This window comes from Pholis gunnellus, assembly GCF_910591455.1.
Source record: "Pholis gunnellus genome assembly, chromosome: 6".
Classification (NCBI taxonomy): Eukaryota; Metazoa; Chordata; class Actinopteri; order Perciformes; family Pholidae; genus Pholis; species Pholis gunnellus.
Genome location: NC_136532.1, coordinates 9,941,198 through 10,071,334, shown reverse-complemented (window position 1 = coordinate 10,071,334; position 130,137 = coordinate 9,941,198). Strand labels below are relative to the sequence as shown.

General features: G+C 40.9%; 2 protein-coding genes across 2 annotated transcripts; one reads left to right on the top strand and one right to left on the bottom strand.

Annotated features, from left to right (window-relative positions):
- Positions 1–35,761: 35,761 nt before the first annotated feature.
- Positions 35,762–111,172, bottom strand: ntrk2a (neurotrophic tyrosine kinase, receptor, type 2a; the record flags this gene model as incomplete). Its single annotated transcript, XM_079160930.1, has 19 exons — positions 35,762–35,947; positions 38,396–38,554; positions 45,974–46,064; positions 46,604–46,759; positions 47,003–47,175; positions 51,797–51,927; positions 58,212–58,400; positions 92,354–92,453; positions 92,711–92,748; positions 94,182–94,208; positions 95,095–95,322; positions 95,493–95,564; positions 95,797–95,929; positions 96,765–96,898; positions 103,981–104,129; positions 105,225–105,293; positions 105,781–105,852; positions 107,357–107,431; positions 110,919–111,172. 19 exons carry the CDS (start codon positions 111,170–111,172, stop codon positions 35,762–35,764), a joined length of 2,436 nt encoding a protein of 811 aa, XP_079017056.1.
- Positions 111,173–118,625: 7,453 nt separating this feature from the next.
- LOC306696956 (solute carrier family 28 member 3-like) lies at positions 118,626–129,648 on the top strand (the record flags this gene model as incomplete). The annotated part of the gene is made up of 18 exons (XM_079160685.1): positions 118,626–118,661; positions 119,039–119,110; positions 119,642–119,727; positions 119,880–119,971; positions 121,282–121,471; positions 121,776–121,920; positions 122,063–122,176; positions 122,635–122,712; positions 123,107–123,187; positions 123,441–123,521; positions 123,641–123,766; positions 125,179–125,306; positions 126,555–126,723; positions 126,838–127,035; positions 127,469–127,550; positions 127,973–128,071; positions 129,169–129,283; positions 129,515–129,648. The coding sequence occupies 18 exons, from the start codon at positions 118,626–118,628 to the stop codon at positions 129,630–129,632; spliced, it is 2,010 nt and encodes a 669-aa protein (XP_079016811.1). The 3' UTR covers positions 129,633–129,648.
- Positions 129,649–130,137: the final 489 nt, after the last annotated feature.

Below are 130,137 nucleotides of genomic sequence, written 5' to 3'. Positions count from 1 at the left end.
AAACATGAGCTATGAAAATGAGGATTTACAAATACGTTTAGTTTAGGTGTACAGGGATTATGGTTAGATACAGTATTAAGTATTGTGATTGCTGAAGTATTACATTTGTTGTTTTTAAGATATATATGTTTAAGGGGATTAGTGTTGTAGTTTTACAAATCAGGGACTTTGTAACTCACGTGCCCATGTGTACATTTCAGGCACTGTTGGTCTCTGTAATTGGTCGTCCTGTCTATACTGAAAAGATTCCTTCCTAAAGCCCAAAATCCACTGTCTTCATTCTAGGCAAAAAATAATCTCAAAGTTCAACCAAAGGTAATGTGATGCTTCAGTTAGACGATCGAGTTGCTATCACTCCACCACAGCTCAGCAAGGAATTAATGTGTCTGGAAATAAAGGAGAAATTTGATACAAAAATGCTAGGAAGATATTCAAGGAATATATATACAAGTATAGATCTATTTATGTACTGCAAGAGGAATAATTCCCCCTTTTAGTCTCCGCAGATATAGATATAGATATAGATATTTATCTATCGATCTGTTCTCTGCAGAGACAGAAGGGGAAATGATTCCTCATTATGTAGATGGTAATTCTGCGGGAAATATAGTGATAATGTTTTTGTTTCCAGGCACATGCAGCAGTTAAATCTATAAAGAAGAGGCTTCACAAATCTGATGATGTAATGGTTTGTCCTCAATCAACCTTTTGGTGCGCAGCAGCTCTCAGTTCAGTGTTGAGGGCTATAGAAAATGATTTTATTTATTCACAGAAGCTACCAGGAGTGGTAAAACTGTCTTCATGTAGATTATTTAAAAACTATGACATGAACCTGACAATTAACCTCTGAAATACGTAACATCACCGGTAGTTGTCTACAAAGCTTCTGTCTGGGTTTGGTTTGAGTTGATTTATTTCTGGGCTAATAGAGCATAAGTAGACACTCAATCACTGCATGTCACTGGCACAGTTGTATAAGCATTTGTTTAGCAATGTACCTCCGCTGCTTAAGTGCCCCCGAGTAACCTAATCTTTTGCTTCTGAGGAAATGAACAAGGAGAGAAGAAAGTAACAAAAAGCCAGCAAAAGCACATGTCTTCAAAAGAAGTATTCTATGATGCTGAATAGATATAAATGGACAGAAGGATGCAGAGGAGGTGGAAAGTAAAACATGGCAGAGAGAGAGATTGTGAGAGAGGGAATGAAAGCAGAGAGGAAGACGAGAGGAATTTGGAGAGGTGGACGAGAATGTTAATCTGAGGAAGGCAGCAGGGAGAGAAAAGCTCTTTTCCTCTCTAAGCCCCACGCCCTCACTTCCTGTCCCTGCTGTCAATCAGAGCAGCTGAAGTGCATCAGACAAAAGATCCCCCCCCACCCACCCATATCCTCCAACCACCACCACAAACAGCAGCACCAACCAACCAATTAACTACTCTGGTCAGAGGACCGAAAGAGAGAGAGAGAGTGTGTGTGTGTGTGTGTGTGTGTGTGTGTGTGTGTGTGTGTTGCAGGGTGGAGCATTCTCATGTTCATCAGAGACCCACATTTAGAAATCTCTCTCTGTCTCTCTCCCTCTGTCTGCATTCACGCAGGCACCATGCCCAGCCTCCATCCTCACACTGACGAGCTCATTTCTGTAGTCTAAGTGTGGCTCCGTGGGCCCCTAATAGCGTAGCCAATTAGTGCCAGTGTCCGACTTGGCTGCTTCTCCAACTCACTGGTGGTCCCACTGAGGGACAGAATGGCTCCAATGAAAAGGTACAAGTCCACAAAGAACGGCCTGACAAAGACGTGTGTGTATAGGCTGCATGTCACAGCAGCACACAAGACTGGAAATACTCTCTGTGTGTGTGTGTGTGTGTGTGTGTGTGTGTGTGTGTGTGCGTGTGTGTGTGTGGGATCTCATTGTAATTCAGCATCAGAAGTCGTCACTAAAGAGTTAAACATTATAAGCTGTTACACATTACGAAAAGAGAAGTGCTTTTGAAGATGGTTGAATGGATAAAAATGGTGCCAATAACACGAAATTCAAAACCACAGTGTTCAGGCTAGTGGTAGTTCGTCCTGCTTGGCCCTTTATTCCTCATGTTATTGCTTGCCCGTACTCACCCTGTACCTCCAGGACCATCCTCTCCGGTTCCCCAGTCTGCCTCGCTCACACTCCGCCGCCCTGCCTGCCCTGCCTCGCTCGGCTCAGTCATCCACCGTCGCCCTCTCACCCTCGGTCTCCGCTGTTCCATCTCAACCTCTTGCCATCCTCATCAACCATTATCCCTGAAATAAACCTTTAACTTATTTTACTCCCCATGTCTGTGTCTGCGCGTGGCTCCAGAGCTACAGACTGCCAAAACAAATTTCAACAAAGAGGCTGTTTCAGAGTTCGAGCTCCTCACCCCAAATACACAATCCTATTTACTTTTAAATCTATATTGGGGAATTGCAAACAGAGTTGTGTTGCTGGAACTAAGGTACTGGCACCGCTGACTAATGCACAATATATTGGAGCCAGACCATGGAGTGCTTTAAAAGTAATATGTAAAAGCTGAAAATCAATTCTAAAAGCAAATGGAAACCAATGTGAAGAAGCTTCTCTATCTTGTTCTCAATATGACTCTATAGACATGAAAGAGGGCTCTTCAAAAATATAATACTGTACTTCCATAAAGCTGGGGCGCTCGCAAAACACTATGAACTGTATATAAGTGAACGTAATCTCCAAGATGTCACCCATTGGTTTGTGGACTGCTGTTTTGAAGCCACGAGTTCAGCATTTTGTCCGTTGCCGTCTTGGTTTTTTACAACCAAATGCTGAACAATACTTTTTTTAAGCAACCAAAATGTTACAGTTACCGTATATTTCATGAACTGAAAACACTGAAATGATTTAAGAAAAAAACACAGACGACTCCCAGACCGTACAAAGGCGTGGTAGCGACCTGTCACTCACAAGGTCGCCCGGTCATATCCTGCTTTATCGTCTATTTTACTCTATTTGGGATCCTAATTTACTAAATGAGCATCATGCTGTATTGAAGAAGACTGGCGATTGAGACCGGTGTGTCTTAGATAGCATCTCTCACTAGGTGGAGACGCTACTAATTGTTCCCTTGTAAAGCTGCAATTCAGTTTTTTGTAAACAGCCTTCGAACACAACAGAACAAACATGGTGGATTTGGTTCACGTGTGTGTGTGTGTGTGTGTGTGTGTGTGTGTGTGTGTGTGTGTGTGTGTGTGTGTGTGTGTGTGTGTGTGTGGTAATGTATGTGTGGAAGACAGTAATCACGGCTGGTGATAAACCGACAGAAGACAGCTTGACATAGATGGCAGACGCAAACACATGCGTTAAAATCAAATGCCCTGCAAACATTATCACAGACATTCACATGGACCCACTTTTTCATCTTTTGCATATGAATAGCCCCAGATAGTAGATACGCACACTCACACACACTCACACACACTCACACACTCACACAGACATAATTGGTTACGTAGGGAGCAGAGCCAACTTGCACCTCTCGTTGCCGTGGTAACCAGAGAGACTGATTTTTCTAGAAGCACTTACTCACATCCCGTCTGTTATTCACTTTGTTTGTTCATTCATTCCTCCTTTTAGCCTTTCTTTATGCAACTATCTCTCTCTCCCTCTCGCTCTCTCTCTCCCTCTCCCTCTCCCTCTCTCTCTCCCTCTCCCTCTCCCTCTCTCTCTCCCTCTCCCTCTCTCTCTCCCTCTCCCTCTCCCTCTCCCTCTCCCTCTCCCTCTCTCTCTCTCTCTCTCTCTCACCCTCTCTCTCACCCTCTCTCTCTAGGTGCTTTTCAACCCATTTCCATTCCCACCTCTGTTCCAATAAGATGCCCTCTTAGCATGCATATGCAAATGAGGCAGACTTGAAACCAATTAAAGCGGATTGAATAACGAACAGCATTGTGTGCTCAGATGTAGTGGCTCAGACCCACTGACACAACATCTGAGCAGTTACAAAGTCTGTATGATATCAATTCAAAGAGCTCCTGCCTATTTTATCGGCACAATGGAGACTGATTTGATCATTTCATCTGTACACTTTTTTAACTTACAACCCCCAATGCAGCATGGCTTTATTGCGCATCCCCTTCCACCTCTGTTTCTATCTCATCCTTTGCCTCTTTTCCTCCACTTCCCCCCTCAGCGACCCCACAGCTCTCTCCAGGGTGTATCAGGTTATCATTGGCCAGCAAAAGCAGGAAACAGGAAGTATCGCTCTATAGACAAAACTCTGGAGATACAATAATAACACACACACACAGAGAGAGAGAGAGAGAGAGAGAGAGAGAGAGAGAGACTTCTACATCAAATCAGCCTGCTGTTTTGTAGCATGAGTGTCTTTTTGCAAAAAGGGAAAAGTATGTCAAAGCTCCAGAGCAGCACATCAATTATGGACAGATTCAGAAGAACACAGGTGGGAAGAAAGACAAAACAAAGTATTCTGTACAGCATGGAAATATATATAAAATAATCCAGTGTCATTCAGGATAGGCTTGCTTTCAATAAATTAGACAGCAGGTGTCGAGAGGAACATAGTTCTCATTATTTACTGTTATGTTTACCAGTGGAGTGTCTCATCCACGGTGTTGATTGGCCCACTGCTACACAAATGTAGTCTTCTCATGTCAACACATGGAGGAATTTAGGGAAGACTTAACTCAGAACTTTTATTTAACATGAAAGTTTTTACTCGAACATCAAACAGGGGACCTGCATCTTACTTACACACAAGGCAAAGTTTGCAGAGAGGAATCTTGGTGTAAAGTTGGCAGGGAATACGAACAATCAAATTGAGATTCAGACATTTGGATAGGAGAAAGAAAAAGATGCTGAGAATGTGAGAAGAAAAGAAGGGACAGCTCTACTACTTGTGTCAGCTTTCTGACAAAGAGAGATGGAGATGGTGAAAGAAAAGACGAAGAGACAGCAAACTCTGATAGTCCTGAGTCAGCGTCCAGTCAGACCCCAGACCATGGCGGCAAGGGGTCGTCGATGGACGGACGCCAGCAAGGTCAACAGCTATAACCTTCATGTTAACACGAGGATTTACTATAAACACACTAAACACACCGTGCACATGTATGCATAACACACACAGACACACTGAACGCAAAGCATAAAGCACGGTAAGTTCATGCGACGCCGGGGTAGAGACAGCAAAGGTACACATAACACTAATGAACGTGGTGGAACAGAGAGTGGCTGGTGATGATGGATCCAGAGAGAGACAGGCACAGACAGACCGGCACACACATTGTCTCAGGAGTGTAATTAATATGTAAGTTAAAGTACGTCTGCTATAGATATGAGTGCAGCGATCTCTCTGCGTCCTGCTCTCTGGGCCCACATATTCTTTTTTGTTCACGACATTGGTCCCGAAAGCTTAATGCAACTAAAGAACCTTCACCAATTTGACAACACATATGGAGCATCACAAAATGTACTGTTGATGTAGAAAACACAACCAAATACATAAACAGGCTGCATGTTCAGACCAAATATGAAGAACACAAGCAAATACAAAATGCTTCAAGTTGCACAGAACAAAACATAATTACAAAAAAACTAAAAAAAAGCCACTGAAAACAGATGTTGCCCCTGTTGAGGCTCATGGAGTTACTTTCTCCATTTACAATCACTCCATGACTTAAATGAATTAGGCTGTTTTTCTGTAAATCCTGTAGAAAAGCGCATTGAAGCAACTGTGCGCTAATGAAGGTGGGGTTGTTAACCAGACTTTCTCTTGTGAAACTGAAAAACATGGGTTGAAAACACTCCAGATAAACCATAAATCTGATATTTGTGTCTCTTGTCAAAGTAAGTTTTCTAGCGCAGCGTCTCATTCGCCTTATTGGGGTGTACTAAGCAGTAGCAGGCTCAATATTGCTGCCTGAGACCGGAAGGCAGTAAACACCCGCTGGCATGGCAATTGCTGAGAACTGTGGGTGTATAGTGGGTGTCTTCGTCCCCAAAGGGCCAAAAGGTACATTCCACACTCAAAAGCAAACTACAACTGGCAATACAAGGGTGAGATTAGCACCGTATCTGAAGTGTTTTCTACTCCTTTTTCGGTTGTGCCAGAGAAAAGACTTTAACGTTGAAGACTAACTGATTTGGCAAATGTACGTCTGGTTAACTGGCCCACCTGCGTTAAAAAAACACAGCCACTTCCTTGAGATTTGTTTTTGTTTGCCTACATTTACTGACTGTAAATTTAGTCTACAGCAGATATCTGCAATACTATCTGATTAATCTATTCAGGACGTTAAATCTGAAATAAACAAAATCCATTTGCTCATTTCACAACCACTGACAGTTTAGTCAACGTCAGTAAAAGTCTGTATTTCTTATGTTGTCTCTCTTTGTGGCACGTTTTGTATGCCTCATATGTTTGATTGGTGAAGATGTTTTCTTCATTTGCTGGTGTTTCGTCTATTTGCATGTGTTTCCTTAAAAACTGTTGCAGTGCGACGTGCTTTCAGGGCAACCGACCTTTACTCTTTGCATGCATCTAAACCGTTAATGTAAAAGTGCAAACAGTATAAATTATTCAAAGACACATTTTACAACATCCTTTATCTGTACGTGCATATGTTTGTGTCTTCCTTTTTAATTGACAGGGGTAATTGTCAAAGGAGAGAATGATGATGGAGGAATCTTAAGCAGACGATCACTCAGCAGCAACAAGGAGGGAATTTAGGTGTGTGACAGGAGACAGGTTGTTTAAGACCTGAGCACCCCTGACCTGACCGATCAATCAAAAACAACTTTTCTAAGTATAAACACGAACATATTTTAGATTTAACATGACTGAAGATATCAGGTGGTGAATTTCCTCCAGTGTTTTTTCTTAATAATGGGGATAGATGACATCATTTCTGCTAATGATCTGTCGTCTCCCCTTAGCTGTCAATCAAAACTGTCTGTAATCCACCAAAGTCTTAAATATGTGACCTCCTCAGCGACCCCAGTGCTTGACTGAGTGACTGTCAAGGTAATAGGTAGCTTCCAATCCCATCAGAGAGAAAAAGCAGTTGTGTGACCCTCCTCCAAGATTTAGGAGGTAATTTAAGGATTGGGGCAGGCAGCCAGTACTCGACTGCTGCAATTGACAGGAGAGTTGTTATCGATGCAGAAGGCAGAGATGGGATGAGGGGTGAATTCCTGACTGAAAGAGCTTCAAAGCACTTTGGTATGTTAAGAGCAAAGACCCACAGGAGGCACAATACATCAGAGTGTGTACAATACAACAAGCTCCACTGAACATGTGATACGATACCTCACAATAACACAAGCAGAGCCTGGTCATAGTTCATCCACAAGCCAGAGCTCTTGATTCTTAAAACATTGCTGGATTTATTGTTCATTTTTCAAATGAGGAATGGCGCACATACAAAATTCACCGATGATCCTTTGTTGATTTTAAAGGAGTATAATGCTTATTTGCTTTCTTTCCGAGAGTGGGAAAAGAAGATCTAAATCTCTGCAAAGTTATGTGTAGAGCTGGGGCCAGGAGGGGATTAGCTTAGCTTAGCATAAAGACTGAAAACGTAGGGAGACGGTTAGCCTGGTTATTTTCAAAGTTTGAAATACAAAAGTACTGTAAAGAGGACAAGTTGTGGTTTTGTGGGAAGTTACCTATTTCTTGGAAAACGACAGTTGACTTGGAGTGGGCAGCCAACACTATAGGCTGAGACAGCTCTGCTGGGCAGACTTAGCTTAGCTTAGCATGTCTTTGCTTACAAGGCACCAGAACCGGCACCTGAAACCGAACTCGGACCTGAGCCTGCCTGCACCTGCCAGCAAGCCTTTACATACTTTAAATAAATCACTGAGCTGATCCTGTCTACCCACTTCATCTGCATCTAGATTTTTATCTCTGCTCCCTGTATTCACTGCGTCGTGACAATCTTCCTAACAAGTACTTATAATTCACAAATTAATTAATTAATAGGGCCACTTTGGGGCACAAGTTAATCCCAACACTGACATGACATGGCAATACAGATACAATACGGATACGATAAAGATGCTAAAACACCGTAGAGCTAATAGGGAACTTCAGATGGGTGATAATTCTCTACGAGCGACACTTTACATAGTCTTTTTCATGGAGGTATTGATTAGTGCAGCTTTAAAGTGAAGTGGCTGCAGCGTAGATCTCACTTGTAAATGACAAATATTCTCCATCGCTACAATGTAGAAGCCAAGCAATAAAACCAAATAACACAATCAGTGACTGTAAAATTAAAACATTTAATTGCACACAATAGATTCATTTTACTTGCTTGGACAGATCATTGTTTTGTAAGTAGGTCACGTTTCTCTTTCCACGCAGACAGGTTGAATTGAGACAATCTCACTTTAGAGGCTGAGATATGTACGGAGAGGTAAAAGGTTTAAAGATGTATGAATCACCAGAAATGAGTTGGTCATGTGACGCAGCATGCAATGTGTTTGTTTACCCCTTTTGCACCTGTAGCTCAGTCATTCTAATTACATCCACCGAGGGCACTCTTTTTCTCCGTCTCTAGAAACGAGAGTTAAGGGTTTAATTAGTCCTCTATGACCCTCATCAGAGCCAGTCTACCTCAATAACACTCGCCTCAATCAAAAGAAAACAATAAGCTCATGCAGGTGCACAGAAATGCAAATGGATGGGCACTTCCAAGGGGCCGTATGCACACACACAAACGCACCCACGCACACACACATACACACACTCTTATACTCACTGGGGGCAGAGGTCCCCTTAGTCAATTAAGCTGTCTAACCCTCTAAGAAAGAGTGTTATTGATTGATTATCACTATAGGTTTAATAATTTAGCTGTTTTAATAGCAGCGATATGGAAGCAGGGGGGAAGATGAAGAGTCAGGGACAGGGGTGGAGCCAGAGGAAGAGGAGGAGGAAGAGGAGATAGGGGACAAATGGAGAAGACGTGATGGAAAAAGGAAAGGAAGAAAAACAGGAGAGCCGTTAAATGATGGCAGGGGGGGGGGCTAAAGATGAGCTGAATGTAATGAGCCTGTGGACACTGAAATAAATCCCAGACTGAGAGCTCTGATGGAGAAAATGAAAGAGAAATTCACATCTTTCCTTCAGCGTCTTTTGTTGGTGTTCCCTTGTGCAAGTAACTTTTCCTTTTTTTATTGCTGCTGCCACGTAGCGTATGAACGTATGTATGTGTCCCCCATTTCCTCCATCCTAAACACCCTGAAATGTCTCTAAGGCAGACATCTCTTCTTCTGTGCATTACCCTGGTAACGTAAACACCTGTTACTGCTACTGTGCAAATGCTACATATCAATTATGTGGTCTACGCATTTTTGTCACGATTCTTCACCAACTCATGAGTTCGACTGTGTGAGAAGAATTGTGTGAATTGTGGAAATAGTAAGACACTAAGTCAGCGACCCTTACGCCTGCACTTTCCATACCCTTACGCCTGCACTTTAAATCTGTGGCATTTGGTCCGGTGTGTTTCTCCTTGTTAAAAATGCATGAAAAGACTGTGGAGGAGAAACTCTTCAGCCTGAGAAGCACCGCTTGTGTGAAAAATTCATGAAAAAAGGGGTTTTATCCCCCACTTGTTTTGTGGAGGTGGAGAAGAGGAGAAGAGGAGAATGCTGTCTGATCTCGTCAACTGGTGCATCCTTGACCCTGTGACAATAACATGTTGGCCTCTAAGTGCACACACACACACACACACACACACACACACACACACACACACACACAGACCTTGTAAGAACTATTGTTCTGTCTCTAGGCTATCGACTCCTCAGGTGCTTATCCTCAAAACCAAAAAGAGAAAGCCATAAGACACTTATAGGATACATTTGCTTTATTATAACGTGGGCCTTATTTTTACAGTAATAGTTTTGGTCATGATAACATTGTATTCAGCACATTGCTGGACAGCATCACTAAAGAGTTCAAGAGTTAGCATGCAGTTAACCTGCCTTTTCCAAATCATTTCGGAAGAGAAATTGAGTCAAATAGGGAGACAGGTTATTCCCGACCATCAGCAGATGACAAGGCGATCTCCACCAACGTGATCTCACAGAAATATGTGAAATGACACCGACCTCTCAACAGAGGTCTTACGTGACGGAATCTATTGTTCCAATTGGAGGACTTGTTTTGCCAATCTCAACTTTTAAACCTGCAATTTCTGTTTTCATATGAGGAACTTGTTCGTTGCTTGTTTACTCTCTTTTAATCCTATTTTTGGTCTAAACTCTTGAGAGAGCCGGTAGCTGCTAAACGCTCCCAATGTTCACCTAGTCTCTAACTGTGTCTGCCTGCTGTTTGGTGTTGAGCAGGTAGTGTACAGTGTGTGGTGTTTTTTGTTGTTTTTAAGGATTGTTCAGTATTCATACAGGGGCTAATGTCCCCTGTCACTGAGTGCTGTTTTAAAGTCTTGGTGGTTTAGCCACGGAGCTGTGAGCCAAATCAACAAACTGTCCCACTGAGGCTGCCGAGGTTCAAACCCCAAACACACTAGCGCTGTGCTCCGCTCTCCTCCCCTGACCACAACTCCCAGCTGCCCCAACACCACTCACACTTAAATAACATGCATCCATAAGTCATATAATTCATGAACCAGGTAACGGTTTGGCCCTTAACACTCACCACACTCCCACAAACAGGCACACACCGGCACATCCCTCCTCCCGGGGCAGTACAGGAGAGTCACTGGTGTGATTGCATTATTGATTGGCCTGGATATGTTTTTTTTTTTTCCCCCTTCCTTCTTAAAAGCATTTAGCAATCTGGCAATTAGTTAGAGCTTAATGTAGGATGTCAAAACAGCGCTATTGATCCAGCGCGGCAAGGAGGAAAGATTGATCAGTCAACTCATTACGTTGCTGGCGCTGCCTCGTCATAAACACTCCAGATGAGACTCCATCAAAAGCCCATCCCTCATTCAATGGCTCTCCTCTGTTGCTTGCTCCGCCGTTCTCCCTCTGCATCAGGCTCCCCGGTGTTTTCTCTTGTTGGCTCCTGATGCTTGATTGCTCTGTCTGCACCTGGTTTCAATTCAGTGTGATTTTTTTGTTTTGCTTATTATTGCTCTCTTGCTATTTGTCATTTAGTCCATTGATTTTTCCCCCCTCTTTTTTATTCTTTGTTGCTCCCTCCTTTTTTTTGTATTTATTGTAACCTATTATCAAACAATCTTTTTTCCCCAGTATTTCAGATTCAATCTCTCTTCACATTGTGTTTCTTTCTCTTTTTTCCTTCAGACATCTCAACAGGAAAATGCAAGCAGTTATCATTCAAATCGCAGAACGGGCAAATTAGGCTGATTTAGTTCGGTTTGTGTCACTTACATCAATTTATTAGTCAATCATATAAAAATCAGCCAGTTGCAGACACACTTGATTACATTTGCAGAAACGTGTTGCTCAGCAGTCATTTTAGAGTGTCGTGTTGTTCAGTGGACAGACGCTAAGCTCATTAAAGGTGGCACAAGCGGCAAAATAATGAGGGCTGGCATTTATCAAGCACCTCACTCTTTGAATTTTGATTAAAGTTGTTTTTTTTCACATCAGTGCAATCGAATATTCAGCAGATCACTGCGGAACAGATGGCTTAGATTTTAAGGTTTAAACAAGAAGATCAGAAAACAGATGACACTTCCCCAACAAAGGTATGCAGTGACAAATGAGCCTAAATGAGTTGTGTTAGTTGACTGGGCTTGATGTGATTGTTACTTTGTTGTGCACATGACATTAAAGGAGTCAGCTTAACATTTTGGGAAATATGCTCATGTCTGTTTGCACCTCTGACCACACCGGGCATCACTGATTGGTGCACTGTGATAAAGAAAACGTTGTGTCTGGTTCATAATTAATATGGTAACTCACACTTTTAAGCCAACATGGATGAAATAAATACAGACATTTTTACAACAAGTGAGCAAACTCCATGTAATAATAAAGCTCATGTGACTGAAAAGTCACTCATAATAAATGAAACTTCACAGTCTGTCCCTCCCCTCCAGCCACATTCCCTTTTTCTCTGGCCCCTTCGTTGACATTTTCCATCCATCCCCTCAGCTGCCCTCAGACCCCATCGCCCGTCTGCCCCACCCACGCACCTGTTCACACTTTCCTCATCAGTCCTGCAGCCATCGGCCTCTTTCAATCATTCCCTGCCAGTTTGTCAAAGTTTCCCGGATTCGACCGTTGCCTGCCTCATGATTCGTGCGTCCTGCATTTCCTGAATCGTGACGTGAGGTGAGATTTGTCAAATGTTGTGACCTATACATTGTCAGGAAGGGGCTCCAACATGAACCTCCCACTAAAATCCTCCTTAACACTGTCTTTTGCTGTCTTTATGCTAAGCTAAGCTAAATGCCTCCTGGCTTCAGCTCTGAACTCCGAACGCTAACACATGAGATTTTGACCTGTAGCTCCGCTTGCCATCCATGAGATATCATGACATGAGTGTTGTTTTTTGTCTCAGCTCTCTGTCTACCATGTGTGTGTGATTGTTGTTGCCCTGAGGAAAAAAACAAACCTGAAGTGAGAAGAATCAGTGCATCATCAGTTGGGGTTGTGTAATATAATAGCCGTGGCTGATAGACTTTGAGATTCACCTCATTTTCCATTTGTCTGCGGTCTGTTCAGTCCTTTATCTATTCTGCATCTCGGCATGTTTTTAGTGTTTGACTGTTTAACTTGATAACAGCTTTCGAATGGGATGTCATTTCGAGGGAAAAACCGCAGGAGCATTAAAGATGGCACTGAAGATGTTTTTTTAGATCAAGTCCAGACATCAGTTCTTACCAAAATCCTCGCTATCTCCCTCTGTTTGTCTTTCTCCTTTCATCTCTTTCTCTGCTGGTTTTTCTCCCACTCTGTCTCCTCTTCCTCCCTTTCTTTCCTCGTCTGCTCCAGCCGACACCATCTCCTCCTCTCCCCCCGTCTCCCCCGTCCCCCCCCCCCGTCTCCCCCTGTGCCACAACAAGTGTCTTATATTTCCAATGATGATTTAGCTCGTAAATCTTGATAAAGCCACTGGCTGTTCCGTTTTGTTGGAACAGGAAACTCTTGCAGGAGCAAGAGGAGACAGAGGATGAGGAATGGCCCTCGTTCATGAGGTTGTCCTGTTTTTCTGTGTTTTCCATTTTCATGGTGTCCTCTGGGAGAGAGCATGCTTGTGTGTTGAATTCACTGGAGGGTTCTGCAGAGGTGTGGTTCCTAATCATATCCACCCTAATATTTGTGTCTGTATCCAATCCATCTGTTTTTGTTTTAAGTGATCAATTACTTCTAATCGTTTTCCAGCCACCTCATGCGTTTGCCGGTAATAATTAAACAATCCAACAGGAAACCTGTGAAGAGGAACATTTCTCTCTGTTATGGCCCCGGGAGACTGGCAGGGGAACAGAAATCAAACCTGTCTCCTTGAAATTATATTCACATTACTTTTGTTTAGCAGGAAATGTTGTTTCTGCCACGATTATGTTCAGTTGCAAGAAGTTCTTTTCCAAGTAAAGGAAACTATATGTGTTTGTACTCAGAGATGGGCAGTATTTCTATTACTTGTAATTGAAATACGTATTTCAATTACTTTTGAGTATTTTGTAATTTGTATTTGATAGGGCCGATTAAAAATCTAACGTAATTTGTAACAAAATACTTTAGAGTGGAGTAATTTTGTATTTAAAATACTCAAAATACTTTCTCCACGAAACAAAAAACAGTTCACGAGTTCAGTCTTCAGATCTTCAAGTTCAACGGATTGTCTGTCAAGTTAAATATTGTATCTGAGTGTGACAGATGTCAACTAGCTTGATGTATAACTTATGTCTGGGTCTGGCTACATAGCCTATTGTATATACATGGTGATGGTTATAATATCAAGCTAGCGATCGATGCTAACATGCGAGCGATCGATGCTAATATGCTAATGACGCTAGCATGCTGTCTAGGCTAGTGCATAGCCAGTGTTTAGCAAGTTAACTTATCAGTCGAGTAGCTAGCTATTTAAGCAAAGCAACTTCACGTGGAGAATCTCCAGAAACTGAGCAGAGTGGATCTGCTTCTGTGTTGAAGGCATAATGATATGAAATGTTCTTATTGTAGAACATATGATGTGTCTACTGAACTAATCTACATCAAATTATTTTTATTAAACATGTTTCTTTTTGTTAACTTGTTTAGAACTTTTCTTCTTTTAGTATACAAGTGTTCATGACAATAAAATCTTAAACTGCCTTTAAATATTAGTCTTGGCCAATGTAAACATTAAGAATAAGCTTAAATAAATATGTTATATATTTGTAAACACACACTGCTATATATTTGTAAACACTGCTATATATTCGTAAACACATTTAGTGAAGCTTAAACCATATGCTATGTGCAGTAATCATAATATGTCTCTAAGTGTAAAGTCACAGAGTGAGGCAGTGTATTCCACCTGCGCAGGGCCCCCTCATTATCTAATACAAAACAGGAACCAGGTACTCCCCGGTCTTGCCACTGCCTGGTACAAAATAACAGTTTCGACTAAGAAGTAGTTAAGCGACCTTGGCTTTAGAATGAACTCTCAAACACACACACACACACACACACACTGATCTGACTCATCGCTGGAGCGGCTGGCTATCCGTGTGCCGGTGGGGACGGACATCCTGTGCACCAATGAGGCCCTCAGAAAGTTTAAACCAAGAGCCGCCTCCACCAATAGTCAACCAATCACAAAATGCCCTTAAGAACATATAAATCATTGTGACTCCCCCTTGGGGAGCGCCTTTTTCTTTGCTGTCACAGATAGTTTTGATGAGGTCCGAGCTCGTATTGATCTGCTGCGTCAGAATACTCCTGTTATGAATAAACACTTTGTTCGATTTTAAGTATTTTGAGTTCAGTCTTGTCTGTGTCCTCTTTCATTAACACCAACTAAAGTCCAAAGAACCTGAAATGTAGAGATGAGTATAGTGTCAGTAAGCCGTTGTAATGAAACATGTTGGTTAGATGTCTTTAGGAGAAGATATATCAACCAACATACTGTTGTCTGAGGTGCAGGGGAATGTGTCACAGACTTTCAGATGTGAAATAACTAAATAACATTACAATGAATGAGAGAGCTTTAGGGCTCGCTTAGTGTTTGGAGCTAAGTTGTATTTCCTAAACGTGCAAAAGGACTAAATATCTGTTTTAAGTTATCAATTTTGTATCAGAAGGCACATTTGTGAGGCTTATAAGGACTTCAGTGTGAAATGTTTGCCTAAAGCAGAACAGCTGGAGGTCAGAGTGGGTGACATCAGCTGCTCCGCTATCGCCCCCTTCTGGCTTGGGCCCCGTTCCTCGTACGTGGTTCAACTAAGTCAATCAAATGTCCTATCATCCAGCTTAAATTAACCCGATGATTGATGTCAGGCTATCTCGCGTCCTCAAAGGCTGATCCGCGCTCAAACAATCTCGTTAATTCGAACCAGAAACCATGATTTTCTAACAGTACAACGGCCAATAAACTCAAAGAAAGAGCCTCTTTTTCGTCCGCTGATGAGCAGGAGATGATCATGAACGCATATGAGGGAGTTAAATGCGTAAGTGTTGGGAAAATGTATAGGTTAATTTTAAGTGCCTCATCACCCCAATCAATCAGATGATATTTCTTTAAATGTGCCTGCTGGCAGTAGGCTTAATGGAATGCATCATCCAATGAGATCTTATAGTGAAAATTATTATCTCAACTCTTTCAGAATAAGTAGATAAAAACAAGCCCAAAGAGTATCTAACTGATACGAATTAATAGATACTTATGAGGATATATGTACTGTATGCGCTTATGTATCATGTACTATATATATGTGTATATACATGTATGTGTAGTTTACCATATACAACTAGGAGTTTGAATATGCGTGTGCGAATCTGTGTATGGGCGTATCAGTATATGTATTATTCATAATCAGTAATTCAATCAATTGAAGCAGTGAAAATAAATTGTGTGTGATTCTCTCTATTCTTATCATGAGTCCACCTTAATCATGTTCTACAATAATGATATGCTATGGTGTACTAATAATACTGTCATATAATTATGAGTGCTTTCAACCATCATGTAGTTGCAACCCAGCTATCAAGAGGACATGGGAGCGAGTAAAAACTAAGCACTAAAACATTATTCAGAATGGTGAGTCAATATGAAGGCAAATCACTGTCAATATCCGAGACAGAGATCCATGCGCGAGCGAAAATCAAACAGCCGCGCTGTTACTTTGACGAGCGCTTTTATATCACTCAGCGAGCAAAAGTCGCTCGCGAAGTTTAAACCTGCTCGCTCGTGAGTCTTTTTCCTGCTCGCTCGCGAGTAGTTTTTCTTTTTGACAGTAAGTGCGCGGACCCAGTCTCCCTTGTATCTCTACATATAATTGGTTACAAACCTCGTCTTTGGATAAACTGGATATCACTCTGACTTTTCAGATTTTCAGATTGCACTACAGGTCAGGGGCAAATAATGTACATTTTACTGCACGGGTACTTTTACTTTCTGCACATAAAGTACATTTTGCTGATAATAACATACTTGACTAAGGTTTTGATTGCAGGTATTTTACTCGTAGTGGATTATTGTTTCATCAGTATGTTATTAGTACGTTTACTGCAGTGAGGATCTGAATACTTTTTCATCCACTAATTACTTGTCAGTGATTTAAGTTGGGCAAACAGTTAATATACAAATAGTGGTCCCTAATCTCGGCTCCAGATCCTTGAGCGGGTCCAAATTGTTGCTCATATTATATCTCTTAACTTCTGTAAACATAACAGTATGATTAAATATGATCATCATGTTTTAATCAATTAAGATCAAAAAGTGTCACAAGAGGTTTGACTATCAAACACACATTGTCTGTAATAGAATGATGGAGTGAATTTAAACCAATCTGAGCAACTTGACTTTAACACATTTTGTATTATTGTATTTAATAACGCGATTAAATTGAATTGAAAACCACCTCTATCAGACCTAGCATCTGCGTCAGAGTGATATCCGGTTTATCCAAAGACGAGGATTTTAACCAATTATATGTAGAGATACAAGTGAGACTGGGTCCGCCCACTTACTGTCAAAAAGAAAAACTACTCACGAGCGAGCAAGAAAAAGACTCGCGAGCAAGCAGATTAAAGTTTCGCGAGCGAACAGGTTTAAACTTCGCGAGCGACTTTCACTCGCACGAGAGTGAATTTTGCTCGCGGAGTGATATAAAAGTGCTCGTCAAAGTAAAATACGCTCGCGGCTGTTTGATTTTCGCGCGCGCATGGATCTCATTTGCGCTCTCGGATTTTGACAGTGATTTGCCTTCATATGCGGCGTGTGGTGTTAAATGTATGGCTTGAGAAGGTCTTGTAAATAAATGATTCCGTGTCGGCAGAATCGATAGCGCTCGTACAGGAAGTCATCATGCCATACCAGACAGTGATGCCTGTGGTGAGGGTGCTCTCTACCAGTCCTCTGTAGGCCTGGGTGAGAGGGCGACGGCTCAGACCAGCTTTCCTGAGCAGCCTGATGAAATAAAGCCTTTTCTGGGCTTTCTTTACTGTGGCTGTGGTGTTAGGAGTCCAGCTCAGGTCCGAAGTAACCTGCATTCACAAGAATCTGTAGCCGTCGGTCCTCTCCACCTCGGTCCCCTTGATGATAAGAGGCTGTAGAGGGGGAGGATTCTTCCTGAAGTCTATTATTATTTCTTTGGTTTTGTCTGTGTTGAGGATGAGGTTGTTCTCTTCTCCGTAGACAAGAATGTTATTTACCAGGGTCCTGCACCCTGACTCGTCCCCTCTGTATATATGTGGCCTAATTAAAAGGATGAGACCAAACACTCAGATACATTTAGATTTTATGTGGGTCTGTCGTGTAGACAAGTTAACAAATTGAGTTCGAGGCGTTTACTTAGATTCAAGCAATAGTTTTATTTATCACAGAGATATTAGCCGAGCAGTTAAACGTGCACGGTCCTAACAGTTCCTCTCCGAGTGAGAGCAACGTGAAAAGGCGCTTGGACACGGCAGCGCGGTAAGTTTTGTAGGTTCTCCTTAGAGGAGCCATTGGTCAAAGTCAAGTTGCAGGCGGGATCGATTTTAGCAGAGCGACGGCCTGGTTGGAGCACTGAGCATATCCGCTCACACTGGCTCTCGTCCGGGATCCTCCTTCGATGCGTCTTCAGTGTGTGTGTATGTTGTGAAAGCCTAGCCTAACAGGCTCCAAAGTGTGACGTCTACGTTTTGCTATCTCAAGCTGTGGTACGTACTGTTCTCAGCTGGCAGTTTACTCCAAGATTTGATATCAGTGTATAGTTGCCCAAGCCTGTCCTTCAGAGTTACAGTTTTCTCATTCCTTTGTACAGGCGAGTGCTAGAGCGCCCCGCCTGGAGTTTTAAACCCTTCATAACCTGTAACTCGCAACTCCGCTAATTAGCACATAACGCTCTGATTAAGTGTATTTACATAACAGGTCTTTTATTTCCCCCCGACTGCACTCACAGAGTACAGCGTTAATTAGTCAGATTTTAAGGCACTTTACAATTTACAGCAAACCTAAACCATTGCTTTTTACTGAATTTAAGGTTACGATATACATATAGCTACATATAAAACACAACAGTAGTGGCTTCCTCCTGCCAAACAGAAACAAAGAACCTCGGCATCTGGGCCATGCTGTTCAACTCTCCAAGATATGCAGATAACATTCATTTACACAGGAACACAATTTATCACTCCCTCATCAGCAATCGACCTGTGCGCTCTGATCCACACCCATGGAACTGACGGCAGCTTCCGTCTCCCCTCTAAACGAGGCAGATGTACACAACTCAACACCAGATGCGTACAACTTAACACCAGTTAACAACAAACAGTTAACCCCAATTTCAAGGTGATTCTGCATTTATTCGTAACTTACGCTGACCCGTAGTTCAGGTATTTCTAATCAGCTCAGTCCTCAGCAGCCTTTGATTCCCGCTCTTTATTTACACATGTCGCGTGAACTCAGTCCTCTCGCGTAGCTCACGCTTCACGGTTCTTAAAGTGACAGTACAAAAACCTTCCTACCCCCACTTCGCCTGGCTACATATATATATATATATATATATATATATATATATATATATATATATTTGTGAGCTGTGGCCAGGTTTTAACACGTCAAGCACTTCTACATATCACAATTAGAAGAGCAATATACACTCTAAAAAGCACAACACAGCAAATGTGTAAACCATTCGCCGTCAAGTCAAGGCTCGCTCCGCCGTCAACTGCCGACAGGCTCCGCCCCACCCCATCTCGCTCAGCCCCACCCTGCCCCGCTCCGCCGTCAAGTGCAGACAGGCTCGACGGGCTCCGCTCCGCCGTCTAGTCCGACAGGCATGCCGACAAGCTCCGCCGAGCCACAAGCTCCGCCTGGCACACAAGCTCCACTGAACCGACAGGCCTCTGCCAATGCCAACAAACTCCGCCGAATCCGACAAACTCCGCCGATGCCGACAGGCTCCTCCGATGCCGACAGGCTCCGCCAATGCCGACAAGCTCCACCGAGCCGACAGTCTCAGGAGACTGTCGGATCGGCGGTGCTGCTCCGCCGAGGCTAACGCTCGGCAGAACCTGTCGGATCAGCAGAGCCGCTCGTCGGACGCTCGGGGGTACTGTCGGATCGGCGGTGCCGCTCCGCCGAGCCTGATGCTCGGCGGAACCTGTCGGATTGGTGGAGCTGCTCCGCCGAGCAGGCTCGGCGGAGCCATGAAGGCAAAGCTCCCGGCGTCAAGGCTCAAGCGGCCGCCGTCTAGGCTCAAGGCTTCGCCGTCTACACTCAGGCTCCAGCGTCAAGGCACAAGGCTTCGCAGTCAAGGCTCAAGGCTCTGCTCTGCCGTCTGTTCAAGGTAGGGCCATCCAATCAATTTCAGCAAACTTCCCAGTATGATTTAATGCAAACAAATTAAGGTATCAAACACGCATTACTACCTTGCAGTTAAATATTTAACATTATTCCAACACGAGAAAAAGCAGTAAATAACATCTTATTTTTGTCACCCTCACAGGCAATTCAATATATATATATATATATATAATAATAATAATAATAATAATAATAATAATAATAATAATAATAATGACGACTATAATACATTTAATTTCACTATATTTTTTAAATAAAGATGTCTACATTTCCCTTTCTCTCCTGTAAGCTAAGCTCTTTTTTATTCTACTAAGTTAATAATCAATGTGAACAATTTGATATTCAAGGAGGGATTTGGTAATCCTAAAATCAGTCTGGTGGCATCAAACATCCAGAGCCAAATAACAAAAAGTGGTAGCAGTCAAAGTCTATTCTGAATCCAAAGTTACAGGTCAGATATGCTACTGGTTTACACGACAGGAGTTTGGTGCAAGTATCTTACCACAGCATCCTACATCAGACCCACGGGAAGCTTGAAGTGAGCTCTGAGGCAGACTGGCACAAAGACTTCCTGCCCCCAGGTAGCACTGAAAACTGGCCGACCATCTTTACACTCAGCTGACGGCAGCCTGCGGCTTGCCCCACCCAGCGAAGTAAGCCACACAGTGACCTATCATTGGCAGGACTCAAGAGCGCGACTGAGTCTTCCCCCCAGTTCAAACACTCACCGTCAGCATTGGCTCCGAGAAGCCAGCTACTACCTGGGGGCAGTTCTGAAAATATGCTGCAGCCTACCTCAGAGCTATCCAGCTGTCCTCTGTGGAGTTGTTTTTTTTCCATACTATACAACATTTCTACAACTGTGTGATTATAAATACCGTGGCTCATTGGGTAGAGGGGGTCGTCCGGTAACCGCGAGGGCGGCGGTTTCATCCTTGGCTGCTACATGTCCTGTGCCGAAGTATACCTGAGCAAGACACTAAACCCAGCCCACTGCTCTCAATATGCTAGGGATTGGTTAAATGCAGAGCTTGAACTTCATATGTATATAATGACGACTATAATACATTTAATTTCACTATATTTTTTAAATAAAGATGTCTACATTTCCCTTTCTCTCCTGTAAGCTAAGCTCTTTTTTATTCTACTAAGTTAATAATCAATGTGAACAATTTGATATTCAAGGAGGGATTTGGTAATCCTAAAATCAGTCTGGTGGCATCAAACATCCTGAGCCAAATAACAAAAAGTGGTAGCAGTCAAAGTCTATTCTGAATCCAAAGTTACAGGTCAGATATGCTACTGGTTTACACGACAGGAGTTTGGTGCAAGTATCTTACCACAGCATCCTACATCAGACCCACGGGAAGCTTGAAGTGAGCTCTGAGGCAGACTGGCACAAAGACTTCCTGCCCCCAGGTAGCACTGAAAACTGGCCGACCATCTTTACACTCAGCTGACGGCAGCCTGCGGCTTGCCCCACCCAGCGAAGTAAGCCACACAGTGACCTATCATTGGCAGGACTCAAGAGCGCGACTGAGTCTTCCCCCCAGTTCAAACACTCACCGTCAGCATTGGCTCCGAGAAGCCAGCTACTACCTGAGGGCAGTTCTGAAAATATGCTGCAGCCTACCTCAGAGCTATCCAGCTGTCCTCTATGGAGTTGTTTTTTTTCCATACTATACAACATTTCTACAACTGTGTGATTATAAATACCGTGGCTCATTGGGTAGAGGGGGTCGTCCGGTAACGGCGAGGGCGGCGGTTTCATCCTTGGCTGCTACATGTCCTGTGCCGAAGTATACCTGAGCAAGACACTAAACCCAGCCCACTGCTCCCAATATGCTAGGGATTGGTTAAATGCAGAGCTTGAACTTCATATGTATATAATGACGACTATAATACATTTAATTTCACTATATTTTTTAAATAAAGATGTCTACATTTCCCTTTCTCTCCTGTAAGCTAAGCTCTTTTTTATTCTACTAAGTTAATAATCAATGTGAACAATTTGATATTCAAGGAGGGATTTGGTAATCCTAAAATCAGTCTGGTGGCACCAAACATCCTGAGCCAAATAACAAAAAGTGGTAGCACTCAAAGTCTATTCTGAATCCAAAGTTACAGGTCAGATATGCTACTGGTTTACACGACAGGAGTTTGGTGCAAGTATCTTACCACAGCATCCTACATCAGACCCACGGGAAGCTTGAAGTGAGCTCTGAGGCAGACTGGCACAAAGACTTCCTGCCCCCAGGTAGCACTGAAAACTGGCCGACCATCTTTACACTCTGCTGACGGCAGCCTGCGGCTTGCCCCACCCAGCGAAGTAAGCCACACAGTGACCTATCATTGGCAGGACTCAAGAGCGCGACTGAGTCTTCCCCCCAGTTCAAACACTCACCGTCAGCATTGGCTCCGAGAAGCCAGCTACTACCTGAGGGCAGTTCTGAAAATATGCTGCAGCCTACCTCAGAGCTATCCAGCTGTCCTCTATGGAGTTGTTTTTTTTCCATACTATACAACATTTCTACAACTGTGTGATTATAAATACCGTGGCTCATTGGGTAGAGGGGGTCGTCCGGTAACGGCGAGGGCGGCGGTTTCATCCTTGGCTGCTACATGTCCTGTGCCGAAGTATACCTGAGCAAGACACTAAACCCAGCCCACTGCTCCCAATATGCTAGGGATTGGTTAAATGCAGAGCTTGAACTTCATATGTATATAATGACGACTATAATACATTTAATTTCACTATATTTTTTAAATAAAGATGTCTACATTTCCCTTTCTCTCCTGTAAGCTAAGCTCTTTTTTATTCTACTAAGTTAATAATCAATGTGAACAATTTGATATTCAAGGAGGGATTTGGTAATCCTAAAATCAGTCTGGTGGCACCAAACATCCTGAGCCAAATAACAAAAAGTGGTAGCACTCAAAGTCTATTCTGAATCCAAAGTTACAGGTCAGATATGCTACTGGTTTACACGACAGGAGTTTGGTGCAAGTATCTTACCACAGCATCCTACATCAGACCCACGGGAAGCTTGAAGTGAGCTCTGAGGCAGACTGGCACAAAGACTTCCTGCCCCCAGGTAGCACTGAAAACTGGCCGACCATCTTTACACTCTGCTGACGGCAGCCTGCGGCTTGCCCCACCCAGCGAAGTAAGCCACACAGTGACCTATCATTGGCAGGACTCAAGAGCGCGACTGAGTCTTCCCCCCAGTTCAAACACTCACCGTCAGCATTGGCTCCGAGAAGCCAGCTACTACCTGGGGGCAGTTCTGAAAATATGCTGCGGCCTACCTCAGAGCCTCAGAGCTGTCCGGCTGTCCTCTGTAAAGTTTTGGAAGATACTGAGTTTAATTTGCATATTAACCTGGCTTCATACATAAGATGACACGTCAACATTCTAATTTATTCGAGTCAGAGAACAGTGCGTGTTCCATCCAGCATTCTATTCTATTCTCAAGGGCAGATAATGTCTTCTTTTATGAATTCACTATTTGCTTGTCCAGCGTTCACTATGTTTTCCATGGCACAGTTTTCACAAAACTCCACACATTATGACCCGTTAGCAGTAATGAAATAACACTGTATATTACAAATAAAATGTGTCTATTGCTTTGCAGAGTCACAAGTCAGAACAAAAGTTTAAGCTGTTGCAAGTAACTCAACAAATTCTCCTTTTAACATTGTTAAGCTGTCTATGTTTGCAAATTCATATTCAAATGCTAATATATTGCATCCCGTGTACTTGATGGTAACTATAGCAACATCCAATCTCACCTGCTCCTGAGTTTGGGAATTAGTCAGTTGATGGATTTAAGACCTTAAAACTGTTTTGAACTGAAGTATTTGGTGGTTAATAGTTATTAAGACAAATAATAATAATAAGTCTTTCTATTACCCAATTTACATTTTACTACTATGACTTTTTTTGACATAATATAGGCCTACTATGACTTTATTCAATATGCTATACTGTGACTTATTTATTACTTTATTCGACATGCTAAAGCTAAACTATGACTTTTTTAGCTTGTGAAGTAATTCATATTTTTCTAGCTACAACGTTAGCGAGCAAGCAAGCTAAGGTTAGCCAGCTAGCTGCAATTTAGCTATGCTGCATGGATTTGGCAAAAACGTTTTGGACATACTTTATATGACTTTTTTCAATATACAATACTTAAACTTTTTAGACATACTGTAATATGACTTTTCTTTGACTTGGTCCATATTATTTTGCGACAAAGGATGCTCTGCTTAATATTTAAAATGTAAAAGGTATTGTGGACTCTCATCTTAGTATAAATATTCATTTTTAATTGAAAGCTTCCTAAAATTCCTCTTTTTGGGGTCCCAGTAAAGGAGGACGATGCTGTAGGATCTCTGAAGTACTTAAACTGCAGGCTTGCTATCTTAGTGAGTGTGCAGTATGAGAACAACGGAACTGTGACATCAGTGGCGGCTGGTGGAAAATCCCAGTATGGTTTAATGCAAACAAATTAAGGTATCAAACACGCATTACTACTTTGCAGTTTAATATTTAACATTTATTCCAACACGAAAAAAAGCAGTAAATAACATCTTATTTTTGTCACCCTCACAGGCAATTCAATATATATATATTAATATAAAATGCATATATAGATATAAGCTATGATGAGTTTTCACTGTTAATTTACCATCTCAATTAAATATTGATGCCTCCATGACCAAGTTAAGCAGATGAGACTGAGGACAACTATGTAGAAGAAAAGATGTTCACTTTGCCTAATATGTAGCTTGACAGAGTTCTCATGTGTGCCCTGGTGTTCTCATGTTTCCTTACCTCCTCATCCCTCACTCCCAAACCTGTTTTTTTCATGTTTCCTTACTTCCTCATCCCGCACTCCCGTAACTGTCCGTGCTGGATCTGTTCCCGTTGTTTTAAGTTATTAGCATGACTGCATCCAGCTAGCCAAACCTGTCTGGTACAGCTAGTAGAGAAGCTTCATGTACTGCTTCCTTTTCCCGCTAGTCTGCTGTCTGATTGTGAGGTCAGGCTTATCTGGGGTCAGCTCTTTGGCCTGTAGTTTCTCCTAAAACTTCTCCTCTCAAACGGGTCTTGGGGGAGTAGCGCTCGCGCTCGCCTGTGGAGACTTCTCCTGACGAGAACGCGCAGCTTGGGGCCAAATCATTTTGGCCCCACTCTGAATCTATTTGAGGACGCTGATTGGGTAAATTGTATGTCACTCATTTCTATCTTTAATCAGCAATTGGCTAAACTGCTTCATAGACCCGCCTCGGTGGGGCCAGCCCCACTAGCTGCGCGTTTTGAGCCGTGCACACAAGCGGAGATGATGAGCAGACAGGCTGCATACAAAATCCCCTTCAAAATAAAAACACAGGATTTTCTTTTCTTCTTTTTTTTTGGGGCTCAAGGTGGGGTCAGGCCCCATGGCCCCCTATTGACCAGCCGCCACTGGAACCAATGTTCACAGGGTAGGCATTGCACGTAGAAATGTGTTCTCAATTATATGTTATCTATTTGTATTGTCATATGCAGGCTTTATAGAGTTAATTCAGATACTGTGTGATGGACAAAGAGAACAGCCAATAAGAGGTGCTGAAGGTGACGTGTCAATAAAGTTTTACTTTGAAAAAAGAGTTCCACTGAACAGAAGTGATGCCCCACGTTGTTTTATTCCTCCGTAATTACATTCGGGTTAGCACTGGGTATACACGCCAGCATCGCTGTACAATCTACATCTGCTAACAGGTTATGGGCCCAGAGTTATCCAGAGCTACCCAGGGTCACCCAGAGAAAATTATCCAGCGAAGTACCACCGAGATAAAAGTCGCAACGTACCGCGTGTCTAGTGAGAGTTCGCATACTATGCTAGCACCATGAGTAGGCGAAATTATGAACTGTGGGAGACGAAATTTTTGGGCCATCTTCGGTTGCAAGGGCTAAAGGATACTATTTTAAATGAGCCCACCGAGGATGAAGAACCGGCAGCCTACGAGACGAAAAATGCCAAAGCATACGCAGAGCTAATCCAGTTTCTGGATGATAAAAGTTTGTCGCTAGTAATGAGAGAAGCGGCAGACGATGGGCGGAAAGTACTGACGATTCTGAGAGACTATTATGCTGGCAAAGGGAAGCCACACGTAATTAGTGTGTATACAGAACTGACTTTGCTTCAAAAGTCGAGCAGTGAGAGTGTGACGGAGTATGTTATACGCGCAGAGACCGCCATCACAGCATTGAGAAACGCAGGTGAGACATTGAGTGACGGGCTGTTAGTAGCAATGATTTTGAAGGGACTGCCAGAATCATTTAAGAAGAGGGAGATTGGGAGCTTGTATGTCATATGTGATGAATATTTTCTTGTTGATACAACGCCAAAGTTTATGGGCTGTTAAGTCCCATTAATACAAATATATATATACATAATCAATCAAGTTGTTGTCTTGTAATAGCTTTGCTTAGTTACACTGACATTCCGTGACTGTTCTTCCTTTTTGTGCGGTTCACCAGAGCTTTGTGTACATTATAGCCCAAACCTGAATGCTCTGCTATACCAAATTGTGAGAAAACAGAAAATCCAGAAAAAAGTATTTCCTATATTTTAAATACAAAATACATGTATTTTGTTACATTTTCTGGCACCAGTATTTTGTATTTTGTATTTTGTTGTAATACATTTATTTGGGGGTATTTTGTATTTTGTATCAAAATACATTTTGATGTATTTTTGCCCATCTCTGTTTGTACTGCAACCAAGTCAAAGGGAGGTGATTGAGGTTCTGCATGTGGTTAGATTCAGGCAACAAATAGGAAAGATTTGGGGTTTGATTTCATGTTAATAATGTAAACATGTCCTTTTCAGTATTCAGTAGAAGGTTTCAGTAGAATGATTCTCCTCTTAGATTAGAAGAGTTGAACTAGAAAATCGTAAGACGCACACCGTACCCAGTTCGATACACACAGGAAACACAAGATATTGTTGTTTAACTGACACGACTGATCGTTATTGAGGGTCTAAAGACAGAGGATGTGGTTTACTGTACAGGTTGTAAAACCACTTGAGGCGTATTTGTGATATTGGGCTATAAATGTACTCGACTTGAGTCAGTTTGCTGGCTACATCTTTGTTTCACATATCAATTTTGAGGATTGTTACAGTCTCCTCCATCTCATGTTTTCTTCTGTGAAAATATTAAATTCCTCCAGTGCAGTTGAAGCTTGAGTGGATGTTTGAAAACCATGCTTCACGTATGTCATAATTTATTTATAAATCTGTTTGAATTGCACTTTGTTGTATTTTTGTCTTCATCGATACACCAACTTTTCCACCTCAGCCAAGCGGGAAAATATTTGTTTGCAATATTTTGGCTTTTTTTTCTTTTCTTCAAATTTCCAGAGAGAGTAAATGCCTCAACATATAAAAAACATTTTGCTCATGCTTCAGTGTCTATGAGTGTATATTGTCGTGAAAACACACAAAATACGCTCTCGGTAGGGGGGTACAACAGCAGGGGGTGGGGGGGGTGGCGGGTGAAATACGCTTCTTCTGAACACAGTCAGGATATTTTCAGCTGAATACAGTTAAAACTAAATTATATTCAAAAACACATTCATTATGCTTTATATTGCTATTCGCAGCAGGGAACACCCATAAATCACTCGCATACAAACAGACAATGGTAGAGAAACGCATATAGACACTCTTCCCTGTGGTGTCCATGATGTCATCACGCAGGTGCAGCAGCGAGGGATTAACCACTATAATGACTGCCTGTCATTCCCTTAGATATCTCTAATTGGTCCCCGTCATTAAGAGGCAGCTCCGCTGAACCATTGTTCTGTTGTGTGTTTCCTCTCTCAGCCTATATTTCTGTAATAATGACACATTCCCCCCCGAGCTACAGTTGCTCTTGCCTGCTGCGTTTTAGATCTTCTGGGATGAGACTACATCTAATAGTATGGTATTAAGGCACAGGCAGAATTACTAAAGCTTTGATGTACAGCACGCTTAATGGAGACACTAAGCCCTGGCTTGGCGGCCATTATTTCCTCGGCCGGAAAAGGTTGAAATGTGCTGAGACTTTGTTTTTGTGGGGTATCAGTCACTCAGGTCAGGTGTAATATCACCCGCTTGGATGTTTCACTTCCCTTTTAAGAGGCTTTGTCAGGCTTTGAACTCCATCTTCAATGTTTGTCAGGTACAATTTTCAAGTAGTGGAAGCTTTTCTGCTGTTGAAATACAAAGTCCATTGAAACAACACTCACATTTCTGTGAAAAAGCTTTCCCCCCACTATTAAGATCATGAAAGGGTGTGTTTTCTCCTCATCATTTAGTGTCTGTCGTGGACAAATACCTTGGCTGTCATCCGTCGCATTTTGCTGAAACTCATTGCTGTTTATTAATGCACATATTGACTTGAAAGAGCACCACAACATTTAGTTGAGCTTTGTTTTCTTTGCTTGCTGCAGTCAATCCTAATTCCCATTGTTTGTGGTCGACGTAATGCTGACTATTGGCCTGCGCAGCGTCAGCTTCCCTCCCGACTACTCATACATGTCTCTGCACCAGCTGTCAAGGCTCATTTTTGTGAAAATAAAACATTAAAAAAAATAGTGCATTCTTTTGAATTTGCATCAGCAGCAACGAAAAACACTGGTGAATTACCTGGACAGATAACATGGACGGCATCTTAGCATTAGACATTTGACATCAGGGGAAACTTTGTCCATCAACTCTGGCTGCGTTTAAGCTCCAAGCATCCCCTCCTCCCACCTCCCTGTCATGACCTTGTTGACGAGAATGACAATGTTGACTTTGATGCAGCTCAGCTGCGCATTGTGATTGTGTTTATTCTGTCTATGCTGTTTATGTTCCATTTAGATATCAGTGTTTATTCTTTGTTAACCTGCTGTAGGCATGCCTGACCATCCTGAAGGTGGGCTCCCTGTCAGTGAAGCACTTTGCAAAGTCTCTCTTTGTGTTCCCGATGATGAGGCTTCGGAGGAACTTGCTCTCAATTAGTTTGGGTTGTCAAAAACACTTATAATTTATGTGTTGGTATTGTGCAGCCGTTTGACACTTTAATGATTAAGTGCTTCACAATATAATTTTACTTGACTATCAAACAGATGCAATTAAGAAATGGCGGTGAGTCAATGGGGGGGGGGGGGCAATATTGTTTTTTTTTTTTGTGTGTTTATCACCAGAGTAGAACAGAGACGGAGGCGGATGGTATGTTTTAAATGATATGCATTGTACATTGATGTTGATGACTTGTAGTCCCCCCCCCATTGACTCACCGCCATTTCTTAATTGCATCTGTTTGGAAGTCAAGTAAAATGAGTTTAATATGCAACTTACATGTTTTTGCATATTTATAGATGAAGAATTGTAGTAAGATAAGATAAAATAAGATAATCCTTTATTAGTCCCTCAGCGGGGGAATTTAAAAGTAGTAGGAAGAAATACATTTTCCTCTTTAACTTTATAACTTAAGTTTTTTGTGAAAACAGACACAAACGTCTATTCCAACAGAACATTGTTATACTCCCGAAAAAGATGCGGGGCTCAAGCCGTATACACAAACCTCAGCCTTTACAAGCTGCTAAAAAGCTAATTATTATAATACCTACACAAAGCCAATCAATTTCACCAAATTCAAATACCTAAAGGAAATCACTTCTATACTCTTGTGGAGTCCCTTTGTCTCGCCTACTGTATCTTCAAGAAGAACCCGTTTAGACTTATTGAGGTTAAGCATGAATTAATTGAGATCAAGGCTTTAGTAATACTGTCTTCAGGCAGAACGCAGGGGAGGTGTTGTGACAAAGATGTTTAGCTGGATTTAAAACTCAGGACATTATGGTTACATGTTGTATAATTTCTGCAACTGAACCACATGTCTTCTTCTGAGTTTGTCTTTCCAAGATATACAGTACAGTGGATCGGCCTCTCTCATCCTTACTACTTGGTGTGTGTGTGTTGATTAAAAGTGTTATTTATGAGGTTGAAGTGCTGAGTGCAGGGATTCTCCACTGTACACCAAGGAGAGCACTACTACCACTTGCTTACCACTCATGCACAGACATACACACACATACAGTATGCTGAGTCTAGGTACTTTCCCTTCCTCCTCATCCACCCACGGAAACACACACACACACACACACACACACACATCACACTCCAATACCGAGGTGAATTTTGTGCCGCCTTGTGCATTTCTCATTTCCTTTCCAATGATGTTTTTATTAAAAGATAAATAGCAGACAGAACTCTGTGTAGAAAGAACATATTAATTCAGAAGTTGCTTAATTGCATCAGGGATTTAGACGCACTCTCCTGTCCAATTTGCTTGTACAATTTCCTGCAAAGGTCCCCAGCCTGCTCCTAATCTTCAAGCCAAGCAAGTTTCTTTTTTCTTAAAAGACACAGGATTTATGTTGGGATTAATATGGGATTCATAGAATGGGAGAGATTTGGCATCACTCAAACACTCCCGCTCTATCACTGAATTCAATTTAGTATATTTTCTGTTTCTCTCACACCGCCCTGAGCATGCCGGAGTACTTCCTCTGTTTCTTACAAAGCCCCTCGCTTTATTTTCCCTTTGCCTCCGTTCTTGCTGGGTGTGTGTGTCTCTCTCTCCCTCTCTCTCCCACTCTAACACAAACACACACACACACACACACACACACACACACACACACACATACTTAACTTTTCAGTATATTCACTTGCGGAAGCTTCGATGTGACATAACACTTTTTATTAATGACATTGTATCACGACAGACTGGTCCACGTTCGGGGAGAAATCATCATCGTCATCATCATTACCATCATGACTCACGGTGATAATTTCCACCACGCACAACTGTATGACTGTACAAGTTCCCTCTGGTGTGTGATTCTGTGTGTGTGTGTGTGTGTGTTCCCCACAGAGCACAAATGAGTGGCGTCAGAAATTTCACTTTACCGAACAACAGCCAGCTTGCAAAGACAGACATTAGCTGCATCAGACCAGCTGTAAATTACCTTGTGTGCTCTGCAGTACAGATGTTTCTTTCACTTTGAGGAGCATTTTTAGACATAGAAATAACATTTGAACATCTCTTTCATACGGAAACATTACAGTGTGTTGTCCTCTGACCTATTATAAGCCTCTTACAGTCCTAACATCCACCAAAATAATCCTTTCCTTTTTCTCCTACCACGGTGGCAGCTGCGAAACCCTCTAAACACAGAGACAAATAGCACAGAACCAAAAATACTGAAAAACAGAGATACTGCATAATAGCAAATCACAGTTTCATTTTTCTTTTTTTTTTGCAGCAGTTAAGCAGTTTTTGTGGTATTACATTCTTCAGGGCGAAGGGGCTCCAGAAGCATCCGAGCACAAGGGTAATCTTAAAGATGACCTTTATGATATTTCAGCTCTATTAGCTCAGACTGTGATGTGTGAGGGAGAGAGAGGGGGGGGGGGGGGGGGATTAAATGCGATATGGATCATAACACACTCAAAATTGGGATGTGTATCTGCATGAGGAATATGCTCGCTGAGTCACATGGTTAAGCCCAAATTCAGCCCGATATTTCTGTTATATTTCTGAGGCGATAGGTGAAAGAACGTAACCATTAATATTGCTGAAATACTCCTGTGAAACCCAAGTGAGCTGTGTGGAGAAGAAGGCAGATTTTTAAGTCATAAATAAAGCAATTGAGTGATTCCATGAATCTTAGCTGCCATAATACCAACCTATAGACGACTGAGTCATTTATCATGAATTGGTGAACAGCGACAACAAATCAATTCCTGATTCCTCAGTTGAATCTCTTTGCATTTGAACTAGGATTTGGCTGGAGTCGGGACCCGGCCTACGGATCCCTCCTGACTCACTCTGGCATCAATCAGTCTTCTCCACACACACACACACAAACACACATATACACACACACACACATACACACACACACACCACTGGTAGAATGAGCATTCGCAATCTGCATCCCCGGGGGCTGCTGCATGTCATTTCGTGTATTTGTGAGTTCCCACGCATGCTACGCAATTTCTCTGCCCTCATTTCTAAGACAAAAGAAGAAAACAGTACAATCTAGATACTGACACAGTCTCGGACACAGCAGTTAGCAACGCTTATTTCTTTCAGCAGCTTATTCACATTTTTGTACATGTATTTTTGTTCATTCCTCTCGCTGTTATTTTGTTGTACAAAAAAAAAAAGAAAGAAAAAGTAGCACTTCTAGAGACCAAAGTTTAAGACTATCACGTACAGTATAGGCAGCATAGAAGAGGAACGTTGGTTGAGAAGTCTATTTTACAGTAGGCCACTTGAAGTAGAGCGAGAAAGAGAGAAGTCTGTGATTGTCAGTGCCTCCATTCATACAGCAGTTGTTGTTGTTCCTCCTTTTTTTCTCTTTTCCTTTTCTCTGTTAAACCAATATCTTTTGATCTGAGGCATCGATGCAAAGACAGCCCGTCTTCAGCCGCGGTTTTAAAGTTTCTCAGAACGCTCCTGCGTTGTGCCGACAAGTCTTCATCAAAACAAACATCCCTCTCACAGCGTCTTCCTACAGGCCAACTGTCAAAAACAACCCCGCCGTCCAACTAGACACAGTTCATTTTTAGAAAAAAGAAAAAAAAGAAACACAGCGGGTACGCAGGCTACACACACGGTGCAGCCAGCTGAGACGTTGCATCGACGAACTCCACTCTTTTGACGTCGGAGGCGTTCGTATGCACTGCGTTTGTTTCTCACATAGGCCCTCGCGCACCCTGCCCTCTGTTATTGCACAGAGTTATTGTGCGGCAAGTCTCTTGACTGTTGGGTACTCGACTCTACAGCAGGGATGGATTCTGAGGACCTTGATAGCTTGCCTTGGCAACACGGCAGCCTTTAACCACCCCGCACTCGTGCTGTGACAGGTGACAATAATTTTTGCAATGTGTCAAGCTAAATCTACAAACGTGGCAACTGGTGAGACATCCACCCCTGTTGTAGAGTTCGCTGTTCATGAGGACGGGCTGCTGTTAGGAGGGAGCCCGACATAAAAATACATATACACTCATCTTATTATCTTACACATTAGCTAAAACATAATCAGTTCAACCAGTGGTCAATTTCAGTTTGTTGCAAAAGGCAAAATTAGATATAGAAAGAAATGTACAAAATTGTCCTTCATTTATAAATAATACTATAAATCAGTCAAATCAACATTTTCAAGTTCACAAACATCAATACCATCAAGTGCTGCTGTTAATAAACAAATAAGACTTATAATTCCAGATTGATGTTTTTACAGCTAGTTCAAATGGCTGTGTCGTGAAACCGCAGTGATTGTGACTTTTCAGTGTCTGCAAAGAGTAAAATAGGTCCCAGTAAAATGCAAAAACAAAATGTGTTTCCATGCACGTGAGCGGTTGTATATACAGAGTGTCTGTGAGCGTTCCGACCACATACTGTATGTGAGCTGTACTGTAAGTGAGTGAAGTGGTTCTCAATAATGGGGATGTGTGGTGCATTATTGAGCTCGTTTGTGGATTGCCAGTAAGATGTGTGTGTGTGTGTGTGTGTGAAGTGTGTTTGCGTGTGTGTGTGTGTGTGTGTGTGGTTGAGGCCAGCCGTAGGAATGTGATGGGAGCATGAGGTTGAAGTTGTGGCTTTACAGAACATCTGCGAACATCCAATGATGGATGTTAGCATTCACTTTCCTCCCTGAGGACATTCACACCTCCTCTCCCCCGCTCGTCCTCCCTTCTCACTCTTCCATCTCCTCTTCCTCCATCTTTCTCCACATGACCTGTTCCTACCTTCCCACCATCTTCTCCTTTATACCCCATTGCTTCCTTTCTGAAGTCTCTCCCTTCCTCTCCATTTTGTCCCCCAATATGCATTATTACCTCTCCTGTTATTTCTCCTCTCCACTGCTCCTCATTCCAGCCCCCCCCCCCCTCTCTCTCTCTCTGTTTTCTTCTCCTTCACCTCTCCTCTCCATCCTTCCTTCTCAGCCATAAAACAATAAGTCTTGAATGTCTGTGAGGAGACTGTGCTAATGGGGCCCATTAGGCTGTAATGAAATATACATTACACCATTACACTGGACGGGGCCTGGCTAAAGCACTGCACCGCTCAAATAATAAAACATGCACAATTCAATTTCCTTCTCGTCCCGTTTTGAGTGTCTTTCACTGTGTGTCTGTGTGTGTGTGTGTGTGTGTGTGTGTGTGTGTGGAGATGCAGGGATGACAGGATAAGGTATACAGTGTGTGTGTGTGTGTATGTTCCCATGTGCATCCCCTCTAGCACAGATGTGGTTTTCAAGGATGTCTGAGTGCTGAGAGCCTTGATGATTTAATATGGGTTGACCAAATGAACCACACCTTTAACAGCGCCGTCACCCACACATCTGACCGTGATCTGACCACTCAAAACCCAGCATCCCTTAGCAACTTTTACAACCCCCCCCCCCACCCCAACCCCCAACAACCACGACCTCCCGATTATCGGACAGCTGCGGACAAATTAATCAATTGACCTCCGACATGAGCGCTTGACATCACAAGTGAAGCATCTGTCACTTCAGGGGAGAAAAGAAAAGTAGTCATTATGTTACCCTGTGCTGTATGACAGTGCAGTCCAGGCCTGAGCAAAGTAAATATGTAACAGAACACAGTATGCAGATATGAGTGCATATATCCTTATTATCATGTATATCAGACTGTTGCATGAGGAGATGTTATAGGTCAGTGCCAGATAGATTTGTTTCTACATTTCTAGTATTCACAATTACAGTATAGTAGAATACCTCAGCTTTTTTTCACCAGCAGTTCAGTTCAGCTTCAGTAGGCACTGGATTGTTAGTGATTGAGTGTTTCAGTGAAATTGGCCAACCAGAAATCCTCCTTTATTATCTCACCTCCTGATTTGATCTGACAGGCAGAAAACCAGATTGTGTTTACTTCTCCTGGTCATTCTTCCTGTTACAGTCAGTCTGCTGTATGTTTACAGTGTGTAAATCATCAATTGTGTAGTCATTTCCTCTGGCAATGTTGGATGAATGCTGACGTAATAATGTACAGTTCTGAGGGACGGACAGACAGACAAAGGGGAAACCACAGTGTCCTTATGGCTCGACAAAGCACAGAGCAATTTCCTCTGAAATGTCTCACCGTCGCACAGTCTCATATTTACACGCAAAAGGATTGAAGCTTCCGGGAATCCTCCCAACGTTGCTCCTCTTTGAAATTTCCGGATTCTCAAACGAGTCCTGTTGTCTGACAGGCAGCGAGGGATGAGTCACTAAATTTAAAGTCCTATTAATCAGGTTTTCATCAATTTAGCCCCGGTCATTAAAGCATTTCAAAAGAAGCCTTTTTCTTCCCCCATCCAAAGGTAAATTACTCTTAGTAAATGTCTCTCCGGGAAGGAAGGAGGGAAAGAGTGGAGATGCACAAAGGAGAGGAAATTGGCGGGGAGGAAAGACACGGTTGGGGACGACTTGAGGATTTTTTTTGATTGCCTTCAAAAGTTTGATAATAGCTCACATCCCGTACAGCTATACCTATACACTTGCAAGCGCGTCACACACTTCATTTCATCCACAGGTGTCACTGCGTCCACCCTAGTGCACACACACACACACACACACACACACACTCACACACTCACCCACACATGCAACCTCAAATGCACAGACACAGTAAGATACAGTAATCATCCCCACCCAGACACACACACACACACACACACACACACACACCCAAACATCCTCTATCGTCCGCCTGTGTTCAGCCCAGTATATCCAGGTATACAGGTGAGGCTTTGGCCAGATTGAGGAGCAGACTGTGGATTTCTTTGATGTTGAGTCTCATGTGCGGCTCTCTCTGCCAGCAGCCCAGCATCAGGTCATACACTTCTTTAAGACAGGTCCTGGGGCGCTGCAGTACCCTGCCCTGGGTTATACACTCTATTACCTACAGAGGAAGAAAGAAAGATGACATCCAGCTTAATGATAGCGATAGTCTTCTGTTACAAAGCAAACAAAAAACAGGAACATTCCTCAACACTTCAAGCTGAAAGTCGCACATTTCTGCACGTTTAAGATGATGGAGCGTCTGCTCGGTGAGGAAGTTTCACCTCACCGCGGTGGCATACGGGGGAAATGTCACTGGGAATAAATGATTTACTGGAATGATGAAGTTGGACGACACTGGGGCAGTCAACCAGACAAATCATATCCTTCAATGAGAGGAAATGTAGTGTTTTAACACACTCAAAGACGTATATTACTTTAAACACAACAGACTTTAGCTCTAAATCGACTTTAGGATGAGGATGTGTGGATCAAGGACATTTTTCAAGGACAAATGAGTTTCAACATTTTGAAACTCCAACTACTATATACAGAAGGGAGCTCTCTGGTACAAAGAGTGTGTATCATTCTCTGGGGGCGCTTTGTAAAATATCTATATTGTACTATAATTAAGCTTTGAATAATTTCCTCATCCATTAAATACCCCCTGCTTTGAGTGTGGAATTAATACCATTAACTGGTTTCTATTTAGCTCCAAAAGCCAGTTGTGTCTTCCAAATTGCAATATATATTCATAAAAAAATGTAATACCGGAAGATTAACAATGAAGATCTCTAAATTATTAAGCATACTGTTTGAAATCATCATTTTGCTAATTAAGCAGCTACTTACTCCTCCTCATTCTGTGATTGTTATCAGTTTGTTAGAGTAGATGAGTAATGAATATCTCTTTTTGGAACAAAACTCCAGTATCCTGCGTAAAAGATATCTGAGCACCAGATTTGGGTCAGGAGGTGAGTGAACTGTGAATCAAGGAAGACTTAATAGATTTATTTTGGACGTAACCTGAGTGAATCAGGATAAAACAAGGGACTGCTGCCATGGTTAGAAAGCTGTAACCAGAGTTGAGGACGTCATAGGGTTGAGGTGAAGGTGAAGGGTTGGAGGGCTCTGGTACAGCTTTGTTTTCGGGAAACCGGGTCAAGACCCAGAGTGTGGTGAAGGGAAAATGTGTGAGAGTTCAGAAGACAATTGTTGCTTATTTATTTATTTGTTTTAATATTACTTTTTTTTGCTGATGCAGAATGTTGGGGCGTTTAGTCAATCAACAGAAAATAAGTTTAAATCCTTTAAAATGTTTACTTTTTTCCACCTTTTTATAGTTTTAAAATGGTGAAAATCATCTTATCCCCCACTGGCTGAAAGTATCATAGTAATGTTCAGTATATCAGCTTGTTCCAGCTCTTCAGTGAGGCTATATGATGTTTACATCCAGTTAAATCTTCCATTTTTCAGGAATCTATGTATTTTTATGGCTGCAACACTATATTGTAGATATATTGTGCATAATTCATATCCCCCCCCAGGGTTCAGCCTGACGCAACTCTGTATTTTGGATGTGGATGTTGGATGTTTTGCTTCATAGCATGAGTCTGTTCGACTAATCCACAAGCAGGCCGCTGCTTGTTAAAGGGTTTAAATGGCAATCCCGATGAACCTCATTTAACAAGTAAATATGCTAAACATCCACTGGTCCCAGTTTCTCAAATGTGATGTTTAGCAGCTCTTCTCTTTGTATCGCTGTAAATTGAATATCTTTGGTTTGGGTCTGTTTGTTGGATAAAACAAACCATTTGGAGACGTCATCTTTATATATTTAATCAAGAAGATCATCATCAGACTAATCGATAACAAAAGTAATGGTTGGTTGCAGCCATAGTGTTGAATATTTTGAAGAAATCCTAATTGTGTCACTGTATGCTGAATGTCAAGTCAATTTTATTTCTAAAGTCTGGGCAGATGCAAACATTCTTTTGTAAAAAATACTTATGGAACAGGGTTTGAATCCAAAAGAACAGGACTTTTTGTCTCATCAGTGTCCCCAGACCACACAATTCAATGTAATCAGTGACAAAAAAGGGACATTTTGAGAGCCCTTGATGATTTCCACTCAAACTGCCTGACAACAGCAGCTTCCCTTCAGCCACACTGAATCGTGAGCCGAGCAAAACCAGCAAAAACCCAGAGAAAAGCTTTTAGTTCAGTAGCTTGCTCCAAGCTCCTCAGCTCTGTGTCGTACGATACCTCACAAGACCGAATGTAACAATAATTAGCTTTAGCTTCGTATAATGAGATGATTCAGGCCAAATGATTCTCACGATGTGTGCCGATGAGAAGCTCACTCATAAAAACTGATCAGATATTTAGTCTCGTTTTTAACTGGGCTGCTTTCTCAGATCTCGGGGCTGCAACATCTTGTTTGCCATCACTTATTAAGATGAAGGTAAACCTCCTGGTAACATTTACATTATGTTACCTGTTCTTCTTTTTGTTCAGTTCACACATACAACCATTGTGACGGATAAGTGACCGTGACTTCATGCCGTACCTCATTATTGGAGAGCTGGTACCAAGGCTGTTTCCCATAGGTGAAGATCTCCCAGAGAACAACTCCTAGACTCCAAACATCACTCTCTGTGGTGAACTTTCTGTACATGATGCTTTCAGGGGGCATCCAGCGGATTGGCAGCATGGTGTGACCTCCGACCTTTGAACACAAACACACACACACACACACACACACACACACACACACACACACACACACACACACACACACACACACACACACACACACACACACACACACACACACAGAAAGAGAGAGAGAATAAAGTCAGTATAGTATAGAGTGAGCGTAAGAAAGATTTAGGAAATTTGTAATAGTGTCCTCCCATTCTCTACATCCAGTTCCCTTCTACTCTTTTCTATTCTGCAACATCATGCATTTTGAATGCATGGTCACGCAGCTTTTCACACTTCTCTCAAGGGTCACACAAGGACTTTAAATACATTTTAAAGTAGCGCTGCAAACATTTCACTCCTCAAAACTGCTGCCCGAGGCATTTGAACGAGTGAGCTAAGTTTGATGGTATGGCACTGCAGACTGCACCATCTCCGTGACTGCGGCACACCTCGCTCCTGATCAGTGTATCCTTTGGTTTAACTGAAGGGTACACTGGTGAGTAAGCATTGCTTTATGTTCCCTCAGACAAAGAATTTATACGTATACACCTTCAAGCTCACAAATAACGCAATGATTAATTGGCCGACGAAAATGAATTATACAGTGATCAACCACCAACTGATCAAAAAAGTAACATTTCTGGATTAACAGTCAAATGTATGATAGGAAAGATGTGAGCCTATTTGTGTGAGTCAGCAGAACGTTAGCAGTCAAACATCAGAGTGAGTTCCAGCGATTGTCATAAAGCACAAATCAACAGTTAATCTCACACAGGAAGTCATGGGCACTCTGAGAGACATTTGGTCATTTCATTAAACTCTAATCTGAACTGAGCCTTAGGAGCCTGTTTAATTGTTGTTTTTAATTTTCATAAATATGACAGTTAATTTCAGCTGAGACCAGCTTAATCGACTGGGTTGAGGTTGGGGCCTGAAAACTGTTAGATATGCATGTTAGATATACGCCAGTGCTTGAACTCCTAACCTGCTCAAAGAGAAAGTGATTTAAACTCAACCCTGTGGACTGACTCCATATATTGAGCCTCCCCTCACTTCTCCTCCGAACATGAATCTACCGACCCATCTGCACTCCATTGCTCCGCACAGATAGCACAATCCATTTTCTGAGGGTTATGCCTGTTATTAATGGCTTGGTACCCACACTTGGCGTGTTTCTTTGTTAGTCAGAGGGTTATTTAATGGGGTAATAAAATGTGCACAGTCACATAGATAGCCATCAGGTTCACTGGGAAACATATATGCACTCCTTCGCTCTTCATCACCAGGTCCTCGTTTTTTTTCTTGTAATGCCGCGTCTTGCTGCTGGTTTGTCTGGATCTTATTTGCATTTCTCTCTCTGTCTCTGTCAAAGTCCACGGTGCTTTATCCTCAGGCCGTTATGAAGTAGAGTAAGCAGTCGAGTAGAAGGGCTATGGTGTAAGAATCATTATCCAGAATGCAATAAAAAAAAGACATAAATGGTTTACACATTATACATACACTACAACACATGCTATTTATACCACAACATGCAGATTTTTGTCAATCTTTGGATATCCTCAATCAGAATAACAATGCTACGCTCTCACAGCCCAGTTGCCAGGAACATTTTTTTGGCATTCTTCGTTTCTGTAAACCATGGATGCACTGCGCAAGTGACGCAGTGCATCAAGCGACGCGTGGAAAAAATGACAAAGTATATCAAGAAACCGTTATTGAGAGTTATGTGGTATGATTGGTTGTTTCTAGATGGTAACCTTCAATTTGCAAAACTCTCGAGAGGTTAGGCATGGACTTTGAATGGTTACGGTTGGGATCATTAGCTTCGACCAACCTGATTTAATAAATCACTTGGTAGTTATAGTTAAGATCTTCAGAAGGACTGAACACACCAACTTAGTGATGGTTTTGCCAATAAATAAACGTGTGTCAGAGACAGACATTGTTTATTCTATTTCATTCTATTCTACATTCTGACATTATGTATTCACTCATGTGTCTGAACCTTCTCACATACATTTGTCTTTTTGTTTAATTCATCATGGCTGATCATTTCCCCTGAAGGTCTGAAATATTAATATTGGGCTCTTGAACCGCAGGGCTGCATTTCTCTTATGTTCATCTGACTGAGTGTGTATGAGGGAGAGAAGGGCAGCCTTTTCAAAAAGCTCTAACGAAGCTGGATTGAAAGAGAAAACAGAGGAAAGAAAACAAATGAAGGAGCAGGAAGGCACAGCCTCAGAGTTAAATCTTCTTGTCATTGCCATCAAATATAAAGAAAAGGAGCTGTGGACCGAACACTTTCAGAGATGTTCACTGAAGTATAGACAGTGCATCTCACTCTGTCATCAACTCTTTCTGTTTCCTCTTTGCTGTCAGTAGCTTCGTCGTCAGTCTTTGTCTCCTTTGCTGTTGCCCTCTCTCTCTCTCTCTCTCTCTCCCCCTCAATGTCTCTCCCTCGTTCTCACCTTCCCTCACCGTTTCTAAGCCCGCCTGTCTGTCTCTCTCCCTCTCTGTCTTATAAATATGCATCATTTCAGCTATAGACCACGGCCGCTGAGTGTTCCAGGAAAGCCTCAAAAAAGGAGGATAAATAAAGCAGAGGAGGGCCGTGGGCTCTCTGTACTGACCTCCTGGAGGCTGTGGTATCCCTGGCAACTGGACCGTTTAAAAAAGAAAGCATTATGGGATGTGGTGTAGGAGGGGCTTATGTGACTAACCCCGCCCACTCTTTGTTACTCAGGAACCCTATACCTTAATTGCCCTCTGTGTTGCTATGGAAGCAAAAAGTATTTCCAAGAATGCTGGTGTGTGTGTGTGTGTGTGTGTGTGTGTGTGTGTGTGTGTGTGTGTGTGTATGTGGGTGTGTGTGTGTGTGTGTGTGTTGGGTTTATTTTTTCCCCTGGAGAAAAGCGTTTACTCTCCTGGCCTGGCCCAGAAACTGTGAAATGACATATAGGTATATTAATGTTATTGAGTCTCGTGACACTACTCATTCACGAGCCCATTTCTCCAGACCATAATTCCTGCTTTGCTAAAGAAAACAAAAGCCCAAACAGAGGATCAAATGTCCGAGGCTACCTATCTGTCTGTCTGTCTGTCTGTCTGTCTGTCTATAAAGGTTTATAGGGCTTGGTTTGATGTGGATACTGATGAGGACTGTTTTTTATGAATCGGATAATTTAAAAGCAGAACTGGAACATGAGCTTTGAATCGGACAACGATCAAGCTACCATCGAAGTAACTGTCTCAAGACGGATGATGGAACCTCATATTGTTAGTGACACTACTTCGACTATCATGTTATAAACGAGCAAGTAGTTTTCCTCGTTCATATTTCCAACTTTAAAAGCTTAAGATTTAGTTTGTTTGCTTGTTTTTCTGTCCACTTTTATGCAGATTTACAATCCATATGAAATGGTGGGTTTAGGTTTGCCTTAATGTGATTTTGACACAGTATCATCCTATTTTCCACATGCACACTCACTCCTACACAAGATAACCGCTTCACTATGGCCCCTCCAGGTGCCCCATTAGGATGCTGTTTGTCTGTGTTGGTCGTGTCTCAGAGATGGGGTTTTAAGAAAGAAAAAAAAACACACAAGCCAAATTACTCTGCAGAGATTGTTTAGCTCGGCTTTGTTGCCAGTGTTTTCCTCCAGTTTGTGTCAGCAAAATCCCTCCCCAACTACAAATCCACCCTCAACCACACGCACGCACACACACGCACTGAGAGAAGGCTGCAAGGAGAGACTCAAGGTTTGAATCGAGGCATTCTGTCTGTCTTCTGAAGCGCCTGTCAGGTTCATTGTGTAACAAGGGATTCAATGACGTCACCACAGCCTCTACAGTTCAATGCCTCTGCTTCTATTTCCCTACACAGAGACACACGCACACACACATAACAGGGGTCCAATTCCTCTATGACTCATCTTTGCTCCTCTCTGACGCAAGAGCATGACTGGGTCTCTACACTACCCACCACACACACACACACACACACACACACACACACCTCTGTCTCTCCTGGATGCTGAAACAAGACTGGATCCATGTATTTTACCTCCCACCATGCTCTGCCTCTCTTCTTCTCTGCTGTTTTCTTCCTGTCTATCTACATTTCTGTCCTTCTTTGACATTTCTTGCCGATTCTCTGTCTCTGATATGCCGCTCTGTGGCTGTTCAAAGCTGCAGTATTGTGTTGTTGTCTTCTACTGTATGCAGGCTGCCTTGCCTGCAGACCCCTCCTCTGCCACCTCAGCATGTGTATGTTGCTTTATAGCTCTATTACTGCCTTTTCTCCTTTTGTGTATTTATTTCTGTCTTGTGTTCTCCCTCCCTGGCCTCCCACCCTTTCTCTCTCTCTTTTCCAGTTCTTTCTCTCCTTTCATCTCGTTGCCACCCTCCCTCCTGCCTCCGTCTCCCACACTTCCATCTGCCCCCACCCCACCCCCATTTTTCTCTCGTACTGCCTCAGCATACTAAACAGAAGTTCTCTGATTACTTTTCTTCCTGAGAAACGTTGGATACAACTCCGAGGCTCTCCGCCTTAGCCCGTTGCCATGACTACAGCCTCGGCGCTTAGCTTTATTGAGGAGTGAAAGGAGGGGGGGGGGGGGGGGGGGGGTCTTCTCATAGGAATAGCACTAAAGTGGAGAGACCATTATCTTTTTTTTACATCTTTAATTTGATGCCAAATGGACTAGTTATTTAAAATTGAATCTCCACAGTGTTAAAGAAAAGACCAAAGAAATGTCAAGGTTCCAAGTGCTTGGAATACAGACTGACTGTGGCCATGTGGATCTTGTATTTCTGACCTTTTCAACATTGTGGCTTCGGTCGTGAAAGACTTTGTATTTGTTGGGGCACTAAGTGAAACATGATTAGCAAATTGGAATATATAAATGTATTCTAGACTAAACTTCTTTACCTAACAGACTAAAAATGATTTATTTCAGTATTTCTACTACGCTGAGCATTTTTTCCAGACTGTTATAGTGCATTTTACACTTTTCCGGGGCCGGATCACGGGGCAGCAGGCTTACCTGCAGGCACCCTGATCACATACCCGAAGCACCTCAGCTGGTCCCTTTCCATGGGAAGGAGCAGTGTCTCTACGCCGAGCTCCCTACGGATGACTGAGCTCCTCACTCATTCTCTATGGCTGAGCCCAGCCACCCTACGAAGGAAGCTCATTTTGGCCGCTTGTATCTGCAATCTCATTCTTTTGGTCACTACCCCAAAGCTCATGACCAAAGGTGAGGGTCTGTAAATAGATTAACTGGTAAAGCAAGAATTTTGCCTTCCGGCTCAGCTCCATCTTCACCACAATGGTCCGGTAGGATGACTGCATCAGTGCTGACGCCGCACCAAACTGCCTCTCCATTTCCTGCTTGCTTTTATCCTCACTCATGAACAAGACCTCGAGATGCTTGAACCCCTTCACTTGGAGTTGTGACTCACTCCCAACCAGGAGGGCGCAGTGAGTCCACCGTTTTCTGGCAGAGAACAATGGCCCCACACAAACAGATGGTACTGACTCTCATCCCGACTTCTTCTGCCGATGGAAGGAGCATGGCTCACAATGCGCACTGACCTCAATGCCAATTCCCTGCGATTGGTGTGCCCACAGAAAAGCGGCTCCATGGTGATTTTTCAGGCTGTGACACCATGTGTCAAGACCCAGCCACCAGTTGCTTGCCGGCAAGCTCCCCTCCCAGGTCTGGCCCCAGCAGGGGGCTCCGGTTTACCTTTTCCAGGCGAGGTTCTACAACTCTTATATAGGGTCAGTGAATCACTTTTGGTCTAGCCCCTTCCCTGGGACCACTTTGCCTCGGGAGACCCTACCAGGAGCTATTGCCCTGGACAACACAGCTCCCAGGGTTACTGGAGAAAACAAACCCCTCACCCACCCTAAGGTGGTGATTCACTGGATAGAGTTCTACATAGAAAATAAAATGCTGCGATCAATGCCATTACTGAATTACACATCCATCAAATGGCCTACAGATCATTGTTATTTTACAGAATTTCATTGTTAAGTTTATGATCTTTCTCTGTTTTTCCTCCTTCTCAGAGTTTTCTGTCATTGTCACAGTCAGTTTGTCACAGTGGACGGGAAAGGGCAGGAAAAATGGACAGTCACTACCAATCCATCTGTACAATTTATTCGATTTTGGCCTTTTGGAAAGGTGACAGATTGCTGTACGGTGAAGGGGAAAAAAACCCACACACCTCTCAGCTGTCTCTCACACCCCTGAGTTATCTTGACACTCATAGTGGAGCTACTGAATGTACCTGCAACACGCACACAAAATCATGCTCATTCACAAAATGTGCAATGAAATTGTTTTAACTGCGGCTGCATATCCTATCCCTTTGCTTGTTGCAGAGCAGCCCTATCTACACCGATTGGTCTGCAGGTCAGTGTTACATCCCACTGACCTGCACTTCCTGCAGTGTGAAAGGATCTGTATAGAGGTTCGGCTCTGCATTATATATACAGATTACATCAGTAAAATATTGTAAGAAAACACACTCTTATAACGCTGTGGTTTGGCAACCAGACTATGTGCAGTTTCCGTGTTTGTTTCATTGTATAAGTACGACATTATGTACAGTAGAGTTAGAGGTGCTTATTTTACTGTCACAAACTAAGCTTTTCAAAAGCAAATCCGCAGATTATTTTTTTGTCTTGTCTCCAGGTTAATCTTTAATATTTCATTGATAAGGTCCACAGTAAAGATATTAGGATACACAAGTATGGCAGTGAAAATATTACCCATCCTTGTGTTTTTTTTTTTTTCTTTTTACCATTTATTAAAAATGTGTGGTAAAAATATGATTGAAGGCATTTAAATAACATGAATACAATTGCTTATATGTAATATTTTAACCATTAAAACCATTAAATTACCTTGTTATTGATTGGCTAATCAAAAAGGATCACATATGACAAATATGTGGCAGATTCTTTTTCATTGTGATAAATAGTTTTCATGAGAGGAGTGTATTCAAATATATTGGTGCTTGCAATGCAGCTGTTGGCTCTGCCGGTCTCTGGAGGACAGCAGCTACATAAAATGAACACCTGCTTAATAAAAGAATAGAGAATAAATTACATTGTAAAACAAATTTACAACAAATGGTGTATATCAGCCCTCAGTGGCAGAAAATGCTGCAGTATTCATCCAAACAAACTGCCCTTATTTTACACAAAGACCTAACAAAACATGCAACTTAACCTCCCTCCCCTTATATTTAATTACACACGGCATCACAGTGAGCTACATGTTAAGTTTAATATCACTGCTCTGCAAGCTTCTCAATGTAACTCCACCAGAGTCCATCAGTCATGCCCATGCAGGGGAGGAGCAGAGAAGGGACCCATGCAGCAGGAAAGAGTGAGGCTAAAAGGCCGTAAAAAGATATCGACACATACACCTACCCTGTAGTAGTCAGTGCTGTAGACATCTCTGGACATGCCAAAGTCTCCAATCTTTACCAGCAGGTTCTCGCCCACCAGGCAGTTCCTGTTGGACAACACACAAACCAAAACAACACACTTAGTACAGAATAATAACAGCAAGATGTTGAGATTAATGTGGATGTTTTGCATAGCTTGAGTTACAGGATGTTGACTCTCTACCATATATATGTTTAAACCCGACAAACGTTCAGAAATCAGAATTGATTTTTATCGTTATTTATTTTTGAATAGTAATCATTGGTTGGTTCAAATACTTTTTGTTACGGTGTCGTTTCACCACACGAGAATCATTCAATCATTTACTCAGTCAACCAGCTTCATAAATGATGTCCAAATGACTAAATATGTCAAGTGTAGTTTAACCATAAACATGAATCTAAAAGGACAACCAAAGGAGACATGTTTAATTAACCGGTATTTCTATTTCATTAAGTTGGCAATTTGTTGAAAAAAGTGGATTATCAGTGTTAGCCCTAAAGAAGGGTCTGAATACATGTCCCTATATAATGGATGTTGAGTGTTCATTGAGGCCATTCAAATAAGCAGTGAGAAGCAACTGAAGTAAATGAGTAGGTGACTAACCTAGTGGCCAGGTCGCGATGCACAAAGTGCTGTGAGGCCAGGTAGACCATGCCAGACGCTATCTGCTGGGCGATGTGCAGCATCTGAGACTGGGTCAGCTCCACAGGTCTGGTGGTCTGGCCCTCTGACATCAGAACTGCATCCGGACCATGAGCCCTGTGAGGAAACAGATGGAAAGTTGTCACGTGAGCCGAGTTATTGTAGGCCGGAGTCACATCAGCCTTGTATTTAACCATGTAAAATACTGCATAACTCCTAAAGTCTGAGACGGACCCTTTCAAAATAGCGAGGAAACTTCTATTGTACAATATGCTTTGTCTATTGATCCCTCTGTTGTCATGATGACATTTCAGAAAAAATCTTGGTGACATTTTGATGTAATGAAGAAAAGAGCCGTGCCTGAGGAACTTGTTGAGGTCTCCATGTTTCATGTACTCAAACACCATGATGAGAGGGTCGCTCTCCACGCAGACCCCATAGAATGTGACAATGTGTTCATGTTGAAGGTTGGTCAGCAGCTCAGCCTCACGGTGGAAATCCTTCCTGGCATTTTCACTGGCCTCTTTAAGTGTCTGCACACACAGAGAAGTGACATTTTAACACACTGACAAATGAAAAAGTCACACATTATGTCACGTACACTATTGCCAATTAGTCATCTGCCCAGTCTGCTCCAATTTTTTGGCCGATGTCCACTAGAAAAGAAAAGTGAATGTCTTGCCTTGTAAAAGTGAGTTGCAGCAACTCGGCACACAGAGTGTAAAATTCATGACACAGAGTAAGGACTGATGACAATGGCAGAGCTGGAACACATTCTATATTAATGTAAGCCATTACAATGTACAACACTGTTTACATTTATTACATTCCCTTTGAAACTAATCCCTTCTCTCTCCCGTGAATCAGGAAATCTGTCGGGGAGGTTCTCTAATGCAATCATCTGTGTAAGAAACATAAAAGCTTGCGTGAAAGAGAGAGAGAGAGAGAGAGAGAGAGAGAGAGAGAAAATGAAAGTGATACGGGGTCTGTATGCATTTCACATCAAAAGAAGAAAAATATAGAAAACTTCTCTTGTCCTACATGAATAATTGATTGTCTTCCTACAGTATATGACATGGATATATGTTCGCTTTCCACCTTAGGTGTGTGTGCGTGTGTGTGTGTGTGTGTGTGTGTGTGTTTGTATTTCTGTGTACTAACATCACAGATAGAAGCTCCTATTACAAATATAGGTTTAAAGGACAAGGAAAAGTCACTAAGAAATCTCAAGGAGACGGAAATGAGCCGCGACCTTTCAGCTGAAACGCTGAGATACCGGAAAATGAGACAAACTGTAACTCCACCCACCTATACATTCAACCAATCGTGTATCGTGATCAAACAAAGGCTTGGTCATGTACATTACAGGCTGTAATGTGATACTACATGATGATGGTGGATTAGTACAGTATGGATACTTTATGAAAGCCTACACTCCAATCTCAGTTTGAAATGTGATGTTGAACGCGTATAGGACAATTGGGTTGGCTTTTCTATAAAATCCTGTCTTAGTTAGACCTTTCAGTTTCGGTTTATGTGATTAAATCTGTTTTTGGGGTTTTCAAAAAGTAAGAGAACCCCGCTGGTTACAAAGAGATGATACCACTTTCATAAAGAGTTTAGAAATTCTAATTGATTGCTTTATTTATGGTTAATAAATCCTTTTTCTGAGGCAGTATAAGTCAGTTAAAAGTCATTAAATAGCATATTTGATCAGTATTCATGACTGTTTGTAACAATGCAGTTATACATTTTTGTTATACATTAATAGACACATAAATATGTTTCTAACTCCCTAAGAAGCCAGCAAATGTAGTTATATGTATAACTAAGAACACAGACCAATGCCCAGATGATAAGAGGTCAAATGATCAATTGCTGGCGTCTTCTTGATAAATAAGGAAGCTAAAAAGGACAAAGCAGGAGGAAAAACACCAACCACAATCTAGCAACCTTTGTTCTTATTAAGGAATGATTTAATAACTGTTAATCAAGCTATTTACAACTTTTAAACCTTTACAAAGAGTGACCTATTAGCAGGGGCACTAAAATGATATGGGTCAAGCGTGACAACGTTTTAATATCCACATTTGACCGATGGATGGTCTACAGAAATATTGAGCAAATCATTTTTAACGTTGAATTCAGAGACTTTCCTGTGAGCCAGAAACATCTAGCTACAGTATGAACTATCACGCTCTGTCAAGTCTCTGAACTCAATGCTGAGTTAATTCCCAGGCTAGAAGCCATAATATTGCACTGTTAGTCATCCAGTCTGCGCACATTCAGGTCCCTGGACAAATAAGAAGCAATCAACAACCTCTCGCCCAGGAATGTAGTGACTCACATTTACATGTGCGAAGGCAACATTACAGAGAGTGCTAGGTGCTCATGATTGATGACATGCAGGAGTGTAAGCGTGCATAGGCGCATACATATTTCTATGTGTATCTGCATGTGTTAAAGGCTGCCTGTGGTCGATGGGCCCTCAGTATATGATATACAGTAACAGTGAAACTCGCTTCTGTGATATGGCTGACTGGCTGATTGATAGCCGACTCTTAAACCAGAACCATTAAGGTCTATTAGCGAGTGTAGGTTATTTTGATGTTGTGTACATGTTTCTCTAATGTAGCATGCATGACAGAGTGCAAGACAAGTACAGTATGTGCAGGAGGAAGGTACATGTGAGAGGAGCTGAACATGCTCTCTTTATGCTGAAAGGTGGAGAAATGATGAGTAATGATGACTGAATGCACTGACAAATCTTGGAGCTGCTTTATGTACATTAAGGATATGTAAATCCATTGAAATGTTAGAATTTCAAGTGAAATTCCAGAAAGTTGGCAAAAGAAGAAACAAATCAGTGTGTTGAAAACTTTCATAATCCAAAGTGCCAGTAAGATGTGTTATATTCAGTGTCCTATGCTAACTGTACTAATGGTAATATGGCATTTATATTACTTTAAAAGACTGGGAGCATTTCGATTGCCTCTCAACGGCTCTCAACATGGTGACGACTACGCTGTTTGCAGCTAACAGTGCTATCTTTGCACACTATGGCAAACGTGCTGAGAGATCTAACAGTGATTACCGCAGGGTGGTTGCTACGCTTACGTTACTGCGCTGTAGGTTGGGAAGGAGTCATCAAAACCGCCGTATGAGAGCAGTGAAGAGCGGCAGCCGTGAGCTAACCAGTGAGACACGCTCACATGCACTAAAAACACCTGCGGCCAGCTCGGCTTTGTCAACGAAGCAACGAGAAGCTCGTAACACAACACACACAGAGGGAGAGCGACTTCATTCTCTGCTCAGACAGACATTACTCCACTATATCTTGATATAGCAAATCTTTTTAATGCTATAGTAATGCTCTGAATCCCATATATAGCATCTTAAATTCATTTGTGTTCTCTGTTTACATTTCTATAACAAAGGCCATTAAAGAAGATGTTGCTCCAAAAATCAATAGGTCTGCCCACCCAAATAAAAAAAATAATATGTACTCAAACATTTAGTTTTAGTTATCCAGGTTTTAAGCAATCTGCCTCTGAGATATCTGCTTTTTTTGTTTTGTTTGTGGTGCTCCCAGCATTTATAAAAGACCTCACTTTGAACAGCTGAATTACTGTACATTCTACCAACGAAATGCCCCCTTTTAGCTTGTTTTGTAATTTGGATGAACCACCCTTTTAAGCAAGAAAAGAAGTCAATGACAATGCCATCATTTAATCAAAAAATGTGTTTCCACCAGCTTTCATCGCGTCTCCTCTTTGTTGATGCAGCAACAAGGAGGACGAGGAAAAGACAACTGGAGAGAGTGAGTCACGAGGACGAGAAGAGCAGGAAGAGTGTGCTGTAAGCAGGTGGTACATTAGCTAATTGGAAAATAAATCCAATGAATTGGTAGAGTTAAATCAATGAAGTTACTCTAATGACTAAATGATTCATATACATGCAACCACACCTATGGCACTTTATTTTCAGTGTAAGTTGACTGCATGATTATATAATGTTTACAGATTTGACATGCTGTACAGCAACACACAGCATCTTGTTCTGTGGGATTTTCAGGTGCATATTTTACAGAGAGCTCAGACTGAGCTGAAGCTAAGCTGGCAGCAAACATCAGCGGGCCAGCAAGCGGTTTAGAGAAAAAGAAGGTGGAGGATTTGAGGAGAGGAAAGGAGTAAGAAGAACGGCTGCAGAGGAGAAAGGAAAAGTACTGCAGGTGTGAGTTAGAGGTGAGGCATGGAAGACAGAGGAAGTGGGGACAGAAAGAGAGGGGGGGGGGGGGGGGGGGGGGTCTCTCACAGGTCATGTATTGTTAATGAGAAGATCTCCACCAATAAGATCGGGTTTCACCGCAGACCAGGAGAGAAAGCATCCTTGATGGGGAGATGCATGAACGGAAAGATGTGATGGGAGGATGCTCCCTGGTAAACCATTCAATTTGACCCCGGAAGTCAGCGGTTTGAGTGTAATTCCACCTTTCGCTTAAAAGAGAAACTCTTTAAGGACGACCTTCTACCAGGAGATGAGGAGATGGTAAACATGGAGTCGTCTAACGTATCCATTTCAGAAACACAAGATTATCTGATGCAAACTGTAAATATATATTAAAAGAAAATGTAAATCCAATGTATTGTCCCACATGTACACAGCAAAGCCCACGGTGATATTCAGCCTCGGCAGCTAGTAGAGAAGCCAATAACTTCAGCTAAAAGATCAACATTGTTATTTTGGTGCCACCAATCATTCTGTAGGGTCAGGGTTCTTCAAAGTATCTCATTTTGAAACTCGACCCGGCATCACCTTCTTTGTCATGCAGACTGGATGGTGCTTCATTTCTTTTGGCGGAGACAGTCTGTCCTTCCATGTCCAAGTTTGTGTTTTGTTTACAGTGATTGAGTGGTTCTTCACTTGCACTAATAATCTCACATTTTAATAAGGACCATTGAAATAGACCATGAAAACAAATTCTGGAGGTCTGCGACTGACTTTACTCTAGGAAACATAGAATATATTCATGCAATTCTAGAAAAGGAACTATAACACTTTAACAGTAGGAACATACACCATTGTTTTCTCTACTTTTGAACTGTTTCTTGCAGAAAAGAAAGTGAAAATAAGACCAGCAGGCCCTCAAATTACCTTGACAGCCACCAGTATCTTCTCCTGGTCAGGTGAAAGGTTGTAACACTCGGCCAGGAAGACTTTTCCGAAGGCTCCCTCTCCCAGCTCTCTCTTCAGCACGATGTTGTGTCTCTTAATATGCTGGACGACTGGAAGAAGAGGAAAGACGGAGAGTAAGAAAATAATTCCCTTTAAAAGGTGGCCATCTTGGTTTAGAAACATTATGTACGGTAGTTCACATGAGGTCACAAAAAGGGGACGCCTGACATATAAATGTCAATTATTGAATTTAGTTTTTTATTTCATGTCTATCTGTGTGATTTTAGCACAGCAAAACAACATTTGTCAAAGTGTAAGAATATAAAAGGAAATACATATCATGATTTATCTTCTAATGCTGCAAGGTGAGCTTCCATGTGATTGCTTTTATACATGTTTTGAAATGTTTCTCTATTGTTGTCATACACTAATTTGATCAAATTTCTACTACAATGTAGATCTTAAAAACGTGTGTCTCTCTGTTTCATGTCGGGTCGACAAACCTGCTCTCTGTTGCTAAGTAACTCCCGACTACACGCCAGCTGATTTCTTTGAAAATGTTGCATCTTACCATGCCGATGATACATTCGCTAAGCCCCGTCTTTTTGACTGCAGGCCACATGTGCAGTTGTCTGCATGCAAGGAAACACATATTATCCGATAACACATGCACTTGGGTACTTCTTGAACACACACACACACACACAGAGACACACACACAGAGGACACCAAGAGCTGAGATTTATCTGTGATGTGATTAAGAGGTGCATTTGAAGAAAAGCTGTCCACTCAGAATATCACATTAAAGCCCAGCTAGACTCCCAGAAGCTGCATCGATCTACACTGTGAGCTACCGAGGTCCACCCTAACCCAATATGAGAGAGAGAGAGAGAGAGAGAGAGAGAGTGGAGAGAGGAGAGAGGAGAGAGCAGAGAGGAGAGAGAGAGAGAGAGAGAGAGAGAGAGAGAGAGAGAGAGAGAGAGAGAGAGAGAGAGAGAGAGGGAGAGAGAGAGAGAGAGAGAGAGAGAGAGAGAGAGAGGGAGGGAGGGGGAGAGAGAGGGAGAGAGAGAGGGAGAGAGAGAGAGAGAGAGAGAGAGAGAGAGAGAGAGAGAGAGAGAGAGAGAGAGAGAGAGAGGGAGGGAGGGGGGGAAATATCTCCATCAGATATTCAAAAGCATCGAAGATTGTGATGGAGGGGAACACACACCATCCAATACGTGTGTGTGTGTGTGTGTGTGTGTGTGTGTGTGTGTGTAGGCTTTGCACAGTAAACACGTCTCCTACAAATAATGCCAACTTACTACTAATTTGTTTTGCCAAATGCATTTTGGGAACATTTTGAACATCTTTTCAAATGTAGCAAATGTATATATATATATTTATAAATGTGTATATATATATATATATATATATATATATATATATATATGTATATATATATATATATATATATAAATGTATATAGTAATAAATATATATGTTATTGCAAAATTGAATTTGATAATTATGTACAGTAATTATTCCATTACTATTTGAAGCAACGATTATTGTATTCATATATTTACACGTGTAACATTGGAGTTGCTATTTCATGCCCCATTCGCCTACTAAAGTCATTTCGGTTCCTCCCTGCCGTTTTGCGTATTGCGGGGGTCAGGTGTGAGTGTAACAGTCTCAGTGCCACGGAAAGTCTGCTGTAAATGACAAGTGAGCCCGAAGTTGGGATACACAGTTTTGCCGTATTGTTGTTTAAAGAAGATTATCTGAAGATTAGCATGTTTATCCCTCGGCAGTGAGTGGTTCAAATCAGACACAGAGGTGCATGCTAGATCTGGTTAAACGCTCAAATGCTCGCGGTTGATTCTGCAGGTGACTGAGGAAGTTGTACCTTCAGTGAGGTGTGTGAGGCCTTTCTGCTGTTTGTCACAATAATCCTCGATGTGACTGCAAAGCCTCATTCAGCTCAAAGTGTTTGAAAACTTAGAGGAGCGCATGTGTGACGGTCAGACTGACTGGACTTTTTCATGAACGAGCAGAGAAGTTGAACCTGGACCAGATTTTTGGAGGACTAATGCGCGTGCATTACACGGTGTGTGAAAATGTGTGGCTCAATTGGTTCTCTGTGTTTGTGGCTGCAGCTGCTGTGGAGTTTTTTTTTGAATTGCTGATGCATCTCTGGTGCTGTTTTATTCTGCTGTTGATTCTATGAGAAGTGTCATGTTATTTCATGTATGTGCCGTGATGCCTGTTACACCCGCCGCGGTGTCCATAGATCTTTTTTATTAATTGTTGGTCAGATTTGTTTGATTGTCTACATTTGGCCTCTTTTCCAGTTAATTCTAGTAATGTTACACTGAGGAAGGCTTGTTGGGTCAATGATCATCAGTTGTGTGCACAAGCTGCAAAGTGCCGTCTTTAGAATAGGAATATTTATCGCTGGTTTGGTATGACACACACTTTATTTTGGTTGTGACTCGTTAATATAAGAGCTGTTTTTAAATATCCCAAAAATCCCATTTTGACTGACCTACGTTTTACTTTCATCTAAGAACATTGTTACACAAGTACTTTTACTTGTTCATGAGTAAAATGTCTTTAAAGTAACCTTGAGCTACAGCAGATGTAAGGAAAACACATGAAGTCACTGAACAATTTGAAGATATGTGCAAACTATATAGGCTAAACATAATGGCTAAAGGTAAGTAAAGTTATCACTGTGGCTATGAGTCAGTGTTTTTATATAAATATATGTTTAATATACATTACATACATACAAAAACAGCAGTAGCACACAATTCCCTCTGCAGCGGCAGCACACAATAAACTCACATACCCACAAGCCAACTACACCCACTATTTAACCAGCTAATTACCTCACGCCACCATTTCCTACTGAGGTTGTGTAATAAGCATTCACCCATGAAAACGCCTCGCACCACTTCTCCTTAATTAACACCCTAAAATAGGAAATAAATTGATGTGTGCAGACCAATGCTTCCCCTATCACTTTTCTTTCTTTGGCAGGGAGATGTGGTGTTGTTCTCACAGCCTTTCCTGCTGTTTTTTTTTTTTCTTTTTAAATGTGTCTTTATTGTGACATTCATAATGTGTCATTGCAACTAATTTTGCATTCATATATTCAAGAATTTTCCATAATTGCTTCACACGGCAATCAAGAACTTTCAAAATCAAGTTATTTTACTTTTTATGGCCTCATAGTGCTCATGAATTCTGCTTTCCAGCTGTCTGCCTTTGCCAATTTTACACTCCTTCCACCCTGCTCTCATTATTAAACTGCATCTCTTTGTGCAGTGCTACACATCACCCCACTTCTCCTGAATCAGTATCCTTAATTAGGATCTGTACAACTGTACACTCTCCCTCTCTGATGTTTTTCTTAATTAGTACCCGTTTTCCCTCATTTAGCATCCCTCCATCCAGTCTCATTATCTTACTCTCTCTTTCCTTATTTAGCATCCCGCTGCTCCATCATTTATTCCTCCCTATTCTCATTTCCCTTCATCTGCTGAACTTATCACGTTTTAATCAGCATCCTCTAAACATTAACATCCAGGCACACGTTCTTCCCCCATTCTGTTGCTCCATCACTCTTTTTCCATCACCTGTTTATGACGGCGCCGACAACATTAACATCAAGAGGAATAATATTTCCCATCAGTCACCTCATCCTCCCACATTTTTCCATCTGTCCTTTCCCGTGGTCCTCCGATCGCTCCACATCTCCCAAAAGAGCCACCTCTCATACCTATCCTCCTTAATCAGCATCTTATAAACAACCAAATAAATGAATGTCTCGGGACGTAATTATTCCACCTTTTCCCATCTGCCTCTTCTTCCCTTCCTCCTTCCCTCATCTGGCCAAAAATCTTTCCATGACCCTGGATGCTGACACAAAACAGTTTGGAAATTATGTGTTGTGTCATTTGAACCAAGCAGTGTGATATGTCAAAGAGACAACCATGTTTGACAGATGCTTTAAAAACAGGGCCAGCAGAGACTGCAACCCTTTTCTCTGTCAAATTCCTCATGCAGTTCATGTCACGACTCATATATAGTTCCTTTTCTTTTTCACTCCACTCCCAACTACATGCCGTTCTGTCAGGTGTAGCTAATTGTGACCTCAATTTTTATAAGCTTAGTGTGTATATGTGTGTGTGTGTGAGTGTGTGTGTGTGTGTAAATGGGTGTTGTCATTTAGTGTACGCACGTGTTGACTTGTGAATAGCATTTCCCAGAACAATGTTAATCCTCATTCCCTAGATACAACAAAATACAAACCCCAGAGGATTTGCTGGGATGGAAACGGTGGAAAAATTAAGAGGTGCCGTAGACAGAGCCAAGAGGAAGGTGTAACTTCACAAAGATGAAGAAAGATAAATCCCTCCTTCAGTGCAGGGCTGTAGCTGCTACTGAGGACACTGAGGTCAAGTCCTTTGTATTTTCTCCTCTCTGAGTTTTAGCATTACATTTGACTCCTGCGAGGAGTTTTGACTTTCTGGGAAATATCAGTGTTTCCTTTCATGCCATAGTTGGATGACAGGATTGATATGTAGCTCGAGCCAGTCTGCTTAACTTAGCACAAAGACAGTGAATGGGGGAAACAGTTGGCCTCCAGGAAGTTGCTGTGCGTGCCAAAGAAATAGTCCTGCACACAACTCCCGACATGAGAGTATGGTGTCATTCTTCTCATCTAATTCTCATCAAGAAAGCAAATAAGCGTATTTCCAAAATGTCAAACTGGGTCCGAATTTCCAAATAATTTCCTGAGCGGTATGTAATCTGATACTAAGTACAGGGAAAATAGTGGCAATTATTCTAGTCAGTGTTCAGTTTAAGGAGTTGCTGAATGTCCTTAAAAAATCCATTAAATATAACTTGAAAAAAATACAAATACTTAAAATAAGACCCTTTTTTTCGGTTTCCAGCTGGGGTTGTTGTTGGGAATTGAATTTCCTCAGTACCTCAGTACTTCTAAAATCTTCACTACATCCGTGCTTCAGTTGCTTGACACACTGACATTCTGTATACATATCATGAATACGGTTATGTGGGGTTACAGAAATATACACACAGTAGTTCCAACCTATGCAGCTCCATGTGAGTTTTACTGTCAGTCTTTCAAAATGTTTGCAACACACTCTCCAACCACGCTCGCTCCTCTGAGGTAATTATTGTTAATGAGGTGTTAACTTCAGAGGTAAGCTGCACAACTGAAGCTTTGCAACACTGCTAACAGATCCCGTAATTACACACGGATCCATCATCTCTGCTGAGTAATTGTTGCTTTATTGCTGCCAGGAAGAAGCCTGTGCCATCTTTTAAGTCAAAGCTTGTATTCAATATTACAGGACACAAGCTTGGTTAAGACCAATGTTTAAGAAGAGTTCAGTCCCTGGCATGCAACTGAGTGCCACTTTGCCAAACTGTCTCCATCGAAGGCTGTTGCTCGGGTCGAAAAAGAAAGCGTGCCAAATAATCGGTCCGATACGTTCAGTATTTATGCCGCCTGTCTGCGAGTCAAAGAAGCATACAGAGTAATAGTTGTAATGGCTGCAGTATATTAAAAACACGCACTCATACGCAGCGGTACGTTATTGACGTTCATTGATCCTCGGCGCTTTCATTCTTGTCTCTCGGCTGTAAATCTCAGTCTACCTTTTAGTAATAACGCACAACCAAAAAGGTCATCCTCAAATCCCTCCCATTATTATACCTCCTTCAACTGTGCCCTCAAAAATAAGAGCGCACACACACACACACACACGTGGTTTCATAATTTACTGCAACGCAAGGCCAAAGCCTGGAGAAGCTTTTATTACTTGCCAATAATCCTAATGTCATGTTGATGGAGCAGGTCAATATCGGTGTGTGCTCTCTGTCGGTCTATTTGACTGTTGTCTCCTTCTGCTCTCCTCGTGTTTCTCTTTTGTTCCGTTTGTCTCTTTCTCCTCTCCACTTCCTCTTTGCCCTTTTGTCTCTTCTTTCGTTGATTTTTGCGCCACCATGTATGCACCTGTTGCGCTGTTAAAAAAAACTCAGACTCTTGTACGTTTGGCTTCCTCCAGCTCTGGTGATGCGTGTGCATGAGTCCCACATTCATGAATGGATTCATGCTTAACCTATGCTGGGGCACACGCGCGTATAAATAGACTTTCTATATTCAACTTCTCTCTCACAAGTGACAGCTCATCGTCAGCTGCTCCAAGGTCATCGCCATGACAGCCGGAAAGACGTTGCCACGGTAACCCCACGTACAACACAAGGACGGTCGCCTCGACTACTTCGGAGCAGATTGCCCATAATGGGTTGATAAGCATTTGTTAACGCAGTTCATTTGGGTCGCGCATGACAGATAAGTGAGGTTTTTACTCACACGTGTCGGTCTTGAGCAGGCTGTTGGTGCTCCTGAAGTACTGAGGGTTTTCTATCACCGGGATCTTGGTCATGCCGATGATCACCGCGTCAAGGCCCATCTCTGAGGACGAAGGAGTGTTGCTGCCATTAGAGACGTGATGGAGAGGAGAGGCCGAGTCGTCGTCGTTGCTGATCACCGAAGATGGTCCTGAGAGAGCAGGGAAAGAGGGAGTTCGGTTATCTTGACAATGAGGTCGTTTCAGTACACGTGGCAGCCCTGTTAATGGTCTAAAGACACAAGAGAATGAATCCAGTTGTTAAGCTGTTATTAGCAGAGATTGAAGAGATGCGATCATACAGCGGGGAGGTTAAGCTGTTAATATTGATCACAGTAGACATCTAAGAGGAGAGAGATGCATCAGTTATATTCATAACATTAGAGTGTGTAAGCAACACAATGGACCTGCACATTTGTATTCATGTGTTTTTAGCAACACTAATGGCCCCCTAAGTTTTCAGTGACTTTTGAAATGAAGAGTCACATTACAAAGCTTCAATTGTGATCATAGACGTATGAGTCAAGTACAGTTTGTGGCAAAAAGTGAAACCGGGCTCATCTTTGTCACCTTTATCATTTAACAAGAGGCTGTGTTGGCCAATGTACATTCCTAGTTTCTACTTTGTGACACTGCACTGGGAGTGAAATAGTTGCCGCCATGGTACCTTTCCAAATATAATAAACTGTGTTGCAGTGTGCGGATCTGTCACTCCAACTGAACTGAACCAACTGGATCGTAAATCCTGTTTCACCGTTGCTCAACAACACAGCTTCCTTACATTTCTGAAAGCAGTGCCTGTACATCCCTCCACCTTCTTGCTATGCAGAAGGTGGAGGGACGTACATCCCCGGGCTGACCGCATGAGCCACATAGCACTGGCCAACACACACATCTTAATATGCAACAGCACTGCAAGAAGTCAGAGGAGGACCGACAGTTGCATAAGACAAAGTTAGACTCCTGTTGATAGGGTATGTGGATGAGGAGGTAGCAGCTCCCATACTGCTGACTTGGTTCATCTTGTTTGGATGAGAACAAATTTGCACATTTACGTGTGTGGAAAACAAGTGACTAAGCCTGTAATAGTCCTTTTAGAGGGCTAAGCCTGTAGAATAGCACGAGGTACTTTGTCAATGGTGGTTGTTTTCATGTTCGAGTGCTGGGTTATTGTTTTTTTTCGGTCAAGCTCTGCAGCATTTAATGATGAAGTCAAGGAAAGAGGGCAATGAAAGAGTAACCGAGGGAATTAATGTATGTCCTCAAAGACGAAGGCATGTAATCTAGGAACCTGGTGGAGAAAAGATCTCCGGAGAATAAGCTTTTCTGTATCAAAACTCAGATTTCTGTCACTTTTTCAGTCAGAAAACACTGAATATTAGGGCTTAACGATTTCGAGAAATGATCTAATTGCGATTATAATTGACTGATTATTAGAGAGAATGATTACTTCTGCATCAATATTCAAATTTTAACATTTTAAAATGATTATGGCGTAAATTGTTGCAGGGATTTGTACCAAACAAATATGTTTTCTGGAGTCTGTAGATTATGTGTAGTCCAGGACTACAATATTTAATTTAAAATGCTATTTTGACACATATTTCACCTTTAACAAATATTGCCCTTCCTGCGATTTGATGAATACATTTAGATCAGGGTTGGGCAATTATTTTTCCCAAGGGGCCACATGAGAATCAGGGACTGTGGTGGAGGGCCGGACCAATAGACTGAATGAATCCTGCTCTATATTATTCCACCTCTTTATAAAAAGTAGTAAATTGTATGATTTTGATGAGCTGCGTGTGGTAAGAGTAAATGTTATGATCAGTGGTGGAATATAACTAAGTATATTTGCTTAAGTACAAATTCAAGGTACTTTACCTGAGTATTTCTATTTTATTCAACTTTGTACTTCCACTCCACTACATCTCAGAGGGAAATATTGTACATTTTACTCCACTTCATTTGTCTGGCAGCTTTAGTTACTTGGCACATTGCAATTTTTCAAACCCTTCCTAACTACCTAAACTGAACAACAGAGTATAAAGGAGTTAAAATAAGATCCACCTTAAACATCTGCAGCAGGAATAATGATCCAAACAATATACATTTGTAATATCCATCGCACACATTCACGAACGTACTCACGTATGTAAATTGAGAAAAAAACCCAGCAACAGTTGCCTTCAAAATAAAAGCAATGCAGCTGTATTCCATGCATGATGTACACTTATTTACGTTTTACTCCTAATTTCCCATTTACGTCTTGCGGGCCGGTCGGCGACAGCCAAAGGGCCCAGGTCTGATTTAGATTAATCGTTCAGCCCACATGGATATTAAAATCCATGTTTCATACAACAGACAGTTTGGAACAACATGAGGCACGGATCTGGAAACGAGAGGTGAAATGGAAGAGTCAGACACCTTTTTACAGATAAATAGTTTGTTTTGGCAACAGAACGGAGGTGTTATTCGTTTTTAATTGTGAGCACGGTCCATGAGGCTGATTCCGTCTCGACAAGTGTGTTAGTTACAGCACACTTTCATGGCATTGCAGCTAATATTCTGTGTCATTAGGTTGAGTGCCAAAGCAAACAATACCAGCACTAAATAGTAACTACATTTGCAAGTTCATACTGGCACCCACGCATACCAATAAACACAAACACACAGAACAATGCTACTAAACACTTCTTCTGTGACCGTTAACCCCTAATGTGTATGCTTAAAACTTACAACCTTACAGGATATTTTCACTTTTTTTTGTCTATAAAGATCCACATGCCCGTATGCAAATTGAAATCACTAGTGGCTGTATTTGTATGTGAGATGAAGTCCATTTTTCTGCCTGAATCGAAACAAACCGTAAACATAGTGTTGTCTCATCATAGAATTGGTGACGACTTTGTAAGGCACATACAGTATAAATGACGTCGTCCTGCCGATAAGGGCGTCGGATCAGAAGAAGAAGAACTTCTAGAGGGCAAAGAGAGGACTTGTTGCAAATTACACAACCAACTTTGTGTTTGTAACAGATGATAAAATCACAGTAGAAAGAGCTTCCAGTGCTAACACACGAAATAACTTAATGACAACCGGCAACACTTGTAAATCATCTTAATCACTCAGGTACATGGAGGGGTTAGCAAATTACTGCTTTTCAGTTCATTGTCCTACAAGTACTGTAATAAGAGCTTGTGAGTGATGGTCTCTTTTATGCCTCCAACTAATTTATGCATTCTTCACTGATTTAGGGGTGTGAACGAGAGAAAATGAGTGTGTGTGCGTGTGTGTGTGTGTGTGTGTGTAAACGGCTCTATTAAAGAGCATAATTGGATGCTTCCATCTAGTCTTGGTTTTTCATCAGCTCTTCACCGTGTATCAGTAGAAATAAAAAATAACACTAAAGACCAGTTAGAGCATGAGACCCATCGACCAGGAAGCATTATTCAGAATTACACGCACTCGGACTGAACACACGGTCCTTCTCCAGACCTCTTCAAGTCACGAAGCATTGGTAAACAGAAAACGTTGTATCATGAGTTCAGATTGATTTCCCATGAGCTCAAAGTACAGTAGGTGTATGTGGTCGGTTGTGCTGAATTATAACAGTGGTTGACATCGTTCATTTCCTCTGTCCCTGGCCTCATATCAGGCTCCAGTGCCGCTGACAGGGCTTGATTGAGAGGGAGAAACAGAGTTTGTTTTTGATCGACGGTGTGTGTGTGTGAGTGTATGTGAGAGAGTGGGTGTGAGTGTGTGTGCGTGTGGCCTTGAGAGGGAGAGAGCGAGAGCACAATAGTTTGTTTTATTGTGTGTGGGGATGTGCTTGCCTACTCTGAGTGTGTGCTTGTGTGTCTGTAGTGTCTTCCAGCAGCATCTTTCTGTGTCCAGGATCAGACATGTACACTAGTGTGTCACTTTCAATGAATGGACCCTAAAGAGTGATGAACGGGGAGCGAACGATGAATGGATGATTCTAGATATTTCTATTTTTTAATCCTAAAATGAGGATGGAAATTGTCAACTCATGACGGCAAATTGAATCATTCGGTTTCTCTGAAAACCTGCAGATCACCAGATGAAGAGATAATTGTTTTTGGTTTGATCGGTTTTAATTAAAACTCGATTTCACTGAAAACGTCAAAACAGCTGCTACTAGTTGTAAATACTGCAGAGTTGTGCATTTTATTCATGTTCTTAAATGGAGGAATACTTTAGTTTCCCCTTAAATTGAGACGATTTCAGCATTATAAATGAGAGACAGCCATTTTGCATGTTACAGCTGCCAGTACCAAACAGCTGGCTATCCGAAAAGGGCGGGGTTTCCAAATTTCTTTCACTGGAAAAATGTTGCATTCAAAAAGACGAAGCTGTTGGTTTTTGGCAGTTCGAGTTGTCTAATTACTTGCAACGTTTACCGATCTGAGATTATCTCAACGTATTAAAGGGAAGAAGAAAAACATGCTGCTCATGAGAGCGCAGGTTATTGTCTGTCAGCATGTGTGTGTTTGTGTTGGGAGGGGCTGAAGATCATTAACGCAGAGAGGTCCCAGGGTCAGATCGTTATAAATACCGTTAAGCTGAGGGGCAACAAGAGCCTACGTGTGTGTGTGTGTGTGTGTGTGTGTGTGTGTGTGTGTGTGTGTGTGTGTGTGTGTGTGTGTGTGTGTGTGTGTGTGTGTGTGTGTGTGTGTGTGTGTGTGTGTGTGTGTGTGTGTGTGTGTGTGTATGACAAAGAGAGGTGGTAGAGGGTCCACAGGGAGTGACTTGGTAAAAGGGGATGAAAAGATGTAGAGTGGGGGAGGTGGAGGGAGGAAGAGAGAGGTGGACAGGAGAGGTGAAGGTGTAAGTGGGGTCAGGTCACGACCCAACACTGTTAATAGACATGGAACCGATGTTTAAACTGGTGGAGACTGGAGCTCCTCGCAGTCTGGCGGGGAGCAGCTCGGGTTAACAGTCAATAACACACAGCCTTGCCTTCAAAGTGCAGGTCGTGACTGAGAGGTGGGTGGCAAAAGGATGAGCATTAACAATGCCAATTATGTCATTGTTTTTAAGTCTATTTGTCTTTTTAAGTAACAGGTAGAGGCACTGTGTTGTGAACGTCAGGGGTTTGATACTTCAGTGAAATGGAATGAACGTGTTGAAGTTAAAGTTGGTTGCAAATTGTGCATTTTGCGGGAAAGTAGAAACAACTTCCCCCTCGGCTCATTTTGTAGCACCCATCTGCGACCACCTGCGTCGGTCTTTGCCACTTTGCATTGGCCTTTAATAAAGTCACACCACCTACCGACTTTCCGTGATGTTGCTTTGTTCCGAGGTCTGAACTTGGTGGGTACAATGTTACTATTACCAACAGGGATGATGATCTAAACTATGAAAATACATTGCTACTCATCACTCATCATCATTGATCGAGCCATTCGATGACTGCTGTTACTGCAGGTCTGATTCTTCATCAGTTTGTCCCTGTGTCTAGTTCAACAGCTGTTTCTGTCGAGGGAGGTTGGGCAACACTGCCATCCAATCAGAGATGAACAGTGACATTGTTAAATTAATGACCTCTAGTCCACATGGCCTGCTTCATTAGAGGTTTATGTAGAGTGCTGGAAATTAGACGCTTGGTGAAACTGAGTAGATGTGTTTCATCGACATACAATATTATACGACCTTGTGAAGATAGAAGGAAATCCCCCCACTTTGAATGTGCAGCGGATGATAGAAACGTAAGTGCTGCACTGTGAAAAAATCTTGTTTCTACAGTTGTTTCTAATTTACAGAAGAGAAATGAGTGCTAATCAACTGCAATTCAGTTAAAATGCACCCCTGAAGCATCCTGTACAAATTCAGAGATGTCACAGTTATTGCAAGGAAAAGGGGTGATGGTGGAGCTACATGAGCTACAGATAAAACTCACCAATAGAGCGTGGTGACAATCCCAGTTCCCAGAAAGTGATACTGTTACCAGGCAGTTCCAGGTAGAAGCTGAAATGGTTTACTGCACAGAGCATAGCCTTCTTGTAATGATTATTATCATCTCATGACCATATCCTGATGATCAGGTCATGAAAATATTATGCTGAAGCTTTTTTGTTTTTATGCATAAAATAGCTACACGGCTGAAGTAGACTCGGCTCTGGTTAGGTTACCTTCTGTTCTGTCCTTGAAAATGTTCTTAGAGATCAGGGAGTCCAGAGATTTCCTAATCGGCAACAAAGGATCAGACTGTGATTACTGTGTTAAAATTGCTAAATTCTTTCCTAAAATGCTGTGCAAGGAAATCCGTTGAAAGGGGTGTACCACATGTCAGTCTGTTACATTCAAATTCAGCTTCTATTGAGGTTTTTGAATAAAGTTTCAACTGTCTGTCATCATCTTTTATGATGTCATCACTCTAAATAATGGGGGAAATATAATGTAGTTACATGTAGAAGTTACTGTGGTAAGATGTAATTTACGGTGCTGCTACATTGCTGCTAGCCCGCCCCGTTAATACAGCCCTGTGCGTCCTCTCTTTGTGTGCAGCGAACGGGAGCAGAATATGTTAATAGATAAAACAGGTTGTACATTTTGGAAATAATTACGTCCATCTTTTTTTTTGTAAATTTCGATTTCTGGACTGAAAACTGAGCGCGCTGTCGCTCGCTATATGTGTGTGTCTGAGAGAGAGTGACAGATAGGGGAAGACAAGTTGTTTCTGTAAGTTATTATTAATAATAATAATAATAATAATATTTTGCTGAATATATCCGCTGATAGCGCCGTCCCCCGACTCATGATGTTAGGACTGCGTTGTTGCGTAACCATAATGCCTACCCACTGGTTACCCCTCAGGTAACGTGTTCGCAGTGTGAACTGCTTGCCAGCGGCTCAGACATCTCCGTGTTCAGAGCCGTGTGCGGGCAGGAAATCCCGGCTGTATGTGTTGTAGCTGCTGCGGTAGTCGGCCAATCACACGTCGCATGAAATCAAAGAACGCTTGCGCATACAAATAGTAATTTCATTTTTTTTTCTAGATCTGGGCACAAAAAGGATCCATTGCAGGTATCATTGGAATGTAGAAGTTTTGATACTTCTTGGTAGTGGGTTATTTCCTCAAAGGTTTCGAGTATCGATACCCAGCCCTCCCCAATGATTGTGAGTCACACACAATGTTACACAGCTACTCCACTCTTCCATTCTTTAGCGCTTTAGGTTGCCGCTGTGACACCGGCGCTGCTGTGGGAGCCCGAGGGTTTGGGGATCTGGAGTTGAGCAGGAGTTTTATGGCAGGAGCGTACGCTGGAGTGGAGTTAAAACGATGACTGTGAGTGACTGCATTGATCTATCTTAGGCTCTCTGGGCACACCTCAGACAACCTGAAGCCATTTACCGCTGCTTGCTGCCCAGGGCGATGGATGCAGAGAGGCTATTATGGGATTTAAGGACATCAGGGCCTGTCAGTCTGTCTGTTTAAACAGCGTGGTTGTCTTGTGCCCAGATAGTAACAGAAGGAGCAGTTGTTAGCGGATAATAGTGGATTTTATGACTTGAGATTATTTTACTGTCGGTAGTCAGTAAGGTCAGAGCACAAATTGGTTGAAATATAGGGTTCAGATGCACTTCATAGGGAGTGATGGACAGCCTAGATATCAGGTAAAAGTTGACAAAAATAACAAATTTAACAGGCAAGCCATCTACTCTAGTTTGCTCTCTGCAGTCGAAGCCATTTAGTATATTTACTTCAACCCTTTTGGCTCTAAAGCTGCTGAGTAAATAGCATACCAGAGCAGAAACTGAGGTATTCTTGACAATTTCACAGTCACAAATGCAGATCCTCTGGCTGCCATATAATCATTTTGCCTCTTGATGAAGAATAATTGATTACGAATTAAAAAGACAAGAAATTCCCATGCATGTAAACCCCCTATTTGGACGTCAGTGGAGCAGTCACGCAGGCTTCAGGGCAAAAACACAGGACTGCTGTCACTGTTGACCCCAAAGGTCTCAGTGACCCCTTACGCCCATCACAATACGTACAATCACACACTCACTGATGACTGGTAACCTGAACTCCGTGGTTTCTAAACTGTGCTGTCACACTGCTGAACACAGGAAGTAAACTATCGATCCAGGAGGAAGGGGGATGGAGGATGCAGAGGAGCGACACAGACAGAGGAGAGACAGCAGAAAGGGGAGTAAAGAAGAGCGTACAGAGATGCAGATTCACTGAGTGCCTGGCAGAGAGACGGGGGGTAAATAAATCAAATAATGCAGGGAAAGAAGAAATATGCAGATGACATTTTAGATTTGTAGTGCCTGAAAACAATTTTGGCTAACGAGGTTCTACATAAATACAGTCTGCCAAAGGTACTACAGTTGAGGTTATTTGGCACGGAGATTTCGTATTTTATATGTCACTGGTTTAAAGTATGTCACACGTGTCCATGCACCAATCAGGATTTAGCTGGATCTAACTGTGATGACAGTTGTGAGATTGTTTGCTTAAGTTTCCATGTCAATCAAATCTGATCTAATCACCCACACACAGTCCCGATGAAGCAGTTTTTATTGTTCATAAGTAATAAGGATGTTTTTACCAAAATATAACTGATTATTGCTTATTTAGTCGTCAAAAAGTTGAAAAGGTCTCTGCTTGTCTCGCTTACCGCTAATATAGTTATTCATTTACAAATGCTTTTGGTCTTTATTGTTCTCTTAACGTTTTTGCATTTGTAAGATTAATATTATCCATTATATTGGTATCTGCCACAACAAACCGATAATTATCAGTTATTGTTAGCGGCCATGCAATTCTATATTGCATACATTTTAATTCAAATTTTTAATTTAATGTTATAGAAAACTACAGATTTTAAACCAGGTTTTTAGGGGGGCATACAATTCTCCCCAGAGCTATTGGAATTTTTTCCATAAGATTAAAACATGATAAATTGTTGAAAGATAGAAAAGGTTTATCCAACAGCATTCATCACATGTATTCAAGCAGCCACAACAACAATCATTATCATTATTGATTAATCATTTAGTGTGTGAAACATAAAACAATAGTGGCAAAAAGGGCAATTGTGACTTCCCAGATCACAAGTTGACGTCTTAAAATGTCTTGTTTTGTTTGACCAACACTCAGAAAAAACTAAATATTCAGTTTTCAATGATATAAAACAAAGATAAGCAGCAAATCCACACGTGAGAAGCTGTAACCAGAAAATGTTTGCCATTTGTTTGCTTCAAAAAAATCAATAAATTATCTAAATTGATGATGGTTAATTTTCTGTCAACCTAATCGATCACTTTAAATGTTATTACTCAGTGGTTTATTAGTATGTTTTGTATAGGTACCCATCGGGGTAAATGGCAGCTTGTGATAGTAAATAGATTTGAAATAAATGTGTAATTATTTCCGAAGTAAGATATAAGGTTAAAAGGTTATGAAACAGAAAGTTATTAAAAAGAGAAACAATGCAAATACAGACAAAGAAATCACATTAATGAGGAAGAAGGGCCAACAAAGAAGAAAGGGCAGAGAGTTAGTGGGATGGATTCAGCAGACGGGTAGAATTTCCTCTGCGTTGCAGTTCAGTAAATGTCCGTACGAATCTGCCTGTACAAGCGTAAAATCCTCCTCCTCTTTGGCCTAATGCAGAGGCCTATCAAATTCCCCTCTTCTCTGTACCAACCACTGGTAAAAATAGACATTTCCTCGTCTCTCTCTCTGTCTTCCTGCGTCTGTCTCGCGTCACGTATCTCCTCTCTCATCTCCATGCGTGTGTCTACCACCCCGCTTTTTTTCGTCATCTTGTTTTTTTCCCACATCCTCTTCTCTCTCTCTCTCTCTCTCTCTCTCTCTCTCTCTCTCTCTCTCTCTCTCTCTCTCTCTCTCTCTCTCTCTCTCTCTCTTCCTTCCTTGTAGCAGCCTCAGTCTGATCTTTTCTATTTTTAATATTCAACCCACATTCACCTTCTCATATGACACACTGGAAGACCAGTTCCTCCTACTGAAGGCACTCTGAGGTGGTCAGAGATGTGAAAACGAAGAAGCAAGGAATGAGATGAGAGGAATTAAAGAGTGAATAAGGACTGTGTGCTGTTGTGTTTCCGGTTCTGTAATATCAGGCCATCATAGCACCAGGCAACTTGTTCAATATGGAGAAAAATGCTTCAAATAATATAATGTCCACATTAGAACATACTGTATGTATTAAAGAGAAACATCTCATTCTTTCTTTTCCATCTTGCATTAACAAACTTGTCTTTAACCTGTTAATGCTGAAATGAACGATAAATAGAAGTGAATCTTAATACATCTTAGATCTTGCTATTTTTAATCAATCACACCCACTGTGGTGGAAAGTCGCAAAGTACATATACTTAATTCAGTACAAATTTGACATTCTTTTACTTAAGTATTTCCATTTTATGGCGCTTTACTTCTGAACCCAAACACAAAACCCAAGATGATCTTATCCATAATCAGGTTGCTAATACTCATTTTCCTCTTTTCCTCTTATCTTTGAATTTCTTGCAATATTGGGCAATTTGAACTCTTAGGGCCTTGAGCATGTTTTAATGTAAATTCTTACTATGAAATACAAATAGTAAGTTTAGCTGTCAAATAAAATTAGAGGAATAAAAAAGGCAAATATTTCCCTCTGACATGTAGTGAAATAGACGTAGCATAAAATGGAGGTACCCATACTTTAGTTAATGTACTTCGTTAAATCCACCTCTGTCTACAATCTGACATTCATGCCCACATCACGCAGCACTCGGCCAGGTGTGCAGAGGTAAGGAAGCAGTCAGGGTTTAAACTTCTCTTTCTTATTTCCTTCTTCCCTTTGCACAACTAGACTGTCACTTTTCATATGAACAAACGAGGGGCAACGTCATGTATGCCTTCCAGAAGGGAGTGCTTGAGACAGCGCACCATTTAAACGATCATTGCAGCTCATCCCTTTCACCTCGGAGCCCTCCGAACAGCTACACTTTGTTCTGATGACAAACTTTAGTTCCTTTCAAGCATAACCCCACCGTAACACTCTTTCTGAACTGATTACTTTTACGTTTGTTTGCAGAGTGGTGCTGTTATTTTTAGGCGAGTAAAGGATCTGAATACGTGTTCAAGCTTAAGCCATCACACCATATTAAAACTTTCCACTCCATGAATAAAAGTTTAAAAAAAGTCTGTATTGTAATTAGTCGGGGACAGTGGGGCTGTTGAAAATGCTCTCAGTCTTGCAGTACAAATAAAAAGCATTGATGACTTGAAACATTGTTGCTGCCTTCAGTTGAGAGATGGACCGAGTCAAAGAGACGGAAGGAAAATATGATTTACAGAAAAGAGGAAGTACAATAAAAGAGTTGAATGTGGCATTGATTTCAAAGCCAGAATGGCCCCAGATTATATATTATGTTTCATGAATTGTGTCTGACGGAGCCTTTCGTACTGATAAAGGGGAACACACAGGAATAAATATGCACAGATGCACACCTAAAAGCTTGGATGAAAAAGACACGTTTACACACAAGGGACACCAATAAATGATTTATTTTATTGAAAAGAAAAAAAACCTTTTCTTTCCTCTGAAGTATGAAATATCATTTTCAAATGAGCCTTTTAAGCAATTAGCCTCTTGAACGCAGCTTTAATGCCACAACAGTTTATGGAAGAGGATCAATAACCAAAAAGACCTTGTAACTCTGAATGTAGCTGTTTTTTTTTTTTTTTCTTCAGCTTTGCCTTTGTGCTAAATATGACATGAATTGAAATTTTTTTGTATGCTAACGATGAAGAGGTAAAAAGGTTACCGTTGTGCAATTACCGAAAGGTTTTAGGGACTGTGCTGCAGTTAGAGGACATGCCATTGCTGATGGACACGCATGAACATTTAGGTATGGCAATGTCTGTCACAAACACATGAAGTTAAAACAGGCCCTTCTTCAGTTATAAAACAAGACTATTGTGTATCAAAATGTTCAAAGGAAATAAAAAGGACAAATACAATAAAGACAAAACATAAAATAACATTCACTTCCAGTTCAAAACCTACTATACTATACTGTCATATTTCCCAGTGTTAGCATTTTGTCAATTTTTAGCTTAGACATCTTTAACAATTTCAAGAAAACCGTAAATATGCAATTTAGAATGATCAAACATAAAATATGTACAATTATGTGCAAAAAATCAAAGCAATTCAACTTAAAATGAGCCTAGCGTCCGGTTTATAAAAGACACTAACAAAGTCAAAAACAAAGTCAGTTTAAAGTCAAAAACGTATAGCTTCTGAACGGCAATGCACTTTATATATTTTGTTTATTAATAATAATAATAATACAGAGGAATCTTGGCTATGAACATCCCAAGTTGAAGAATGAAGATTGCCTGAAATGTTCAGCTTGTTGAAATACAAGGAAATTCTGGACCAAAGTTAGCTCTAAATATGGATTTGGAGCAAATCCGGCCGTAACAGGAATCAGCCTCACCCTTGTTTTTGTTCCCTTTTTAAAAAATGAATAGTTTGACATTTTGGGAAATATGCTTATTTGTTCTCTAGTTGGATGAGAAGACCGACACCACACTCGATGTCTGTCCTTTATGCAAACAGCCAGCAGCCGGTTAGCTTACCTTAGCACAGAGACTGGCTCTGTCCAACAGTAACAAAACCCTCCTACCAGCACCGAATTAACATGTTGCATATTGATGGTTTAATCTGTACAAAAAACAAAGGGTATCTCACGAACTGTTGAACTATTGAAAGGTGTTAATGTCAATGTTGTTCAGTCCGTTCTCTATTTCCAGCAGTGACGTTTACTGGTCGTGTCACATTTGGAAGTTGGTTTTCACCAACTGTTCTACCGATATGGCTTGACGGTTGATAGAACTGCACTTTGCACTAAACAGTAATGAATGCATAAAAAAAAACTGTGAATTCATCAGGTTGTAATATATATATACTATACTTTTATGTAAAAAAACAAAACATAGCTTAAGTTTAAATGTTCACACTAATAGCAACAGACACAACAAGTTACATTCATGTTGCTGATGGAGCTGCAGAAACAGACTGATAATGTGTCTGTTTGAAGCTTTCCCTCCATAGTTGAAACAATCTTTCTTTCTCTATCAGTCTGTCTAACTTTCTTATAAACACACACCATGCGTCCACACACACACCCTCAGTAACCGCAGACACACAAAAAGACACCCACTCTGCCCAATCTTCCCACTCCATTCGCTTTCATCATTCGTCACTTCAGGGCTTTTTTTAAAATTAATATTATTAACCTTTTGTTTTTATTTATTCATTTTGTTGCATTTTTAAACATTCTTCACTCTGATGTGTTTTCTTTAAATTTCTTTTAATTATTGACGCCTAATCAGCACTTTGGCAGATTGATCAATTCTCTCTATTTCGAAGCTCCAAAGGGATTGTAATGTGGGACTTTCTTCTCATTATGAGCATATTCATCTTTTTTCTATGAATAACAAGTGAATTAAACCTACAGACTAAACTGACTGTGAAGGTTCAACCAAACAAATTCCCCCTAATTTGCATATTTGATTCAATCAATCCCACCCTGTAAAAGCTTGAGAAAGCTTTAAGTCTGCTGGTAGTTTATGGCACTGATTTCTAAAATACAAACCATAACCAGAGCACTTTCAAAATCACTCCAACAGCAAAGAGGTGAACCCTTAAACTGAAGTATATATAAAGTATAAACACTAAGTGCAGTTTAGCAGCTAGCTTACCACACCACTTGGAATGTGAATTTTCATACATAAGTTAAAGTGCACCGCCCCTTTTTTTGTCTTATTAATGGATGCAGAGGCTATTCAAGTGCACACTCTTAACATAATGTGATTTAAAAACATCAGCTATCCTGAAACACAATACGGTGTGTGTGTGTGTGTGTGTGTGTGTGTGTGTGTGTGTGTGTGTGTGTGTGTGTGTGTGTGTGTGTGTGTGTGTGTGTGTTTTTTCTTCTTCAGATTAGATTTGCTGACCAGTTTGGCTGTCTGGGGTTTTTGGATAAACAACGTTGTACTCTATTAAACTGTGATTCCCTAGAAGAAGAAAAAACCTTCTCCCACACCAGCAGAAAGTGTCTGTGTTTCTTAACCCTGTAGCCCTCTTAATCAAATATTCCCCATGCGTCTGCCCTGACCTCAATCTCAGCCAGCACTGCCCCCCTCTCTCTCTGTGTGTGTGTGTGTGTGTGTGTGTGTGTGAGAGAGAGAGAGAGAGAGAGAGAGAGTCATCCCACATACTCTGACTTGACATGTGCACAGATGGCGGACTGTATAAAGTAAAATGCTACAAGTGCATATGGGAGGCACCTCAGCACTTGACATGCACATGTAATTAATAATTCATGTGTGCAATTGTGAATATAAGCATTTATCTGTCTCCACAATGTAAGTGAGATGTGCAGCATTGTATCCTTCCATGTATCCAAAATGAACATGTAAGACAGAAAAGTGCATTAAAAAAACGTATTTATAAAAGTCCAATGTAGCCCAAACTGTTATGGTTTTCTACGTGGGCCTTTGTGTGTGCACGTGGCTACACTTATGGACAGATGTGCATGCATGACTGCATCTGTCTCTCAGAGAGGAGAGGTGGTTGGAAGGCAACCTATGATTCATTTAACAGAGACCTCAATTTATGATCTAGTGTGTGTCAGTGTTGGAAACTGACGAGGTGCGTCTTCCCTGGTGAATTACAGACACGGCATGTAACATCTTAAACATCCTTCACTGTAAAAATGTTTCCCCCCCCAAAAAAAACCCACTACCGACATTGTTTGATTTATAGAGCTACTGATTTTCCACTATAACTGCACTGTCGGTACAAAGAGGGGGTGGAAAAGAAATCTGTTTTTCTGCAGATGTGCTGGATGTTTTGACAAGTGTGGTGAATTCCTGCAAAACTAATTCGGCGGTTACGCAGCAGTTTGAGTGCACAGTGCCTCCCAAACAGTGAGGTAGTGTGCTCTGCCACTCCTGGTGTGAACGGGAGAGACTTTCAGAAGCCTGCCCAACGCATCACATAGTTGTACTTTTTTAGCATTTATAGCACGCAAGAGCCAGGTAAATGGAAATGAAGCCATTTTCTCCCAAATGCCTTTCCATTCCTCTTATCACTTTTATTGCTTGTTCTAACTGTGACTTGCAGCAGCGCCGGCTACACTAACAGGAAGCTGCTGCCAAATTCAAACAAAATCACTTTTTTTTCTCTTTCTCTCTCTCTTCAAAGCCTCTTTGTCTTCCCCATTCAGCAAAGTGGTTTTGGTTACTTAGTTTAATGAACCTCAAAACTTCTTCAAACTGTTTGGCAGCGTCACCAAGAGCCAGTAGAGTGGCTGAATGTCTTGGGTGTTTGGATTTGGTGTTATTATACGATGTAATAAAGACATTGTTTACAAAGTTAGGATTGGATGTACGTACGATGGGCTTTTGTAGTGTGCATAAAGAAATATTGAGCTGGTATATATCAGCACTAAGGGGCTGAGTGGTAATGTCCAGGAAGGCATGTGTGTTTTTGGGGAAGATGTAGGTTAATGGCTGTCTCTGTCCCTCTGATCTGAATAATTCATCCAATGGGAGGCTTTTATGCATCTCTGAAGGCTCTCTCTGATTGGTTGATCAGGCTGCTGCATCGCAGAGCTCTACCTGGTTTCTCTACCTTTAGAAGTTGATAATGGACACCATCCACCTGACCGCTGTGTGTGTGTGTGTGTGTGTGTGTGTGTGTGTGTGTGTGTGTGTGTGTGTGTGTGTGTGTGTGTGTTTGCACAACCCCGTAACCCCCGACCACTCCCTTCATTTTTTTATACATAGTTTTTTGTTTTGTTGGTTGGATATGTGGACGCCCCTCTTCTTTAGCTTCTCCCATTTCCCATTTTGTCTCCCACAAACACTCTCTTAGACACACAAATACACACTAACACAAACAATCTTTCTCCCTTGCTTTTAGTCTCTTGTGTGTGTCCGTCTCCGTTAGCGTGAGACCAACTCCACTGGGATGTTCTGAAACAACGCACAGCCTGAAGGGAAAGACAGAAAACATAAACAATAACAAAAACAAAACAACAGTAAAATAATAATGATAATAATAATGACAACAATAAATAATAACAACAAACAGCTTTTGCAAGAGAGGCGTAGTTGCTGGTGTCAGAACCACAACAAGTGTTTTTGCTTAGTATTTGTTAAAAAAGTTGATTCTGTATTATTGCACTTTAGGATGGAGAAAGTACACAAGGCTTCTGCACATGAAAATAACCATCATTCAGTCATTTAATGCTTAGGAAAGCAACTTTTTAGGTTTAAGGCCAATCTTTCAAATGGAGCTATATATCGACATCCTTGTGTTGTTTTTCCACCCTTCATATAGCTACACGTACTGTGAGTAAAGAATCTTCTAGGTTAATTGAATCTGGTATTAGAGCAGAGGTTTAGTAAATTAGGCTAATGTTATTCACAACAGAGCGGCACTAGACCTTCTTGTAGTCAGTGTACTTGGAAATACAATCTAGTATTTCTGATATCTATACTTTAGTCTAATAAAATCCTGGCTAAACATGCACACGGTAAACTTTGAGTAGGCCTCAGAAGTAGCCTCAAACCAGGGCGACCAATTGCAGCAGTGCAAATATTAGTGCAGAAACTGAATGCACAAACCGACACTCGACGAGTGCGAGAGAGCACACGGTGGGAAACAAAGGAGCGCTCAACAACAGACCAAACCTCCCGTCATCCACTGACGAAACAGAATCACTGGAGTCAATGGGGCAGTCGGACGGCTCTTTCAGGATCATAGAGCATCACGTGTAGATCTAGTCATGTGAAAGGAAAAATAATTCCCCAAAATGTCAAATATTTTTAAAGATACAAACACTAAAAGTAAGTTAGATGATGTAGGAATGTTTCTACGCTGAACAGGGTTGAAGTAGCTAGGCGCCAAAATCATGCTAATGCTCAATAATACCAACAAGCTGATGTTTAGAGAGTATAATGTTTACCGTTTTCACCGTCTTACCTTAGTGTGTTATGCTAACATTTGCCAATTGGTGCTAAACTCTGTTTTGGGGTATGTCATTAGTTTAGTCTTGAGTTTAAAGCCATAAACCAAAGTATTGGACAAAGTCAAATGTTGACCTGCTGATGCCGCTGGATTAAAAAGAATGACGATGAATGTCTTTACCAAGTTTAATCCGCCCGATTTCAGTCTGGACCAAAGTTGTGGACTCACTGTTTGAGCCAAATAACCATGAAGTGTGACCAGCTAGCCTCCTAGATCAGCCCCATCTCCAAAGACCGATGAACATCATAAGGTACAGAGATAAGCCAACAGTGTAACTGGTGCACAGGCCTCATCGTCTCTGTGTGTGATGATGCTGAGTGTATTTATTTATCAATTAGGCAGCAAAGGTCACAGCCACTGTGACATTTTACACAGATCCACAAAGAGCAGCTTCCCAGTAAAGTGTTTATTAGTTAAAAAAAAAAAATGTACTCACAGTAGAGATGAAGTGACCTTTTACCAAAACCTGAACAATAAACGTATTGATCCTACACACATCTGAGCTTCACTTGATAGCCCTCGACCTTCCCACTGCTCCCAGATCAATGGACACGCTCACACCTACTTCTCTACCTCGTACCAGGAAACACAATCCAACTGTTTCAACTTTGTGTCACATCTTTGCCTGCAAAGACACACACAAAAGATAATCTCCTGCATGTTTCTTAGTCAAAGCCACGGACTGATACCAACACGTGGCATGTCACTGGGGGAGTCTGTGCCAGCCAAACATAACAGCCTTATCTTTGTTGGAGGATTATGTGTGTGCACGTTACCAACCAGTCAGTTTACGACAGAGGCTGAGCCAGCCAAAATAAATAAAACCTCTCTGCTGGATGTGGCATTAAAGTTTAAACGCATTCTGAATATCTGAAAGAAAAATGAGAAATGTCACCAAAACACCTGCAGCCAGAGTTTGTGTGTTAGAAGACGGTTGTGGGTAGGTGAGTCATGTCTCGCGAAACATCAGACAGATGAGGGGAGAGAGATAGAGATGAGGTAAAAAAATAAGAGTCAAATTCCAGGTGTTTCACAGCGGTTTGTAGTTTGATTTAGTTTCATGTAGCAGCTTTATGTCCTCGGGGTCTTCGTTACATTTCTTTTGATTTCCTGCTGCAGGGCTACTACACTTGCTGTCTGGCCTTGTTTGGCCTCCCGCTGTGTTTTAGAGGGGGTACATGCCAACTCTATTGAGATTTTAACATTTAGTTTGACAATGGAGGTCATTTTTTCTTGTACTCGTGGCATGTCTCTCTCAAAAGAGAAAACCGTTTTGTCAAACAAGAGAGATTAAAGAGCGGGTACTTTTTTTTCTTCTTTTTTTTTAGCTTTTCATATCATCCTGTAGCTTGTCAGTGGTGGTTCTTATGTATTGTAATCTGAAAATTCCAATTTTGGTTGAAGTACCTATTTTCTTGCGTCAGAGTGCTATTCTACGAAGCCCCTCCAAAAGAAGTTCCCACGTCACCTGTGTGACGGGACACAGACTCCAGTCTCCTGCATGAAATTCAGACCACCAACCAACACCACTCCTTTACTTTCTGTCTGGCTACATAAAGACCACACTCTCTTGCTTCCTCCATGGGCACTGGATGGTAAGATCACTTGTAATCTGTGGATGTAAATCTGCATGTGCTCCCTGGACTCAAATAGTTAGTATAGGAGCTACAGTGTAACTCCTGTAGCTCTAATCACAAAACTAATGAGGGCCAGAGGTTAAGACAGTCTGGGATAGAGGCCATACTCATCCCCTGTTAGCATCTCTGTTTGCTTATTGAAACTGGAAAAAACAGCACTAATGAATAAACACACAATACTGTGGAATACATCCAGATTGTGTTTAATCATACAGTATAGCTGCTTGTTATGTCCCGTACCAAAACAATATCTCCACCACTGCAGGCGGTCTGAGGAAGAAGGATGTGTAATTAGGGAGCTCGTGCAGAGGAAATAAAGTCAGACCAGGCAAGTAATGGCTGAGGCGTCTGTCAGTGAGGGAATGTAAAGGAGAAAACCATTCAAGGTTCAGCTGACACTTTATGATAAAGGACGGGGTGAGACGAGCCAAAAACAACAACCTGCTTTCCCCCTTAAGCTGCAATAGTCATTTCTGTTCCGTGTAAAATCCAGAGAGAAATGTTGAGATTTGCAGAGTAAAAAACTGTCAGTAACACTCACTTTACTACCACTAAGCAGTGACCACAAAGACAAAAAACATGATGTCCCCCTGGAGGAACGTTCCTTGAGAGTCACGCAGTGACCTAATAACACTCCGCCAGAGACACTTTAGGCTTTAATTTGTAGCCCAACACTACGATACAATGAGTCAGCTGAATACTTGTGGAGGTGCGCAGTGGAAGTTTAGTAGAGTAACAATCCCGGGACAGAGGAATGTTACATCAAAGAGGTTTATTGGTATCGCAGAAGGTTTCCACGTGATGGTTTTTGCGTTTAGCAAAAGCTAGAAAGGGGTCAGGGCTAAACTTCACAACCTCGATCAGCCCAGAAAAGTTACAGAAAGATGACACCAGTAGCAATGAATAAAGTCATAAAGACAGTTCCTACACAGCTGGTCTGATAATGATGCAAACATCCTCACATTAAACCTGCAAGTCAGCTATTTTACCACATATTCTTTGTTTTATTATTGTAAATTCAGAAGGAATAAGCAAACACAAATATAAATCACTGCCCGAATACAAATATATCAAATCACGATTGTTTACGTGCTGTGTTGTGTAAATGTTTTGGCGTCAGACATGAAGTAACATCAAATGTACAGTTGCATTTGTCACAATGTGTGCAGGCATATTTTCCTCCATATTTCTATTTATAAACCAGCACCTGTGATATCGCCTATACCAGCAGCTGCTGCTAAATATTTCAAGAGAAACATATTTGGGCACTTCATGTGACACGTCCTTGATGCTCAGCATCTCAAAGCAACACACCACCCAAACCCAATGTTACCACATCAACCTCAAGAGTCCGTGTCAATGTCACGTTTGGCAGCCAATCACCGTCCGTGTGGGAGGAGTTAAAGAAAATGTTTTTCATCCTATGACTCACTTCCTAAACAAAGCCAGTAAACGGGGCAAACAATCTCTCTGTTGTTGTGCTGCAGTAATAAACCCGTGCTTTACGATTTGACGTCCGTTGTCTGCTCATTTCTCAGTCTGCTGGCTTTAGTCGGTCCCAGGTGTTGCACCATGTCTCCGCGTGTGTCTGAAGGTAGTGATTCACTCCTCTCCCAGACTCGGCGAGGGATAATGATTTAGTTTTGGAGCAACGCAGGTTGGCAATGACGCAGGTTGCCACGGCAACGGCATTCAATGGGCAACGGATGTCGCCCGTGTCACACTACAGACCTTCTGACAACTACTCACACACACACACACACACACTGTACGCATTTTCTGTCTGTATCTCTCACACAGATTCGTTTATTGTCTCTCACTTTTCTCTACACACACACACACTCACACACACACACACACACACACACACCAGAGGGCTCCATGCAGACTATTGGTCCTCACATGGTGCCGACATGCAACACTGAACAACATTCCCATTTCAACCTCAGTCATTTCAACTAAAATCTACCCTGCACTGAACAAACTTCCCCTCTACAGTGTTAGTCCTTCACTCGTCTTGTTTGACAACAACGATGAGGCTTTGACAAACCTTTGGTAAATTATGCATCTCATCATTGTAGTCCGGCATCTTTTTAAATAGCTGACTGGCTTAAAGAGACGTTGAAGCTGTGAGAATTACAGAAATCATCGGTTGTTGCAATATTTTATTTCTTATAAAAAAATCAATGCATTTTAGAATATTCATATGCATTGGAGCTGAAACAATATTTCGATTGACAGAGGATTAATTGGCAACTATTTTCATAATAAAATTTTTTGTTGAGTTATTTCTCATTTATTAAAGTCTATGTTAGTAAAATGGCAAATGTTCTCTGGTTCCAGCTTCTCAACTGTGGATATTTGCTGGTTTTCTAAATATCTTTCAATAAACAATTAGAAAAAATATTGCTTTGGGCTCTGGGACTATTTTCAGACATTTCAGAAACCAAATAATGGATCAATTAATCAAGAAAATAATGGAAAGACGGATTGATAATGAAAATAATTACTAGTTGCAGCCCTAATTTGCACAAACCAACTGATTTAATATGGATTTCACTAAATCCGTTTGTGTGATACAGCCGCTTCTGAAATGTGTTTTTTTTTCACTTGTATTGAGCAATAAAGATTACCAATGCTTACATATACAACACATATTTCTCCTTATTGTTGTGACTGAAGCACCATCTGTCTGTTTAAACTGCATTTTCTCAGGACATACGGCTGCTTTTCTGTACATGTCAGCTTCAGACTGCTTCTTCCTTGGTTGGGAGTATTTATCATCGGTTGTCTTATGTCAGCTAAGAAACCCATGGACAGCTCAGCAAAATGGTACGTCTTGGCACTGAGCCATGGAATGGACATTAAGAAACAGAGTAATAAATCCTCCCCGAGGCTCCTAACATACAGTATTTGCTGTAGTATCTGTTTCTGCATTGGCAGTTTGGTTGTTCTCTTTCAGGCACAAACACGGAGAAATCAAGGCTTCCCTCGCTGCTTTTCACGTTTTCTTTCACTGTCTGTCACACACATGTTGTTTTTTCTCCATTCTTCACCCTCTTGCTCGCCTCACACACGATCGTGTCCCACTATCTGCCAGCCAGTGTAATGAATTTCAAATTGGAATCCTTTTCACTCAAATTGTCATGAAAACTACTTACTACTTATGAAATAAATCCGCTGTCCCAACAAACAAGCATTACATATCACTAATGTAGTGGTACCACTTCAGATCTTCTACGGGGTTTTCATACAAACATTTCCTCTAATAAACTAACACACAAACAGGCAGAGCTCAGACCCAGTATGTGTCTATTTGGTCAACTTCAAATGTCTCTGTTTTCCTTTGAGGAAGGAATACTCTAACATGATAAAAACAAAAGAGAATCACCTTACAGTGATCCTGCCACTTAGAGACTTTGTTAAACATTCATAAGATCTTCAATACAATCTTTAATACATCATCTTTAATATTTAATGTGACTTCTACTTTTCTTTTGAACTTTTCTTTTGTAAACAGTGAAAGAAACGGTGACGCTCATTGCTCAATAATTGAAAAACAGAAATGCAAATGAACAAACAAGTACACTATAGCCACTATCATTGTTGACAAACTTCACAAGATCGGCTGACTCTTTGTGATCATTTTGTAATTTGACAGTGTTGGACTAATCCTGTACTTGGATCTCCTGTCGGACATAAAGTCCACGGTCTTGGATCACGGCCAAGTAAATATCTCGTCTTCAAATCAATTTGTGTGATGCAACACCTTCTGAATGTGCCATTATTTTATTATCATTTTGACTGTATTGTGTGTAACATCTGTTTTATTAGCATGTTCTCAGGAAATATGCTGGATGGTTTTTTTCTGGGCATGTCAGCTTCAGATTTGGTTGTGAGTGCGGACTGGGTTTCAAGAACCAGTGATAAATGTAACTGGTTGGCTGTGTCTATGCACTAGAATAATGAGGATTTGGTTGTTATGAAGAGTAAGACTTTGCCCGACATGCAGTTATGAACATGTTTATGTATCAGAGAAAAAAAGGACACACATTTATTCACAGAGGACTTGCTTTCTTTCTATTTTGCACCTTTTTCTCCCTACATCTCTTGCATCCATTTTTTGTTTGGACGTAACACACACACACACACACACAAACACAAACACACACACACACACACACACACACACACACACACACACACACAAACACAAACACACACACACACACACACACACACAAACACAAACACACACACACACACACACACACACACACACACACCAGAGCTGCTGAACTTAGCATTAGGCAGTGATGGGAAGTCTGGAGAGGCAAACGATCAATTGATCAATCAATAAACCTCTATCTGTTATAGTGCTGCTCCCAATCGCTCAGTACTGCTGCTCTCTCTTTTTCTCCCCCCTCTCTTTCTCTCTCCCCCCTCTCTTTCTCTCCCCCATCCCTCTCTTTTATCTCCTTCCCTGCTGTGCAGAAAAAGCTCTACAAATATACAACACAAAAGCAGCCAGACACAGTAAATGATATTGGCATGCATCTTTGCCAACTCTCATACATATTCAGGAAAACTGGGGACTTATGTGTGCGTGTGTGTGTGTGGTTGTGTGCTTGTGTTTGTTTGTCTCTTGGTCGCTTGAGTATCTGCCTGAGTGCAGCAGGACTAGGTGTTGATCGATATCTAAAGCCTCATTAACATAGACCTTATCATAAAGACATTCACTGGACTGCCAAGAAAAAGCCACATTGATGCAGCATGTACACACTTTCTGGCAGCAGTGGCATTTACCGAGCGACCAGCAGGACTTTGAACAACAACACACTGTCATACCGTCTGAGGGGGAAACATCACACTGATGTGATGTACACGAAAACGCAGTATAAATGTCTGCATACACAAACAGGTGTGGACTCGCATAACTTGGTCTGATGACTTGAATCTTATGACTTTAGACTCAAACTCGACTTAGACTTCAACACCACTGCTGACCTCACATGGACTTTATTCTTTTGACTTGAAATGACATGATATCACCCATAAGCCCAAACAGTACGTTATATTTTAAGAAAAACAAAGCAGCCAATCAGCAACGAATCAGCTCCTAAGTTTCCTGGCAACGAATGTATTATGACTCAATCTGACAGCAGCAATGATGGAGAAGGGAAGTACAACTACTCAAGTACTATACTCAAGTCCAGTATTGAGGTACTTGTCCTATCCTTGAATATTTCTATTTAATCTTAAGTTATACTTCGACTCAAGTACTTTTCAAAGTGAAATATTGAACTTTTTACTGCACTATATTTATTTTATAACTTTACTTACCAGCCACGACAGAGACGCTGGTGTTGCTCTCTCCCTGTGTGTGTGTGTGTGTGTGTGTGTGTGTCACTGTGGTAAAATGTGAGCACTCTGCCAGGTGTTTTGATGTCTGTGGACAGACCGTGACAACTGTGAAAGAGGCTGTCACTAAACCGTACAGGTGTGTACTAGAGAACAAAATATCTTATTTTCAGGTTAATCTAAAAACCCACTATAAAGTGCAATTCTGCCTTTTCAGCAACAAAAACTATGGATCTCATGTACATTTATCTTTTGTTGCAAATGTTGAAAGCCAAAGAAAACTAGATTCACTCAGGGATTTAAAACTAGATTCACATTTGATAGCATTTTGTCAAACTCCAAGGCACGCCAAATCATGTGAATTTGAAATGTTACCAAGTTTTAAATTAGAAATACCATTACATTTGGTGAAGGCATGACGTTTACAGGACCTGAAACACAAAGTTTAGGACTTGCACTTGGGACTTCAAAGCCAAACCACAAGACTTACTTGTGACAAACAACTCAGATGCTTCCATACACAGAACATTTCATAGTGAGGGATTTGCAGAGTATCTTTTGTCTCTTCACAATCGTTAAAATTCCGTTGCGATTCACGCGTTATCAGGCAAACACATGTCAAGGCTCTGCCTGCCTCGAATATATGTGGTAACCGATGGCCTCCATGTAACAATGGCAGAATCTGTTTCTGAGAAAATTGAATTGAAAATGTTTTTTTCATGTCACTTTTCTCTTCTCACATATGAAATCCTTTTTTTGCTTTGGTGGGTTCAGTGGTTTTTAGAGGAAACACTGGCACCGATTGTTTTAGCTGTGCTGCCAAGAGAATCTCAGGTTACACTTGAGAAACAGTCGTAGTGATGTTTTTTTTATAGAATACTTTCCAACAATTAAATATGAGCCCTGTTTATGTAGCAATTACATGACAGTTAAACCATTGATCCACGTTCGGCCATCTCAAAATAACATTAAGGTAAAAGGATTTCCATTAATAAATTACAGCTGCCGCCAGAAAACCTCACATCCCAGACTTTGGTATCTGTAATCTCCTAAATATGTAGATGAATATGAAGTTAGTGCATGTTTTGAGTAAGCCTCATGGCCCCCTGGTTTCCTTGTATTACCATTGAAAGTCCATTTATGTTCTCTGATAAGCATGTGGGGTTGTCAACGGGAGAATCAAACGAGGTCACGCTGAACATTTCAAAGTGCTTTCTTTTTCAAGGCAGAGAATAATCAAATTTTAAAAAGCCCTTGTATTTCAAAATGGAAAGAATTTTGAACTACAGCTGCTCTGTAATCATTTTCATCTTTGCCCTGCACAAATTGTTCCTTTACAAAATGTCCTGTTCCCGCACGGCACTCCCAGTTTCAACTATCCAATTCGTCACAACCCTGACCCTTTTGTAACCAATGTATTCTGACCAATACAAGACAGGAAATAATGTACGGCAGCACTGTGGACCCGCCTGTCAAAGATGAGAAGAGAGAGACAATCTCATGGTCACTATGTTCATCTTCTCTGACTCTGACCACCAACACTTTCCCTTTTCAAAATAAACCAGCTCTCTCGGATTATTCTCTCTGTCTGGTTCTACACACGGGTGCTTCCGCAGCCTCTAAAAATAACAGAAAATCACCATTAAAGCGAGTTTAATGGTGATTAAATCACCATTTAATGGTGATTTTATTAAATCACCATTAAATAAATAACAGAACTAAGTTCTGTTATTTCGTAACAGAACTTAGTTCCATTCATTCAGAACCCAATTACTGCAGAAATGTGACATTTGTATAACCTGAAGTTAAAGACCGATGACCTTCAGTGAGTGGTGTTTTTAAATTTTGTTCATTTTCTAAATATTACTATGGTGCCTGTTGAATAGATTTAGCAAGTTTTGCATAATCAAGACAATTTAAAGAACCATAGATGGTCGACAAACATTTAGGCGAATCTGCAGCAACTTTAGAAGAATATCCCCACAAAAACCTAGAAGAAGACACCATGTCGAAGGTCAGCAGTACAGACAGTTTGTGGTGAATACAACGAGTAGCAACAAATGCACCTGGATCTTTACATGATAATAAACACTGATAGTTTGTTTTTCTGACAAGAAAATATCAAATCAAATTTTGAATTCAAAATATGTCCGGATCAAAATTGAGAACACACCAGAAATCAATGTGGCAAAGCACTGAAACAATTACTTATGAAGTGCAATGTGTACAAAAAGAAAAGCTGCAAACAGACATGTGCTCAGACGAGGTCTTTCAGGCAACGTTTAACTTTGGAAAAGAGCACTTTCCATTTTCAGAGCACGTCATACAGTCACTGCCCTCAGGATCCGCCATAGGCATTTGGTCTTTTCTTCCCCTGCTGTCAACACAAAAATCTGCAAACAAACACAACTGTTCCTTGAAAAACGTGATCAAGGACGGAAAGTGAAACAATAAACACCACAGGAGCCTGGGCCTTGTTGTCCATCCAACTATCCGTCCGTTTGTTTTTCTACACCCGGATAAATAACTGTAAATAAGTTATTATCTTGTGTGAGCCTTCGATGTCACGTACTCTGAATACAAACCTTCTATAAAACATCAAATTTGAAGTTATGTTTTACACAACGCTTCAGGGACTTGAGTACTTACAGCTTTAGGTCGTTCGCCTCAAATAACCCGCCAACATTCAAACAAGTTGTTACGGCCAAGGAAAGGTGTGAAGAAAGTGAGTTTTATCCTGACAGGCGTCATTCTAACGTGCTTCCCAACTGATCTTTAAACGTGTCTTTTCCTATTTATGACTGACTGAAAAGACATGATAGTCAAGGCTTACACACACACACACACACACCAACTGAAATACGAGTGGAATGTCGGTCAGAAACTCGTGCTCATAATTTCCGATTAGGGGGCCAATACCCAAATGTTTCGTAATGTCAATCCACCACTTTTCCAGACCGGAATATCAACTATTAGATCGATTTTGTACAAACAGTCATGATTTTGATAAAAGGAAGGATGGATGTCATTTTGGAAATCCTGGGTAAGTGTCACTAACCAAGCAGCTGGATCATCAGGTACTTTAATTTTATAGTTGAATAATATAAATCTGACTTCGAGCTGGGTATACTGTATGAAATACATGCATGTTTTGAATGTTTTAGGTAGAGAGAAGGGGAACTTTTTGCTCAGTTTCCTGACATGGAGGCAGTAATTGGAGGGCTGACTCCTGCACTGAAGCCATGCGTGAGGTAATCGCAACCAAAGCGATACCAACGGCTTGTATATTTTGTTTGGGGAGAGGCAGTGCCGCTGTGATGACAGGTAAGAAGTGTTTGCTTTTAAGTCGAGCTAGTATATGTGCTTTAAATCTTGCTCTCTAAATATCTGCTTCATCCGAGGAGAAGTCCCAGTTGGAGGTGCTGAAGGAGCTGCCCGTCTGACTTTGATGAACTGAAGATTCTCTATCCAAACGTGGCTCAGCTCTCCGTGTGAACCGTGAGAGGAACTTCTGAAGAGGGTAAAACATGCTGAGATTATCATGTTTTCACCCGTTAGTCTGTAAGCAGTTTATGTAGGTATGCACTTTACAAAGTTACATTTTTGTTGCTCAATTTTAATTTGCAATGACTGTACTTATGTAATTATTCTTCAACAGATCAAGACAGACCCCCTGTGGCTGAGACGGACTACCAGAAAGGATGGATAGTTTAATGCAACGTGATAGAAACACTACTTTGCCTGCTTTCACCTATCCAGTCTTTTTTCAAAGTGCTCATGAAAGAGAGGACACAATTTTAAGACATCAAGTGCCGCTTTTCCCAAGTTTGAATCTCCTCGTTGTTTTTAGCACAGTAGCCAATCATGTCATTTATTTGAATTAAATCTAAATTTCTTTATTGTTGTTGGTGCAGCATTACAGCGCGCCAAGACTTTACTTTGTCAGATTCTTAAGACTCTGTTATAGTTGTCTATTTTTTCAAATGTGTGTTGAATAAATGGCTCACTTATAACAACACATTACGTAGTCATATTTCTGTCGCTGTCAGGTTACCAGGCCCCTGTCAAAAAGCGAAACCTCTACAAACTGGTGCCACTGGGCCTAACAACTTTTCTGCGTGATGCACTAAAAATGAGTCAAACTTAGCCGAATGTATCAATGTTCAATTTTGTCTCACCACAAAGCAGCCACACAGGAACTTTGCCTGCATAAAATACAGTCTAAAATGACCAATATTATGATTTAAATCAAGACATATTTGATCAAAGAGTAAGACTAAGAATCCGACCAGATGCTGATTCTACAGTTGCGCCGACACATTTCGGTCAGTTCAAAAGTTTTGTGGGTGAGCAGCTTTCTTCGAAACAAACTTCAAGAGCTGGAGGCGAAAGCTGCTTTTCAGCAGGGAGAGGGAGAAGAAAGGGAGGAGTAGGAGGAGGAGGTGGTGGGTACGCTGAGCATGCTCGGTCGGCCCCAGAATGAAGCCCTGCTGACCTTGAGGGTGTCATGTTGATCGATCAGCAGTGAAGAGAGGTTTGTGCATGTGAGAGAGAGGGAGGTGATGGAGGCGTGTAACTCAAACAAGGATACAAACTGAAACCTGCACTAATGAATCATTGATAAGTGGACAAGGGAGAACTTTCTTCAGTCTCTCTTTTCTCCTCTATGTTTTCTTTACTTTCTCTGTTTTTCTTGCTCTCTTGTCAAATGTCAATTTTAGCATTCACTCTCTCTTCTTCTCACTTTGTCCACTTCACATTTACTGTTTCACTTTCAATCACTCCCCCCCCCCCCCCCCCCCCCCCCCCCGTCCCCCCGTCGTGACATTTCCGTCTTGTTCGAGCATCAGAACTCGGGTTTATGTTGACGCTTCCCTCCTTACAGGTGCCTCGAGGGGAATGAACACGTATAGATGCTGCCGAGGTAACTCCTTCCCTCTCAGCCTTCACTGTCTGATCTGTTTTCTCTTCCAGGAAGCTGCTGTCACTTTGGGCGGGTCGTTATGTGTAATTCTGTGGAAACTGTCAAGCTTTCCAACAGGCCTTTTTAAGCCTGCTATCACCCTGTTTCTGTTTCTCAGAGTCCAAATCATTTTCATTTTTTAAGCATTCAACAATCGCACAGAATTCGTGTTTCTCTCTGATTCAAGATGACTTCCTGAATAAATAAAACCTAGCTATAATCTTTCACTTGTTCACACACTTCAGTGTAAATAACAGCTGCTTGCACTTGGACTTCATTGTCAGCCAATTTGTGGCAAATGGGACTCATCCAGGATACAAGCCCAACTTTTATTTGGCAAAATGCAGCCTCAGTGTGGTATTTCAGGCCAAGACTCGGGCGGTGTAGTTGCTTCCTCCTTCTGATTGGAAGGTTGTATTGATCAGATAGTTTTAGCCTAATTTGTGAGCTTAAGATGGACAATGAACGATACTGACGTCCCATCCATTATTAAGCATGGGAGGAATTTCTGTTTCAAGTCTCTCATGTTTATATCCAAATACTATAATACCTTTTTAACTTTTAAGCAGCTAATCAATTGTGTGGTTTGTGGTCTTATTGGCTGTGCAGTGTACATTGATTCAAGCCACACGTCCGTGTGATTTTTATTTGTATTATTTAAAAGCACCCACTACAAATAGTTCACAGCAGGATCCTAGGCTTGTCCAAAGTGACTGGGACATAGCATAGTTTTGGGAAACTAGACTACCTAATGGATCCTTCGGTACCAAACACATCATGCTAGCTTGTCAGAAAAGGGCCTGAAAAATGCTTCAAAATTAGGCTAAATCTTGGTGAAGGAAAACTGGCATTGCAATATTGAGAAGGGTCCCTTGACCTCTCAATTCAAGATATGTGAATGAAAACTGGTTCCCCTTTACAAACATGCAGTGTAGGGTAAAAAGCATGCACTTGTTTACATACCGTATAAATCTGTTATTTTCACTTATTCTAAAAATGGTGAATTTCATGAACCTTTAAGAACTCAAACTAGAGACATAGGTATTCAGCAGATGTAGCTTTCCAAGGTATATTGACATTAAGGGGGTTTCTAAGGCCTTCCTCAAGGTATAGATGTCTTCATGTGGTATTCTGAAGGGATTTTTGTTTGTTTTTATCTATTCTCTTGAGTTACTCTCCACTAGAATATTTATTTTTAGTAAATACTTTTGTTTTCTTACTCGAGTATAGTTATTTTGAGACTCGAGAACTCTTTTTGCAAAGTAGCAGTACTCTTACTTGTGTATATTTTTTGGCTACTTTACCCGCCCCTACGCTTTGGTAAGGGGTGTTGCGAGGAATTTCCCCTGCGGTGATATTGATTGGCTGAACTGCGTGTTATGCGGTATTATTGCCTTTTTTAATTTTATTTAAATGATTTGGATTTCACTGCAGTATAAATAAGCTTTGAAGCTATTACATGTAGGATCTGACAGTTGGTCTCCGTGGTATTTGTCCTGCCCCTCTTTCACTGTGATTGTAACTGACAGTGACGAGAGCAGCATTTTACATGAAATGTATGATTTTTCAACTCTTGCAGACCAGAAAACAAAACACAAAATGAGCAGCGCACAGTCCAGAATAGATGCTCAGCGCCTCGTCACGCTGCTGCCATTTGTAGCAAAGTGTAAATAAGTAGCGCTCCCATTAGAAAGAATTAAAAAAAAGAAAATATGTGAACAGAGCTGTTTTGGTGGTTGTTTGTCATCACCTGCGGTCCAATAGGACAGTAATGCAATATTGCGGTTACTGTGATACGAACGGTTTAACATGTCAAGAGCAAAGACAGCATTTCAGCTACACTGACTCCCCATTGAACACCATCGCTACCCACATGGTTAATCTTACACCTGCCAACACAAGAGCACACAGAACTATACAGTATATCCATCCTGTGAGTGTCAAGCAGCAGCGAGGAGATCGTGAGACGCAACCTGTACAAAATGTTGCCCATGTGTTATTGATGAGAGAGGAGCATAATAATGCAGTCAACATAAATAATGTAAACCAGCCACAGCTTTTTACTCGACTGGCAGAGAGAGACAGGCAGCAACTCATCCAGAGTCAGTGAGGCGAGTTGTGCCTCTCTCATGCACTCTCTCCACAGTTGTGGCTCAGACGTAGAGCGTGTCGTCGGGTAAAAGTGGCCTTTTACAAGATACTGAACCACGTTGCTCCTGAAGGCTGCGCCTTCGGTGTGTGAAGGGGTGAATGTTAGATTTGATTAGCGCTGGTAGTGTGCTGACATCTGCGGCTATGTATAAATATATATTTTTCTGTTAATGAATTTTGGTCAGCGGTCCAGTATAGGAAACATGTGGAGGTTTCAAACAGTGTGGGCACAGCCGTTGCTGAGGATTAATCACAGCTCTGCGACTCGGCATCTGACTCTGCGACACCACTATCTCTAACAGCGTATTACGGCCATTGCATAGTAAGAAAAAAAAAAAAAAAGTAATACTTATGGAGCCGGGGGAGGGCAGCATATACAGACAAAAAACTGAATTTCCAAGATTAAAGTCTTACATTTATGAGAAAACTTCACAAATTTGAAAGACCGTGGTAAGACCATCGTCTAATTTCTGTTGCTCCTAATGTAGAGTTATTATGGTAACGATTTACTGAACGATACTTATTCACGTTTTCTTTGATGTTCTTTCTTTGTTCTTTTATTAACATAAATAAATACTAATATTGTAAAAGTTACAGGAAAGAAGAGACAAACATCTTCTTTCTTTGACTACACAAAGGCATGTGTCTTTTATTTCAGCACAGCTAACACTAAAATCCAACAACATTTTTAAGTTGGACCATTTTTTTGGGGGACCATGTCTAACTGTCAGTTTGTCAGTGTGAAGGGAAAGCAACACAGACGATATAACTGCTTGTGTTGAACCCCAGATTATTGAGAATCGTGTCCTCGTGTCCTCGTGTCCTTTGCCGGGTAGAGTGACCTCTGGAATGTCTAGTCTGCTGCTCCTATGAGCAAACCACGGATGAGTGGATGAGAATGGATGGATGGATGGTATAGTACGATATATTTTGCACTCAGTGTTTAACGGTGGCGTCTGTGGTGTGATGAGGTTCATCCAACCTAGCAAAGTGAAGCCAAAATTACTCAAAAGTTGTTCATCAACATTTTTTCCCCTCATCGTTTGTATATTACTTTAATCACAGAAGGTTGTATTTTTTCTCTGCAAATGACCCCCTCCCTCAGCTCCGTTATTATTATTATTTTTGCCTACAATGGCCTTAATACGCTGTCGTAGTCCCTCTCTCTCCACACACTCAATGTCAACATGCTGCATGGCACATACATCTGTATGTCTGTGGAGCATGAGGACAGGACGGCATGTGAGGAGGAAGTCGACAGTGGAAAAAGAGAAGGATGAAGACTCGAGGGGAGCGATCAGAAGGGCAAAACCGTAATGTGACCCAACATCCTACACACAAAGAGAAGCACACACACACGCAAAAAATGCTTAGACGTACAAGAAAACACACTTAAACACAAATACTGATATATAGGGGGATGCAGAGAGGCATTAGAGAGATCATTTCCTTCCGAGCAACCTCATTCATTTCTCCTGGAGAAAGAAGAAACCGCACACAAGACCGTAAATACAAACACACGCACACACACAATGTATGTGCTAGCTGCTTCATCTGTCTTGCACCCCTCCTCTCTGGGGGGGTCATAAATCAATCAATGCCAAAATACTGCACTTCAACAGTGCAAACAAGAGTCACACACACAAACACACACCAACACACAGGTACAGGCGCGTGTGGACCTTCACTGCATCAAATGCTATTGGTTCAAGCGGTTATTTATTCCTAAAGAAACTGTTTAAACCGCACCAAATGACTTCCTCAGAATGTTGATTTCTTGGGTTGCTTATCATGAATGCATTATGCTTTTTTAACAAAACTGCGCTACTCAAAGGTCAACTGAATAGAAGGCACAGAAAACAGTTCCGACACCAAGCTTATGTATCTGGGATTTTCTCGAAGCTGAGTTTGAACTTGAATCCCTTTTACAATAAAAAATGAGCCAGTGATGAATAAAGATGATCGTCAGTTGGCTTGCAGTTCTTTATCTGCACATCTAACACGTCTACATTTGAAAAAACAGCATTACCATCGTTATGTATGTAGAAAAGGAAGGAGTGATGGAGGTGTTGTTAGTGCACAAAGTATGAGGACATTTCAACAAAGCGTCAAAATGAGCGAAACAAAGACAAATCGGTTTCAGTAGGTCAGTATGATAAAGAAGAGAAAATAGATTAATTGCACTTGTAGCCATTGCAGAAGTCACCACAGTAGTTTAACATCAACATGACAAAGACTACAGGAGCTCAGTTTAGTCGACATGCATGTTAATCACCCGATGAACCTCCTTCAAACAGCAGCTGTCTCCACCTGAACGGGATGGATCCATGGACACATGATGGTCTGCATATTCAATGAGATTTATTGTGCAACCACAAACACAAATTTTGAGTCCCAGAAATTATAATTTGTTCTTTGTCATCAAAACCTGATCATAATACATGAAGCTATCCCATGTTAGACTTTGGTCATCGATTATTACCTGTTGAGCTGAAATAATCACCACAAAGGAAAATGTCCAATATATCCCTTGTAATGTGAGCAAGTATGACCAGGTGTCCCACAAGTGAGACTGAAGCTGGATTCATACTCCTGCATTAATGGTATACGTGCATGGACTTCAAGGCTATGGCTTAGCTAAAGCTAAAAAATTCAACTGCACGTCAAGGCTGTTAAACATTAACAACATATCTTTAGTAGTCTCTTGCTAGCCTCCATAAAAGTTTGGAAGCAATAGCAGGTGATTTTGGATTAACCTTTTAAAATGTGTGTTTGATGTATCCATGAAGCCATCAATGTCCACAAACAACAAATCACCATCATTTGTAGGGGCATAATTCGGTTTATTCATTTAGTCAACCCAAAAGATGGAAGCCACCAATGGTCAGGAGTCTTACCTTTGATGCCAAACTTGGAGTTCCCTCCAAACTTCAGAATAACCAACATTAGAAGGAAACCGGTGAAGGCGACAGCAGCAATGCCCACCACAACGTACACCTGCAAAATTAGAAAACAGACTTATAAATCTCCTATGCTGAAGAGTCAATCACACATAATAAACTCCACAGCAGAAGGTGCAAACCACAGACAGATTTTCTGAAGTACTGCTGTATCTTTGTATCGTGCTGGATTCATTCAATTACTTCAAACATGAAAAAAAAAAAAGATGCATCTCAGGTGTTTCTAGACAGGTCACACAAATATACAGAAGAAAACAGCAAAGACACAGAGTACAACAGTAATATGTGACTTACAGCGACTCTGTCTTCAGGGGGGTCTACAGGGGGGCTCTCTGTTGATGGAGAGAGAGAGAGAGAGAGAGAGAGAGAGAGAGGGAGAGGAAGAGTCACTCGAGAAGTGATTTGCAGCTAGAGTAAAGGACAATATAATAGTATACTTTCTTGATTAAATATGATCTGTTGGTCATCTGCTTCTGTTCACACTGAACAACTTGTTCAGCGGGTGAATTTAGTTCAAGGCAGTTAGTATTTTTCACTTTGTTAATTGACAGAGCCATGTGTGAGAGCCATTCCTGAATGCTACATTGTAGGCAAGGCTAACGTTAGCAGCTCTGGCTATTTCCTTTAGCTCCCAAAACCTCAGCCTTGTTATCTGAGGTACGTTTGCCAAACACTTTGGTTGGCCCTCATCCTCAAGGCTCTTCTTTTCTGATGTTAAAAGTAAAACACGATGTTTAAACATACAAAGAATTAAGAATTAATTAAAAAATGTAAAAGTATTAGCAGCTAATCAGGGTTATCCAGGGTATTGGGACTAACTAGCTCTACACTGCAATTCAAGAACATTGCTGTTTCTTTCTTTACATGTTTTCATCAAGTTATTGCCTGGGACGTAAAGCTTTACCCTAAGGGCTTTGAAACAACATAGTGTATTTAGCCAAGTGTATATTTAAAAGCATTTTACAGTGTTCTCAGTTTAGTCAGATGGAAGCATTCAAAAATCAGTTTTCAACCAACTTAAGGGGCTAACGTTGGATTAGTTACAGCATGTTCACCGGCTAGAAATGAGAAGCCTTCTTTTGTCTGCCTCTGTCTAAAATCAAGGTATATCTGCAACCATTATCTTTGTGAACTGCATATGTGTTATGCGCGGGGGTTAGCAGTGTTTGTGATTGGGAGTGAGCAAATAGAAGGCGTGGCAGTACCTGTGGTTAGATCTGCAGGAGGGGGGGGGTTGGAGAAGCAGCAAGAGAGAAAAGAGACAATAGAGACAAATTAGGTCCCAAACAAATCAATATTCTTAAAATGTAAATTATTTGACATGCACTCCACAAATAATTGTGTCAGTCATGCCTGTTCTCTGAGCTTGTTTAAAAAAAAAATATGCATTACTCAAACACAATACACAAACCAACAAACAACATATATTTAACATGCACAACATCAGAAAAAAATAAACAAATAACAACGGGGACACCGTGTGGGAAGAAGACAAACAACAACCCTAATCCCTAGCTGCAAGGAAGAGTAGGTATGTAACGCACCCTCAGCAACTTGATAGAAAAAAGAGAAAGAGAAAGATTTCTAAAATGTAATTTGTGTTAATCGATGAGGATGAAAATGATGAGATGTTAAACAGAAAGAAATATTGATCTGAGAACAGTGACACTATGTGACACACAATTAATCTTAACTGGATTTGTTGGATTTAACACTTTTACATTTGATACAAACATTTGTAGCAATAAATATTTATTTCATTCACCATAATAGTACGGCTCCTTCTCCGTTCCTGCACATAAGGACAACAACAAAACACTTAGATCAAACACTTCTTGGACAGTATCCACATTCTTGATTCAAGTTATTTTTTTCAATTCTGACACGTTAGCCATTTGCCTGATATACCCAAGGGGGTAGAAAGGTTTTTGGCATTTTATTGCAATCTGCAGATAGTCTAGATTTCTTCACACAACCATCTGCATATGAAAACAAATGATGTCATGCCAATGAATGTCTTGCAAGTCACATGTCTTACTTTTATTATCATCATCTTTACACTCCATCATTTAATATGCAAAAATCCACCACATTCTGTCAATGAATGAATTAATAATAATTACAAAAGCTCCTTCTTTAAATCTGGCGACTACCTCTAATTGCTCCCTGGCATCCTTGTCTGTCATAATCAAGCTGTGGGACAGCATCAAGGAGAGGATCATATTTTGAAAGTCTAAAGGGGGAGGCTTCTCCAGACAATGGTGAAAAGCAGTCCCCATTTACTCAACATAATTGTGCGACAGTGACTCTGTGACAAATTCACAATCTTGGCATAAAGAATGAGGAACAAATCTGCAAAGAGAGAGCGATTGAGAATAGCACAAAAGACCTGGAACAGTAACTGTAAAAGTGATTACAGGCCGGCTACAGCCGGACTGTCCGTCCGTCCAGTCCATTCTTGTGAGCGGGATATCTCAGAAACGCCTGGAGGGAATTTCTACAAATGTCCAGTTGCACTTGAGCTTGAACTGATTCAATTTTGGGGGTCAAAGGTTAATGTGACCTTAACTCAAGAATTCATATGCTAATACTTGCAGTTATTGAATAATTGTTTCAGTTCTGTACATTTTGAAGAAAGTAAAAGCTTGATTTTCTACAAACAACAATGAGCTCCTCACCATCCCAGGGCTTGCGCATGAAGTGAGCATCCACCTCCTTTTCGTCTGACCCAAATTTGTTTTTGGCCAAGAGCTTGTAGCGCCCATTGTTGAGGTGTGTGGGGCTGTCCAGCTGCAGGCAGCCGTGGTACTCCCTTTCTGTGACGTCATGAATCATGGTCATGATGAAGTCCCCCTCTGTCACCGCTTTATCGTCCAGAAACCACTGTAGCTTCGGCTCTGGATTCCCTGGCAAGGTAATGAAGACAATACAAGAGACTCTATGATTTTTACATTTTTCAGATTCTTATATTATAAGTCTGTCTTCTTTGCTTAAGTAGTCATTGCTGTGATTCCTATATACTGTGACACTATTCAAGATTTAGATTTATTGGACATGATGTGGATGTCTGTCTTACCTGACATGCTGAAGGGGATGCACCAGTGATGGTCAGGGATTGCATCAGTCAGTTTAGTGATTTTTGGGGGAACTGAGTGCAGTAGAGAGAACAGAGAGTTTAGGAGCAGCAGTGTGAGATATAAACAGTTCAGACTGAAAATAAGATAAGACCAAAGAGCAATTCAGACGTAAAACTGTTGAAGTGTGCAAAACACAGTTGTCTTCTCTAGCATTTAATTCTCTGTTTTAAAGACTGCACTATCAAACGCTTTGACACAATAATCTACATTGAATTAGGACTGCCTGCCACAGGGCAAACGTACAAAGTATATCCAGCAGCAGCGAGGACTCTTTCTCTCCAACGATGTTCTCAGCTGTGCAGCTGATCTTGCTGTTGTGGTCCAGCGAGGACAGGTTGGACAGTCGCAGCACCGAAACCTGGCCTGATGTCGCGATCTGAGCGGGTAAACACATCCATACATCAGCATGAAGATTTGGCACGTACAAGGATTTTTGAACTCATAGTCACATAACTTTTGATTATATAGATATTGTATTTGTCATGGGGATGTTAGGTGAAACTGCCATGAGAAATAATCCCTCATGGTTTGATCAGATGTGGCCTTTAAATGTAAGCAGATCATTTATAAGTTAAATATGTTTTGGATCTATGACGAAGCGTTGGATTCAGCTTATTTAGCAAGTGAAATCACATTCATGGCACTTTATATAGAAGGTAGGAGTTAAGCTTCGTCCAAATCTTGTTGGACCAAGAATCGCTGCCACTGTCAGTAATCCCACTCACTGTCCCTCAGCTAGCTCTCCCCCCTCTCTTTTTTTTACTATTTTCATTACATTATCCAAAGTTTGCATGTGAGTTTGGTTTTGTACTGACGACATAGCTGAGCTCAGGTTCCAAATATCTATGGGATCAAGGAACAGTGAGGCATTTAGGACTGCAAATCTCTTTCTTTCTTTTTTACTTTTTTATGTCTGAAATAAATAGCAAAACACTATAACAACCCTAGGTTTTCCGTTTATTATCATGTATGACAAAGAAATGCCCAAACTCCTCACATCTGAGAGGCATGAACCAGCAAACCTTTGACATGTATGTTAAATAAATGACTGGAACAATTAACATTAACAATGAATCCTATTTTTCTGTCAAACAATGAACCGACTAATTGTTTCATCTCTCAAAGCATTAATATGTAAGGAAAGTGTAATGTAATATGACGTGCGTAATCCAAACACATCTGAGTGTGTGTGTCCGTGTCTGTGACCTGACCTCATAGTTGGAGACCAACACCATGTTCCATATCAGCTCAGGTGAGGGCACCCCGGAGGTCGCACAGGACAGGTCCACGTGCCTCCCCTCCATTAGTGTCACGCTGGATGGGCTCAACGTTGCCATGGGAACCTCTACATACAACCAGGGGGTGGGAGGAGAGGCAGAAGAGGAGGGTGCCAAGGTAGAGAGAAAAGGGAGGAAGCAAACTTAGGATTCATGGCCAACTCTTGTATTTTCAGTTAAAACACAAGGCACGTATAACAACCTCCACAATAAGAGTGGACGAGCAGGCACACACACACCCACACTACCCCCGACCCCGAATTCAATCTCCTTCTTTCCCTCTCTCTCTCTCTTGCTTTCATTTAAGCACACTCACCCCAATCAAACAGTCAGACAAAGAGACAGAGTTCAAACACAGTGATGGTTACACTGATTACTAGTGCATGTCTTCAGCAGCCCAAGTACTAAATTGATTGGACACAGTCTGAAGCCTCAGTCAAAAGCAAAGACACTGGTGCTGACCAGGAGTGACCTGGGTATGACCAATCAGACTCAATCAGAGGCTTGCCACCCTCATCCCCTGTCCAATAGCATCCCTGATGAAGAAAGAAGGGAAGAGAACAAAACGAAAAGAATAGACGACGAGAGACCAGACGAGGTCCAAGAGAAGAGGAGAAAACAGAAAAGTTGAGGAAAGAACACAAGAACCGAGAGAAGAAGAGATGATAAAAACAAGAACAAAAAGAAGAGAATAAAAGAGAATACAAGATGGCAAACGAGAGAAGTGAAGAAGAATAGAAGACACAAGGGGAGAAGAGACGAGAACAAAGAGAAGACGAGGAGACAAGAGGAGAGAAGAGGAGAATATAAGAGAAAACGAGACAAAAAGAAGAGAAAGAACAATGGGAAGAAAAAGAAAAAGTAAACAGACTAGAACCAAGAGAGAAGAAGAGAAAACAAGACAACAAATAAAGAGAGGAGAAGAACAGAGCAGGGTATAACATGAGAACCGAAAGAAGAGGCGAAAGAGAAAAGGAGGACAAAAAGAGAAGGGTGTCGACAGCTACTGCAGATAAAACTGGACAGATTCCTTATCGAACCCTCTCCTCTCCCCTTCTCCCCTCCCTCTCCACTTCCACCTCTTCTGTCCGTCGGCAGAATGCTTATCACCAGGGCAACCCACTTATCACTACGGCAACCCACTCAATCACTGTGAGACGCAATAAAAACCAGTGATTTCGGTGGTGGCAGGCCAGCTGCCATATCAGGACCACATATCTTAACAGGCTCTCAGTAAATCAGCTTTCTCCTGACTCTACAGCCATCTGCAGGTCACACACACACACACACACACACAAAGCTACACCCCACAGCGCCGTGATCAGAATAAAACGTCTGTTTCAATGTGAGTGCAGCTGTCATGACCTGTTAGTACGTAGAAAATTGTTTCCATGTAAGATTAGTTTCACGCGCAGCTTTGGTAGTCAAACCAGCCGTGACACGCTGTGTGATTGTAATCCTTCAGGATGTGTTCAGAATCAACAAGTGGGATTGAAGAGGAATTTACCGTGATTAGCATGGCTGACGACACATGAGCCATTACGTGGAAAGATTTCTGCATTATGTGCTTCAGCGTTTGGCCCGTGCTACAACCCACCTTCAGCCAGTTGTAAACATATGGAAAATACTGGCAGTAAAGTGTCTGCAGAGGGTGAGCCAACTAATGCAAAACATCCATGACAAGTAGTGAGAGGAGGCTATGCACGGTAAAGAAATGTATTTTCATTTAGTTTTTTGACAAAACGATCCCAACTCAAGGCCCGCCTACCAGCGTTCAGATGTCTTTACCCCGTATGAATGTGCCCTGTTGTCATTGAGTTGGATTTGTTGACTCCAGCTTAGTAGCTTGAATGACGCTTAAAATAAAATAAATCTCAGAAAAATGCTAGAACTTGGCTTTGAATTGTTTTGCCAGACTATTGTTTTCAAGGAATTCAAAGAAGATTAAATGAAAAGTGCCTTTTTTAACCCTTTTAGATCACTTCCCTGGTCATATTGTGCAGCTATTTAACAATATATGCAAAAATATGTAAAATAAAATCTATTTCTTCGTATTTTTATATCAAAATCCAATCACCTTGCTGCTGTAGTCATTGTTGTCCACATCGGAAGCTGAAGACGCTCAAACTACCATTTCACTGGGACTTTGAGCCGACATGGACAATGGTTGAAATCATAACAACTTTCTGATCTCACATGTCAACATATTTTCAGTATTTTTTCTATATTAGCTCAGTTAATGTACACCTGCATTACCAGGAGAACATGTTCAGAAAGATGACAAAGGAAAATCCAATATGCAGTGTCTTAAGTAAAGCACTGTCACTCTAGATCTTAGCATACATGTGGCTCTGTACTTTATGCTAAGATGGGGGGCGTTTCAATTGGGAAGTCATGAAACCAAAAAGTATCTCACATTTTAATGTATTCATTAGGTCAAAGTTAGCCTATATATCTGCCTCCTGGTGGATGTTTTTTTTCACCATTCTATGACATGACACTGAGTATATGCCAGTCCTTGGCTCTCATTGAATTTAGAGTACCTTCATGAGGACATGCTCTGAATGCGCTGTGAATTACAGGCACAGCATCGGCGACATGCCCTGGTGATGTGGAGCTGAATGGCTGCTCACAGACCATATTTGAAAGCAAAACATCCGGTCTGGATTGAAAACCTCTGCACAATACACCACAGCATACTTCAGCCTCATTGTTGGAGGTGTCATTGTTGTCAGCTCTTGTTATGGGCCACAATAGGTGCATCCGCATCGGTGTTTAGAGAAGTGTTCACATCTATAATGTACGGCTTCTGCCTTTCCACCACAGAGAGAGAGAGAGAGAGAGAGAGAGAGAGAGAGAGAGAGAGAGAGAGAGAGAGAGAGAGGGGGGAGAGAGAGAGAGGGAGAGAGAGAGAGAGGGAGGGAGAGAGAGAGAGAGAGAGAGAGAGAGAGAGAGAGAGAGAGAGAGAGAGAGTGATCTTTGGCCTGGATCACACCGCTGAACTGCTGCAGCTCGCACACGTGTGAGTTTGCCTTTATAACGGACATCAATAAGAATTGAATATTTCATTTATAATTATAATTAGTTTAGACAGTAAAAGGTTAAGAAGCGTGTGCTGAATTTCACTGTTCATTTTATGAGAGGCATTCACAAAGTGATGTCTGTTCAAAGACGGCAGGGAAATAGGAAGCAACTATTGTGGTTAGGGTTGGGAAATATAGTTTTCAAGGCAAATGAATTAAGGTTCAGTATAGGGTTTAGGTTTAGGTTAATAAAAAACCTGGTTAAGGTAATAAAAAAGTTAAACTTTGGTCTCCTGCATGAAGGGCAGAAACGCCCATCCATCATCGCGACCTCGACACGTTTTCACTCCACCTCCAAAGGACACACTGCTTCCTGCATTTACATTGAGCGTAAATCTTGATAACCGTCTTACATTGACATAATTCCTCATGATGCTGAGCTGGTTCAGCTATGCATCATTCTTGTCATATGAAGGACCACTGTTGAATAAATAAAATAAAAGGGCACAGTATTCCATCTTTACACATCAACTTTTCCTCCCCATTTCAAATTTTTTGCAATTGCTTTCTTCCCTTTCCCATAGAGATGATTTACTGAATGGTTTTGACCAGCTATGCTCTTCTGTTTTTGAAGCTGTTTGTCTGTTTTACACCCTCCTGAATCCTTCTCTTTGCAAAACCTCACCGCTAAATGACAGCAGCATGGCCTAAAAGGAACTGCAGAAAGGCCAAATGCAGAACTAAACGTCATATCAATTACCTTTTACAAGTCCCCAGAAAACATCAGGACTGCCAGACATGAATACCATCCTAATTTGTTTCTGTCAATCTGCACTGTGCCGATTGTCTTTGTGCTGCTTACCTTCTGTGTTGATTAAAAGTTTAGTTATACAGCTTTTGTGTCTTGTTGATAAATTCCTTGTTATCTAATAAGTAGGTGAGTCCTATAGGAAATTCACACATGTGAAAGCATCTGCTGCCCACAGACACAGAAGCCATCTGGCCTTTTTGGTCGGACTTTACCGGCATATTACAGCTCGAGTCTGTGGCCTGCATTTGTGTTTCATATATGCAGCTGTAAGAGCACACTACACAGAAGGAAGGAGCAGAGAGATACAGAATGTTTGACACACAGACAGATATGCAAGTATATACACTGTACAGTATATCAATGATTAAGCCAAGGAGGCAGAAGAAAGAGAAGGACGCATGAGAGCAGAGGAAATATCTTTAAGAATAATCAAAAGAAAAAAGGATGAGAAAGGGACATGAAACCTGATAGACAGTCATTCCAGCCAAACCAATAGACAGGAAGACAGAGAGGGAGGGAGACAGATGAAGACAGAGGGCACCAGTGCTGTGATGTGACCAGCAGAGGTCTGGTAATCCATCTGCTGTCATTTCCACGACTGGTTTCAAATAAAGCTTTTATATATATATATTTGGATCATTTAACAAAAATCAGATTAAGCCACATACGTTTAAAGTGTAATAAGTATGATGGAAGAAAAAGCTTACATTTCTTGACATTGACATTAACGTTTTTTCAATTTATTGTTTTAATCATTGTGTTAACAAAGAGCTGACTGGGAGTGTTTATACTACCTGCAGCTGTTTGCACCCCAAACAGTCCACCTACTGTAGCATTGGACAGCGGTAATAGTGAAGTTTTGTTTGGCTCAGCCGTGGGAACAGTTTGCCAGCCTTTCAGAGTGGAGCTCCAGCAGTGAACAGTCCACAGAGAGAAACATGTAGAGAGACATATGCGGATGGCCTGAGAGATCAGTGTCAGCCCGAGGGCATCGTTGGGCACTTCCTCTGCTTTGTGCCTTCCTCATATGTCATTCAGAAATGTTCAGACAGACAGAGGGACAGACAGTCATACATGCCACAGACAGAGAGATGGAAAATGAGTAATAAAGAGGAGGAAAGACAGGCTGAGAGAGGGGGAGGCAGAAGATAGGGAGAAAAAGGCCAGCAGTTGGGACTTTTGGTGCATCACTGTTAGCCCTGGGGCATCATCTGACACCACTGCACCACCAGGTCCTCCTCCTCATATGTCACACTGCCAGGGGGTCCCCTGCCCACCTCTCCAGGGGCCCTGCTGTAACTGTGCTAATGCCAAAAATAACCTTCGCTAATGGAAGGGAGGCAGAGGGGACGGATCAATAGGAGTTATCAATGACATTGTTAGCTTCCTGCATGCTAACTTATTGTGTCCTATGCTATGAGCTACTTTTGACCAGATGACAAAAATACTTTCAGATCCGTGTTCTTACTAGAGAGAACATTTGATTGCATTTCAACTGATGCCTATTAAGCTTTTCAGACGTATTACTTATTGTATGTTTTCTAAATTAAAATCTTTTATATTCTCCCTTTACAGTAACATACGGGATCTGACTGAACTTATTGCCCCGAAGGCTGGAACTATCTGCGTTTCATTGGCTTGCTTGAGTTAAGCTCTGAATTATTACCAAATGTCACTGTTAGCTATATTTGCGCTCATAAAAACCTTTGTTTTGGACAGTCTGATGGCTCAAGGTGAAATCTGACTCTGTTCATGTAAAGAGGAGAGTCCAAAATAGAGAGATTCATGACAAACTAAGAGAGGAATACTAGAGCATCAATAAACTGCTGACATTTATACATTCACGCTTGATAAACACTCCCATAAGCAAGTACATAAAAGGATTGTGGTCTGTGGAAGTCTGTCTAGGAGTGACGGCAAGCGTGCTGGTAAACCTGACATTGTAAATAACTGTATGCACTGCTACTGGAAATAGAATGCTCTGGTTTGTAAACACATTATTCCTGAAGGGAATACTAAATATTGTTTATTTGCAACTTAAACAAAGATGCAACATTTTCTCATTAAGTTTTCGCAATTGAATCTGAAGGAAATGTCTTTTATTGCTCGTAAAAAGGTGATTATTGCTGTTGCATTTGAGTATTGCAGCTTTCCTTAGGTCCAGAAAGAATTCCTCCACTAACGACCGAAACATGATGATTCAGAGAAAAAGGAAATTAAATCTGCTGCAGGTCCCTGGTGCCATAGGACACAGTGCAGATGGTCTTTATAACACTTCATTTTATTGTCGTAAATGCAGCGATATTTCTCCACTCAGCGTCTGTGTGTTGGTTCGCACAAACGCTCCCTCTCGATAAAACATCTTCCTGCTTCTTTAATGTTCTGTACAGTGACCTTTCTACATCTACGAGCAAATGATGTCTGGTATGACTGTAACTAGTCTAGAAGATGACATAACCTCTCACACAGCGCAAACAAACACTACTCTGTAGGTCACCTATATCGCGCTCCTCCAACTGTCGGCTAATCTATGCATCATGTGAGAAAACTCGCTACAGCACACAGATAACGTCAGCCTGTTTAGTGTCGGCGGCCTTTCAGTGACACCCCGCAGAAACCCAACTACATGTTTAAGCCCTCTATAAAAGCACGGCTCTATGAAGTGTGTGTGCATGCAAGCGTTCATTTGGACATTTGTTTGCTTGCTCATGTGTAAGACATTGTAGCTTTTTGCACTGCGCGGTGTAGAGAGAAATTACAACATACAGGCTAAGCAGAGTACTGCGTAAGTGAAATACAGTGTGTGCAGCATCCTCACTGGAGCCTGTTGAAGTTGACATATACCAGCTGGTGCTGATTACTGCAGTGGCTGTAGTTATTGCATGGACTTTATTCTTTCACAGCTATTCTCATAGGTTTTCCAGAAACAACAAACTTGTTCCAGTTGTTCATTCCCCACACTCCTCCTGTGAGCCAACCAAACACTTAGCACACCTGCAAGGACAAGTTTTAAACAATATTTATCCTGCACTTAAACACAAACACGTTTCTGCAGACACATACATGAAAACAGATGTGCCAGACACATGCAAAACATATGAGAGAACGCATAATCAAAATAAAGATTTGGGGAAATCCTTCTACAGGAAACCATTAGGATTACTGTTTTCCTCCAGGTACTTCGACACTTTACACACTACTACAGCCTGTGAATGTCTTTTCCAGCTTGTTACTCAGTGTGTGTGTGTGTGTGTGTGTGTGTGTGTGTGTGTGTGTGTGTGTGTGTGTGTGTGTGTGTGTGTGTGTGTGTCCTCACCACAGTTAGGTAGTGTCAGTCTGGACAGCAGCTTGCGTCTTCCTCCATCCTCAATGCAGCGCAGCTCCTGAGTGTCTGCTTCCTCTCCTAACCACAGCTTGATCCACATGTTCTCACAGGAGCAGTGCAGAGGGTTCCCTGTCAGGATCCTACACACACACACACACACAGTCAAGACCCGTCGAGAACAGTGAGTAGTAAATTTGAAATTACAAAGCAAAAGCTTAATTGAATTGTGTTAGTGTCAAAGTGACTTAAAGGTTAAAGGAATAGGTCAACATTTAGAGAAATGTGCATATTTTCTGCAATAAACAGATATAACTTATGTCTGTTTGTTAGATATGAATCTTCCAACAGCAGCAAGTTAGCTTAGCTTTGCGTAAATACTGGAAACCGGGTGAAAGAGTTAGCCTGGCTAAAAGAACAACGAACAAACAAAACAGAATCCACCAACAAGCACGTCTAAAGCTCACTGATTGACATATTAAATATTGTTTATGTAAATGTCCTTTATACTCTTCTGTTCATTGTAGCGATTAAACAAGGTGGTGCTGTTTAGTTTAGTTAACTCTGGAGAGAGCCAGGCTAGCTGTTTTAAGTCTTTATGCTAAATGAAACTAATCCAACCATCTCCTGGCTTCATACTTAATGGACAGATAGATATCTTCTCATCTAACCCAAGCCAATAAGTGTATAATGTTGAACTATTCCTTTAAGATGCAGTTATTTCAATGTCCACTTGGAATGAAAAATAATCTTGTTTGAACCTTTGGTAAAATGGACAAATTCTCTCTCTAGAAATGCAAAGTTTCTCAATATCTCTAAATGCAATGTGAAAATGACTGCTTTATTACAAGTAATATGAATTAGTAATGGGAGACTGGTGAAAGTGTATGGGTGGAGCAAGTTTGCTTTTATCGATAGGTGTCATAGCCAATCACACATTTACAACGCTGTGGGGTTTAATTGCATCTTGCCCAGTTCAGCTAATCTCAGTCTTCCCCCTGTTGCTATCTAAAGCTAAATAATGATAATAATATTTATCTGGCTCCAGGAAATCTCAAGATTGCAGGCAGCAGTATCCCATCAGATATGTGACATCACAGCTCCTATAGGAATATGTTTTTCTACATACTGCGATGATAGATGGGAGGGAAACCACAGAAAGAGAGTCGGGGAACCGATCAACTGACAGACAGACACAGAGATGGACAGACTGATAGAGAAGGCTGAACTGAACTCACAGATAAGACATGTTGAGGTGTTTGAATATCCTCCAGGACAGCGATGACAGGTTGTTATCTTTCAGATTCCTGGAAATGAAGTCGAACATCAGGGAAGGAGATTGCGTTTGTAGAACCGCATCAAAATATTAGATTGGTGTTCCAGAAACTAACAACTCATTTTACATGCACCAATGATCCTGAATTATTTTTGTCATTAAAATAAATTTGTGCATTTGATCAATATAATAAGTACCAAACTTTAATCATGTTGATCATTTATAAATCCTGTTCAGTCGGAACCTGAGCCCTGTCACAGTTTGTTTCTTTTCTTCCTGTTTAACTTTCTTTTGATAATATCACAAATACATTTTCACCTTTGGATATACATTTCCTGTTCATCATTTTCAACAGTGAATAATCCGACAAATTAATGAAATTGAAACATAGCTGTACATTTTAAAAAATGAGACATTTTGAACAGGTTCGTCTTCAACAAAGTCAAACAACTCACTCACTAAAAGTGATGAATAGATCTGCACTGTGGCTATGAAGTCAATAGAAAGCATGAACTCACAGGTACTGTATCTTGATGTTGTTTTGAAAGGCCAGCTTCGATACGTATGTTAGCCTGCTGTTGGTCACCGTTCTGACACAAAAACAAATAAAACAGCGTCATTGCCATCGCCATCATGAATAAAACGATTATTAACAAGAACTGCAACATCAGCAACAGCGAGAACAGGATTTCAGGTTCCCGATCAATTTAGATCAGTGGATTTTCTAACAGGTCATGCAGTAGGATACACACAGAAAACCAGAATTCTCCTCTTATTATTGCCTTATCTCCTAAATGTAGCATCGGAATACTGACATCGGCAGATATTAGTGTCGTTATATAAGTGTAGGTCAATGGTGTGTGGTTATAACTGTGAAACAGTTTATTTCACATTGAAAAAAAACAATTATCAGTCGATTTGTTTTGCCATGAAGGTGACCTTAAAACTAATGATGCCAACAAAAGCTATCCATCTGAAGATAATGTACATCCTATGGATACATTTGTGATTCATTTATTATTTGTGTCACATGGACTTCTGAGACACCAAGAAATACTGTTGCATTGGTGAAACATTTTTCACAGATGAACAAAGTGCTAAAACTCCAGAGAGACCAGTAAACCTGCCGGAACCCGAACGTAAAATACTAAATTTAGGTTTGTACCAAACATCAACAGTTCGTCAGGAACAATTTAAGCATTATGAATACAACACTGTAATCTGTTTTGAGAAATAGAAAATGAATGAATCATACAAAACAATGATTTCACCCCACTAATCCAGGGCTCATTCAACAGTCTGCCACAGTGCAACGCCAACGCCTGCACATTTGTAAATTTACTAGATGTCTCAATAGAAAGCTTCTTTCTACAGGAGTCAGGTGCCTTTAATATTCCTACACTCTGTCCATTACTTAGCACTGTTAAAACCAGATGCAGACATCACCATCTGATATGAAAAAGTTGGTCTGGCAGATGTTTTGTAACGGATTCATTTCTGTATGGGACTGTTGTCTGTGATTGTGGCTCAAACACAGCGCTCGTTTTGTTCCCACTGGGTCTGACCACTATTAAAAGCATACTCTTGCAATAACTTGCTTTGTACTAATCGGTCCACCAAATGGAATATTGGCTGGGGAAATTAGGAAGTGTCCACTTAACAGGGTATACTGAAAGAAAGTGCTGCTTGGTAGACAATTCTCTTTTTAGATTAAGAAATAAAAATGAGACACAGAAGCATAGCAAAACACAGTAAATACAAAATCCTGCGATTAACCAAACAACAGACTGCCTTAACCACAGCAGGAGAATCATCAGTAAAGGCAGAGGATTATAACAAGCCAGATACGTCAAATAGTGAAATTGTTCTTCTTTCCGCCCTAAAATGCTGCATTTATATTGGGCCCTAAGCTCGAACATTGTGTACAACAGGAACATGTGATGTGTGATGACAGCCACAGAATATCAAAATATGCAACATAAAAAACACAGTGTGTAATCATTTATTAGCAAATGTGCTTATTGACAGTAGCTCTGTATATTTGCTCTGGGCCAAAGTGTTTGTCTTGTTACTATAAGCCATAAAGAAACTTACAGGTTCCTGAGATTCTTGTAGTAGTGCAGGTCTTTGTCGTTGATGGAGGAGAAGCTGCTCTGGTTGGCGATGTAACTGTCAGGGAATACAAGTGTGTGTCAGCAGGCTCATTTGTTAACGGAGGGAGGCATAAACAGAAGCATTTCGACAAGACAAAAGGACATAACAAGCTCATATAATTAGAGTTCAAAGTTAAAAAATGAACTGTGGCTGATCAATGGCACACGAGGGGGAACTGGTAGTTTGTCAAAGTTGAGAAACAGGCACAACTCTCCGCCCTTTTTCCCTCAGCTGCACTGGAGAAAGGCACTTGACCCGTTCAAGGGCAAAGAGAAGATGATTGTTGGCAACTCCCTCGTGTGAATGAGTAAAACTGTGAGAACGGATTCTGAAAAACAATATGTGTACTTTTCAAATGTCCCAGCTCTGGGTCCACATGTCTGAGAACATTTAGAGATAAAGAAAACCAGGCTAATGTCCCTTACAGGGGGAACATGCTGCCGTCACAGCAGAAAAACCTTCAGGCTTACTGTTGCACGCATTGTTTAGCGAAATCACAAGGTCATTGAATAATGTGTTTCATGTGGTCAGACTGGGAACAAAAAAACATCTCTAATTAGATGCATTGATTTCCAAGATCATTACCTGGCGGTAGTGAAGGGCCTTCAGTCTAAGATTTGTTTTTGTTGATAATTATTTGATACAATATGCTGTATTTTACCTCTCTCAAGTCTCTAAATGATTACCAAAATAATTACATGTTTGTCACTGCATGACGATGGATACATGAGAATTGAAAAGACAACACCTAACCCTAAAATATTTCATAGGGGTGTCCTGGTGGCCTATTGGGCTCCAAGATGCTGTGCCACACCACACACCATGTAATCACAACGTCCCCGCTTCGAGTCTCGCCGGAGACTTTTGATGCTCGTCCCCTCTCACTCTCTGTCTCCCCTCATTTCCTGTCAAACCTCCACCGTCACTATCAAATAATGTAAAAAAATAAATAAAGCCTGGAAAAAGGGCCGTGGAAAAAATAGTGATAACATTTGATATGTGCCTTTCAATAATTCAAGAAGCTGACCCAGAATGTCAGCGTTTTTACATCAGTGCACACTGATGAATTAAACACATTCTTTGAAAAGGAGCATCTTCAACAAACTCTTGGATAAAAATGACTTTCACAGAGGAGTCGAATTGCCTTACTATAACAACTAAATTAAATTCTGACTAAATATTTGTCAGGCACAAATTGTATTTGTAATCTGCAATAAATCACCAATTACAGCTTCAACATTAGCAGCAAAGTATCTGTAAATCAGCCATAAAGTCAAAGGCAGACAGGCAATGTTCCAGTTCAAGTAAGACTGCTGAATAATAATACCAATGCCAAATAGAGTGCTGCAGGGAGGGCGTATTTTTTTAGGCCAACCACGGAAGTTAGCACCGCACTGCATGGTTCCCTCGAAAAAAAGCCAATGGGATTTTTCCATTTATTTTTTTTGGGCCCCAAGTTTACTTGCATGTTTTGTTCAGCAAGACAATCTTCACAAATGAGCCCCAATTTTATGATTTATGTCGCGGGAAAATGCAATCGTCAGAAGTAAATAGCTAGCATTAGTCTATGTACGAACTGTGTCGCATGTATAAACAACAAGGCTGTGAAGGCGGACTATTTGGCTTGATGGCATTTTGTCATTTAGCCACTTGTTAGCAACCACCTATTTTAAGACAAATAAAAGCTTAAAAATCCACAAGAGGGGTATACAGACGTATTTTATATCGTAGAACAAAATAAAATCTCTTGAGCTTTAGGTAACCACGGATCTTATTTCAGGCATCGAAACCAAAAGCCCATTCAAAAAACCCATTGACTTCCAGACGTGGATACCGGAAGTGCAAAATTGCTAACTCATTTCTGGGTTTTAGGACTCAATCCTGCAGCACTCTCTACTAAGAGCATGCACATACTGTTTATCCATCAATGGTTTTTCATCAGGTTTCATGTACAATTCACTTCATGTTTGTCTTAGTATGCAGGAAGGAGTTATGCGTTGAGTTTTTACACCCATAGGTGTCTGCCCTTAATGAGATTGCCTGTGGATGAGTATTGTGATACATTTCCTCATTATTAAAGGCAGGATTATCTATGAAACAACTTCCTTTTTTGTTTGTATTTTAGTTATGAAAGCCAACACCCCTCTCAAAAAATAATGAATATTGTTCAATATCATTTAGCACCTCCTAATGTGTGTCTATACTGAAGGATTTTAGCAGATGGGATTATGATTTGTTTGACTCACCTTACTAAACACGTCCATACAAGACAGAGATGACACATCAACACAAACTGCAGTGTGTGAGTTTTTACATCCATTTAGGAATTCACACTGACATTGAAAGCCAATTGTATTCTGTGTGGGCAGAAGTTACAAAATAAGGATGTATATAACCAATTAACACAGACAGAGAATGCGATAACCTATATTTCCATGTTTTGTTTTGTTTTTGGCAAGGTCGTTTTGGAATTGGATCACGCATGGGCATCAGTAATTTGTCTGTTTACATTAGACAAGCACTAGATGAATGAATTTGCCAGACTGCTGGCTCATTGAAACATCGCCCAAGGCTTCTCCCAAGTTCATCTCTGACAAGTCGTTATCAACAAGGCCGTTTATTGTTGCCAAGAAATATATTGCTGCAATTCAATATTTTCAATCTCCTCTTTTAATTGCTCTCGGATATAAATTCTGGATTTATTTCTATGACGTTTTATGAAAAGAGGTTACAGTAGCCTATACATTTCAAATGCACACTGACATGCTGCATGTATTATCAGCCAGCGTTCCGAGGAGGAGGGTCCAGTCTTCAAATACAAGCCAAATGTTGACTCGACTAGAAAAATGTTTCCTTTTTTTTTTCTTGAACATCGATTTTTCTCAGCTTCTGTGGTTCATTTAAATACACTCATAAGCCATCTTGGGAAGTGTCTGTACAAATATTTGGACGGTGGTGTCTTGTGTGCGTGTCTCGGTTCACACACACACACACACACATAGGCACATGCACGCGCCCCCACACAGATAGGGCTTTGTCTAATATGATAAAGTCTATAAACCTCAACTGTTTTTTTGTTTTTTTTTAGCTGATTCCACGCCAGCGATGACAGGTATGATATGATGATATGATGGCAATGAGTCTGTTATGCAATGTTACACATGATGCGTGTCTCAGCCGAACCCGTGCCGAATAAATGAATATGTCTTAGATTTATATCCAAACTGGTAAATCTGTAAATTCGCTTTATAGATTCATGCATGAGATTAAGATTAAGTGCAAAAAAAAAATCTGGACCGGTTCTGGCTCTTCCCTTGTGGACCGTGTCAGTCAGCTCCAGACACAACTGGCAGATGATGGTTAGAGGATGGCATTCCTTTATTTGGAAAGTGTTGGAAAATACAGCCCAAATTGATAAAAGCGGGATGAATATGAAAAGGACCACTTATGAATCCGACATCTCCCTTTTAAATCTGACGCTTATGAGAGAGACACAACTCACATGTCGGTGATGTTCTCCATCTCTGCCTCGCTCTGCAGGACGGGGAAAGCATTGATACCCCGCTCCGGATCCACGCAGGAGATCCTGGTGCTGCTGCAAGAACAAGAGGACGGGCATGCCTCCGCGGACAGCCACGGATCTCCAGAGCTCACTGACACCCCGATAACCCCAACCCACCACCACCAGCACCGCCACGACCCAGACCCTCTGCCCGGTGAAGAGAGAGCCCCGCTCCCGGGTCTCCAGGCGCTCATCTCGGGTGCCAACTTCAGCTATAAGGCTCGCTGAACAGCCCCCACTACCCGGCCCAGGTTGGCTGGGTTCAGTCCCGGTTCAGCCAATCAAGGAGAGGAGAAATTAAGCAAAATCCGATGTTTGGGGTGGATGCAGGCGGCGCGGCTAGAAAAACATCTGCCGTGACTATGCGATGACAGAAAAGAAAAAACAACCGGAGAGTGTGTCGTCCCTTTCCTGTGTGTCTCCTCCAGAATCCCCGTCAGTCCGCTAGTCAGTCAAAATCACACTGCCACACTGACGGGTGTGTGCCAAGGAGGATCTCTCTGTCGCGCGCGCTCTCTCTCTCTCTCTCACTCTCTCTCTCGCTCTCTCTTGCTCTCTCTCTCTCTCTCTCGCTCTCTCAGCTGCTCAGCTGACACGCACCGACCGGAGCCCCATCGACACAATGTTCTCTGTGTATGAATGACTCTCGACAGAGGGAGAGAGAGAGAGAGAGAGAGAGAGAGAGACTGGTGCTGGTGCTGGTGCTGGTTGGGTGGGTGGACTACGGAGCAAATGTCAGTTCAGGACGGGAGAGCCTTGCGGTGCTCACCACTGTTCCCGCGTGGGGATGAAGGCTGGTATGAGGAGAGAAGGAGGCGTACCAGCACCAAAGCAGATCATGCTTATATTGATACCGTATCGATCCCCTTTAGTGAAATGATGGAAGTTTATTGCTCAAGGGCAGTAGCCTGTAGCAGGCGTTTTGCTGAACTTATGTTTTCCTGGTCATCAACCATTAAACATCTGTTTAAACGTTTGGGCCTTCAGGGGTTAGGGTTCCTTTTGGACTCTGTGACAGGCTTCACCGGCCTTGCCTTGAGTTGTGAACAGAGAGTCCTTGGCTAACAGAGAGAGAGAGAGAGAGAGAGAGAGAGAGAGAGAGAGAGAGAGAGAGAGAGAGAGAGAGAGAGAGGGAGAGAGAGAGAGTCTGGGGAGAGGTCAGGTTGAAAAGGTTTCTATGTTAATGTATCTACTATAGCTGGCTTGAGATGATGTGCGTAAATAAGATATAAGGAGCTATCAATTAACCAGCTCTAATTGTCCTAATAATTATTAATCATCATTATCATCTTGTTGGTATGCTGGGTGTTTCATAAGTGCACCTGTGTGCAGTTAATCAGTGGAAAACAAAGCTGTCTGAAGGAGGTCTTATTTTGAATTTAGGTCGTTCAAAGTGCCGTCGCATTTACAGTCTTACCTACAAGAAAAAAAACCATTAAATCCCATTAAACAGCATGTGTTAGCATATATAATTGCCCTACGGGCCTTTTTTAAAGGCAGTTGAGCTGATGGGTTCTTCCAATGTAAATACCCAGGACAAGAGGTGGATGTAATGTCTAAAATGTTACATGAGAGAGAATGAGAGACCAAGAGAGAAAGAGGGAGCAATCACCAATCATCAAGTGTTTAGCTGGCATGTACTAGGCCAAGCGTCACCTTATTAAATCATTAGGCCATATTTCATAATCATACGGGGCTCCCAGCCAAACCAGACCTGAATCAATAATCTGTCGTCTCAGAGTGGAGGCTATACGGCTGCATGCCAGTCACTCTGCCGCTATAGATCTCCCACTGCTGGGTGCATTTCTAACAAAAGAGTTGATCTGTCTTTTTACGCTGTACAGCCTTTGAAGAACAGAGCGGAGCCTCTTCTTCTCTTCAATCTTTCACCTTGTATGTGAGAGACAGAAAACGACAGCATATCTGCCTGTGAGCAGCAACAGCCCCAACACATCACAGCTGTGAGGAGTCCTCTCCTCTTTTCTCCTCTCCAATACCCTGTCCCCAGCTCTAAAATGACGTTTGTGCTGACGCACGGGCAGAGCTGCTGAATAGAGGAGTTTAATTATGGAGCCCTGCCTGTGTCTGAACCAATCTGGTGGATGCCTCCCTCAGAAATCAGGTTGTACGCATTCGGCACCGAACAGTGTGGGCGTACAAATTAGAATATCTCACAAACTGAATATTCCAATTACTCTCACGTTACTTTTTAAATTTGACAGAGGTTGTAACCTGTGTTAAAGGTCTTTGACTTTTTAAACATGCAATCACCCTCATGAACCATCTGTCATTTACAGACAAAGCATCAGTCAGGATGGGTTTTATCCAACACTGTGAGCGTATTATAGTTTGCCATGCATATTTAGCTTCTAGTGTTTTTTATTTATACTGTACAATGGATGCATTGCTGTCACTGACTAGATTCAAATATGGTAATGTGTCCATACTGAGAATTTTTTTTAACTGACTTAGCAACCTAAGTCCATTGTCTATTGTCATGTATATCTGGAGTTAGACACCGTTTTAATGATTGTCATATGTGGACGGGTTTGTACAACAACGTCAGCATCTGCATTCATAAACGATGGCTCCTCAAAAATCACAGCACCAGACCCTTCCCTGTTTCCTGTAAGAGTCAATTATCTATATGGAGCAGCTCAAGAATTTGTTTCTGGATGAAAACAGATCACAATTACTATCTGAGATGAACAATATTATAACTACAAATGGATTAGTGGCATCACATTCAACGTTTGTTGCAGCACAATCTACTTTTGTTGCATCATAGCAGCATCAAATGAGCAAATAATGTGTTTATTACTAGTACTTGATTCACACAAGGTAAAGAAAAAGAAAAGATTTTCTTTCTCAAGTTCAAACATTTATTGAATACTTTTATAATTGATTCATGTGGGCCCCTAAAAATACACAAAGGAGCTTATATCCTGCTTTATCCCAAGGCTATGAGTAACAGAGAGATGGGGTCATAATTGGGACACTAGACATACTGAGTAGATACAAGTATGTGCAGAAAACACACTAGCTCTTCTAGTGGTGTAAAGGATCATTGTCCATCCGTGATCAGTACGAATCCCCCTCACGGTTCGGCAAGCGTGTGAACTAATTACACAGTTTAACGTTTACCATCCAAGTGTTGAATAAAGTTTTACTTATCCGCAAATATTCACTACAATATGCGATCAGGACTCTTATAATGTTACATTGTAAACAACCAATCTGTATTTAAATTGCCAGAAGGAGAGCTAATAACGATGGCAGCACTGCTAACGGCCAACGAACGAAGGTTACATTCACTTACATTATGATGCGTTCAGGCTCTGTCGGGTAAAGGTAAATTATAACGTATCATGATGTGTTTCCTATGTAATCTCGTAAAATGTGGTGTTGGTGAGAAACTTGAATAAATCCAGTTGTTTGAAGGAGATGTTTTCACAGCAATATAAAATAGATATTAGAGAGGGAATTATGAGCGGTTTACACTAGCTCTAAACAGCTTATAATGCATCATTAAAACTACTAATGACAAGATCTGTTTAATCACTGAAAATACAATCTTTTATTTCCTAATTATTTGAATTATGTGTTTTTATGAGGATAAAAAAAAACAAAAAATTACTATAACAAAGTAAAGAATAACATTTAGAATCGTTGGTGGTTTACACTGACATCAGAGCAGTCTAAATGATTTTTTGGACGGTGGCAAAATAACAATACTCTGGAGCCTTGTAGACCAGCTGCTATAATCAAACAACAAAGGGATCTGTTTTTGCCAATATGGATCGTCAATTATCTGCAATTAGTATCTGCGGCAAAAAAACATGATTAGGGATCTCTAAAAGTCATATTTCCTCCCTATGTTTCTTTTGTCCTGATATGTGATCTGATCTGTGACTCTGATACGTGATACGATCCGAACCGTGAGTTTTATGATCCGTTGCACCACCATCTTCCACTGTCCAGTGTTTTTCCTCCTTTTCTAGCTGTGGGGGGTTTTGGCACATTGTGTATGGATAAACAAACCTCAGTTGAAAGGAACCACTTCCATGCTGTGTCCTTGTTTTTTTTGGAAATCCGGCCGACAAAATGCAAGACAGATGCCTGGCCTTTTGCAACTAAAATGGAGTAATATCTAATTATTACAGCTTATTTTCTTTTCACAGGATCGCGTCACAGGATGCTACGCTTTTATACACAAGCATGTCAAATTACAGAAATCTTTGCGAAGTGTTCTTCATTACCACGGTTATATTCTACCGCAATTTGATGTAATGTTTTGTCAAATTTCCTATACTTATTTGTTATGTAGATAACTCAGTGTTTAGCTTTGAATGAGAGCTCCCAATATGTCACCCAATATATATAAATATTGTTACGTGGACTCACATGAACCTATTCTAACCTCTACATACCAGCCATGCGTATAAGAGGCCCTAAGAAATTATACACTAGTGCTCTCTAGTGGCTGCCGTGATACTTAAGAACTCTGACTGCAGTGTGTCATTTGCACATGCTACATTCATAAAGAAACAATACAATATTACCAGGGACATTTTTCTGTAAAAATAATTCAGTTTAGGAAAGAGACAGGGTGAGAACAATTGACTCTATTGAAAACACTCTGACAGGAGAGATACCGCAGGTCCTTCCTTCTTGCTGCTGTCAGACTGCACAACCAACACCACTCCCAGTAAACCACACATACCAAAAACTGACAATTCCTTTCATTTATTAATTCATGTGCAATATAAATCCAATGTATCCACTGAGCAATATTAACAACCATTCAGTCCGACTATATCATATTTTAGTTTTTGTTGTTTTTAAAAATGTTTTACTTATTTATTATACCTTTACTGTGTGATTACGTATTTATTATACTTGTTTTTCTACCAATGAGCTTTAGTTCCTTTAACTTAGAATAAATAGTTGAGGTGACAAAGGTGAAGCTGATAAAATAGTTCCATCCACTTTAAGTTTAACCTACAAGTTTTTTAGTGATACCAACAAGACATTTCAAGTTGTATAAACCTTAACCCTAGTTGAGGCAACATTGAAAAACTAGTTAAACCAACAAACTTGTATTTTTTCTTGAGTTTTACAAACATGAAAATATAAGCTGTTTAAATTAAGTATCTTGTTGAATCAATTCATACATTTTAGTAATGCAAACATTATAATAAAAGTTGGTTCAACGAAGCATTTTATTTAATTATCTTTTTTAGGCAACCAGGTTACTTTTTCAGGAATAGTTCATCTTAATTGCAATGTTAAGTTAATAAAAAAAAATGTAACTGGGTAATTTGCCCACACAACTTAAGCTTCTATGTAGTACTACATAAAAACCATTCATCAACACCAAAGAACATTCAGAATGCTACTTTATTCAATTTCAAAACATACAGGGCAAGTTTGCTGTGAATCTCCTTTTAGTCTCAAAACATAACCAGGAGGCATAGCTGATTATGGCAATGCCACATATTAAACATGTTGTCTAGCTATTAATATCTAATAAAACTGTCTTAATGATGTGCTTTAACCATATAAGAACAATTGTCAAGGTATAAAAGCAAAATATTTTAACTATAAAAGCCTACTGCTTTACCATTAACCATTTACCATCAACTTGCTAAGCATCCTGTTGCGTAGTCTATGAACTTTGGCAAAACAATGGTCTATGTTGAAGCAGCATAGATGACCCATCAGTGTTGCAAAGGAATTAGCAACATCTCTTAGCTTGTGCAGAATGATGTTCTCCTCCAGTACAACAGCAACATCGTTCATCTCTTTTGCCAGCAACTCTTCCTTGTTTCCTTGTTTATTCTAAGACAAAGAGAAGGCCAGTGTCCACTCCTTTTGTAGCCTCCTCTTTCGAACTGGAACTTTGAGTTATGTCCTATCATATTTGCCACATGGGCTTTCTGTGTTTCTGTATCACTTGTTCCTGCACCTAAACTATGAAGAGTTGCTCCACAAATGTACCTACAAAGCTGTGTTTCGATTATCTGTGCACATGAAAAGAAAATAGAAGTCCACAATGAACGTCATATGAAAAAATAATTTCATACTTTTCCATTTTTAGCTAGTAATATTAAATTGCAAGGAATAATCTCAGCTAAATAAATATCACAGTACAAACCCGTTATACATCAAAAAGTATATTCAACAGTCAAATCAGATTTGGCAAAAGTAGATCACACACAGTTGCTTTCTAATGTCATTGACATGAACAGTGGAAAAAAGAGTGAAGAAAAATGTGTTTATTTTTCTAAATGTTCTCAAAATTATATTCAAACATTAAATAAAAGCAAATTGCAGTTGAGTCAAATCTGAACATTTTAAATGAAACCCTATACAAAATATGTTGTTGCTCAGGCTATACGATCAGCTAAATAGTGTCTGCTACAGTATTCTGCTGTGCTATCACTACACTATTACTTAATGCTACCTTAATAGACCCAGATTTAGCACTGATACTGTAAAATCCACAGAGCTAAGAATTATACATGAATACTGTACTGTATACTCATTCAGTATGATCATACCAGGCTGACAAAAATATGTGCACTGTCTAGCTACTGTTTGCTATGTTAACTACAGTAGCCTGGCTAAACATCACTCAAGTTCTAACATTGGTCACAAACAAAGTTAGGTTATTAGGTTACTTTGACAATCCTGTCTAACATGTATCTAGTTTACCTGTTCAACACTTATTTTAACATGCCTTTTGATAAATACAAGAAGGGTTAAAGTTCTTACCTTCTTACCTCGAGAACCCCTGATCCAAAAATGAAGTTTTTTGAGGCACATAGCGTTGTAGGAGGTGGACGGTCTTTGTTTGCTGCGTGGGGTTGCCTATGCATTTTTGCAGGGGGCAGACATACATATAGTTGAGTCAACTAATAAATACATGTTGCATGAACTACTGTGATTGAACTGGTTAGTTGGGCACAGTTAAACTTAGTATTTCAAGTTTACCAAACGTTTTAGTTAAACTGACTTAGGAAAATGAGCTGAAACAGCTAAAATCCCAAATCCTTTTTTACAGTGTATCCACTCTGTAGCTGTTATCCTGCAAATGTCCCCACTGTGGGACTAATAAAGTATTATTTTATTTTATCTTATTGTACATGTACAGACTGTTCTTTCATGGCTGAGTAAAGGAGACGAAAGAGGTCATGTCAAGCTGACTGGTATTTGGTCCGATTTTGGAAGGTTTCTGGCAATAATGATTCCTGCCTGCAAAGAACAGCCCCTGCATGACTCAACTTTATACATTAACTTGCATGTGTGTATGTTTGTGTGTTAAGCAAATCCCTTAATGAACTTTAACTTGATGACAGCTAGACAAGCCATCAGTCAGCCAACCAGAGCGAAGTGTCATTAGTGTGTGTGTGTGTGTGTGTGTGTGTGTGTGTGTGTGTGTGTGTGTGTGTGTGTGTGTGTGTGTGTGTGTGTGTGTGTGTGTGTGTGTGTGTGTGTGTGTGTGTGTGTGTGTGGGTGTGAGAGTAGCCGTTTTTACCCATCTCGTGGGGACTTAAATTTCCTTTGGAGACCAAATGCACATTCCCAAGATGTAAATCATTACATTTTAGGGTGAAGACTTAGTTTAAGGTTAGGGTAAGGGTTATGATTAGTCTGGTGGTAGTTGTGATTAAAGTAAGGGTAAGTCTCCAGAAAATTAATGTAAGTCAATTTAATGTTCCCAAAAGTCATGAAAACGTGACTGTGTGCTTGCAAAAAGACAGAAAGAAAGAAGGACAGACAGGCAGACGGATACAAATTATTACAAATGAATAACCTTTCACACCACATTCCACAAATACCTCTCCTAAAACCAACAAAATAACATAAGTGTGTCAGTGTGACAAAGTAACAAAAACAGAACACAGGGGAGGAAAGGGGAGGAAAAAAGATGCAGGGTGAGACAAATAGAGTTACAGGAGGAGAGAGGATGGGCGGGGAATAAAACAGGAAAGGTGTGCTTTAAAAAAAGACTTCCATTAAGTCTGGCCAGTGTCTAAAAATACGTGAACGGCAAGAGAATGGAGCTGGATGGAATAGAGAGGAAAAGTCAAAAAAGGGGGAAAGACAACAAGGCCTTTGATTCAGAGGTAAGTGAGACTAGTTTGTCAATCTGTACTGGAATAATACTGTTTAAAAGGAAACATTGGAGAACCTCTGCAGTCTGTTGCAACAGTAAACTAACAGCAATTCTATGTGAACAAAACTGTATTTGTTTGTATCTTGTTGTTAAAACAACATCTCCCTGCTGTTTTTTAATGAATCAGTTTAATGAATTAGTTTATATTATCGAGCAAATGTCAGGCTACTAACTTCATACCAAGTTTTGGGAATCGCGTTACAATAATTGAAATGCTTAAAGAGCAGCACCTCTCACCTGCACAAGGTGTTTGCCCAACAAAAATGTCAAGATCTTTGTAGGATAAAATGACTTCAACCAGACACACACCTGTACATGCAGACACAGACATTCAGCATACACGAGAGAAGAAGCTCTCCAACCAGTTTTCCTTTTTAATCTGGGTAAATATGTGTCCTTGCGCAAGCAACCTTGTGTAAATATATTCCTAATATAATGTATCCTCAAGCTGTGTGTGTGTGTGTGTGTGTGTGTGAGACAGGAGCAGGATCAGATATACATTGAGGTGGACAGTGCTACCGAAGTTGCAGACGATGCACACAAAAATACAGACCGACATAACAAAAGGTTACATTTTTGTTTTTGCCAAGCACACATCCCTCATGTCAGATTTTTGCAGTTTCTTCTGAATAGGCAGCCTTACTCTTGTCCCTTTGTAGTAACATGTATGTCCTCCCTCCTTATCTTCCCTCTTATCTTCCTCCCTTTTATGTGCCTAGCTTGCTAGAGAAGAAAATCGAGGTATTCCAGTGCTATTTGGCAGAGCACAAAGACCAGATCCGCCTGATTATCCACCTGGTTTTAGCAGCAGGTAAAGTATCTTTGTTAGCATCTGTTAATGTGTAACCCGGGACCCTAATGGGTTGCAGGTCTCTATCTGGGGGCCTCCCACATACTCCACGTGTTTTCCCATAAGCTTGAGTCTTTCTTAATAAATTTAAAGCATGAAAGAGTCTCATTAATGGTGAGATTTTATCATAAACAAAATGTGTGATTATCTTAGTCGGTAAATTAGATTTTCAGTTTCGGTCTGCATGGAGGCTTGTAAAGGGTTGTTTAACTTTGCAAACTAACTGATCCAAAGATAATAACAGAAAGTACTGCAAGACTTATACACCTTGTTGTTATGTCCTCTCAAGTGTAATAAGGACCCTAAAATAATGTTTTAGAGAAATGTATCTTATATAACATTGTAAATAGGTGAGTTAAATCAGTTCGGACTGTGAAACACAAACAACATCTCTACAGTTCCCACTGTTGTGGAATTTGAGTTAACAAAATGCATCCTATCGATATCCTATTTCATCCAAAGTGACTTACAATTCACTGTGATGAGCCAAAGCTGATTTTGCAGTCAAAGAAACTCCTCTGACAAAGTTTTGGACCTCTTCATATGTATTGCTTTGGATTCCTCAACCACTAACCCTGTGCTTTTGAGATTAGAGATGACTTAAGAAATTGCACTATTCTAAAACTAATGTAATCATAAATTTCAATTAAAAGTCTGCAGATAGTTGCATTAATATCTTAAAGGTGCTGTGTGTAGGATTTGGCGGCATCTAGCGGCACAGTTGCAGATTGCAACCAACTGAAACTTCTCCTGTGTGCCACAAGTGTAGGAGAACTACAGTGGCTGACTCGAAAGCCAGTGTTTGGTTTGCCCCTCCTGGGCTTTGTGCCAATAGATCGCCCTAAATGCTACACACTGGTCCTTTAATTCAATATTTGTAAGTCAGAGGGCGTTCAGGTTTACAGATCAAGACACACTGCATCCTTTTAGGACTGGACAAAAGATTAAAAAGAAAGGAAATGAAGGACATTGACACGTGAAATGATCCTTTTAGGTGTTAACAAGACTTCAGACTTCATGTTTTACATGAATGCATTTTAAAAGTGCCATCACCACCATCAGAGTTACCGATATGTCAGACTTGTTTTTTAAGGTATTTCTCTGTGTCACACGCAGTCATTTCAGGGCTCACAGTAAATACACTTCCTGCTGTCTTTTTAACTGGAGGAACTAAAGCAGCAAATAAATGAAAACATTTGAATTGTTCTGATTGAAGGAAATGATGTCAGCTCTGTGGGATATAATTCATATTAATACTAAATTTGTTTCAGGCTTCGTTACCATAGTGATAGCGGCATGTGTCCTGAACTTCAACCGGGCTGGGGAGCTGCTGGTCATCTCCTTGGTAACCGTTATCTTCCTGGCCTGGGATTGGACGATGAAACGCTATGGCGACCGGGTATGGGAGGAGCTCTCTCCTGTCAGATACCTTCTCGGCAGAAACTGGTTTTGGATCAGATGGTGAGAAATGGTTTGTTTCAGTTTCCTTACCCTGGTGTGCACCTTCCTGACCAAGAGACAGACGGAGGCTCACTGGTCTTTAAATGCTTCAAAAAATACATTGTAGAGTCAGTATAGTAAAAATATGTGTTTGTAGCTGTAACCAAAATATATATATATATATCTTATTCCCGTAGCCGTGAATATAAAGTCACCTTCTTTTGGTCATCCTGTAACATCCTGTAACTTCTTTACAACATACTTGCCTTACTCTTGACAATATACTGCACATATTCCTGATGTAATGTAATTTTTGTCTCTCCAGGATAGTGTATGGGTCAGTGCTGGTGGCCATGGTGAGCTGGCTGGCACTGGACACAGCCAAGCTAGGGACCAGACAGCTTGTGTCTTTCGTTGGTTTGCTTCTCCTCATCTTCTTAATGCTGGTGTTCTCAAAACATCCATTCAGGGTAAAGGATGCACACCTACACACACAGACACACACACACACACACACACACAGATACACACACACATACACACACACACACACACACACACACACACACACCCACACACACTACTTATTCATGTATTACATGTGTGTTGCAGTGGTGTTGGCAAACTTTGCTGTGCGGGATCGGGCTACAGTTTGTCTTCGGTCTGCTGATCCTCAGGACAACATTTGGCTTAGTTGGACTTGAATGGCTCGGAAAACAAGCAGAGGTAGAAACAGACAAATCTTGATTTTATTTCAGTGGATGTTTCCTTCCTCTATTTCCTTATTTCCTTTTAGCCTACTTTAGTTTTCTTCTTTTTTCTCTTGTGTCCTTATTTTAATTAATTTCGTTGATTCCTTCTTTTATTTCCTTGTTTCTTTCTTCTGTTTCCTTGTTTTCTTCTTTTGTTTTCTTTTTTAAAAGTACATTTTTTTCCTTCTTGTGTTTCTTTGTGTCCTGTTTGGTTTCATCATTTTCTTCTGCTGTTTCCATCTCATTTTTCCTTGTGTCCTTATGTTGCACCAGTATCAAAGTCTACTTTTGTTTATGGTAAATTTGGAGATTTTCCACAGTAGCACGAAAACAATCACAAACATACCTGCTGCATCTGTACTTACCAACGATACAAACAATTCTTTCAAAGTTTTCTGTTCTGTCGTTAACCATTGAAAATCTCCTCCATAGACATTTATGTCGTTCGCAGATGTGGGGTCTACGTTTATGTTTGGTCCCAGTTATGAAGACCACTTCTTCATCTTCAAGGTATCACACACAAATCTACATGATGCTCACAGACACACACACACACACACACAGTAAAATCAGGACAGTGACAATAATTAAAAAGTAGTGAGTGTGTTAACATGGGCATTAGAGCCCAATTATGATCGGGTTTCTGGAATATGAAAACATCATATCCTGGTTTCAAAACCCAGTTTTTGATCACTTCCTGTCATGTGTGCAGGTGTTAAGCAACAGTAGCAGTTAGTCAGTAAAACAAAAAATATGATGATAAAAAATGAAGTGACTAATATAAATTCTGAATATTGTCAAAACCAAGAGGAGACTCAGAATCAGGGTACTAGTGTGCAAACAATCATACTCAATAATACCAAGGACGATGATGCTGATATTAATGGTTGTGGACTCTCTCCAGGTGATGCCTATATTGGTTTTTATAAGCTCTGTCATCTCCATCCTCTTCTACATTGGCTTCATGCCCTGGCTGGTTTGCAAGGTGAGGAAGTGGGAGTATTAAGTGCACGGACAGAGAGAACTATTTGATGGCAAATCAATTATTACACACCATTTATATCTAACGCTGCTTTTATATAAGAAATACAGTTTGAGGAATAAAAGACTGCTCGAAGTAACTCGAAAGGAGCACAATGACACGATGAGGACTATGATTTTTTATTTCTAATTTGTATGTTTTGTATTATAATTATAATTAATGTTATTTTCCTTTTATTTATTTTTTTTCTCCAAAGATTGGATTCATAATGCAGGTTACCATGGTAACATCTCCAGCAGAATCGATGGCTGCTGCTGGAAATCTCTTCTTGGGACACGTAAACAAAAGTTTAAACAACAAACAAAAGCATCAAGCAAATCACTGATGTAGTTATATTAATCCGTAAATCCACTTGTCCAAAATAGTCCAGCACTTGTCCTTATGTCTCCTTTTCAGTCAGAGTCACCTCTCTTGATTCGTCCGTACATCAGTGGGCTAACTCGCTCTGAGATCCATGCTGTGATGACAGCCGGGTTTGCCAGCGTCTCTGGTAGCATTTTGGGAGTCTACATCTCCTTTGGGGTGAGGCGGCAGATGCAGTAAAGGGAGGGAATGACAGTGATTTACCTGTACGGTGTGAGTTCTTAAACTAACCCACAATTAACTTTCCAGAGATCAATCAGATCCACATCAGATCAAAGTAAATACTTTATCTTATAGCAGGAAATACAAGAAAAAGTGATGGTGTCATAGAGTAATCATAACTTGGAATCCCTAGGTTTTGATATTGTCAGGATCTCCCATTTATTCCTAATTGAACTTCTTGCTCTACCTTTCATAATTATCTTTGTCTGTAAATAATAACATTTGAAAAGTAAAATGAAGTTCAAAACTAGCTTTTTTGGAGTATCTAATATACAGACTTAGCCAGGCAGCACAACTGTATTCAATAATGTATGTTGATCATCTCGAAAACAAATAATATTTAGAGGGGATAAAGTAAAAGGATAGCTTGTTCAGATAACCAATCTGACACCTGCTGCCAAAAAAGGGCTACAATTTACCAATACCAGAATAAATGCATAACGTCAGCAGCAAATCTGCTCCTCAGTTATTCTCAGTTATGGATTGTTTTTAACTAGAAAGCCCATAAATAAGTAGAACATGTTTAGCAGTAAATAAACATAAATTACTTTAACCAAGGGAGAGAGAAGAATTACAAATTCTGTTCTGGGTTCTCAGAGGAGATTGAAAAGCATTACACAACAAAAATGAGACATATCAGAGTTAATTTAACAATTTGCCAACTATTTATAACTTATATAAGTTATCCTGAGATTCTTTCATCACAATAAAGGGATCGCAGACAGTAGCTGCAAATACTAATGCTTTGTACATATATCTCTATATTTTTTAATTAAACAGTCATTGGTAGGAAAATCTCCCTTTACAGCCAATACATTCACAAAATAAATAGGAGTATCTAACAGTAGAGGCCAGCAAGAAAGTTTATAATCTGTCCAATACTTAGCCATAGCAACTGTTGTCTGGCCTCTACTGATATGTTGTTGTGGACTAGACTGACATTGGAACCATAATTGAGACATTGGGTTTATAAAACATCGATAAACCCCCATTTTTACATATATTATACAAATCTGTGCCTAATCATTACAAGTTTATAAAAAAATGTATACGATTTAGACAACAGATAATAAGTTAATAAGTAAACTCCAAGACTATTAAATAATTAATTATTGTAACTTTACCATTAATGACAAATATTTACCCCTCTATCTTCTTTTTCTAATTTGGTGAGTTTCGTATAGAAACTATAAAAGGACTTGGGGGTGTGGGTTGGGGATTTGTTGTCAACTTCAAAACGTAACAGTTGCTTGACTGTCCTTGACACGTACCTGAGTGTATAGGCTCTAACAGGAAGTGAATGATTGACTTCAAAATGCATGTCTTGTTCTGTGTTCTTCTCTTTTGAGGTTGAAGCAACACACTTGTTGACAGCAACAGTGATGTCCATTCCAGCCTCCCTGGCCATTGCCAAGATGTTCTGGCCTGAAACAGAGACCCCCAGAGTAACAGCCGGTAGCCTCAAAATCAACAATGGGTAGGAGATACAATACAAACTGTTTAAATAATGTTGAGGTTTTATTGAAGCATCTCTTATCTCTTTCTTTAACGCCATTCCTCATTTGATCAATACCTGAAAGCTCATCATTCTAACAGTGTAAGACACAAATAATTGATTTCGTGGATTCATTGATAATTTCTCATATATGACATGTACACTACCGTTCAAAAGTTTGGGGTCACCCAGACAATTTCGTGTCAATTTTCAGTTTCTTCGCAATTTCTCGCATGGAATAGCTTCATTTCTAAGAACAAGAATAGACTGGCGAGTTTCACATGAAAGTTCTCTTTTTCTGGCCATGTTGAGAGTATAATCGAACCCACAAATGTGATGCTCCAGATACTCAACTAGCTCAAAGGAAGGCCAGTTTTATAGCTTCTCTCACCAGCATAACTGTTTTCAAGGGTTTTCTAATCATCAATTAGTCTTCTAAGGCGATTAGCAAACACAATGTACCATTAGCACACTGGAGTGATAGTTGCTGGAAATGGGCCTCTATACACCTATGTAGATATTTCATTAAAAACCAGACGTTTCCACCTAGAAGTCATTAACCACATTAACAATGTATAGAGTGTATTTCTGATTAATTTAATGTTATCTTCATTGAAAGAAACAGTGCTTTCCTTTGAGAAATAAGGACATTTCTAAGTGACCCCAAACTTTTGAACGGTAGTGTATATGTAAAATTGTTCTTGAAAAAAGTGTTGTACAAGAGCTTAAGATAAGAAGAAGTTACGTGTTTAGTTTTGTACTAACAAAGAACTGCCGTTACTGATTATATTAATGCAATGCATAAAGTGTGGGAGAACAGAATTTGAATAGTATGTTGTGTAAATGTACGCACATCACATGCACGTTGGGATACATCATTGATGAAAAGGTAACGCCTGCACACCACACATTTATTTAAATAGACAACATTTCACAGGTAAACATTTTCACCTGATGAAGATTTGACTGGGAACAGAATGTTGTCTGTTTAAGGTTCTAAACTCCAAATTCTGAGTATATCTATTATCCAGGTATTGCCTCCACATGGCTCTCAACATGGCTCTGAATTTCAAATACAGCACCTTTAAATTCATTTTTGATTTGTTATGTGCATTGAACTAAGCTAAACTTGTGATCATCTATAGAACTAACCAGCCACCATAGCACAAACCATGATATTTCAACACCAGTATGCTGATAACCATTCAAACGTTGCCTTTGTCCCCTTAGAGACAGTAAGAACGTGTTTGAGGCGGCATCCCAAGGTGCATCTTGTGCTGTTGGTGCGGTGGCCAACATAGTTGTCAACCTCATAGCCTACCTGTCACTGTTGGCATTTATCGATGGGGCTCTCTCCTGGCTGGGCGGGATGTTGGACTGTCCGCAGCTCAGCTTCTCGGTGATGGCCACGACCTGACGCTTGAACTCTCCAACATATACTAACTGTAAATCTATTCAAAAATCAATCTGCATATATGCACTAACTCTTTGCTTATTTCTCTCTCTCCTTTAGCTCATCTGCTCTTACATGTTCATGCCTCTTTCCTTCATGATGGGTGTTTCCTGGGAGGACAGTTTCATAGTTGCTGAACTGATTGGCTTAAAGACATTTATCAATGAATTTGTTGCTTATCAGAAGTTGTCGGAATTCATTGACAGACGGAAAGCAGGAGGGCCGGAATATGTGGGCAACGTAAAACAGTATATTTCTGTGAGTCTCATTCATAATTGCTTGTGTTCTCACTCTTTTTCTTTGTTCAGATCGTCATTGTCTTTGTCTTTTTTATGTTTTAGCATATAATTGCTGACAGATTGGTCCAGAAAGAGAGTATTATGTAGCGGTATCAGTCACTGTTGGGCCTGTGTGAGATAAAGGCTAGTGTGGAAGGGCCTCAAGTCAATATTATCTACAATGTTATGGCCACATTAGATAATTTTATTGCACCAATGAATGTCTCAATTATGATCAACAAATTGTTTAGCTAAAAATGTATTGAGGCTTTAACAATTTTCCAATTGCCATCTGTTTTTGTCTTCAACAGCTACATATGAAGTAGGAAACATACCTAGTGATAGTTATGGATTAATGCAGACATTAGTCTGTTTGCAAAAACAATTCATACAAATTTGGTTATTTCCATCAGGTCCACTCTGAAACAATTGTCACATACGCCTTGTGTGGATTTTCCAACTTCGCTTCGATGGGGTCGGCGATTGGACTGCTGTGTGAGTGCCACAGTTGATGATTTAAGATGTAAAAACATGATTCCACGAAAAAAACAAAGAAACTCTCCCGAAGATGAACATTCATACATTTTAATGCCTTCAACATGTCAAATCAGTAGTTCGTCCTTGATATACGAGCTTTGAATTAAATCTCTTTGTAGCACAAGATGCAGTGCGAAAAAGTATTAACATTAGAAAGTGTTAATTATACATGTTGATCCAAAAAGTCAGAGGGATTGTTAATTATTTTATCTTTTATCATTTTAACATGAAATTGTACCATTTTTACCTGAATACATATTGTGACTACATATAATGTATACTTAATTAATGAATTAATTGTTAGTACATACGTAGGGACGTACCTGTTGCTGTTGAAGATTTGCTTTTTGTTATTTATCATAAAGTTATTCTTTTTCCAGCATCCTTGGCTCCAAATAGAAGGACGGACATCTCTAGTTGCGCCCTCAGAGCTCTGATTGCAGGCAGTGTCTCCTGTTTTATGACAGCTTGTATTGCAGGTGACTATTTACTCTTCTTTGCCTCTTTGCCATTTATTAATATAATGTATTCATGGCCGCCTCAATGGACATTGTTGCATTTATAACATTATTTTTGTCTTATTTCGTGCTACTCTTAATTCCTCAAGTGGGTCTGTGGCCCATTCAGCAATGCTTAAAACATGTACTTAAACTATTTCCTCATTACGTACATATTCCTTCTATTTTGTGCCCCTTTAAATGCACTAGTGCACCACTCAACTCATGGGTTTTAAGTGAGAATGAACCATTATTATGACAAAAGTCAGAGACAGCAGCATTCTCAAATAAGATTGTAATCACAAAATCCAGAGCACATTTATGTAAACATTAACATGTCATATGATATTAGTAGCCCACACAGCCCCACTTGGAGATAGGCTGGGAAACATATACTATAAAATCTATCACTCACAAATGTCCATGTTGTCTTGTCACTAACATGTATCAGCTACATGAGAGTTATTCCATTTGTATTATGAATTAGACTCATCAAGGGTGGTGGTTGTGTTTTAACAATTGAGTCTGGGGATTCTCCCCCAGTGAATTTTGATCATCAAACCTTTCCTTTCCTGCATTCTGGCGATTTTTCTATGTATTTATTTATGGTGGAAATGTCTTCATTTAAAGGAAAATTCAAAATTAGTGTTGACAAGCATGCAGTGCAGTAAATTGTCTTCTATTTTATTAAATAACATATTACAATATACCTACCATACATAGCCATGACCATAACTTTTTGTTTTATATTGTGAAAGTAATCTATACAGTACATCAAAATGTATAGATTTTTAAATGTTTTTGATTACGACTTATATTCACTGCTTTAAAGGTTCTCTATAAAATATTCAAAGCATTAATACTGTACAGCAGCAAACTACTATTTGTTATATAAGGGTATAGTGGAGTAATGGCTACCTGAGCAGAGACTGCGTGTGTTACTGTGTGTTTTAATCCAAGCTTCTGTAGTTTCAGGCCAGCCCCGCACTGGTCATCTGTATGTTCTAGAATATCCGTATATTAGATCTACACAAAATATCCTGTCACTCAAGTGTTCAAGTGCTCTGCGGGTTTTCTAGGTATGTTGTACATCCCCGATCTCCCGTGCCCACATTTCCTGAGCACAGAGTTCATCAATGCCAATGTGACCAGCAGCTTACAACTGGTCACCTGCTGCACACAACTATATAACAGGTGTGTGTGTGTGTGAGTGTGTGTATGTATGTAATAAAGAAAACTGTTTCCCAGTTACCATATAGTTGCTATAACACTATTTAGCATCGACCCACAGCTAGACGGATATTTTTTGTTATCTCTGTGCATTCATGAATACATCACAAACTGCTTTTTAGAATGAACACAGCTGATGGAAAAGAGGGATATTGTGATTCAGTGTGTGGGTGTTGGTGTGTGTTTTATTTGCAGTGTGACGGTGTATGAGCCGTGGAACGTGTCGTTCGGAGAAGGATTCAGTCACAGCAGCCTGCAACACTGCTGTGCACTCACACCCCCCACACACTTCAACTGCAGCCTGGTGCTTTGAATCACTGTGAACAAAAACACACACCTCAATGGTGGTCAGCCCTGTGATGAGTATTTTTTTTGTTTACTGATTGTATAATAAAAATTCAATAAAAAATGAAATGAAAAAAGAAATAATAACAATCGTGTTATGTTAATAGAATGTGTGTGTGTGTGTGTGTGTGTGTGTGTGTGTGTGTGTGTGTGTGTGTGTGTGTGTGTGTGTTTGTGTGTGTGTGTGTTTTGATTTCTAAATATAGAAGAATGCCTATACAGGATACCTATGTTTGGGTAAATTATATATATAAATATTTTATTTGTAATATGTATATTTAGATACATTATTTTTATTTATTATCATCAGATAATTAGGACATTATTTATGATATATCTGCACAAGTGATGAGATAATCACTCACAAAACGTCATTTGAGGTTGACAGAAACTTTATCTTAGAGAAGCTTCTTATTTAACAATTCATTTTCTAGAAGTTTGTGAAGACTCTTCATTCAGTTTATGAGATATCA